The sequence below is a fragment of the Tetrao urogallus genome, assembly GCF_951394365.1.
Source record: "Tetrao urogallus genome assembly, chromosome: 11".
NCBI classification, from domain to species: domain Eukaryota; kingdom Metazoa; phylum Chordata; class Aves; order Galliformes; family Phasianidae; genus Tetrao; species Tetrao urogallus.
This window is the reverse complement of record NC_136824.1, coordinates 2,599,922-2,732,851: the sequence shown is the minus strand read 5'-3', so window position 1 is coordinate 2,732,851 and position 132,930 is coordinate 2,599,922. Positions and strand designations below refer to the sequence as shown.

The following is a 132,930-nucleotide window of genomic DNA, read 5'->3' as shown; positions in this document are numbered from 1 at the left end:
GAAAATCACTTGTCTTTCTCTCACATGAGAGGTTCTACATGGTCAAACACTCAGGGCTCAGGTGCCACAAAAGCTTTGCTGTGAGACAAAAAGATTCCTATGTCCTAAGCCCACTGCCAGGCACGCAGCCCCGAACAAACTCTGGGTCTGTGTAATTTGCTGCTGTAGACTGAATGTGAACTGTGGGTTTTGCTCTCAAATATTCTTAGGACAAGGGCTAACAATACAGAAAATATTCAGTGCCTATCTGCTATCTAAATGTATTTTTCTGCATGTGCACTTTTGTTTACCGAACACTGTGTGGTATGAATGTGAGCTGTCAGAACCCTGTGCGCACTGGAAGTCGAGGGACATCAGCTTCAGAGAGCAGGCAGGCATTTGAAGGATGCAGTTTTGTAATAAGTGATGAAGTAGATGCGGAAAAGAAGTTCACTCTACCAAGAAGACACACAAACCACGGCAATCTCTTGGTACAGGTTCAGATCCCAAGGTTGAAGCCAGTCGTAAACTCCAGGATGGGCAAATCAAAGCCTGAAACTGAAAGCCCATGAGAATGGAAATAGCTTATGGGACAGCTCCACCCCAAGATATATACAAATGCTTTTGCTCTCACAGGTGTTTCTTGTGGCAGTGTGTTCTGTGGACTTTTCTTTCCCATCTGGCAAAGTACTGATGAAGATACTGAGACATCCTTAACCGTTACAGCCAAACCAACAGGATGTGCTTATATTTACTGTGTATTTTTATATAATACTGAATATTCTAATGAATAAATGTCTGACATTTTACTGAATACCAATCGGTAGAAATCTTAACAGAACAAACCTCTATTTGTAGCGAAATGGGCATGTTAAATCATTTTACAGGCTGCAGCTAATTACTGTTTTTATGTACTAACAGAACTTACTAGATGGAATCTCCATAGCACCCAGTAACTCTACTGCTGAAAACATTATGTTAGACACTTTTTGTTTTTAACTGCTTTTGCTCATAGCGTTAGCAGTTTCATCCTAAAATATCTAGCTTGGCCATACGCCTGATTCACCCAGTCTTTACAAGGAACAACAACATCATATTGCTTCTGCAGTCTTCGCACTTGTTCTCCTCATTCTGGTTCTAAGCCGGGCTCTCCCTAAAGCAGGAGGGTGAATTACCCTGTAGCTGCCTTCTGAAGTGCTTCATGCTCCTCTGCAAATGGCAGTGCTGGTCACAGTCAGAGGCTGCATCCTGCTCCATTCAGCCTTTGCTCTGAACTCCTGCAGCAACTCCTTTGGTCAGTGTACATCAAGCACTTTTTTTCCCTCCCCTTAAACGTACACTTCTAATTTCTGACTACATTAAGATTTCTTTCTAGTGCCTAGAAGCCCTGTGGGCATGAAGTGCTGGGGTGCAATTCTGTGTTTCAGGCTGTGCCACTAGGTTACGTTTGTGACAGGAAGGAAGTGAACTTGCAAGCAAGTAAATGTGGATGGCTATCTCAAAAGCAGCCACTGCATCCAGCGGAAAGGCGGCACTTTGTCTCCTCCTTGTAAAGAGCTTTGAGATTTGGCAATAAACCCCCTTTTAAATATCAGCTGCTTAAGAGCCATTTGTCCTAAACAGGAGCAAAGACGAGCCACAGGGTTTGATGAGAAGGAGGGTGTGTTACACAGGCTATGGTCAGGCTGGGGCCAGATTGCTGCAGTGCTAACCACAAGCCTGGAGGAAGGAGAAGCACCAGGGCTGCTGCACCCAAGCAATTTCAGTCTCCTGCAAATGTTAAGTTTGCTCAGAGGTCATCCTCTTGGTGGGAAGCAGCACTAAAGCCTCATTCCTCTTCAAGATTCCAGGAAGATAGGAACTTGTATTGTAGTGAGTGCTTCTCTTCTGTGAAACTGGGTGGAAACTGGCCAGTGGGTTCAGAAATTGCAAAGAGGCAGAGAAAAGAGTTCAAGAGTGCTTGCCATCGTATTGCACAATGTTCTTGGTAAGCTCTGTAAGCCATTGCTGGGAAGGGAATAGTTCCTTAAAGGAATTTCCAAGACACTGATTAGTTTATATGGATGTGCTACAGAAAAGACAGTGCTTTTTAAGAAAACACAATGCATCACATCTAGGTCTTAAACTGATGTTGGTAAGGAAGGGAAGTGCCTCACTTTACATAAAGTCTATGGAACATGATTTTATAAGCCCATACAAATGAAAACACACATTGCATTGGCATGTGAAACATTTGCATGGCTGCTTTTCATTCAAGGGATAGTCATATTTACAGATTGAAACAGACTGTGTCATTGTGTAATCTGAAATAGAGAGCGGGGGTCCTATGTTTCACCCAGCGATCCTGCAGAATTTGGTAATTTGCAAGTAAGAGCGGAAAGAACTCCTCCAGCCCCAGAATGCCAAAGGATTTACTACAGCATTGGCTAGTCTGCTGTGATGACTTACTATTCTTGCTATTAAAAAATGTGTTTTATCTTAAAGATGAATCATCAACAGTAAAGCTCTCCAAGATTTCGCCTTCCAGTTTAAGAGTCAGAAAGTTTGCCGGCACAGCACATATCCACTGTCTTCAGAGAACAGAGATCCCTGTTTTGTTCTGCCATGTGAACTCACATTTTTCAGAAAGCCAGTGCTTAATTTGTTCCAGGAAAATTGTGTTCCTCTAGTGCCTTACCTCATGGCTCTGCGACCCGTAATATTCCTGTGAAAACTGCCGACGTGATTTACAAAGCATTAACAATTTCATTCTCAGCAGCAGTCTGCTCTCTGAGGGCAATGTGAGGGACTTCAAGCAATGTGTTTTCCATCCTTTCCTCTTCTCAGTATCAGTGACCCAGTCTGACAAATATCCCTCACAGAGCAGAGGGCAGCTGGCACCTCCTGCTGCTCGACCTTGGTCCCCTCTCCCTGAGCTCCCACCGGGGCCACTTCATAGTTTGCAAAACTGAGGCTAAGAAACAGTGTAGCAAAATTAATTTAGTGCACGTTTACTGGAGATCACGTACAAAGCACTGGCGCTCAATCCTATAGACGAGAAGACAACTTCTGTGGAATATTACCCATTTGTAAGAGGTTACTACGAGATGGTTGTCTGTCGCTTACCATATTGGTTGTGTAAAGAAAAATCAAGTTGGCTTAATTTGCAGCAAAGAGGACCAAACTCTTCAGGAAGGTCTTCCAAGCTCAGAGTGGAGGTATTCTGGAATGGGGTCTGCAGGAGGACCTCCATCACCAGGATCTCTTAAAAGCAGATATGCAAGAAGGGTGGTCCGCCTTCCTCTTCTGCCCGGAAAGGCAGATTAAACCCTTGCCTGAGGTCCTTTGCAAACATATGGTGTCTGCAGAAGGCAGAAGCCACAGCAACCAGACTCAGTGCCTAATCAACCCCAGAGGCTATTCACTTCCTTAATCTTGTTTGCTCTCTCACTGGGGATGGTGCGTGACTCTTGGAGCTGCAGGATGACAAACAACGCAGTGCTTGAGCAATCCCTCGCTGGCCCTGCTCACACCTCCCGCAGCCTGCCCTTCTCTCCCCAGCTTTCTCCTCTTCTGCTCCAGGCTTCAGACCTGCCCCCTTAGTTTCTCATCTCGTTCCCCCCTTCTCTGCCAGAACAACTCTTTCCTAGAAGGGTTGGTGCTGTGGTGATAGAAGCTCTCCATAAGTTGCACTGCTGCCTAGAAAACCTCTTTACTCCTCACCCCTGTTTGATCCATGGGACAGTTTCCACATCCCCATAGAGGATAAGTTTATGCTTTGTAACATGGGTATTTTTCAAAGTTGGGAAATGACTCAAAATAAGTGAATGGAATTAAAATGCTGGGAAACAAAGAACTAGCTTTTTTAAAAATAAAAAATTAAAAAAACCCACAAAACTACCACCATTATTGGCAGTTCTTCTATACCATCTTCCTCTATGAGGACTTTATGGTGTTTCCTGGTGAGACAGTGGAGATTCTCAGCCTGCAGAATGAGGGAAAGGCACACGGTTCCTGAAGTGCTGGACTCCAAACCCATTTTCCTGCAGTAAATACTGTTCTTTTTTAATTGGTGCAGTACTGACATTTTGCAGCAAAATTTAGATAACCTGAACAGTGTTAGCAGCCAACGTACTCTTAAGAACAACAAAGCCAACAAAAACCAATGCTGAGAATTTGTCTTTTGATGATTTTTCTAACATTTTGTAGGAACAGGAATGGAACACCAAATCCTGCCTCTTTGGTTGAAGAGCTATTATTCCTAGTCCATACACTGATACGACGTAAGTACTACAGACAGCTATTAAATCTACCATAGTGTTCATTTAAAGGAGGAATAAAAACCTCAATTATTTTTGGAGATGTTCTGGTGTAAAAGAGAAAGCCATCAGAGAATGTAAGTAGAGTTCTAGAGAAGGGGTCAAAAGCAGGAAGGCAGCAGGCTGTGTACATGCCAAGCACTAGCTCCTGTTCAGGGCAAGGATGTGGCAGACATGCAGAACAGATCCAGACTCTCCTTCCCCTCAGAACGACACATCAGGGCCATATTCAGAAATGAGGATATTTGAAAACTGGTTACTGGCTTCCCCTTACCCCCTCTTGAAGTATTTACTTCCCTCTTGATCTCTAAATGGTTTACAGATGCTTAGTAAAATTTTTAACAATATAAGTATTTTCCCCTTTAACTGAAAGAAACTCAAGTAGTTTGGGAGGAAAATTGTTACTCCCTTTCAAAGAAACCTACCTTGCGCAGAAAGAAATGCTTCTTAAAGGAGAAAATGCTAATCAGTTTTATGTGGAAGTTGTCACTGCACAGAGATATCTGCCACTGAAACTGATAAAACACAAGAGGATCTCTGAAAGTCCAGCAGACATGTATGACTCAGAGTCTCAGGTGACAAAGCGCACAAACAAAACAGCAAGTTCCTCTGCTTTCTCATTCGCAACAAGAATTTCAGTTTTGAAATACTGGCAAAGTGCTCTGCGTTTGTTTAGACCACATCACCATGACAGCACAACGCTGCTCAGCATATTGCTCGTATTTGCAAGAAACAGCGGTGAAGGGGAAATGAAGCTCAAAGGAAAAACACAGCTAGATGTCAGAAGGGAGATCACAGTAGATACAGATCTGAACCTATGTTTGCCAGCATCAGTCCCAGGCACGTGGTCAGCCTTCTTGTCCGAGCCACCAAGCCTTCTCTCAGCTATCTCTGAACCAATGCTGAATTTTCAACTGTAGGGGTTGAATTTTCCTGAGCCAGTCAAATGAATTCACTTGTTTTCAACTGCCAAGAACTAATGAACTTCTGAATGGTTGTCAGTTCAAGCAACAGTCATGTATTCGAATGACAGCACTGCTCTCAGCTTAGCCATGCTCCTGCTTTTCTGTCCATCTGAGATCAAAACCACCCACCTCCAACTGTGAAATCAGGGACCCGCTGGATTTGCTGACAAGAAATTTCCCGGCAAAACATTTTCAGAGTAAAGCAGTGACCCAAAACTGTTAACAGAGAAATATGTATTTAGAAAAGTGTCCCAGATTTTAAAATGTACAAAAAAAAAGCTTTGCAAAGTTGATATTTCTAAAGTGGATAGTTTTGAAAACACAATTTCAACACAGAATCACAGAGCAACCCAAGTTGGAAGGGACCCACAGGGATCCAGTCCAACTTCCCGGTTAATTCACTTCTTTTTTTTACTTTTCCCTCAGAGTTTTCAAATCTTTGAAACAGTATGAGATATTTTGATGGAACTCCTGTAGCTACCTCATGTCTTCTTCTGTAAGTATGTAAGTTTTCAAAAAGTTCTATTTTTTGCCTTGATCTAAATGGGGCAAGAGAATTTAAACACCTGGGAAAACTCAGAAGATGGCAAAGCTCTTCCAGTCTTGCTCTGGCCATAGAGAACAGGATTCCTGTGCATTTCAGTCCTCAAAATGGGGAGTGGGGGCCCAGCCTGACTTCTCTGTGACCATGTCCTCCAAGGACCATCATTTCATTCTCAGATGGTCCTCTCACACTATGGGCTGCACTCCATCAGATTTGGCTCAAGAAAACCTTAGCTGTGCAGCTATGGGGTTGGTTTTTGAAATGTGTCTGCTACTGCCCAGGGAGAGTATCTTTTTTTTTTTTTAAACACAGTCACAGCACATTTACAGATGTTGAAAGAAGCACCCCCTAGAACTTCTTCAGGAGTCTGGTCTCATTCCTGCGACGTTTGCGTTCAAGAGTGTCATGTTTTTCTGGCAAACAACTCCTTTGGAATTAAACTATTTTCAGTGCTGAACACAAGAGATGTAAATCTGGGGGCTTGCAGCCAAAGCCACCATCCCTATAGAACAGACAGAGCACAGAGTGTTCTCTACAGCACTGCGTGTTCCCACTCTGTTTTTGCGACAGAGCGGAGGGCAAGCTCTGCAGCAGCCCCGTCCCAGTTAGACATCTCCCCTGTGGACTACGAGACATGGCAGTAGAATAGAAGGAATTTTTAGGCCTTCGAATCAGGACCCTTGGAGGACCCCTCCCATTCACCACAGTGAATAAGAGCAAATTGAAATGCAGCCACTGCCTACCCCAGTTTCCTGGCATTTAGCAGACACTCGTGGTGGCTAATTATCACCAGTCTTGTACTACCCAGGGCTCCCTAATCTTCTGACAAACTTCTTCACGGGAGAATACTGTATCTGCGTAGGACTCCACTAATACCACAGTTACAGCACCTGGGTTTGAAGATGCAGTATCCATAGATTGTTTCTGCACTGATGAGAGAACCAGACCTTTGGTTTTTCCCTGCAGTTTCCAGATTCAGCAATCACTAGCAAACAGCAGAAGCCAGCAGAGTGTAATTGTATTTTTTTCCAAAACAGTGAGGTGCTCAGCTGCAGAGCACTGTGGATGTAACTCGGCCACATTACAAGACGTCTCTAGCAAGAAGGCACTGGAGCAGGAGGTAATTGAGGGCTGGCTCCCGGAGGGAATTTTCCCTTAAAAGGACAACTACACTGTCATGATGAAACCAGCTTGCTTCCACTGCCTGCAGAGCTTTTTGCAAACACGCCTGCCAGATCTGGGGGCGGTGGCAATTATTCCAGCAGGCAGCTGGAGCAGCAGGGCAGTGGCTACTGCTCCAAATACTGTGGGATCTCTAGCCTGGCTCAGCCATCCTCTCCCACGAAGGGCAGCCCCGGAGGTTCACTTCAGTGCCATGTAACAAGAGGCCAGCTCCTACCATCTGCTGAGGGAAAAGGGATACTTCAGCTAGGGTTGCAACCAAAGCAATCAGCTTCACAAGAAGTGCCTGCACTCATAATCAGTAATATTTTCAGAGAGGGGCAGGCAGGATGCCAGCTGAAAGCATACCAGAGCTACACTGGAATTTTTCCGATGAAATATTTTTTTCCTCCACCAGAAAATAACTGAAATCCCAGCTTTAAATCTGAAAGTCCACGGAACAATTCTGATCAAAGCTCTTTGGATGGGTTTGCAGCAAAATAGGAGAGCAGAACTCTGGTGTGGCCCCTCACGCAGCAGCAGGCTGCTGATAAGGGAGAGCTAGGTCTGGGGCCAAGAAGCCCCCTTCCTGACAGGTCTACATCAGTGACTCAAACCTCAGTGTCCCACAAAGAAAAGAAACTGCTGTAACTCCAACGCAGCCACTGCTACAGGCCTGAGCTCCCTCCTTGCCCTCTGCAAAGCCCACCCACCTGGATTCTGCTCTGTGCTCTCCTGTGCAGTGCAGGAAGGGCTGTGCTGTGGTTTTTAGATGGAATGAGGCTGGAATGGAAAAGACTGGTTTGGGCCCAGCTGTAGCGGCAGTCACGTGTTCCTACCTCACAACCAAAGCCTCCCTATGCAGATCTTGGTTGAGATTTTCAGATGCGATTAATGGTCATGCAGTCTCTCTAACATGGAATAACCCATGCATTATGCAATGAAAGAATGGACCAGGGATCAGAGTTTCCCTGAGTTCTGATCGGCGGACAAAACACATGCAAGTGAGCGACGAGCAGGTCTCACATGAGCAAACGTGCCATCCTTATATCACAGCAAGGAGTCAAGGCATGGGACAGAAGCCTAAAGAGGTGACAAGACGAATTTCCCAAACATCTGGTCCCCAGCAAACCACTGCCACTGGAAATGCTGAGCACGTTACCAGGCAGACCAGCAGCAGCTCACCACAGGCCACAGTAGTCAGCTCAGGGGTTGCAGTAATTCTTCAGCCGTTCTGGGATCCGTCTGGTGTTTGCTCCACTTGGCAACAGCTCATTGCTACTGCTGTCAAGTGTCAGCTTGAAATAGTCCCATTTCAGGAACTCTGTGAGCAGCCATGGAGGATCAGTGCTCTTCTTAGCTTTGGGGTAGAAAACTTCCTCATTAGTCCTTCTCTGCAAAGAGAAGTTTCAACAGGATAAGTGTACTGGTGCTGATAAACAGAAACTCGTCCAGAGATACACAGCAGAAAGCTGGAGAATTACAGGTGTCTACAGGCACAGACCAGTTGCCATTTGGCTTTCCCTTTCTATGAGTAATACTATGAAGATTAAACAAGCTCTATAGCTGAGTCACAGCAAGTGAATGTAAACTTCTTCTCCAGACTGGAAGGACCTGGAGGTGGAGGTGGAGGAGGGACAGGTGGAGGAAGAGCCCTGTATATTCTTATGTCCTGGATAAACACAGCATGGTGAGTCCACAGAACGGTGCAATTACTGCTCCAAGGTCTGGGATGTGCAAGCCTGTCCCAAAGGAAGACTCAGTGGTGGAAACATATGATAAACATATGACAACATCTGCCTTCTGTTTCCTGTACTCTGTACAGATTACTGCTCTCTACAGATAACCCTGTCCCTTCTCTAAGAGAAAGCTGGGTTTGGGCTTTTTTAAAGGTCTGCTGAGACCAGCTACAATATGAGCTAGCTCATTCCATGTCTGTTCTCATATCACGTGCACCCACTAGACACTCAAGCAATGTGATCTCACATCTGCCCAGGGTTGTTTGTTCTCTCAATCCTCCTTCTATGAGTGCACTGCTCTGAAACCAGAGACAGGACAGTCAGAGCACTCTCTGCAATCAGGAGTACTCTCTCCATGAACAGAGCTAACGCCCAGCTGAGCTCCCCCACCTCCTCTCCACTGATGTCATTATTTTCCATGTTGTTTGTTGTGCCCAGTAGTGAGGATGCCCGTGGAACACAGCAGCCTGTGTCAGAGCTTTCTGCACTGATCATCAGCAATTCTAGTAGCAGACTTTAAAGGGAAGCCTGGTGGGCTGCAATAAAATAAAAGTAATCAGGCTGCAATTTGACCTCTACAGATCTCCTTGTAAAGTACACAACTCCAGCTGCTGTCCCAGCCCCCTCTCACTGCCTTTCATTCCAAGACCATGAAATTGCTCATTAGTTTTGGAACAAAGTTTCAGTGCACTTGCATGTGGTTGGGGACAGAGACAGATGTTGTGGGTTCTGGAAAAAGATTGCTGAGAGACAGAAACGAAACACTTCCAAAGCTGCACGGCTGCCTCCCAACAGCATGCTCGCTGGCTTCTGCTGCACTCCTTGGCTTAGCATGGAGTTAGAAACAAAGGCAACGATGGCTTCACAGCTCTATTGACTCTTCACTTCCACTGTGATTTTATTGTATGCTCAAACATAAGACTTTCTGTTTTGCTTAAAATTTCACACCGGGCTTACTGAATGACATTGGAGAAGCTCAGAGCTGTGCCACTGGCAGTAGGTTCCAGCAATTGAGGTTTATGGTTACAAAGCCCTGCATCTCAACTGCAATTTTTTCCTGCTAAAAGCAAGGGAAAGATTGCCTTTAAGAGCCAGACAGAGGCCCAGGAACCAGAGAAACCAGACCTCTTTTTACACATGCAGAAAGTGAGAATAAAAGCATGGCCTGCAGGCATGTCAGAGAGGGGATTATGATGCAGCATCCAATTATGGTTCAGTTTACAGGATGCAGCCATCCCTGCCTCGCGCAACCAAGGGCTCACTACATTCAAACCAGGAAGAGACAGGACAGCAGATCTATCACACAGCTTCTGTTCAGAAAATAGTATTTTCTGCCCTTCTGATCCTTCCCTGCTGCTACTGTTTTCCTTCACATATAAAATGTTTTAAGAGAACACCGGTCTTACATTCCTGGTCTTGAAAGACCAGGCTGATCTCTGCCTGCAAGGAGTACAGTTCAGAACAAGGACAGGACTGCTGTGACCTGGTGATCACTGTAGGATTGAGGCTGTCACACCAGTGATCTCCCAGCCTTCTCCCAGGTTGGCCCTTCCTTCCCACCAGGTGCTCAATCACTGGTTCAGACTGCGACTTAGCATTCCCACTACAACTCAAAGGAGAATAAACTGAGTTGGAAGACGCAGTGAAATCATGACAGTAAATTGTGTGAAAGGCAGAGATCAGCAGGAGCGCCATGGACATCAGGAATAACCCTGCCGGCTGTGTTAATTGAGTGTAAGCTTCACTTTCAAAGCTACACAGAAGCTTAAGCCCATTCATCTTTTCAAGGGATTTAAAGGCCTATGAGCTTTGGAAAGTGGCACTGACAGGACAGGAAAGTCCAAATCACCAATTGCAACTTCCAGTAGCTGTTAACATGGATTGAACTATCTGTGTCAAGCCCACGTGGCATCTTGCCAGGCAAGACTTGCTTCACTGCTCTGGGATTTCCTGGCATCTTTGAGACTTTTACTTAAAAACAAACAAACAACAATTTCTCTAACATGTGATTTCATCCCAAATCCATAATATTGGATTCTTCCTAAGTCTGAAGACAGAGAAAATCATTTTGTGGTACAGGCTGCTTTCTGAGGTAGGAGCAGCAGCTCTGCTGAAATGCCTCATTCTGTGCTGTCTGAAAGGCTACACAGGATAAGCAGAGTCTGGGAGACGGGAAAAACTGAATTATAGGCTTATGAGATGGACACTGACAAAAAAAAAATGAAGTGACAAGCTTGCTCAGATGCCCACTGTGTTTAATCCAGTCATCACACAGCCTGTTTAACTAAATATTTGACTTCAGAACTAGGCCTGAATTATTACTGGCAAAATTTTCAAGCTCCACAGGTCCCTCTAACAAGCTGCTCCTCTGTGGAAGCTTTGCAAGCAGATGAATGCAGCCTTTGAGGAAAGTGATGGATCTCTCCTCAGGCTTCCAGAGTGGGTTCGCAGAGTCTCCTCAGGTTTCCAGGGTTTCTGAAAGCTTCATATGTCTGACTGCAAGAAGCTACACAACTGATGTTTGTGAGCACTTCTGGAACGTTCCCAGATTTTTGGCTCTGTTGCAGGTCCCACTGCTAACAAAGAAAGCGGCAAAATAACCTATAGAACTACTAAAAGCTCGGACCAGACAGATAATAAGATAAAGCCACACATAAAGACATGTAGACAGAGCCCTAACATGTATTCTAAGGGGACATATCTGAAAGTGCAGTTTGCAAACCTAGACACAAAGGCTGTACAGTTATCCCCTTTCATACCCACAGCAGGGACATAAAGCAGCACAAACATACAATTCCCCACAGCATCACTGGTGGCTTCACAGCACAGTGCCAAGGGAAGTCGTTAAGGTGCTGCCATGTAGAGCCTACAGCACACTCATCTCAGCACACTGTGCCACTTGACACCCAGTCATGTTAAGAGAGACCATCAACACAGAAAGAGGATGGTGGTTGTCTCTTTTCCCATGCAATATTCAATTTCTTGACTGTGGCAGCATATGCCAGGCAATACAACCCTGCAGGGCTGGAGGCTGTTGTCTTCCTCCCCAGCTGAGGGCAGCTCCAGGGTAGCAGTGGCTTGGCTTCTTGGGCTGCAATCAGCTGCAGGCAGGAGGAGTCACCTTCCAGTTTTGCTTCCAAAGGAAGATTATAAATTAAAGTCCAATTTGCTAAACCTTTTGGTAAGCAACTGTTTCTGCATAAACACATACCGGTTTGTGGGCTGTATTACATGGTTAGCTGCAAATCTTACTGACTTTAAAATCACTGTGTATACAACTAAACCAGAGGGCGAACAGAGGCACATTTTAACATGGCATGGATTTAAACAACCTGACTCATAATTTTTGAAAGCTGGAGATTGAAAATAATGATTATCCTAAACTAACACATAAAAATGGGGCACAAAATGCTATGTCAAAGAGCTTCCCTTTTAAGCAAGAAAGAGCACATAGCCAGCTTAACTAAAATTTTTCTTCAAGTGAAATAAAGTCGAAAACTTTAACGCCTTTCTGAAGACAGGGTCAATATCAAGGATATATTGCAAGAAGAATTCAAATTATTACCTCCCCCTAGCATTCAGTATGGTACAACATTAGTGGAAAAATCCAAAAGCTCTTTTAGTTCTGTTAGCTAATAAATGGATCACTAGGCAAGTGTTCAGCATGTGAATAAATCCTTGCAACATTGTGTCATTAGTATCAGCAGAAAGTCTTTACCCCTTCCACACCTGAACAGGTACCTATTTTATAAGGAGGGAAGAAACTGCCTACGTTGCTTTTTTTTTCTGCCCGCTGGAAACACCCAAGCCCACAGATGCAAACTTCCAGTGCATCTGTGCTACTTCTCTCTGAGGTCAGCATTAAGCAGCAGAAAAGCCACAGGAGATCAATCCTAGCTGATTCAGGTTCTGGGAGAGGTGCAGACAGTGATGTTGACAGTGACAAGCTAAGTCCAAACAGCTTTCCATCTCTGAATCTCTTCTAGTGAAGTGAAAGAGTAGCAGAAGCCAGAAGTGCCACCTAGGGCTGGGAGGTTGCTGAGCTGGGCACAGTATGTACACACAAGCAGGGATCATTCTCTGCCCTATTCAGTGCTGTTTCCCCAGCCCTCGGGCAGTATGGTACCCACTGGGGAAGGCTCAGCCCTTCTCAGTCATTCCTGCTGGCTCTGTTCCAATTTGTCTGAAACACTTAAATATTCATTGTGAGAGAGAGCAAGTCTGTGTCTAGCCGGGTGCACAGACTCCTCTCCAGGGAGGCAGGACACCTGCCTTCTACACTCAGTGCTTCATCAAATCATTAATTATTTAAAATAACAGGAAAAAGCAAGAAAAACTCATGCTTGCAGCCTGCTGCTTACAGTACTCTCTGGGGTCCTGTGGAGACCAGGGTTTGCAACTCCCCTCCGGCAGAGGAGAGGATCAAACCTAGCTTTCCACTTTCCTCGGGGAGGATGCTTTACCCACTGAGCTATTGTACAGAAGGGCTTTTCCTTTACCCAGGCAGCCCTTAGGCTTGCTTTTCCTATCACTGAGAGTGTTTCTTTTTTTTTTAAATTCAATTTGAATAAATGGAAAACAAACCCCAAATCCTAAGCTCTGAGACCAGCAGCTAACCACAGACCCCTACACAATCTTGTGTTCGCTTTAGAGATTAGGGTCTACCAGGGCAATAGGCATTCTTCTCCATTTCACAGCTGCAACTGCTGCCAGTGGTCCCACAGCAAGACAGCTGCATCAGTGCAGCACTTGGGTGCACAGTCCTCATCGGGGTGCCTTTGACGAGGTGGAAACCCATGGATCAGCCCAGCACATTAGTTAGTTCTGGTGTGTCTGTATGGGGTGTAGCTGTGCCCACAGACATTTCTCCTTTAGTAAAGGGCCTCTATATCTCCGCATCCTTTGGGCCTGCTTCACTGCATCTCAGCACACATAGGAGCAGCTAAGACTTGCACGAGGATCCCCAGGACGGTGGTGTCTAAGCATGGCCTGAGCCCGAAGACAGCCCAAGCTGCAGCCTTGAGCTCACTGCTCAGCATAGCGAATCCAGCACAGCGAATCCCGGCAGGTAAACAGCACTGGCACCCTCGTGTGGTCGCTCTGCGCTCTCAGCCAAAACAGGTCGTCCAACACATCTAGATGATTCCTCTAGAGATTCCTTCTAAGGAGGATAGGGGCCCGGGAAAAGCATGAAGTCTGACGGAACCAGTTGGCATGGTGCAGGGAGGGAATGAAAATGTGATGCTACAGAGAAAGCAGAGCGTCAGGGCTAGCAAGGGCCTCGCAAGGTCGCTTCTACCACAAGATGAGCCTCTCTTCCCTGTGATCAGCAGCAAAGAAATCCCTGTCACACAGCTTGCTCCCTTTTGCTATCTTGGCCACTGGAAAGCTACATGCAGAAGAAACTGAAGTCCTGGCTACTGAGATTTAAGCTCATGCTTCCCAGTCCTGCCCATTCCAAGTTTGCAGAACAGGTTCTTCCTTTCTCTCCACAGCATCTTCCTTGAAGGACCAGCAAACAGCATTTACTCAAACAAGCCAACATGTCACTCAAGGTGTCACCCCGTATTAAAGGCATGACAGAGCACAAGCAGATACAAGAAAGCATAGAAAATGTAAGGAGATGTCAGGTAAAACAAAAGCATGCGTCGAGAGTACTTCACAGCATCTGCCCAGGCTCCTGGCACAGGAGCAGGGCCAGCGGGTTGGGCTGAGCAGCCAGCTTTGTCATTTATGTGTCCTCACACCCTGCTGCTTTGGACCCTGCTTTTTTCTGCTTGCTCAGGCCTCCCCAAGAGGGATTGGATCCTTCCCCCACCCCTAGCTCAACCATTATCTGGTTCCTTCCTCCTAGAATTATCAGAAGGAAAGAGAAAATGAAAGACAAAACTAGATCCTGCTGCTGAAACAGGAGAATTAACTCAAACCATGGGTAAAGAACCGATTTAACCCCATTCTGCACCTTCTGCTGTGCCTTGGCCACACAGCGAGGAAATGCCAAATCTTACATTCAGAACAACAAAACAAAACAAAAATTAAAAAACAAATACACAAAAACAACACAACAACCCACTCTGTATTTCCCACAGGAAAACCCTCTCCTCTCAAATCGGTGTGGAAACAGAACGAAACCACCCATAGCACCGTATTAGTGAGGGCACTGAAGCTGAACACCCTGAGGGGAGGGCAGCACCGGGCTGAGGAGTCACGGCACGGAGCCCAGAATGAGATGCCTGGGCTTTGCCCCTTGCAGCCATTCCACAACGGCCTATTTTAACAAACAAAAAGCAAAATTAAATATATATATATTTTTAAAGCAAGGATTGCTGACCCAAGGCCACCTTCTCCCCCTTTATGAGGATTGCATCAAAACAACTGGCGAGCCCCTGCAGCCGCTCTGCTTTTCAAACGGCGGCGTGTACGGAAACGACGGCGATATTCTATTTATCTTACTTTAAACAGCGGCGAAAGAGACGCTCTGCGGCGGTGCGGCCCGGCAGTCGGCCCGCCCATGAGGCGGCGGGGCTGTGCCCGCCCTGCCTTGAGGAGGTGACATGGGGGACGAGCCGGCCTCGGAGGACGACACGCGTGAGTGGGGCCGCGGCGGGCGGAGGCGGGAAAGCCATGAGGAGGGGGTTTGGGCGGGAAAGCCGTGAGGAGGGGGTGTGGGTGCGAGCGGCGCTGCGCGCGCTGTGGGCAATGAGGTGGAGCGCTGTGGGATCCCCCTCACCCCATCCTAGCTGTGGTTATAAGAGCCATAAAGATTCCCCTCTCCCTCACCCGCTTACGGAAATGCTTTTAGGAATAATTGAAGATGTAAAATTCCATTCAAAACACAGCCAGGTGTAGAGCAGGTTGCTTTTGCTTTAAAGCACTGCGTATGCCTGAGGTGTGTGTAAGTACCCCAAATTCTGCATTTTGGCCTGCTGCCACCCTGAGTGGTCTCTCAACATGTTTTTGTGCCTGTATTTCTGCTCTTCTACTGCCTTGCATAATAAGCTGCCTGCTTGTTGGTGCATTGCGCTGAGGATAAAGTGTTTGAAGTGTTTTCTGTGCTGTTTGGGATCACTGAACTCATATTGAGCACTTTAAGGGTGGCCATACCCCAGAACCTCAGCTCAAAGAGTAGAACATTAAATGAATATAAATGGTGCTTGTGGGGCAGGTGTGTGCTGTGATGGGGAGTGCATCCACATTCACAGGGATAACTTCCTCAATGTCGATGCTGAAGAGGCAATCACACCATCCAGTTGTTTCTCCTACACTGCTGAAAATAAATAAGTTTCAGCTTCTGCAGCCTTAGAGATCTTAGATTTGTTGCTTTATCTTGGCCATTAGAGGAGAGAATGAGTGAAGTGGTGGTGTGGCACCTCCCAGTGAGTCACCTGTGCTTTGTGTGTACGCAGAGGGCATTTCTGCCTGAGAAATTAAGGCATTTGCTTAACTAAGACTGAGAGTCTCTTGTTTATCTCCTGAATGGGAGAGTGAAAAGTTCTGGTGCCTCTCAATGGCTTGTGGTTTGTCTCTGGTTGCTAACATTTTCTCAGTAGTAATGAAGTGTCAGGCCTATATGTTTGCAGACACATAGAATTAATGGAAGGTGTTCAAAACCTCTTGATTTACATTAGATAATGCTAAGGCAGAGGCTTATCCATATCTAGATCAGCAGTCAAGTGAATGGAATTCTGCTTAATTACAGCTGAGAACCTACCTGCCACCATTTGCTTTCCAACGTTCTCAGAGTTAGTCAATACAAATGAAATAAACTAACCTGAGCAAAACCATCCCTACATAGTCCAGCATTTCCTTCTTGTTTGTTGGGTCGTTAGGGGTTGATTTTTGGTTAATGCAGGCAGCCTTGTCGTTCCTGCAGTTTTCAGGCTGTGGGAACCAGTGAAGAGCGGAGCTGCTCAGGAGCTGTTTTGCCAGAGTATAAGCAGAACCACTTTGCTGGGTGGATTTAGATCTGCTATCTAGCTCTTGAAGCTGTGCACCTGTGAGGACCTTTTCATAGACTGGGACATCTTTAGTGGCACAGAGCAAAACAGAGAAGATGGTTGTGCTCCCAGAGAGTGACGGTTCTGTACGATCCTGAAGTGCTTATAAATAGTAGGTTTGAAAATCAGAATGGGCTGTGTCAAGCAGCAGCAAAAGAGTGTGATTGAAGATTACTACCTAGACTTACATTTGGGTTAAAACATGAGCAGGTTTGGTTGACACAGGCTTGTCACATTCTTGAGGAGGGGAAAACAACAAACAAAAGTTGCATTGGTCCCCTGCTATCCTCGAACAGCAGCCTGAGAGCTACAGAAAAAAAATAGAAGAGAGCAGAGCGTCTGTGCCAGCTCTCCAGCAGGATGTGACAGGCTGAGGGTCTGACTCAATCACTTCTCTAAAGAATTCTCTAAAGCCATTAGGGCAGTGACTGAATCTGACAAAGGCTCGCAGCAGCCTTGCCAAAAACCCTGAGATCCTCCCTGTCAGGCTGCAGCAGGCCCAGAGTCACATTGCTCTCATTTCTTGGCAGGAGGGTTTGTTCGATTAAGGAGAAGATTGCTGAGGCAAGGCCCAGCATGGAGAGTAAACACCCTTAAATTATGCCTTGCTGTGCAAGACAAATGCTGCCATTTGTGTAAATTAATGTGCAGAACTGCCACAGTCTATTAGGAGATGCAACACTAATCACAGCTGGACAGTGGTTGTGTCCTGCCTGGCTGGTTCACGTTGCAGGAAAAGAGAACTATGTGCAAGGGCATCCTTGTAGAGCAGCAGGTAGTAAGTGGACTGACAGAAGGAAGAGTCTGTGTCTTCTGCTTGAGTCTTCACATCGGTTCTGGGCTTGGAGGGTACCAGATGTCATGGAGCAGAAGGATAGAACAAATCCCTACAAACAGGAGATACTGAATTAGAACAGGAAGAGCACTGATTTGTGGTCAGGAAAGGGGAGATAGCAGGTGAAGATGAATCCAGCAAACAGCCCAGCATCCCGGCCAGGAATCTTTCTGCTGTCTTCCTTCCCTGAAGTCATGAGAACTGGTGAGCTGAAGGGGAGGTTTGTTGGGGCACGCTGCTCTGTGCTTCATCCCAGCACTGTTTCAGTACCAGCTCTTCTGTCTCTGCTGCAGTGCTTCATTCAGAGAAGGAGTTCCATGATGCAGCGAAGCGTAATGACACGGCCAGGATGGAGGAGCTCATCAAGAGGGGGGTCGATATCAAAGCCAAAAACAATGTAAGTGCCAAGTTTTCCTGCCTCCAAGCTGCCGGAAGTGCTGAATGTGTTTGAGAACTACAGCTCTGTTACACTGCTCTCCTCATTAGCTGCTCAATTGGCCAAAGCTTTAAAGTACACTGCCCAGTGCCAAATAGAACCTGTGGCAACTGGGCAGCTTCACAGCACACTTGAAAGCAACAGAAATGGCATGCTGAGCAGACTGGAAAGTTGCAAGCACTGACAAAGGGTTGTAATTTATGGTTCTCTTTGGAGCCAGTGAGGTCACTATCTGCAGAGCAAGGAGGGAGAGGCTGTGGCCAAAGAAAACTGCAGAGATTTGGGTCTTCTAGGAGGGTGGTAAAAATGCCCACATTCCGCATACATCAGCTTTGGCTCTTTCCTTCATTCTTTTCCAGACAGAGCGAACTGCCTTGCACTGGGCTGCAGGAGCTGGGAATGTGGATGCTGTGCGACTGCTCCTGGACCATGATGTGCCAGTGGATGATGAGGACAGTGTATGAAGGCAAACATCTCTTGCTCATCCTGCACATGTGTGCACTGCTGGGGGGTGCTGGGCTGGCTAAGGCTGCACCTTAGTTTTGAGTGGATGGCACAAGGCTGTAGCTTCTCTGCAAAGGTGTAGTGGCTTTTTGGAGCTTGCCACATTTTAGGCTGCCTCTATGCTTTGTCTTCTAGCCTTTTTTTCTCCAAGCACAGTGACCAGGAAAATGTCTGGGAGGATGCAAGGTTTTTGTATAGCACAGGAATGCTTAGCTTCTTGTCATCATGTTGGTGAGGCTTGTGGAAATGCTATGACTGCCATCAAGTTCTCTCTTCCTCATAACAACCAGGCTAATGGACACCACTGACTAGGAGGTGGCAGTTAAGAGGTATGACTCTGCTCAGCTTTTGAGACCATTGGTGGCAGGAATGGCAGTAGCTGGGCTAAATGGCAGTTCGTGGACAGCTTAGCATTAGAGTGGGGATGGTAGTGGTCTGCAGTTTAGCTGTACATGTTTTCTTCTCTTCTGCTCAGTTTGGAATGAACGCACTTCTCCTGTCTGCTTGGTTTGGCCACCTCCATGTCCTGCATATCCTTGTCAATGCTGGGGCGAAGATAAACTGTGTTAATAAGGTGAGAGTCTCTGCATCTGGGTTTGTCATGCAGTGCTAGAGAGTGACAGAAAGAGAGAGAGGCTTACCTATTAGCCAAGGTAATTGTGTGTGACAACATCATCTCTCTGATGGGGTGACCTTAGGTGAAGCCATCTTCACTTTCAAGCCTAGACTTACTCCTGAAACAGATGTAATTATTGTAGCTGTAGAGATGTATGAGGCTTTCTCAGCTCAAGTTTCTGCAGTGCTGACATGGAAGGCATTACAGAACTGGAGAATGGACCACGCTTTTTAAAATAAACCTTGGATGGGGAAAGGAGCATGAATACTTCAGTCATAATGTGCCTGTCTGCAGTAGATACTAGTACAGCCCTGGAGGTAAAGGGAGACTTCAGACAAGTCATTGCTAGCAGGAATAAGTTGTTGAAAGAGACTGTCCCTCAGCATTCAACTTGCTAAATAAACTGTCTTTGATCTCCTCTCCAGAATGGCAGGAACCTGCTTCATTGTGCAGCACAGAGGGGACACCTCCGGGTGATGGAATTCATCATGGAGGACCTGGAAGATGTGTGCGTGGATCAGACAGACAAAGTGAGAACTCTCTTCACTCATTTGTTACGCTAGGTCTGATCTTGCTCTGCTGAGCTTAGCAAGAATGTTGCCATTTGTTACAACCACGGGTGACTCTCAGCATTTTCCAGCCATGGCTGATCTGGTCCTGGAGACAGGAACATGCAGGAGTTGGCACACGTTTTTTTCTATTCCTTGGCACTCGTGGTTCCTAGAATGATCCCCATTTTGGTCCTTGGAGGCTAAATCAGGCAGCATAAGATCTACCTTTCTCCAGAAGAAATTCTGACTTGCTTGATAACTGATGTCTCAGATATTATTTTTCTATTTTGTGTTATCCTTGGTTGATATTAGTAAGCTTTTTATTCTCTATTTTTATAAACTTTCCAGTGTTTTGTGAGACAGAGTTGTGAACACTGGTCTGTAGTTCTGTTCAGCTCGTGTTGTTACCTTAACCCAAAGTAAAACAGTTAACAGCAAGTTAACAGCAAAATAAAAGAGAACTATTTTAGAAGCGTGACACTTTTTGCCTGCACAGACACTAGCTTTGCTGAGAACTGGGTGCTTGCAGCAGATGATGTAATCTGCTTTCTGAGCCTTGTTGGGCTGTGTTTTTTTTCTGCTTTCTTTCGAAGATGGACAGGACAGCATTTCACCTGGCTGCAGAGCATGGTCAGCTGGAGGTGGTGGAGTTCCTAATCCGGCACGGTTGTTCTCACAGTGCTAAAGACAAGGTATGGGCATAAAACCACGCACGAGGGAATATAAAATCCAAGAATCAGAGGATGTGAGAGTCAGGCATGGGATTCCAAATAAGGTCAATGCAGGCAAGTTGTCAGCATTCCTAACTGTGGTTGTGATATGTCAGGACTTTTCTTCCCTATCTACCTGCAAGCCATTTGCTCCTCAGTCCATGCTGGATTTCTCTCCAGAATTTTGCAGGTGGATACACCAGCAAGCCTGGTGGACCATACTCCACTTTAAGATGGCTGGGTTTCTTGACTTCATGCTGCTCTTAATACAAGACTGTATTTCAATTGTTACTGCTGGTTACGGCCTCTTCTTCAGTCACTCTTGGGTACACTGCAAAATTATGTTGTATGAACACTCAATCCTATGATATTTGTATAAGCATGTATATGTGTGTATATGTATGAAATGATGTTTGCTTTCAGGAAAAGGATACAGCACTGCATTTAGCTGCTAAAAATGGACATCTTTCTGTGCTGCAGAAGATTGTAGATGTTGGAGTTGACCTTGATGAAAAGAACTTAGTAAGTACATTTAATGAAATGAAAATCACACAAGTTTTTCTCTCTCTAGAAATGCTCTCCTGCCACAGTCATCGGGCTGAATGATCACTATGAGGTTTAGAAGATAACTGATTTTATCTAATGTGTTTAAAAGGAAGTCACACTTGGAGAGTATCAGTGAAAAGCAACATCCTTCTTGGACCAATATCCAATTTTAAGGCGTCTCATTTTCTTTCAGTTGTACCTCCTCGCCTACCTTATCATTCTGTTATCTCCCTTTTTCTCTCTGACCCTTGTACATTCAAGTGCCTAAATAGTTATTGAGTGTGTTGTAAACTCAACTTCAGTGTGCTTTATAGTATTGACTTAGCCACTGAACATATGGCCCTTCTGTTTGAGATCTCTCTTTGATACACCTGCTTCAGAAAATTCTGTGGCTAGAACACAGTTAATGACTTAGATAGCAAATATTGGCTCAGTTAAGCTAGTATTTATTCCGCGGCACACTTCCAATTAAATTTATCAGCTATTTTTTAGTCTTATTTGGTTACAGTTCTTCCAAAGTACATTTGATTGTCACTAAGATCTGAAAGAAAAAGGAAACCAGCAATTTTAGTAACTGGTAGCATTTGTTACTCCCAGAATAGCTGCCCCCTCTGCAAGAGCTATAATAAAACCAGATGAACTCACCTATGAATTCTGCTGCTTTCTTGCAAAGAAATGAGCTGTAGCCCTCAGAAGGAAAAGGGAGAAGCAGTGTGGCCTGTGGGCCAGCTGCTTCCCATGGCATAAGGACAGAGCAGTACTCTGTTAGTGACAGATAATTGTGTTCATTATTTTCCTAACAATCACACTTGTTATTTTAACATGTCATGAATTCAGAAGATATGGTTGAGACTTGCTTGTTCTACTACTTCATCTTGTCCTTGCTTACAGAAGAGCAGTGTGTTTCCCTTTTTGCTTCTCTCGTCCTGCCTTGTTCCAGGAAGGACTTACGTGTTTACACCTGGCTGCTGAGGGAGGTCACAGTGACTGTGTAAAGCTGCTCTTGCAAGCAGGTGCTGATGTCAATGTCCAAACTCAGGTGAGCTCTGTGGAGGTGACTCCTTTGTCAGAAGCTTTCTCTAGTGTGACTACTGTACCTGCACAGCTTGTGCAACCGTGTTGGTACAGCCAGCAGCTTGTGCAGGGTTAGTTTCGAGCTTTCTTTTGGAGAATGGCTGGGTGATGTAGTGTGAGCGTGGAGAAGCCCTTTGTGCAGTCACCTAAGTCTCGAGAGAGCCCTTTCATCACAGAGGCTAGTCCTCCTCTGTAGATTCCTTTATACCCCTGTTGCTATCATGACAGGATACCTGTAGAAAGGTCTTGGGTTCAGGTCTGCCTTAAGAAAATTGGAGTTGGCAGAAGTAGAGCAGAGAGTGCAGATGAAAGCCTGTGTGGCTTTGTACAAAGGGGTACATGAAGCTGCTCTGGGACCAGAGAGCTGTGGAGATGATCTGTGTGGATTTACTAGTTCTGGGGCATGGGTTTCTTGCAGGAGGGAAGCGTGGAGGTTTCTGTGAATAGTCTGTAACAAATGCGGCTTCTGAGAAGAAGCCCTGACTAATACTTGTATTTTTTGATGTGCCTCTAGAAGAAAATGAACTGCCTTCATTATGCAGCGCTACATGGCTATGAGGAGATAGCCAGGATCCTTGTGGATGCAGGAATCCACGTCGATGCTGTTAATCATGTGAGTCCCACTCATTGCTCTCGTTCCATACCAATAGGCAAAGACAGCTGGTGAAGCTGTTCAAGAGCACCAAGCAACTTTGTAAAGACCGGTGCTTCTGTGGAGCCTGTGCTTATGAGGCAGTATCCCCAGTACCCCCAGTCCAGGCTGACACTTGTCTTATTTTGGACACTGTGGGCACAATGCAGTCTTTTTACGCGATGGAGGTGAGTGCTTTCTAAGCACAAGTTCTTTTCTTGTACAGCAAAATGCTTCAGCAACACACCTTGCGGTACTGCAGAACTTCCCAGCATTGGTGAGGCTCCTCATTGATGCAGAGTGTGACCTTGACATTCCAGATAATGTAAGTCTGCAACTCTTTTTTTTTTTTTTTTTTTTTTTCCTTTGAAATGTGAACCCATTTTGTGGAAGATGTGATCACCGGGGGATGGGACTAAAGAGGAGTGCTTTAAAATGGGGAAAAGCTGGAAGTGTAATTTAGGAAATGTGAAGCCTGTGAAATGATAGTGAGTGCTGCAGTGAGGTAAGCTCTTGATAGTGCTCGCTCACCGTGTGGGCTGTGCCGTGTCCCTGGGACATGGCGTAAACTCTGCCCTCTGCTGGAATCAGGTGACTGAAATTTCAGGCCAGGAGGTATTCCCCAAAGGTAGTTGGTTGTCTTGACTGATTATAATTTTGGGAATGAGGGGCTTTATTTGCAACTTTGTGGCTTGTTTGTAGTGTTTTGGATAATATTCATTCTTGTGGAGATATTCTGTCCATGCAACCACACAATCACCACATTTTGTATTTGATTTTTAATTTTTTCTATTAAGTAATTCCAGATTGCAGTGTGTACACACTAAGCAGACCCTTTATCCTCAGAACAAAGAATTGGCACAGGTTCATTCCTTCCTTGCCAAACTATTTGCCTACAGAAAACGTTTAAATAACATGAAATAAAACGTTCCTACAAGTGAGCCCCAGGAGATGTATGAGACTGAAGAGGTTCCTTCTTCAGACTGAAATGTCATCAGGGAGGCATCCCAGTGCTAGGACAGGGGCAGACCGTGGCTCAGCTTGAGGAACCCAGTGCCAGTTCAAGGTGTTTGTGTCTCAGTTGAAAAAGGGTTGGAGAGGAAAAGAAGGCAGAGCTGACAGTGTTCTTCCAGTGCTTCCATCTGGTACTGCTCCTTCCTATCTTCACAGCCTCACGCTTGTGCCTCTTTGAAACTTACTCCTTTCACCCTTCTTATGCAGAGGCAGCAGACCTCACTTCACATCGCTGCAGAGCACGGCAGGCAGGACATCGCCGAGATGATTCTCATTGCAGGAGTAAATCTGAAACTAACGGACAAGGTGAACGTCTCCGTGGTTGAATAGATCTTTCTCATTTTACAGATATTTCTCCTAATTTTTAAGAAGCGCTAGGGAGAATATTAAAATCTGGGTACTTCCAGGGATAAGGTCTGGAAATGTTACTGAGTAGGTTGGTTTGATGCCTTTTCCAGTAAGGAAGTGACTGGTTCTTAGGAAGACAGAAAACAGAAAACTTCTGGTTGAGATACTGTATACATTAATATCAAAGGTTAATACCTTTGATGGAAGTATGATAAATAATGTTAATCAGGGATCACAGTGTACGTTTTAATGGGTTTAAAGTATCTGGTTTGTATAAATTTGGTACCAGTGTCCTGGGTTTTAGCTCCTAAATTTAAAAAGAAAAGGGAATTCTAGAGGAGTCATGCACGTTGTGTGCAGCCTGAAAGCATTGTAATGTGCCTAGAAAATGCTGAAAGGGGCTTGGGCAGAGGTTAATGAAGTGTCTTCCATTAATACATGGGTAAAAGCATATCCAAAGCCACCTGGCTGAAACAGCCTTTAGCTATAATAAACATTTGTCATCTTCCAGCAGACTGTGGAACCACAGCAAGGCTCAGTGCAGAGAATACATTCACACTTTTCTGTGTGAAACTGGGCTTCTGCTCATATCTGAGACTAGAATCCTTCATATGCCCGATGGCTGAGCTGGCTCACCTTCCTACGTGCAGCTTTCTAATCTTGTGCCTTTCTTCTCTATGCTCTATATAGATACATACACACACTCTCCCCACTGGCCAATCACTTTATCCAAAATTATGTTTATGTAAGGAGTGTAGTTACATTTTCATAGTCCCATCCACCTGTGCTTCTCCCAGGAGACCATTTTTAATCACAACATTGTGGATCCTATAAAGTTAATGAGGTTGCACAAACTACTTCAGCTTTGTACATCAACAAACCTGCTATGCAAAAGGCTGTAAAATGTCTCAGATTGCAGAGCTGAGCTAATCTGTTGAAGACAGCACCCATATTGCTGGTGCCTGAGAGCATCCTACAATCCACTGTGACTTACAGGATGCATTCCCAGATGCTGCTGCCAAACTGACAGTTCTCCCATGGCAGCAGAAGAAATACTGAAGATCTTGGCAAATGACTCCCTAAGCCTTGCATGCAATAAGTTGAAGGTAATTCATGGTTTACATGAGGAGACCTGGTTTACAGGTGGAGAATAAGGATCCTTCATCACAGCTAGGTACATTGCTCAATAAGATCAGCTGCCTGCTGTTAATGACTGCCAGGTGAGCATAGTTAGGTCTTTTCCAGCTCATTTTTCCCCTTCTGATTTCAGCAGGGAAAAACATCTCTGGATGTTGCTGCCCGAGGCAATCACATCAACTTGGCAGACATGATTATCAAGGCAGATCGGTTTTACAAATGGGAAAAGGTGAGCAGCTCATACCACCATACCCTGTGTTTTACAAGGTAGATGTGCCTTTATTGTCTCCACTGAGACTCCACATTACCAACTATCAAAAAAAAAAAGAAAGAAATGCAGGACATTCCATGACAGCCTGACCTCAGCTTTCATTTAAAGGAAAACAAAAGCCCTCAGCATGTCACATCTACTTAAGGCTTTTTATTTTTTAAAAAGCCTGTGTTGTTAGAAGCTTCAGGCTGTGGTGAAGTGAACAGGGGTTTTCAAAGATTCTCTGGCAGCTTTCCCAAAGCCTTGCAGAAGAGAGTGGGGTATAATTATTTCCTTTTCCCAGAAGGAGAAACTGAAGCACTGAGTAGGTAAATGTTGGCTTGAGGTCAATAACTGTGACCTTGGGAGTTACAGCAGTGGGGACACCTCACCTCTTACAAATATCATTTCTTGCAAGGTGAGTGATAGTTTCTTGTTGGAATCATACAACCAACTTCCCTCTCAAACTTCCCCACAGCTGGGGCTGTTCCTCCTGTGTTCCCCAACTGTGGGACAGCAGTGTCTCCTGTGTGTAGGGTACAGCTGCTCAACCTCAGCCCCCTCCACGTCCCAGATCTGTGCCCAACACAGTCTGAGCAGAGAGCATGTTAAAAGCACAGCTGAACACCACATTCCTTGCGTCTTCATGGACCTGGAGCATTCCCTGCTACCAGGAAATGCAGTACTCTAGAAGGGAAGGAATAGAAGGGAAAGGAGGGCATAAGCTTGTGGCATAGGCACAGAAATAATGCTGTGTCAGACCCTTGTATGGGCTTCCCATGTAGCCCTTAGCAAAGTCATTTATCCTGCTTACAGTCTGGCAGGCAAAGGAGGTGAGCACGTGTCTGTGTTCTAGGGGAGCAAGGAAATCTGATTAAATGATTCTTCATACAAGTCCCAGATAAAAGGTGCTATAGAAATGCAAACTGTGATTTCCATGGGCTTCCACAGCAAAGCTGCTATTAATTGTATTTGTTAACTTGCATCATTAAAGTAGAGTGAAACAAGAATAAAAGAAATGTGCTGTGCCAGAGTGAGCTTGTAGCAACTTGTGGGTGTGTGGGAGACAGCAGAGTGACGGCTATGTAAAAAGCTTTGGTGATAGCAGGAGGGCATGTGCAGGTCTTGGTCCAGGGAGCACGATGGGGCTGATGTCAGCAATACCAACAGAACAGATCTTTAATGTCCCAGCTTCCCTGAGATTGTCAGCCCCAACAAGACAGACCTACTGTAGACTGACACGAGAACGAGATGCAGTTTTGCACTTCGATGCCAGCAGGAAAGCTGAATTGCAACATGAAAGCAGCAGGACACACCAAACTGCATCTTATCCCACAAAAGACTCTGATAGCAATTCTGCAATATCCCACGCTGAAACTCCTGTTCTGGCTTTGCAGGACAACCTGAACAGTGACTCCAATTCCTGGGTGGCAAAGCACTTGACCTTTAAGCAAGATCACAGGGTGGAAACACAGCACATTCGCTCAGTAATGTGGAGGTTAGCCACTAAATACCTCAAACCTGGTGAATGGAAGAAGCTGGCACATTACTGGAAATTCACTGATGCACATATTAGAGCCATTGAGCAACAATGGACAGGTATAAAACATTGCCCAACTGTTTTCTGTACTTCATTTGGACTGCATTTCCAGGACAAAGGTCTGCAGTACTACTGAAGAGTAAAGAAAGCCACCTGGCTTACTCGAAGCAACCAAAATGTACTTAATGAGTGGGGAGATATCTGTACACTTCTTCTGGGAGTCAACACAAGCATGGATGTCAGTTGTCCATTGCTTTGTGAGGTGCTGCCAGATCTTAAGGTCTTGCTACAGAAATTGAATTAATTTTTTTTTTCTTTAGGGCAGAAAAAAACTTGTTTATCCTCTGTAGGAAGCTGAGTGAAGGTAACAGCAGAGTTCCATTTGGGATTTAACAGATGCCTTAGTAGCACCAGGTTCTGGAAACAGATCGCTGCCAGTTTGGTGGTCACCATAGGGAGCCCCTGTAGTCTGCATAATGCAAGCAAGGAACTAAGCTATGCTTCAAAGGCTGAAATTCTGTACTGATATAAAAGGTTGCCTGACAAGCCCAAGCTCATCCATCACCTCCTAAGTTAGCTTTAATACTAATCTAGCAATCTGACCAAACAGGAGTTAAGACAGATTGTACTTTACAGCCTCAAATCCAAAGAGGAGGGGCGTTCAAACACAGGAGGTCAGAAATCAGCTTCAGTCAGGGCTATGGATTGCCAAGTGCAGAGTTTCAGTTTCAGTTTCATTTCACCAGGTACTGCAAGCTACAGGGAGCACGGCCACAGGATGTTGCTAATCTGGCTTCACGGTGTGATCATGGCAGGAGAAAATCCAGTCAAGGGGTTGTATGAAGGTCTTGTGGGCATTGGAAGAAGAGATTTAGCAGGTAACACTTTTGTTTTCCTTCAAGTAGTACACACTAAGCACTAGCTGAATTCTGTTGCTAATACAGCATCCAGAGAAAAACTTAAATGAAACCAAATCACAGGGGCTGGAAGACACTGTGCCATGTCCCACCCCTTGCCACCACTCCATATGTCATTTCTCTTTTAGTTCTTTGATCAATTAACGCATCCTGCCACAGCTTTATGCCTGCAGCACGAGAACAACCAGCAAACACGGATCAAAACATCCATTAGTAATCATACTGTGTTATCAATACCCACCCAAACCCTTAATGCTCAGAAAATTCTCTTTTACAGAAAGCATTCGGAAAAAAGCAAACGCAGACCCTGCTTCTCCAAAGAAGTGCACAGCAATGTAACCCCCACTGGTTGTCACTGGCTGTCTTATGAGCTACAAGAGAATCACTTGCTATGCTACTTACCAGAAGGCAGCTATAAGTTCAGGGCTTGTCATAAAAGTCACTGCTGCTTCCTTCTTGGTCTGGAACTACCAGGATATCAGCAAACAGTAGCAGTCTAAATGCCTCCTTTATAAAGAAGTGGGATTTTATTGGCTATTCCATATGTTCCAAATACTGTAATAAGAGGTAAGTCACAGCATGGCAAGTGAGACTATCAGGAAATACTGCAGTATTTTACTGTAACTTGTTTGTGTCACAATTTTGTATATACGTTTTTAATTGTCAGTTTTATAAACTGGGGAGAACACCTTTGTTTTGAGAAATGTTCTTTGCTTATCTGTTTTGTGTTTGTTTCTAGTGCTTGCGTCTTAGATTTGTTCTCAACTTCCCTCTTAGCACAGGAGTTTGTTCAGAAAAGTTGAGGTGACTGCATGGTCTGTGATCTTTAAGGAGAAGATCGTTAACTTCATCGGTGTAACATTTATAAATCAGATGGGTAACTTGAAAAGCCTAGATGAGCACGGAGTTATCTGTGTTCTAGGAAACAAAGAGTGAAGTTGTTAAGATGACCTGAAGGCTGATGTTTTCATCTAGAGCACCGCTGTGTGGATTTTACTGTTTTAACTCAAAGATGTTAGCATTGATTATTTTACAGAGTCTCTCATAAGGCCAGTTTTCATAAACACAGATTTGACTCGTCAGCTTTTGTATTTTTAGAGTGTTCTGAGTAGAAATAATGTCTGTATTTCAATGAATCAGAATTTTACTGTTAAATTTGCACACTATTGCATATTATATCCTAGTCATCCTTTTCTTAAAAAAAGAAAAACTACATAAAGAAACGAATCCAACAACAAAAAAAAATGTGCAATTCTTTCTCATTGCTGACCCACCACAACCTTGTAAGTAGAACTGTTCAACACAAGAGGCAAGTTCATGCAGAAGATTCCTTAACTTCTAAAAGGTACCTGTACAGGTAGACCTAGACCTCAGAAAGCCACGCTTCTGTTCTCTTGTAATCAGTAGAAGAGGCAATTGCTGAAATCGAAGTTTTATTGAAAACTATTTTTAACAGCTAGCAAGAAAGTTAAAAATTTCAAATAGAAACTAACTTGCAACACAACATTTAGAGCAAATAAGTGATGGCAACATTGGCACTTAAACATCTTTTAAATCAAATATTCAACAAAAATATATGTCAGCTTATAAGTACACAAACTGCATGTGGCAATATATACAGCTGAGTGAAAATATAAAAAGAAATACCATTCTGTGTGACAACATGATAGTGAAGACTTTGGTAGCAAAAATGTCCTTGTTTTTAAAACTGTACTCTTCCAAGGTACTTTCTTGAATTCAGAGACTGAAAATTAAACAGATGCCCTGTTACACTGCTGAATGCTTATTGTCCGCGAGCGGCTCACTGACTTGATCCTGCTGGAGTCGCACAGTGGTAACCGGCTGACACAAGGAGAAAGGCAGAGCAGGAACAGATGATTGTACACAGGAAGACCACCAAACCGATGCCTCATTCTCATTGGCAGTCATAAACCTACTGCTCTTCTTGCTCACTACTGCTATGAAGACTGATCTTTTGGACCTCTAGTTCTTCTGCGCTGACCATAGAGGGATCAATGGCTGCATACCGGGTACCATGGAACTGCAGTAAATGAATCTGTTAGATACAGAAAATAAGAGTGACACTGGTGTAGAGTGAGACATTCTATAAGGGTTATTTTTCTGTGAGGATGAAATTGTTGGCCTGGAATACAAGAGTATAGACGAGGGACAGAGGAAACAGCCAGCAACCAAGCCCCCAAAGCCAACCCTTGATAAACATGGCAACCTGCAGTGCAGTTCTTCTGTATCAGTGATATGGGAGCATGAGTAAACAGAGCAGGCAGGCAAAAAAAAAAAAGCGAGCTCAGAAAAAGTTTCCTATTGCTGTTTCAGCAACACAGCTGTAGATTAGGTTTGAATGCAGACACTCACTTGAATGTATAAATTGACCTCAGCACTCCTGCAGAGATAAGGGAAATTGCCTCCTGTTTTGAGATGAGCTCTTCTGGCATTAGGATAAAGCTTATACATTTCTTCTTTTGCTTCAGTTGAGAGCGCACTCTGGTCAAACACCTGTGCAACAAGTCACAACAGTTAATTAGGAGTCTAGTCAGATTTTGCTTATTAAATCAAGTGGGTGGACCCTGTTTCTAGAAGCAGTTGCCAGCTTGTCTATGGAACAATTTTAATGAAACAGAAAACAAGCAAACAAGTTAAGCATCAGTGACTAGAAAGCTAACACTGATAGGTAAACATTTGGGTATTCCGTGCAGTAACAGCCATTAGCTCAACACAGAAAAGCCTCTGTCTTATCCAGTCAGTAGAAAAACTATTTAAATGCAAAATTAAACGCTGCAAATATTTATTAAGTTGCTAACACAATACCCAGGCCCTGCTTTCCAAGAGGAGGAAGTGATGTCTGGGGAAAAAAAAGTATTTGAAAAATGAAGGTGAAATAAACTTACATCCATAATAGTTACAGGGATATCTCGAATTTTATGAGGTTCCACATAGGAGTTCTGGCAATTGAGGGTTAGTCTTGAGGCAAGCTCACTCTGGCCCAGACTCTCCAGCTTTCAGTAGAGACAAATACTGATTAATAACATATTTCACTGCAGGAAGTTAATGCAATAGTAACAACAGTGCCAGAGAAGACAGCTCCTTAGTTTTAAAGGGAAACAAGACTGCACTTCAAATAAGGATTACAGTTCCAACTTAATATCTCTCTGCACGAGACAAATACTTAAAATGTTTAATTAATTGTTCCTGCCTCCAGAGCATAGCTTATATCTCAGCACTTTATTCCTCTCCATCTCTTTCTTAGCCACTTCTCTCTCCATATACATAAGTAAATGGAGTCGAAAGGCAGACAAGTTACAGCAACAGCTAAATTGCAAGGGCTGTTACAGCCAACACCTGCTGAGAATCCATCCACCGTTCCCTTCTGGGTACGTAAATGAAGAAAGCAGAAGAAATATCTACGACCTGCCGTCTACTAAGTGAATCTCTCACAAAGACTGACATTACAGCCGTTGGAGTGCACAGCCACCTACCCTGTCCACCATGAAATCAATCCCGTCAGCCATTTCAGGATCTAAAGGACCAGATGCAAAATTCCCAAGGACAATTTTTTTCAGCATAAAAGCAGGCATCAGCCAAAAGCTAAAACAGAAACGAGATGTAACCATCAGAATTAAGATGCTTTCTTTTAAGACCTCCCTTTTCTTGCACCGACTTTGTGCAAGAATTTCAAATGAAATTGTGAAGAGCTTCGAGAGCAGAGCTGGAAAACCTTGCAAATAAGTGATTGAAATGCTCTGGAAAGCTGCTGCGTTACAAGGGTGTATTTTAAACATGGTGAATAGCACTCTAAAAGGTTTTGCTGGAAATCAAGTAGAATTCTTAAGTCTGGCCACATCCTTAGAGAATCACAGGAAATAAATGCAAGAGTGGTCTGTCAAATTCCACGCTCCCAATTGTGATAACTTCTGTTTCCTTTGTAGTGTGGTTTTAGAAGTCACATGTATTCCAGCCCTCACCATTTCATGCAGGCTGAAAACAAGTCAGACACATGTCAAACCAGATCAGCAGATCAGTGTGAAGTTTCATCAGAAAACAGGTGAATGCCCCCAACCTCATTGCTTGTCTCAGTCTTCCTTACCTGTTTGCTGTCCATGTCTGATTGAAGATGGAAGTGTCACTAAAGGCATTACACAGAATCAGAGATTGAACTCTGGGAGATTTGTGTGTGTATTCAGCAAATTTTTGAGCCAGAAAGCCTCCCAGAGAAGCTCCAAAAAGGTGAACCTAATTCAACAAGGAAAAACAAAACAGATCACATTACATTTGAGAAATAAGTGACCCTTAGACCCTACATTACAAAAAGACATTCAAGTTTTACATTGTTTTTATAGCTAATTTTTAAAGAAAACAAAACAAAACAAAACTTCAGTAGAGGTTCTTTGATTTACAGGAAGAGATAAATACTGAAAAAAGGAAGTGTTTCCTGATCACACTTCTAATCTCTGTGTGCTCATCATGCTTAAGTAAAAAGTGAACCTTTCACTTTATATTCAGAAGGTTTTCCAATCCAAGATAATTTATGGTGGCATTCTGTACAACATGGGTTATGAAGGATAACTTCAGCAGGATCTCATGAAAAAAGAAAAATGCAGTTGGCAACACAATTCAATAGGCCTACAACAGCAGTGAATTTAGTCAAATTTTCAAGGGGATTTCCTTTTGAAAATAAACTCACAACACAGCTTCTTTATAGGCTGGCTCTGCATCATGTACTACACATCTGCTCTTAAATGAGACTTGCAAACATCAGGTTTTTATGGCAACTATACATCCATCTCTGGGCACTCACTTTATCCAGCTGAAGGTGGTCTAACAGTTTTCTGAATCCATCACAGAACTCGAGGTGATCCCAATACACTGGGTACTGCAACTGAAACAATATACAAGTTACAGAAGGCCAATTTCTAATCATCAGACGTCAACCTCCTGCTAGAAAGTTACACCAATTCTCACATTTAAGGTTTCTAGATAATACTCACAGCAATAACTCTGTAACCCCATCCGGTCAGTGCCAAAATTTGCTGGAAAAACACATCTGCAGTTCCACTTACAGGAGGAAGAAATATGAGTGGGCACCGAATGCTCCTAGGTCCTGCGTCGTACAGCGACCAGACCTTACTGTCATCATCGTCTACTATTATCTGGAAGAAGGGAAGCAGAGGGGGTGAGAAACACAAGACTGAAATGAGCTTCTTCAAGCACATTCCAGGATTGCTACTACAAAATATCTGTCGTTCAGTAAATCTCACAATATTCAAGACTCTTTCAAACTAGACTGTCTTTTATTTCTCACCACAACTTTCTTCTCTAAGGTTGTTTACTAAGCAATGATGCAGCTGGAGCCAGAACTACAACCACTGTCAGACCAAATGGTGTCAGAGGCAGCACAGCACACAGTGCCTCCTAAGAGCTCATCCTTCTGCAGATACCAAGAGTGCAAGCACTGGGAATAGTGAATTATGTTGCTTTTATAGTGATTGAGTGCATTTCAAAAATTGTGCTGGGATGTAACACAAAAATCACTTCTTTTCTGAAAAAGAGAGCAGAAAGTCAGAAGGATGGTACATCGTGATCTGAAAATGCAGATGGAGATAAATCATGGGAACAGCGAGGCTCTGGCTCCCTCAAAAAAAAAAAAAAAAAAAATCAGGTTTATACAATTCCACATGAGGAGAAATATGCTTGGAGCCACTGTGCCACAGCTCAAAAGAGACCCAGGGGGCCACCTCAGTGCCAAGCACAGCAGCCTTAGGCTGGAAGAGCCTGTACTGCCCCAGGGTCAGATTTTTAACCAGTCACTGACACTTCCATTTACTGGACAAAAGATGTTACAGGTCTGGATACATGTGAGTCTACTGAATTCAGCAGCTAGCCGCACATTATCGATTTGAAGCGGTTACACCTGATTGCTAGGATGTACTCAACTCCCAGAGCAGCACTGCACAGCTGACCTGGAAAGAGATGAGCACATGTCAGGAGAGCCTGGAGTCCCTGTGACACAGCTGGCTGAAACAGCTGATGCACACACCAGCTGCTCACAGGGGGCGCATGACATGCCAGCAGCAAGAAGTCACAGCAGAAATGGTATCTTCAGAAGTACAGGATTTAGGTAACAATTCTCTGCTCCAGCAGTGTTGAAGCCTGACTTGATTTTACAGGGCCTGACCTACCAACAAGCTGTTGTGTGTATTTAGCATGCTGGTTTCAACCCTCCTCATCCCAGCAAAACCATGCAGCTCATTCCAGATCAACAATCACAGATCTAAGGCAAGCCTGCGTCACACAGCAGGAGTTCACCCCCGTGTCAAGATTTTGTCATTTTTTGAATAGCAACACAGAAGCATAATTCGCTTTCCCAGCACAGCAATTAAGCTTCTCAGGGAGTTAGAGAACAGTGTATCACATTCGCTTGATTAACAAATCTGCTTGTAATAAAGCCGGTATTTCAAGCTCTGGGAACATGTGAGGAATCACATGATACTGCTGCTTTGTGAGGTCTTCACAAAAAAACAAAGAAAGATAGATTGCATAGCAGGGCTTCCCAGACCACTGAAGCCATTAAAAAGAGAAAAAAGAAAGGAAAAAAAAAACAAAAACACACATACACAAAAAAGCCCCCTTGAACAAAAGCCCTCCTAAAGCCTCCCAAAATCAACCCTCTGCATAATCTCCAAAAATCACAGTTCTCAGCTGTTATTCTACAGTAACTTTGGAGACATTCAAAGTAGCTTCCAATGGCTACAACAGAACCTTGAATATTTCCAAAGGTGAAGCAACACCTTGCTTCACATCCTGCTCAAAATTACAGAGTTAGTTCACATGAAGGGAATGGAGGCTCAGAGGTAATGCTTCTTTCCTCAAGCTCAGCAAAATCAGGGGGTTTAAACTGTTCTATTTGATTTCTAGCCACATACCAGACACTACTACAGCTCAAAAACAAAGCTAAGTGCTGTGGGATGGTTAAATGCTGGCTTGGTAGGGCACTAGTTTTTTTCTTGTTCAGGTCCATTGCTCAAGAACACTTACAGTCAAAAGTCAAAACAGTTGACAGTCACAGTCAGAAGGGCACAATTCATACTTCACTGAAACAAGCAGCAGAAATTCCCTTCAGTTTAGCAGAACCAGAGTGTCCTCTGCTGATGACTTTAAGGGAGGACTGATCTAAAACAGCAAGGTGTATGCTGAGGAGATCCCTATGCACTGATACAGCGTCTGGTCAGATTCAGTACTCCCCTCTTTCTTCATTTTAGGCCTGAGAAGCTGCAGTACCTGAACAACAGTACATCAGCCATGATGAGGACCAACATGGCTGCAGCTTCCTGTGGAGAACCAGAATGTTTATGAGCTGAAAAACCATGTCAGAGCCACTCACCTTGTGGCACTTGTTAACTTTAGGGGCCACAAATCCAAGTGTGGGTTCATAGGCAGAGCTGAAGACTTTGCCTAAGAACATTATTTTCTGTGCTGTACTTCCTGTTTCTGACAAGAACAGGAAGAGCAACGGAGCCGTGCATTTCCTGCTGCTTTTGAGAGGAGCATCTTAACCTGTTTTCAAACAGTGAGGGCTCTGCTTCTTTAGGGCAACCTGACAGCAGTAACAGGCACTGATCAGGACTAACAACAATTGGCCATTCCTTCCTCCACAGGGCACATGCTTTGCCTAAACCTTTGGGAAGATAATGCAAGCAGATGTACTTGCCACATCTTCCAGAAACTAAGACTATTTTACTTCTACCTTCTTCATACCCCACATTCATCACTGTGGCATCACTTTACTATGGAGATAGCTGAATCTCTCAAGAGGGAAAGGTATTCCCTAGTCTGAAGGTCACCAGAAACCCTGGTGCAGCTTTGGCTTACACATGTTCTTATTTCTGAAATCCTGAGCAGTCAGCAGCAGCTGAAGGCAGTGACTGCTGGCAGCAAGTTGCAGAACCCTGTAATGAAGTTAATGTCTTAGAGAAAGCCACACACTGCTCAGGGGAAACAATGCACACTTAAGCACTGTTCCTTAGGGTTGGGGACACAGTCCCTTTACAGTGGCCCAAATGCAATCAGCTTGTTGAAAGAAGTAGTGTTGTTTTTGCCTCTTCTGCCAGTACCATCCTGCAGCCCAAAGAGCTGCCCGGATTAAAGAACAGAACCAGCTGCAAGGCAGCAACTGCAAGCTGCTGCGGAAGTGCCAGAAGCACATGAAAAGTAAGAGTGTGCTTTCATGCACTCCTAAGACATGTGGGGAAACAGTTTGGCTGGACAAGCACTGCCACAACTGTTCTGCGTTATCCAGAGCCAAAAGGCTTGAACAGAGCACAAGGAGAGATGTAGCATGCAAACTGAGGACAGCGGAACATACCTTTTTAAGAGGAACTGTGCTTCTGAACCAGTTGTAGTCAGGAGAGACTTTAATCTCTCCCATGATGTTTAGGAAAAACTCAGGTCAGACTGAAACAAAGAAAAACAATGTTTGAAATCAAGAATATGGGCTTCCCTTACGCAGCAGGCAGGAGCTGTGCCGTGCACACAAAGCGTTTGCAGGGAGTTGCTGACAGCAGCTGACTGCTCTGCCTGTGACTCGCACCGAGTTTACTTATCCTTACTTTTCATCACAAACCACATAACTGTGCTGCCAAGAGGCAGCCACCCAACTGCCTTACTGCACTACTCCAATTAGGAAATGACAACGCTCTTGTAACAGCACGCTCCTGGTAACAGATGTAGAGAAAGACAACTGTTGCAGGCTGTAAGGGCCTCATAGAGCTAACGGCATATTTTCACCTTGCTTTCAAATGCACTGAGGAGTCCTGAGGCTTTAAATCTGTCCATGCAGCAGCTGATTTGTCAGGAGTTATGCACAAATATATCTTTAATTAATACAAACTGATTTCCCCAATCAGACTCACAGAGAAGTCCACTAATTTACTCTGAAATACATATTCAATACGACATGAATATAAAGGAGTTTTTTTTTTTTTTTACAGTTGATAACTTCTAGATTTAACTTTTTAAACCTGAGACCATTAGCTTCCATTTATACAACTGATGGCATCAAACAGTTCTGAAGCTCACAGACATTGCAGCTTTATCCTTTTTGAAGCCAGCTGCCCCAGGAGATTATTTCCATGCAGTCATACATGGCACCATGCACAATAAAACAAAGCGACTTTGACAGTCATTACTTCACAGTCGCCAAATACAAATCTATACCTTTTATTTCTTAATTCCCAATAAAATAAGACCCCATTGTGTTCTGTAAACCATTCCAATTCATTTCACCTTGCAGAAAAGCTGCCAGCATGTAGCTTTAATTACCTTTGAGCTACAGCTGGATTAGCAGTTATTTACAATTTCCTCATCTCTCAGACTTCATTTGCTATTTCCCATGTACAGGAAGCATGACTTTTAAAAGGGGAAGCACTTTCCACACTACAAGGCAATGGCCACCTTCCCCACGTCGCTGCGTGATGCACCTTGCACACCTAACGAAGGGTTTCAGAGCTGCAGGGTTTCATCTTGGTGCCTGCATCAACTGTTCTGCTACTCGTCAGAATCTGGCAGCACATAAAACTGCAGTGAAGGTAAAAACAGCATTTCCAGCAGCCCGCAGAGCACAGCAGCACACTCACATCTGCACTAAGGGGACTGCTGGTCATTACTGAAAGGAAACAGCACTTCAACTACTAATTGACTTCCAGAGCTTGCAGTAATTAGTTTTCAAAAAGCCATTCAGCAAAACACGTCGTGGCAAATTTATGGCAGAAATAACAAATTGCGGCCATGTAATGCTGTAACGCAGCCCCTGATGTTCTGTTACAGCAGGGCCAGTCGCACTCAGCCTCACAGCTCTGTGCGCAGACACGAAGACAACAACTTTCTGCAAGTCAACGTGCTCACTGCAAGCGGTCCCTGAGCTCCCACTGCCATCGTCTCTCCTCTTCTGCACCGTTAAGCTGATCCGTGGGCTGACACGCAGCTGCCTGCCAGCAGACAGGATAAAGGAGCAGGCACAACACATGCGAGCTCTGCCCTGCACCCTGGCCAGCACCCAAACGGTCCAGAGTTCACCTGGATCTCAGCACCGGGGTTTCCAAGGGAACTGTCAGCGCCTGTGGAAGGGAACCTGGCCCTGGGCTGAGCTCAGCTCCTTCCTCGCACAGTGCCTCAGTGAGCGCCCTGCCTGCGGGCCGCCTGCTGACCAGTCGGTGGGCGGCTTGGATCACAGAAGTGTTTGCAAGTCAGTGACCTCGTATCGAAGTGTTGTTTTTTGGGTTGTTTTTTTTTCTTTTCCCTTTGACACAGAAATGCGGCATTAAACGTGCGTGCAGATGTGCGCCAAAGAGGGCTGCGTGCAGGCAGAACTGAGCCGCGGGGCAGCCAACAGAGCAGCGATTTGGGGCACAAACACGTAACCCGATGCTGATCGCAACCAAACCCGTACAAATCGGAGCTTCATCTCCAGTTAAAAACAGCACCCCCAGGACCTCCAGCCTCAGGAGTGCTCCTCCAAGCGCAGAGCCACATCAGCAGCCCCGTGCCCACTCGGTGATGAGGGCTCTCCCCCACGGCGAGCCCCACGCCAGCACGGCCGCCCCGCCCCGCCTTGCCCTGCCCTCGCCCACCCGCACAGCTCCCGCCCCTCGGCCTTAGCCCCGGGCAAGCTTTCCTCGCACAGCCCCTCAGGCCGCCCCCAACCCACCGGAGCTTAAGAGACCCCGCAGCCCCCCTCAGGCGCACTGAGAGCCCCGCCGGTCTCCACGGCGATGCCCCCACACACCTCCGCGCAGCGCTCGCGGCTCGGCCCTCCCCGGCTCAGCGGGGCGCGGTGCCGGCTGCGCCGCTCTCCTCCGCCTCCGGCCGCTACTTCCGGGTGCTGCCCCGCGCCGGCCACGTGACGGCAGGGTGGGGCGCCATCGCTACCGAGGCGGAAGAACAGAAGCAGAGAGGCGGATCGCGCGGCCACGCCTCCGGATCGTGATTGGTCGGCGGGGCTGCGAGGGCGCTTTCGAGATCCTGCCTTTCTCCTTTTTGCGCGTGCGTCTACAAACCAGGAAAGAGCCGTGACAGCTCTCTGCTCGGGCTCCTCTCCCTTCTGTGACCTGTCGTGCCACCCAGCGGGTGATTGCATTATCTGCAGCTGTCTGTGAAAAACGTCGATTGATTTAAAGCGGAAGCGCTGCTGAGGTGAACGCTGTGCTTCAAAGAGCTCCTGGCAGGACGTGCGCTGCTGGGTTTAGTGCAGATTAAAGTCAGGTTGGCAGCTGCTCCATTTCTCCCGAGGTTGTTCCGTTTCTCTTAATGATTTCCAGGTGCTTTTTCAGTTTCATTTTTATGAAAGGCTTTTCAGGAAAAAAAAATAATCTTTATGGAAGCATTTATCTTGCATTTAAGATTGGGAAGTGAAAAACAACGTGGTGATGTCAGGAGTTCTGGGAAAAGACGAGGTTAATTGCTATCAGAAGTAAGGAATTACCTAAAATCGACGTGCGGAAGGGAAACTGAGCTGCCAGACACCGCCGCGTAATCCCGGGAGGCGGCAGGGCGCAGCCGCACCGCCCGCACTACGCTTCCCACCATGCAACGCGGCGCGGCCCACCGCTCCCTCGCCCCCCACGAGGACTACATCTCCCAGAAGGCCCCGCGCGGCCGCCGTCCCCTGAGCTCAGACGAGGCGCCTCGCGCGCTGCCTGCTGGGAACGGTAGTCCGCAGGAGGGGAGGCGTGCGCGGTGACGTCACGAGGCGGCGCCGAGCGGGGGGAAGGGGTGTTTACGCCGCGGGCGGGGCGCGCAGCTCCGCCGCCAGTGAAGGCCTCGTCGGGGGGAGCGGGCCGGGCCGCGGCCGCGCCATGTCCGCCTGCCACAGCTGTGCCGCGGCCGCGCGCCTGCTGGGCTCCACGCTGCCCTCTGCGCGGAGAGGTAACCGCCCCGACCCTCCGCTCCTCTCGGCCCTTCCCGGCTCCTTCGCGCTGCCCCGCGGGGCCCGGCCCTCCTCCCCGCGCCGCTTTGGCCGCTGTCAGCGCCGCAGGTGCCGTGCGATAAGGGCCGGGGCGGCCCCGTGTCTGCCGAGCGTTCTCCTCGAGGAGGTTCAGGGCTGTGGGGAGCTGCGGGAAGCGGGCTCTCGTTGGCGTCGTTCCGTGCTGGCTTGGCGGAAAGCGTGTCCAGCTGGCGAGCGGCGCGAGGCCCGCGCCAGCCCTGCGAGGGGGCTGCAGCCTTCCGCCCCGGTCCGGCTCTCTCCTCGTGCTGTGCCTTTGTTGCTGTGCGCAGCCCTCCCCGCTTTTCATCAATGAGCTTTGGGGCTCATAAGACAGAGGGCCGTTCGTGGCTCCCCGGCGTGAGCTCTGCGCCCGCCTTTGTGTGTGACATCTGCCCTGAGGGCTGAACGTGGCCTTCAGAGCCACGCAAATCCGGGGGAACAAGGAGTCTGAAAACAGGCAGTGCTCTACATTTAACTCAGAACTACTGCTTTTCTCTGTGCCTTTCTAAGGAACAAACAGAGCTTGTGTTTTTTCCCCTCAGAACTCAGAATTCAGAGGGATGTGTACAAGAGCAAATAAGGCTGGAACATGTTTATGGAGTTATATTGCACATCTGCTTACCTGGGGCTTATAAAAGTCTTCACTTGGCACATTCTGGTGGTTGTGACAGATCAGTTTGTGGGGCATCGCTGATGGGTGTGGTGGCAGTTGGTATAAACTTGAGGTTGTCAGGGCCTCATCTGTCAGTCTCCCTGTGACAATTTGGGACAAAACACTTACAGAATACTTGAGGTTTGGCCCAAAGGTTGGCGTTTCGTTCCTCACCTCTCAATGTTTATTAAGTTGTAAAGGAGCCTTCTGTTTTGTCACAGCCTGCTGATCTAGGCAAGTTATGGAGAGGTGCTGTTGCTGCTGCCACAGCTCTTATGTTTGACACGTGTTCTTATAGCTACAGAAAGTGCCCAAACCTGACTGCTGGTGTGTGTGAGAATGCTGCTGTGCTGCCATGTATCTGCACCCTTACAGTGCCTGCATCCTTCAGCAGGAGGTGCCAGCACTGGGCTAGAATTGCTTTTGGATTTACTTATGGAGGACAGTCGTTGTGATAACATTCTTCCTCCTTTAGTCTTTAATTGCACAATGAAGTTCTGTCTGAAAAAGATAATAAAGCAAGAATCACTCAGATCTCTGGGTTGGCTGAACATGGCAAGCTTCGTCCCAGGGCCTGAAGCTGATGGAGCAGTAATGTGGTTTTGTTTTCTTCTGCTTTAACCAATCTGTACCCTTTAGAATTCAGCACACGCAGCACGGTCAGTTTGATGTTGTACCCTACAGACTGACCAGCTTTTGTGAGAGGGAGGAGGGAGGGGGTCAGCAGCACAGGCACTGCTGCAGGGTGGATGGCTGCCTGGATCCATTGCCTGCAGCCCAGCAGACTCTGGGTGCAGTCACACAGCTGTGGTGGTGCTGATCGGTACAGCAGAAACGTGGTGCTTATCAGCTCAGGCACTTCTCATGTCATTTCATACCCAGGATGTTTTCAGGACATCTTCTGTGTCATTCAATTAAAATTGGCCACCTTCTGTCCCTGTACAGCGCTCAGCGGTAGTAAAGTGTTTGAGTCTCTTTATTAGGACTTTATTCTCTGTAGGCAGGAGAATTGTGATACTGGTTTTTCACTCAGCAGAGATGCTTTTTTGTTGTGGTGGTTGTTTTTTTTTAAGATGTCCTGTTCCTTTCCCTTTAGAGGAAGCAAGACAAAGCTCAGTAAAGAAACCATTTATGAGGAATAAGCCCCCCAGGACTGGGAAGTGCTGCATAACATCTGTGACACATTGGGCACTCAGCACAGTGTGTTTGGTAGTGACAAGTGCACTCAGCACTCCAAGCTGTGGGTGCAGGTTTGCTCAGCAGGGCACAGCTGCTTGTGAAACTGAACCAGCATTTGCAGTTTGTTTCTGGTGTGGAGCAATCTGTGTGTTTGTATCGCTTGTGCTATGTTGCAAGCTAAGGTGCTTTTCCACACTGTAGTGTCTCTCAGCAGGGAAGTTGAAATTCTGTTAATTCTTTTTATGTTTACACATGGATTTATCATATACGTTTTAAAACAACAAACCAGAAATGTTTACTTCTTCCAGAGCAAATGAATTGTGCTTCTATTGCCAATTTTTTTTTCTGAGTGACTTTTTTGTAGATTTTTCATTATTCTGACTTAGAGCAAAAACCAGGCAGGAGCAGCAGGGTTTGAACTCTCCTGGTCACTGTACAGCTCTTCTGTCAGTAACATTCAGAGCTCCCGTCAAGTACATGAAGCAAGTCAAAAAAGTGCTGGTTTAAATAAAAGGAAGGTGGAAGATAACGATTGCAGGCTCCTTGTTTGTGCCCAGATGTTGCAATCACAAGGATGACACGCGTTGATTCACCCCATACCCAGGCATGGAGTGTAACCTTACACGCCGCTTGGTTTCTCAGTACGTTTTCTTTCTCGTTGGCAGTAAGCCATGTCCACAGCATGCACCCTGTTTAATATTTATTGTGCCTCTCTGCAGAGGCTCAGTGTGTGCCAGCTGTAACGCTGCCTTTTCAGTTTCCCCTGCAACAACTTTTTTTTTGTGTGTGTGTGTCAGACGTTTCCTCTGATTCCTGGAAATGACTTCGCAGTGAAATCCAAATCCAGGCACAAGGGCTGGGCCCCTGACGCTCCTCTTAGGTAACTGCTGCACAATAAGGGCATGTTCCAATGGTCTCTTTTTTTACTCTGATGGTTTCACAGGAGCTGGATGCTGGTTGTTCTGAGGATTGCTTTCACACACGGGATGTTCCCAGTCCTGTGGCACGATGGGACTCTGAGCCCTCTGACGTCAGAGGACATAGGATTACTTTCAGGTCATTTTTGGGCCATCTGGCAGCTTTTTATGGAGTAAACTTTAAGGTGGTGAAATGAATTCATTTTGCATTGCTGAAATGTGGCTGCTCGGAGTTCTGCTGTTGGTGGCTTTTATTTAACATAAATCAGCTTTGGGATTCAGTGACGTCAGAGTCAGAACTGGGGTATTTTCAATTGAGATCCAAAATTTAGGTACTTAACATGTAGGTAAAAGACTGCATTCTGAGCACAGTATGCTTGAGGAAAACATTGGTTTGGTTTTATCTTACTGATTTTTCCCTAAAGAGCTGGATAAAAGTATAAGGCAGTGCATTGAAACTGAGTAGATACAGTCACAGCCAGCATGCTTGAGTCAGATGCTAACGAGGTGTTCTGTTATCTTGCTGTGATACTGGCAAGATTTTCACCACGCTGTAATGCTTGGTGAAATGAACTGTTTTCCTTCTGTGCTTTCATTTGTTTCCAGGTATTACCTGTGGCCGTACACGCATCCCTGTTCTGGGGAAACTTGGGACTTTTGAAACTTGTTCTCTCAGGCGGATTCCTCTTAGAAGCTTTTCAGAAACACCGGCGTATTTTGCTTCAAAGGATGGCACGGGCAAGGAGGGCTCTGGAGAAGGAAGCAAGGTAATCTCCGTGTGTTATGCTGTTCAGTAGTTTTGGTCAAGGTGTTTCCTAAATGTTTTTAGTAGACATGATTCTTCAAATTGCTGCAGCTGACAGCAAAGAAAAATTCTACTGTGAATCTACCAGCAGACAAACTGTATCAATGTTCTGTAATGCTTGTCCTAGTTTTATTAGTCTTTTTGCCTGGGGACACTTCAGAGGTCTCTGTAGAATGTTATAAATTCACAACAGTTCTCAGCAGCTCAGGGAAGAGTAGTGATCACAACTGTTCTTCAGAAGCCTGCTGCTGCCACGTGGGCTTTCAAAAGTACAGTTTTCAACGTTCCTTTTCAGCTCTGGTTTGGTAGTTGTGTTTCAGTTGTCACAAGGCGACTTTGTGAGGAGACCTGCTTTATTCTTGGAAGTAAATTTTAATCTTGGAAGTGAATTTTAATCTGTTTTCTTCCCGGCCTTTCTCTATAATTATAGTTAATAAACAGCTTCTTCAGATAAATGATTACCTGAGAATAAAATTGCTCTTTAGTCAGCAAATAAGATTTTGAGAGTTTGAGCGATAACTTTTGCCTTAGCATGGTGATACGTCATCTGAGTGACTGTCCAGGTGACACAGGTGTGTTCTGAAGCTTCAGATTGAACTTACTTGAACAACGAAGAAGGAAATCTGAGATTTTTTTCTTCTTATTCTGTGCTTGAGAAAGATTCTGAGGAAAAGTGGGCACGTAAGGCTTAAAAAAGTGCAGAAGTGTCTTGAAAGAGGGGAGCGATCTTTGGTGTTCTCTAAAATTAATTGCTACTAGTTAACGTTAAACACCACTGAAAGCAGAACACGGAGAAAGAGCAGGATTCTGCCTTAGAGGTCAGAAGAGGATTTTTTTCAAACAGTTTCTGAGATGCTTGTTTTATAGGCATATCTGCCCTACAGCCATCTGCCTGCATAGGGACGTCTGCCAAGGACACAAGAAGAGATGTGGCATCCAGAACCTTCAGAATAAACAGTTTTGATAGTGACGTGACGCTCTATAAGAATGAACTGTTTTCTTCTCTGTGCTTAGCATAAACTGTGTTGGAATGTGCTGTTAAAACACTCCTAACGCAGCATAGCTTGCTATTGTTGCAGTGTCAATCCAGCAGTTGTAATGCAGACATGGGATGCTTCTGTGAGCACCCAAAATTGGTGCAACTGGGAAATGCAGGTGCTCGTACGCTTCAGGTTGTTTTTATTGTGCTGCTGAGCTATCAAAACCTTTCAAAAGTCCTGACAGGGGTTATTTCATTACACAGGTGTTACAGTATTCACGTGGCTGGATTCCACAAACACAGCCAAATGCCCGGTGTCGCAGCGCTGCTGTTTGGCACTAATTGTCTGGAAATCTCTTTTTAGAAGTCTGTCGGTGAGGGGGGCGGTAAGAAGTCGAGCTCTGGAAGTTCTGGAAAAGGAGGGAACCAGCTGCGCTGCCCGAAGTGCGGAGACCTGTGCACACACGTGGAGACCTTCGTGTGTAAGTGCTGATGGGTGACTTCTTCATAGATGGCTGCAGGGCTGGTTGGGTTAATGATCTGATGCCGTCCTGGTTGTTACGTTTTAGTCTGTGTGGAACTTCAATTAATTACACAGTGTGGGGGGGGGAAAACAGTTTAGTTTGACCACGTTGGAATAAGCACGTACTGTCTGATGCATTTGTGTAATTGCCTGTGGTGTGGAGCAGAATATGATAGTGGAATTTGGACTGCGATTTTGAATGTGCTCGTTTATAACAGCTTGTCTCCATTTTATGGAGTCGTAGAGATGCCTGTGTAAACAGTACTGCTTTAACTACTAATACTTCTTTTCTGTCCATTTATAGATGTAAATGTCAGTACTGTCTGTCCTCTGCTTACTAAATAATAGGACTAATCCTGTATGCACTGAAACCAGAGTGGTTATCCAGCAGAGGAATCAGCACGTGACAGATGGCTTACTAGGTTGGGTTTTGTGACAAAATCAAACACGTAATAACTTCCAAACAGGAATCAGGAAAGTCCAAACAAAACCCAAAGTGTGTGGGATGCCTGATGTCCAGCAGGAATAGCAGCCTTTTGAAATACAATTCAGAGTAATGCCAGCTATGCTGCAGGTTCTGTTGCACTCAAAGATGTTTGTCCTTTTTTCAACACTAATGAGACCTGTCTAGAAAATAGGTGTCAGAAAGCAAACACTCATTGTCACTTGGTGGGGCTCAAGGAGGAAGTATCAAATCCTAACCAGTCTTGTGTACTAAGAAGCTTCAGACAAGGGCAGCATTAACTTGTTAAATGGTTGTTAATATCACAGTGAAAATGAGCAGATGTGCTTTTATTCACTGCTGCTTGTATAAAGCATGCTATTCATTTAAAATGATCAGGCAGCATGAATCACAAGACCGTTGTGTAGCAGCGGTGTACTTAAATAAAAGGATCAATCATTGGTAGCTGTTTTGTTTCTTCTTTGCTGTTTATAAATAATGGGTATTTTTATTTGAAACTGCAGACAACAAACCATTCTGAAAAATCCAACACAACTGATGTAACAAGAAATGGAATCCTTTGGGTATTGTCCTTTAATTTGGAAATACCATTCAGGCATTGATGTGGAGTAGAATAATGGCTGCGTCCCTACACAGCAGAAATGTAACCTGGTTTATTTTCATTAGCACTAGGAATATTTAAACATGCTTGAAAACTTTCTTATGAAGAGAATTAATTTCTAGTAGTATTATGGGAGAAAGTAGGAGCAAGCCTGCTTGTTGGTAGCAGAATGTATCTGTTTCTTACATCCTTGTGTGTTCTACTCAGACTTCAGGGCTGCACAGCCTTTAAAGCCTGTTAGCAGTTCTAACTGAGCACCGTGGCACTGATAGTGGGCTGGAGTGGGCTTCTCATTCTGAGAACAGCAGTCTTGAGTCTTAGTTGTTAGCTTGAAAGCTTTGTCTTCAATTTTATTTTATAATTCTCTCAAGTTTTCTCTGGGTGTGTCTTTTTCTGGCTTAGTCTGTTAATTCAATCACGCTGCTTCCAGCCAAATCACAGAATGTGAAGGTGTTGGAAAACAAAAGGGATAAGTTCTAATTCTTCTAAAAATACTAGAAACAAAGAAAAAGGGAAAAAAATGGTAAAAAATGAATGGGTTTCAAGTCTCCTTATACATTGTAACTTTAAGTTTTCAGATAGGCCTTTAACACTGCTTAGCAAAACTAATGAATTCAACCAATTCCAGTTTGAATTACAGGCTGCAGAGCATTATGTACTGAGAGCCAAAAGGAAAATAAGGAATTAGCGGTCGCTTCATTTTTTTGCAGTAACAAGCTGCTAAGGAAGAATGAAACAAATCAAGAGTTGTGTGCTTGACATATTTCCTCAGCAGTTCCTTTGGTTTGCCAAACTATACAAAGAGTTTTGCGACGAGTGAAACAAGATGTGAGCTGCAGAGGTGGAGTGAAATCTAATAGCTTTAAAGCTGGTTGGCACAAGAAGCCTTAAGCAGGCACTGCTGTTGCTGCCTTCAGCTGACACCATGAACTCTCGTCCTCAAAAGCAAGACTTTCCTGCTACATAGTTCACGGGGTAGAAGCTCCCCTCATGTCCTTTTACCTTAGCAGTTTGGTAGCCCTTGGTCTCAGCCCCACAAGTGTTTTTGAGATTAATTCTCTTGCTCTGACTTCCTGTGTGTGTTGTGGAAACCCAGCATTTCTCTTTGACAGGATCAGCTTGTGTGTGCTTTGGAAACTGTGTACAAACACAGCCTCTGGTACGCTATGGTAACGTTGCCTGAATCAAAAGCAACACTCAGCTTGTTTTCTTATTACATAATAAGTATTTGCAAATATCTTAATGACAGTAAGATGATTTGACCTGAAAGCTCTTCCCTGTGTTCTTGTGTATTTGCCAACTCACCACATAAAGCATGGCATACGAAAACAACCAGCAGCGTACAAGAACACTGGTATTTAAGAACAGAGAAGTTGCTTGAAGTTTTGTGCTCACTTTTAGGAGAACAGCAGTGCTGGGACGTGATTTCCCTAGAAAACTGCTCAAAACTTCTGCCACCCATTAGAACTTCTGTAACTGCACGCACCAATGCTTGTTTCCCAGTGCTGTGCAGACAATGGGAGCTGCCCTCCACTGCTATGTTTTGCCAGCTGAGGGCGGTTACCAAATTAATCTGGGGCCTCCCACACGTCAAAGCTGCTCTGTACCTATTGACCCTGTGAGTCTCACTGAAAATAGGAAAGGTCTCTAGTTTACCTTCCTATCTGCTGCTTGGAATAATTGAGGCAAGTGTATTCTGCACAATGATTTTTTCTTTCTTTTTTTTTTTAATGGATGATGTTTTAAGAGAGCATTGGATTCTTACATCTTGCTGTTCAGTCGCTTTCTTTTTTCTCCCCCACCATTCCTGTGGATCTATAAAGGGGACAAGTATTCTTGTGGTTACTCCTTGCTAACCAGGCTGCTAGCATTGCAGAAGGAAGGACAGCAGCCTTGTGGCTCTGCAGACATAAAGGAGAGAAGGGCTCTTCTGAGTGAGCATTGGGAGTGTATCTTCCTGCTGTGCTCTGACTCAGAGCTAAAACAGGTGAATGTGTGCCAGTGATTGCGTTCATATCAGGTAGATAACAGACAGCTGGAATGTTGCCAGAGGAACTTGTCAGCTGTTGTATGAATTTTCTCTGTAGTATTTATTAACTTGACTACAGCTGTGATAATTGCTGTTTTAATAAATAGTCTGGTCTTTTTTTACTCAGCTATAAGGTGCGTTTAATATTAACGCTGATGCCAGCTCCTTGGAAGGCAAAAACAAGCTATAAATAAGCAGCTGGTGTATTGCTGGAGCTGCTGGTAGAATCAGCTGTACGGACTGTACACGCCATTTTCTGAAAGCTTTTTATGAGTTCAGAAGTTCAGACATAGAAGATTTTCCTGTGGTTGTCTTGCTGCATTCACTTTGCTTTTAATTTAATAAGTTCACTAGCATATCTAGTTTAAACCAGTCTTATTGTATTTAACAGAACACATCAGCATTGTTAGACCTATTTCAGGTTATAAACTTGTTTTTTCTGTTGCCTATTTTGGGTTATTTCAACTTGGATTTCTGAAAGTAGTAAAGTAGTAGTGCAAGTTCTGCTGTGCAATTCTTGAAGCCAGTGTTGGCACATAACATGGCTCTTTGAGGAAATAATTCACAAAGTTGGCAGTAGGAGGGTTTGGCTTTTGGCTTTTGAAAGTAAGAACAGACAGCAAAAATAAGCAGAAGGTGTTGCAAAGCATCCTGAGCACCTGTTGCGTCCCCAGACTGTCTCTTGTTGGGATGAGCAAGTGATTTTTCTTACCGTTTGGATTCTCTTTTTTCACAGCTTCCACCCGTTTCGTGAAGTGTGAAAAGTGTCACCATTTTTTTGTTGTACTGTCAGAGGCAGACACTAAAAAGAGCATCATTAAGGAGCCCGAGTCAGCAGCAGAAGCTGTGAAGTTGGCATTCCAGCAGAAGCCGCCTCCTCCACCCAAAAAGGTACGGTCCTTATTGTACCCCACTTTCCTTTGCACTACAGCATGCTGCAGTACTTTACTTCTTAATCTCCTTTGGGTGTAACGGTTCACCATGACAGAGCAACGAGGAATAAAGATGATGAGTTCAAGATTAAACCTTTGAGAGCTTTGTGACCTGGCAGAGCACTGATAAAGAAACAGTAGATCCTATAAGAGGAGTTGGGCTTGGTTTCCTCTGCCTTTGTCTTGTGACTGAGATGCAGTACCTTAATTTTCTCCTTGTGACCTTAAGATAACCTCAATCCTCTCCAGCCATGGTATCCTTAATTTCTTGCCACGGCCTCACATTCCACACTGTCAGCTTCTTTCTGTAATTGCAAAGCCTTTTGTTTGACTTCTTTTTGGTTGAGAATTACGGCAAGTTAGCGTGTGGCTGCAACCTGTCTACTGCAGCACCCATCTTACATCATTTGGTTTCCTTAGATAGTGAGGGAGCACTGTTGGTGATAGGTGGATGGTTGGACTGGATGATCTTGTAGGTTTTTTCCAACCCTGGTGACTCTGTGATTCTGGGAGCTCACTGTGTTTCTCACTTCCTCGTGGACTGCAGTGGGGTCTGTTCTGAAATGCAGGGTTCAGCTGTGCTTAATTAGGAAGTTCTCAGAATGTGTGTCAAAATCTTAACGCACACAAAAAAAGCCCTAAAACTGCAGTCAAGTTTTGAGTGTCCTGTAAAGGCTGTCTTCTAAATTTCTGCACAGTTATTTAGAACTGTTACTAATACTGAGTCACTTCTTCAGATTTATAACTACCTCGACAAATACGTTGTTGGTCAGTGTTTTGCCAAGAAGGTGCTCTCAGTTGCTGTGTATAATCATTACAAGAGGATCTACAACAATATCCCAGCTAACCTGAGACAGCAAGCTGAAGTTGAGAAGCAGACTTCTCTAACACCAAGAGGTTTGTGTGATGTTTTCTATTCTTCTGTTCAAATAAAATCCACCATCTCAGAACCCTGCCTCATACTTTTGACCTTCTAATGGTAGTAGCTGAGCTGCAATCTGTACATATTTTACACGTGTTTCCCAAAGGAAGAGAAATGTCAAAGCTTCCCAGAATGGCTGTTGATAGACTCAAACATTGCATTCTTAGGTAAAACACAGCATTTTCAAAACACTGCATGTGAGCAAATTACTGCCTTAACGGTGTATGAAAGCTCAGAAGTGATGAACCTGACTGCTTTCACTGTAAATAGAATGAAGGGGGATAAGCAAATACTGCACTGGTGAGTTAACGAAATCTCACCTAAGGATGGCTTCACTTGATGCTCAGTGTTCTGTAATTTAAATTATTAAAGAGTATATACAATGAAATTCAGATTTTACAGAAATAATTTTCTGTGACTTATTTAAATAGCAGTCCAGAAGGTTCATGATTTCACAGGTGTTGTCTACCCTACTAAATGTTTAGTGTTTTTCTTACTGACACATTATTAGGTATTTTCCTTTATAAAGTAAGCTTACAAATTTTACTTCCAATCTCTTTTACTGCATATCTTAATCTAATTGCTGCTTAATCTGCAGGCAGCCACGCAGATCACACAGACAATATTTTGCATAGAGAATTTGATGAATAGTTACCTTCCTAAACTTGATGGCTGCTGTTGGCAGCGCCTGTTGGTCACCGTAGCATTGTTCCATATCTAGCAGGTGGAGTCTGAGCTCCTCTTGGCAGTACTTCTGCTGCTGAGTAAATATGGGGCTGTGTTGATCTACATTATTTTTAGAAGTAGGATTAAGTGGCTGTTCCTGATTCAAAGCGTACCTTGGTTGTTTATTTCTTAAGGTGTTCTGTTCTGCGTTGCAATGAATAGTATGCTAAGAAAAGAAATCTTTGTTTCTTGAGTTTACTTCAAAAAACAAAACAAAAAACAGCACAAGCGAAACCTCGAATATGCAGGGGAGAACCTTAGCAGCACTGTTTTGTACCTGGCATGTGAAAGTTCCTGATCCTCTGCAGGAAGTTTTGTGTGCACTCAAAGAAACTGCCAGTGGATGTTTGTGATTTATACATTCGCAGTTCATAATACTTTGAAATATGTTTCGTCTGCCATGCTATCACTCAGATATAAACGTGTGAGTTTCAAGTCTCTTCCAAGCAGAATTATGGTGTGTGTGTGTGCATATATATATATATATATATCTTTTTATTTTTCTGCAAGTGCTTCTCAAAAAAAGATCCATGTAGAGGTCTCAGTGTTAATGTCTTACATAATAAATAGCTTGCTGTCACTTTAATTAAAAGCATGCATGTTGAACCTGGGGCTAAACTTGATGGCAATAAAAGCAAACTTGTGGGGACTTCTTGTTAAAGTCCTTGATACACATTAGTGATAAGTATTCAGAAGAGGGCAAGAGGTAGAGAAGCTGTAAGATTTTATAAATTTTCACTACTGTTTTCATCCTCTCTCTTAGAATTAGAAATCAGAAGACGGGAGGATGAGTACAGATTTACAAGTAAGTGATCTCTCTCCTCATGTCCTCCTCTGCAATATTTACCCTTTTGATATTCATGTAGAATAGTATTTAGTGACCACTACAAGTGCTGGGTAAAAATTCTGCTCACTTTTCCCTTTCGTTATTAAATTTAATTGATGACATTGAGCATTTTTTGGGGGGGTGAGGTGTTTAAGATCTGACTCTGTTTGGTTTTGTATGGAAAGCAGCAAAGTGTAAGGAGGAATTGTTTCTGTGTAATATACTGTGCCATTAGAGATTCTCTTCCTATGTGCACTTAAGCAAAAGCATAACTGAAAGCTGTGTTTTTTAGTATTTGCTTGAAGTTTATGCAGTCCTCTCTAAATTTCTGCACAAATGGCTGCATCTGTAGATCTGCAGAACAGGGCAGAAAGCTGTTATGTACTGAAGGTACTGATAGGCCTTGCAGTGCTCAAACAGTGCTATCATTATTCTCTTCAGAACTGCTGCAGATTGCTGGGATTAGTCCGCATGGCAACGCTTTGGGAGCATCTATGCAGCAACAAATGAACCAGCAGATACCTCAGGAAAAACGGGGAGGTGAAGTACTGGATTCGCCCAACGATGACATAAAACTTGAAAAAAGTAATATTTTGCTGCTTGGACCAACTGGATCAGGTATACAGCTGTGTGATTTTATGTGTCTTAATTCTTTTTTGCTTTTTAAGTTTTATTTTAATGCCTTTTTGTATTGGCTGATTAAAAGATGCAACTTTGTTACGCTGAAACAAAACGCCTCTGAAGTCTGTCTGCTTTCTAGGAGGCAAGTTGTGATGCAGTTCAAGTGATCTTTCACCCCTGGGACAGATCAGTTACAGGTGGTTAAATGAAGCGGTGGCTGTGTGTTCTTAGGAAGTGGGCTGATGTCACAACGTTTTGCAGGTTATCTGAGAGAGCACTCACTCAATAATGTGTTACTTCTGTTTCTCTCCAAAGAAGGAGCAGTGGAACTTTGCACTGCACTTTGAGTGTCTGCAAAGGACTATTGATTGATTTAATCTGTAGTCTATTCAAGTACGTGGATTTTGTTTTGTGTACTGTGTGATCCTTTGTTTGTGGTACAGTATGCATTTCAAGCTGCCTCAATACAGAATTGGCCTTATTCAAAACTACAGCTTGCTTGTGAACGCTGTCTGACTTGGGAACTTTTTCTTGTATGAGCATCTGTGAATACACTGGTAACATTTTCAGTGTTTAATCACAGTAGTGGCAATCCTCTGATAAATAGTTGACTTTGTGTGCTCTGCAGAACTACCTGCAGTTATAACATACGGGTTTTATTTCACCAGGTAAAACCTTGCTGGCTCAGACTCTAGCGAAATGCCTGGACGTCCCATTTGCCATCTGTGACTGTACTACCTTGACTCAGGCTGGCTATGTTGGTGAAGACATTGAATCTGTCATTGCAAAACTGCTGCAAGATGCCAACTACAACGTAGAAAAAGCTCAGCAAGGTAAACTTACACAATGTTTTCTCAAGTTCATGAGCAAGTTATGTTAACCTTACTTAGGTGCTGTGAACTTGCAGATCATCAGTATTTCTGCAAACTATATTTTTGTGGCGTGTACCTGAGTTTTCCTACTTTCAAATCAGAAATAATAAACATGAAGAGAACTATAAACATATATTCTAGTTCTTGTTTTAGCTTTGTTTATGTATTCTGGTCGTACATTTTTGCAATCTGAAATACAGAAGTAGAACAGACTCCAACTTAAATTGCTTTCTTCCCAGTGTGTAAATTTTTGCTTGTCTTAAGAAGCAGAATCTTCCTTAAGTCCATTTTCTCTAACTGTAGGAATTGTTTTTCTGGATGAAGTGGATAAGATTGGCAGTGTTCCTGGCATTCATCAGTTACGGGATGTTGGAGGAGAAGGGGTTCAACAAGTACGTACTCAGTGCAGTGGCTGTACTTTATAAGCAAACTGTTCATCAAGTCTGCTGTGTCGAACAGCATGGATCAGCTCCTTCATGATTAACCCCTGAAACTCTCACTTTTCCTCTTGAATTTCTTTTCTCAAAAAATCCCCAGAGCAACTTAGGACCACGTTGCAGGAAAGTTTTTAATTTAAAAGCACCCTTGCAGCATTCGGATAGGAAGTTGCTTAATGGAGGCAGTAATGGAGAACGTTTTGTTTTTGGCAAAACCCTCAATTCATTACTGCGTGCCACTGGCTGGGTGTATGGGAATGGCATTCAAAGGTTTTTGTCTGTAAGTGGGATTGCTTCTCATTGAAAACTGATTTCTTTAAGCTTTTACTGATAGTATGTGAGCATAAGAAATGATAACACGTGAGTACACCTGTGAAGATACACACAGTGTGGGATCTGGTACACCTTTGTGTGTGATGCTGCTGTGTGAATTTTTTTATTGCTTATTCTTTGCTCCTCAGGGTCTGTTAAAATTGCTGGAAGGCACAATAGTAAATGTTCCAGAGAAGAATTCTCGTAAACTACGTGGAGAAACGGTGCAGGTTGACACAACAAACATCCTCTTTGTAGCTTCTGGTGCGTTTAATGGCCTGGACAGAATTATCAGCAGGAGGAAAAATGAAAAAGTGAGTACAGCAGGCTGTATTTGAACTGAGAAGTTGTTATCCTGAGTACCACTCACAGCACTGGCTCCTGAAGGTCTCGCTATACTTGTAAATCTTGTAAGTTTGTGCCTAGAGCAGCAGTTTTCCATCTGTTACCTCAGGTCAGGGAGGCTTAAGAAAGGTAGCAAAGAGCAAGCCTATTGTTAGTAGGCTTAAGGAGCTTGCAGTAGTCTCTGTTTCTACAGGGAATTTTTTAGCATTTGCAATAAGAAAGAGGTTAAGCTGTTGATAGAACACTTGCTGGTGCAGTTCTTCATCTGTTGCAATACCCTGTGTTTCTTTAAAAACAGAACAAGACACGCATTGTTCTAGGAGTGATAACAGGATTTCTTTCATTGGGAGTGTGCCAAGTATGAAGCTGAGAAAACATTTGCATATCAGTAGAGGTGTGGAAATGTCTTAAGATGTGTCACTTTTCTTTTATTAAAGAAAAACCTACTCTTATTCAGTCAAGCATCTTAATGCCTTGCAGTGGCAATCAAGTATTATAAGGAGCTGACTGTGTGCCAGGGCTTTAATTTCACTAACAGTAATTCATTCAGCTTAAAGTAACGTGTAATGATGTAATTATTCCTTTTCTTTATGGAGCTGGAACATGATTTAGTTGCATAAAGAAACTGAAATAGTTTCATAGGCACTTCAGGTTGTTGTTTTTCCTTTTTTGCAGTATTTAGGATTCGGTACACCGTCTAACATGGGAAAAGGCAGAAGGGCTGCAGCAGCAGCTGATCTCGCTAATATAAGTGGAGAGTCCAACACACATGAAGATATTGAAGAAAAGGATCGCTTGCTGCGTCACGTGGAGGCCAGAGATCTCATAGAGTTTGGAATGATTCCTGAGTTCGTGGGGCGTTTGCCTGTCGTGGTTCCTCTGCACAGCCTGGATGAGAAAACCCTCGTACGGATTCTCACGGAGCCGCGGAACGCTGTGGTTCCCCAGTACCAGGCATTATTCAGCATGGATAAGGTTGGACCTTGTGACAGCTTTTCAATGGTCTTGTGTACAAATAATGTTATGACAGCTTTTCAATGGTCTTTTGTGGCTGAGGAAAGTGACTTGACGTACTTACTAGCTTTGTAGGGAAAGAAATAGCAGACTGAGACAGGTAAGCTCTAAAAACTTGCAGATTGCTTGTTTAGGCCAGTGTTCTGTGAGGACATTGCTTACAAAACATTGGACAAGAATTTGATGCTCTTTTTTTACAACGCACAAAAGAATGAAGTAGTGTGGTCTTCTCTTTACCTAATTGCTGTCATTTCAAGGCTGTGTGTCCAGCTTGTTCGGTTAATGCTTGTTCTTTAAAACACCTTTCCTTTCCATTCAAAAAATAAAAAAAAGGAAGAATGGGCAGCTTTCACTTTGAAGGGAAGTTTTTCACTGAGTGGAAGTGCCCAGATATATGCATAATATTTTTTTTCAACTCCTGATTCAAATTGTTGGAAAGGGCCTTGTCTTCAGTGATTTAAGGCTAGGGGGTGAGGAGGCCTTTGTATTCTGATCATCAGTTCTTCATTCTTCCTTACTCTCCAAGCCTTTTCTTTGAATGCTATTTGCAGTGTGTGAAGTGCTTTGGAGATCTGCAGAGCACGAGTAACTGAAGAGTGAATTCAGTAGTTGTCTGTAATTACTGTTCTTGTCTTTCTGTCCCTTCAGCACTTGTAGAAGTTGTATGTAAAGGGATGGTCACCAGTGGTAACTTGAGGTGTAACAGAAATGTAGCAGAAGTTTTATGTAGTTTAAATGTTAACCCTTTTGGTCTGCAACAAGTGAAAGACAAATACTTGCACTGTTACACTTGAAGTGCTGTTGAATTATAAATGAAACGTTAACTGAAATTGCTCTCTTTGTGTGCAGTGTGAATTGAATGTAACTGAAGATGCATTGAAGGCTATAGCCAGACTGGCCCTGGAGAGGAAAACTGGCGCAAGAGGTCTGCGATCTATAATGGTGAGTAAATCAAGTCTCATCTTGTGTAAGTGAACCTTCTCATATCGGTTCTGTGGCCCTCATCGTGGCAATTTGCAATCAACACCTTGCTTGTAAACGTGTGCATTCGGATTTCTTCCAAGAAGACCTCTAGCTCTGACAATCACTTACTAGCTGTATGTATTTTTTCTCTGTAGAAGACACCATACCTAAATATTTCTTCTCTTTGTGTTCTTGTAGGAAAAGCTGTTGCTGGAGCCCATGTTTGAAGTGCCCAATTCTGACATTGTATGCGTGGAAGTTGACAAAGATGTTGTGGAAGGCAAAAAAGAGCCAGGATACGTTAGGTAAAGCCATAATGAAGTGTCAGATGAGTAACAGGCAAATGGTCTGATGTTTGTCCTAGGGACAAGTGCATAAGCACAGAACCATGCACACAACCTAAAAAGAATCCAGTATCTGTGTATTGTACACAGTTGTCTTAGTGCCTATTCTGTCCTAGAAACTTTGGGTTTGTATTGCTTTAGTTTTTAAAAAGAAGCTAAAAAATAAACCTTGTTTGAAGTTTCTTTTCGTGTGTGTGTACCTGGAGAAATAAAAGAACCAATCAGCATCATAAGATAACAGTAAAAAACCTGAAGTTCTAAATGTAGGCAAGATTCTGAAGCAGAATTTTTCCTCCTTGTAACTTCTACCACTCCGAGGTACTTCTAATGCAAGCTATGGGCTGCAGCAAGTTTTTTCCTCCACTGTGCTTGGAGGAGTAGAGTGTTTAAAAAAATATATAATAATAATAAATAAAATAAAATCTGTTGATTGGCTGAGCTCATTAAAATAATGACAGTCATACAGATTATATTGTGCTGGAGTACTGAAAGCACTGGACAAATATAGGTTTAAAAAGTAATAGTTCTAATGGCCAAGCAGTGGAGTTGAGGGGGATGAGTCAGGTTAAAATAAACAGAGGAATGATATTTAGGAACTTGAGCTTGGTCCACTTGGACTTTGTGCACTGAGGTGCATGCTCTGCATTTGTCTGTATGCACATAATTTCCCAAGGGAAGGGTTATTATGGCTTGCTTTGCAGTGCTCATGTCTGCTGAAAACTTAACATTTACTGATGAAATCAAATGACTTAACTGAATTCATGAGCCTTGGGATTGGTGTTCAGTAACGAGCTTGCCTAGTTTAAATCTGCATAGCACCACTTTCAGATCAAAAGGTCATTAAACAGATGGAGATCTGAACAGCTTTCATCAGGGCGCTTTGCAGGTAGCAAATTGCCCACAAGATACAGAAACTGTCTCCATCTTTTTCTCCTCCAATTACAGAGTATCTGATCCGTTCGTTTTAATTATAGGGCTCCCACTAAAGATTCATCTGAAGAAGAATATGACTCTGGAGTTGAGGAAGACGGCTGGCCTCGACAAGCAGATGCTGCTCACCATTAAATCCTGTCAGAATGCTCTCCTGCAAAAAGCGCACTTGGTTATTTCCTTAGGATTTGCCTCTGGCTTCACATTCTGATACTAACAGCATTGGATCTGTCTCGGATACGATACGTGATGAGGAACCTTACCAGATAAATCAGATCATGTCTTTTACTGTAACATCACATTGATTTATTCGATGGACATTGTGTGGACTTGAATGGCATAATGTTCAAATATAAATTGTATACTACACTTGTTCAATTAAAACATAGCAAATACAGCAACACCTGGATTGCTCTTTCTAAAAAGTAAACAGCAATGCAGGTGCTGCCGATAGGTAGATTTTACAGTAATGCTACTCTACAAATGGGAAAACAAGTTTAATAATTAGCAGAGGGTGAACAAATGATCAGCTCCTCGTACAACTCACGTGGGGGTATGCAGTGTTAGACTTCTGCTGGTGTTGGGAGCCAGCGGTGCTGGAGTGACTTGTTACATGGGCTGGAAGGGAAGCCCTTGCACCAGGACTCTGAAAAGCTTGGGGGCACTGCAGACAGTGCTGGGAGATACTGCTAAAAATGTACCACTGGCTTGTTAGTTAAATTGGATACTGAATACATCCTGTTGTTCACCTCTCCATCGGGAGAAAGTTTCGGTCACCTTAAATGCTGCGGATGAAGGTGAAGACAATAATTTGCTCACTTTTCCAGAAGGGTAAATGAAATTGAGGGAGTGCTAAGCTGCCAGAGTTTGGATGACAAGTTGGCATAAATTTTTAAATATTAATGTTCTAATATAGTACATTTTGTTTAACGTATTGGAACTATCATGCATCAATTTTTTGGTGCCAGGTATTTGCCCAACCTATCTTATGATGTTAAGAGACAAAGAGTAAGTGTATAATATTTTTGATGTAATCAGTAGTGAGTGTTCACACGGCAGTGCTTTTTAAGTTATGCGCTCAAATGCTATAGTATTGCATCTTGTGCTTTTGTCTTTGGTTTTTAGGCTCACAGCAAAGCAGTCCTCCTGTTCTACATCCAAATGAATTCAATCCCTTAGGAAAGCATTTGTAAAAACCCAGTTGGACCTGTACGTTTTCAGTCTGTTTCAGGAATTAAAATTGTTGCTTACAACTCGGTTTTGTCCTTCAGTGATGGATTGAGGTTTTCCTGAGCCCTTCTCCTGAAGATTTAACTCATGCTTTTTACAGAAAACTTGTCTCATTCTTTTCCACCCTGTAGGTGTTTTATGTAGGGAAGGGTTCTGTGGGTGCTTGGCCCTCGTTTTTTTGTTCATTTTTGTCATGTAAATTTGAAGTGACAGTCACGTAATGGTTGTGTTCTTCCATAGGAAGCAGCGTGAGCCAGATGCATCAGGTACTGCATTAGGATTCCACCTTTTTCTGTTCAGTCGCCCATCCGTGGTTTGGAAAAAGCTGCTTTTAGAATTGGGAGTGTTTCTAGAGAAGCTTCGTCGCCTCAGATGGGAATCTGTGGTGAGCTGTAACGTGTCCTCATTTTCCTTTTTGTAGAGTGAGAAATAGATTCGCTTTTAACTCAGAGCTCTTTAATCAGATTGTTTTTTAAATGGATTGAAAAGAATAACCACCATTCTAGGCAGAACTGTTAAACAACTTAGTTTTGGAAGTTGTTTGGGATTATTTGCAATTATGTAATCAAGAACTGTTTTTAAGGAAACAAATGCTGTGTAACTGCAGTTTGTACCTCACTGCTGGAGTTTGAATAAAACCAATGAATACTGGGAGCTGGAGCCGTGTCATCCCTGCTGCTCCGCGGCCAGAGCTGCTGCTTAGCCTGGGATCGGAATTCAGTTCTGTTCAGTCACGGATGGACACCGGAGGAGCTCAGTGATGGTGATGAGGCTCTTTTAACTCGGTTTTAATAAATTAGAGTGAGAGCTAATGCCCTGAAATTGTGCCGGGGGAGGCTCAGGTTGGATAGCAGGTGAGGCACGGGCACGGGCCGCCCGGGCGGTAGGGGCGGCTGTGCCTGGAGGGGACCTGCGGGCGCGGTGGGGGCGCGCTGATGGCTGGGCGGGGGATCCGAGCGGTGCAGGTGATGCTGCAGCTCTAAGCAAAGCAGCAGCCTTCCCCTTCAGTCACGCCGCCCGCTTCAACGTCACCCCGTCTCTTCCCCGCCCGCCCCCAGCCGCTCGGGCCGCTCTTCCCCTCAGGCCCCGCCCCCAGAGCGCCGTCACCGCCCGCCAGGCCCGTTCCTCCCGGCCGCCTGGGGGCGCCGTCGCAGACGCCGCCGCGCCTCCGAGATGGCGCAGCCTCCTCCGCCGCCGCCGTTCCTGGGCCGCTTCGCGCCGCCGCCGCCGTTCCGCGCCTTCCCTCCTCAGGCACCGGGTCCGTTCCCGCCGCCCCCCGCTCCCTTCCCCGTCCCCGCCGCCCGCCCGCCTCTCCCTCCCTTCCTCCCGCCTCCTTCCTCCGAGCCCGGTCCCTTTTTCCGCGGCCCCGCCGCCCCGCCGCTCTTCCCCCCGTGGCCCTCGGCCGAGCGGCCGCCGCCCCCGCGGGACCCGGAGGACGAGGACGCTGCGCAGCGGCAGCGCGACGAGCACTGGTTGGCGCAGTTCCTCGCCCGGCGCGGCCCCCCGGCGGAGCCCCCGCCGCCTCCCCGCGGCGCCGGCCTCGAGCTCGGGCGGCGGCTGGCGGTGCGGGCGCTGGGGACCGTGAGCCGCCTGGTGGCGCTGTGCCGGGCCCTGCGGCGCCGCGAGGCCGAGGGCCGAGAGGAGGGCTGGGAGCGAGAGCGGGCCGAGGCCGAGGAGCTGCTGGAGGAGCTGAGGGAGACGGTGCGGCCGCTGAGGGAGCCCGGCTACCTGCGGGAACTGGGCCGGAAGGCCGAGAAGGCGAGGAAGAGGAGGGAGCGGCTGCAGAGAAGGAAGCGGGAGGCCCGAGCGGCCCAGGAGGAGGAGGCGGCCCGCGCCGCAGAGCGGGAGGCTGAGATCGACCGATGGAGGGCGGGGCGCATCCAGGAGGTGGAGGAGAAGAACCGGGTACGGAAGAGCGGCCTCGGCCCGCTGCTCTGTGCCTGTGGCCGGGGCGGCTCTGCTCACGGGCTCCGAGGGAGCGGCGCGCGGCCGCGTTGTGGGTCTCCGTGCTCGTGGATTCCCCGGCTGCGTGCAGCGTTGGGCCCCTCGCGATGAGAAGGACGTGGAGGCCCTTGGAGCGCGGTCCTGCGGGCAGCAGCCGAGGGAACAGGCGTGGGGCGGTCAGAGAAGAGGAGCTCGGGGGCCCCTGACTGCCCTCCACCAGCCCTGAGAGGAGGTTGTGCAGAGCTGGGGTCGGCCTCTGCTCCCGTTAACAGCGATGGGGCGGGAGGTGATGGCCTCGAGTTGTGCCAGGGAGGGTCTGGCTGGATGTTAGGAGAAATTTCTAATCAGAAAGAGTAACGTTGCACCAGCACAAACTGCCCAGGCGTGGTGGGGGCACTCATTGTGGCACTGAGGGACGTGGGCAGTGGGGGTGGCTCCAGAGCAAAAAAAAAAAACAACAAAAACCCACCCAAATTAAGCTCGGTGGGAAGTGGTGTTGGCACTGCACTGGCTGCCAAAAATTCACCTCTGTTGGTTGCTGGGCCTGTTGCTGGGGTGGCACAGAGCTGATGTGCAAGGCGTTGTATCCAGACTGGCATGCTAACGGTCCGTAACAGCTGTGAAGTCTGCATGGTTTATATTCACTGTACATTTTTACTGACTTCCTGAGGTTAAAGGCTTTATGTATGCAGCTGTTCTGGCCCAAATTTGTGTGTGGCTCACCATTCTTTTTTCCCTGAAATTTCATTGTTGAGGTTTTTTTTCTCCCAGAAGGTCAGCTGGTTGACTCACCTGCTGCGGCGCTGTAACTAGGAAGCTGTGTTTGTTTGACAGCACCTTTTCATTCTGGTCTGGGGGGGATAATCCATGCATCCTGTTGCTTTTCTTTCCTTTGCAGGAGCGTGAGCTTAAGGCTGCTGCAGACAGTGTCTTATCTGAAGTCAGGAAGAAGCAGGCAGACACAAAGAGAATGGTGGACATCCTGGGCTCCTTAGAAAAGCTTCGGAAACTGAGGAAAGAGGCTGCTGCCAGGAAAGGTTAATTAGGAGAATTTTTCCAAACTTTTCTAATGGTGTGCGCAGGAAATAACAGGAGGTGCACTTTGAAGAAGCTGTTTCTTTGTTAGTTCTTGTCGTTATGTTGTTCTGCAAGAATAGCTATAAAATCCTGAGCAGCAAATTGGATACAGTGACTGTGTTCCTATGTTTCTAAACTTCCATACCAGAAAAAAACCTTCTGTTGAGATAATTGTTAGCTTATATTTCTCTGAGACTTTGCCAGCTCTGCTTTTAAGTCTCATAACAGAGCTCCTTCTGAATTTGGAAACATTATGTTAATTCTCCTTCTCTTTAGGTGTTTGTCCACCTCCCTCAGCAGATGAAGCCTTTGAAAATCAGGTGGAAAGTCTCAGAGCATTGCTCAAAAATCGCACAGAGCTGTATGAAGCTGAGGAGAGAGCATTGAGAGTGATGTTGGAAGGAGAACAGGAGGAGGAAAGGAAGAGAGAAATGGAAAAGAAACAGAAGAAGGAAAGAGAAAAGCTTCTACAGCAGAAACGTGACATTGATTCCAAGCTGTTTGGGGATCCAGGTAAATCCTGTCAGACCTCACTCTATATTCTGCTTTCAGCTCTTAGGCATTGGCTTTAAAATAAAGGCACAAAAAAGATTGTAGGTTAAGCTGAAGTGGGAATAAACTGAATGGATTGAAGACTTCCAGCATGCAGCAGGTGCTTTATTCTGATGGTTTGGTTAGTGCAGTCTGTGTAATGGGGAACAATTCACTGTCCATATGTTCCCTTGGTGCAGAGGATGGAGACAGGAAAAAGTTTTGCTAGTCTGAGCTTTGCTCTGACAGCTTTGGTGAGGGTGAGCTGATGTGCAAAACACGTAAATAATAGGTAAGGATTTCAAGTTAAGCCGGGGAGCAGCAAACCAGTCAGCAAACTTGGAACTTCTCTGACAGTGGCATCAAAGGTCTCTCTGGTTTATTGAACAATTTCTATGTTTTAACAGATGAATTTCCTCTTGCTGATCTGCTGCAGCCTTTCAGGGAATATTACTTACAAGCTGAGCTTTCTGTAGCAGCTCTAATCCAGATCAGGTAAAAGCTTTGTGTTGGTGTCTGAGGTGTCAAGCATTTTTGTTGAGGTTGCAAAATATAGTTCATTCGCTTCCATGCATGGCTATGTGATGAATTCTTTGAGTTTCTTCTTTGTCAGTTAAATACAGAGCATGGTTTAGAGTTTTGTCTATTGATTGGTGTGAAGAAATGTGTATGTGTGCATGTAATCCTCCTGCTGAGGCTCTCTTGTGCTGGATGTCCTCTCAAACACCTTTCTGTATTGAAGGCACGAATGGGATCAGTACCTGGTGCCCGCTGATCACCCTGAAGGAAGCTGCATCCCTCCTGGATGGGTTCTTCCGACTCTCCCCACGAATGACACTTGGGCCACTGCTGTCAGATAACTCAGAAATAAATTGTTTTTGCACTGGAGGAGTGTTTGGTTGTCATTGGTGGTGTCAGTGTGAGAGGATCCAGCGAGGAGGTGGCGCCTGGCTCCTGTCTGTGCTCAGGAAGCCTGCAGCCAGGGTCTGGAATGCCTTGAAGAGAACTGTAAGGGATGGCTTTGCTTTCTAACTCTGCGAGGTGATACCTGAGTGACTGCAAAGCTGTCAGCCCTTTCGTGGCACAGAATTACAGTGCTGCTGTGTGTTTTTATTAACGAGTCACAATCTCAATAAAGTAATGCTGCTGACAAGGTGATTGGTGCCAGGATTCGTGAACTATTCTTAGTGACTTTACAAGCTGAAATCAAGATGTTGAAATCTCCAGAATTTTGTTGTTTTTTTTTTTTAAAGAGCTCATTACTGGATGTGTTTTTCTTCTCAAATGAAGCACGTCAGGCATTGCTTTCAAAATAGTTTCTGTGTTTTTGTGCATAGAAACGAGCTATTACGTTTTTAAACAAATTCTAAGTACAAACAAGACATCGATTTGGGAGCTTGATTAAAGCAGCTGCTGACATTTTGCTTTGCTGGACTAAAACGGGTACCACAGCATGGAAAAAATTCCCTGTTGTGTTGAAAGAGGTCGGCCAGCCTTGTGAATATCTATAAATCTGACAAATAAGCCTGCTGAGGAAAAAGGTAATAAAACCTGAAGTTTAACCTACTTCAATTGTTTCTGCCTTCAAAGCTATTTTCCTGCAGGAACAGATTGTTTATATAGCATTTGGTTAGAAGTGCAGCTCTGTTTAGTAAGTTTGTTTCTGCACAGAATAAGCAGAGAAAATGGGATTGTTTTTGAAACATTTTTGCTCCAACGGATTTGTTCTAATGCTTGACATCAGTGTGACCCGAGCTATTGGGAGAGCTGTCAGCAAAAGGTTTGTGTGCAGGAACTGCTCCCTCCTACAAGATGACAGAGGCTTATGGCTTCAAATCCCCCCTTCCTCAGGACTATTTGCTTAAAGCAGCGATGGCCCCATATGGTTTTGGGGCTTTGCTTGTCTACGCAGGTTGCCTTGGCTTCTTTCCAGAGCTGCAGTCATGTTCTCACTTAGCCCGAAGGCGTGGGAATAGATGTGATCTTTCCCATTCCTTATCTCTTAGCATCACCATGGTGTAATTCCTGGAGGAGGCAGCACATGATTGCCTACTCGCAGCTGATAAATTCAGCCCTTAACGCTGGGCTTATGTCAGTGGTTCCTTGGCTGAAGGCTCCTGTTGATTTCTGTTAGTAAGAGCATACTAAGCAGTAATCTATGATAGAGCTGGAGTTTGGGTGCAGAAGTTGGCAGTTCTTGCTCCAAGCCATAGCACCACAAAATACAGTTCACCAAAGTCCTCCAAAGAGTTCTGATGTGTGTGTCCATACGTCCCCCCCTTCCCTGCTGTATCTTTTAGCTCCGTGTCATTCCAAGTCTTTATAGGTAGGTCACATCCTGGGAGTTTTTCCTGGCAAAATAGCATGAAAGCTATTTCAGAATCAACACTTTGCATCTAATAAGATAAATGGCCAAAGGATGCTCTGCTCCAGCAGCTAGGCTCCTTATCCCATCAGTGTCTCTGCTGAGGCAGGCTAACCACTTAAGCTACTATAATCTTGATATTGTCAAAGTCAGATGCTTGTCAGATGCATGGATTTAAAGATTTAAGCAGTGGATGAGGAGGTGGTATAAAAGCAACTGCTCTCCCTGCCATGTGAGAGGAGCTACTTGGTTTCATCTAACGGTAAGGATAACTTGGTATTATTGATAAGAATTGCAACTGCTGGTGCATATGGTGTACATGCAGGCATATTTCAATCTCACGAGCTTGGTGTGGTTTATTTGCACTTTTCTAATGATGTCTGCTTTAAAATGTTTTATGTTTTGAGTGAGAAAGGATGAAGTCACAATTGAAGGAAGAGGAATGTTTGAAATCTCAGACACAAAATGAGTGTGTTTGAGTATTGATTCGTAAAAACAAGAGCCACGTGTATTCAGATTCAGTCCTAAGATTCAGATTTGAGTATAGCAAGGGATTTCTTACTGCTGTCTGGATGGATGCTGTGAGAAGCAATGAAATTGCTGAAATCTGAGAAGGTGAATCAGCAGGTGTCCTTTGGTCAGCCAGATGGGAACCTCGTGGTGAAAGGAGATGGAGTTGGTTACAAGGGCTTTTCCCTGGGCTGTGTTTATGCAGGGCACCCAGGGGTGTCACAGCTTTTTGCAAACAAGCCTGGGTCTTTGGGAACTGTTGTGGGCACAAAATACACCCTGCTGGCACCGCTGGGTGCACACAGCTGCTGGGAGGTGAATTCCTGCAGGAAGGGGCTGTGCCTTGCAGGCGGGGGCTGCGTGGGGATGTTAAGGAGATGGAGAAAATGGGGACAAGGCAGCTCTGCTGACGTTGTGCTGTTCTTTGTTGGCACTCACGTGGATGGTAAGCACTCTCAGCCAGGCAGCAGATGGCCCTGGCACGTTGCACGCTGTGTGTCAGTGGCTGTGTGTGTGGGGCAGAGCTGGTCCAGGGCTGCAGATGGATTAAGGATCCTGGTGTCAGCCTGGGGTGGGTGCTGCTGAGCCCAGCTGCGTGTCACTCTTCATTTGCAGGCTACAGGTGGTTGGTTGTGTTCCTTTCCCAAGGTGAGGAGCTGCCTTTCTCAGATGTTTCCTGTTGTAGACCTTTATTTTCATGCTGCGTTCACAGGCCCGTATACATTCTGCTGCTTATTTTTGCTTTGTGGAGTGTTTATCTATTGCTATAGAAGCCATGCTTTTCTCAGAGGGGGAAAAAAAAGTGGTAAAAGCACTTTTGTGTATACAGATGTCCCATAAACTACATATTGCACAGTGAGCGTGGCTGGCAAGCGTTGCCTTGGGACAAGCAGGCACCAGTTGCAGATTCCAGAAGTCAGAGGAAGACTTGCCATCAGACTTTGCCAGTCAACAAAGGAAACTATTCTGCATGTTGTCATCACTGGGATGTGGGGACTCGGGACTTAATGCAGCAAGTTGTGGCTTATTTTTCACTAAACTGAGTCATTAGTACAGAACTCATGGCTACGTGATGGCAGTAATATTTTCCATTCTGTTCATTTGAATTCTTTCTCTCCCTGCTATTCCTACTCTAAGAAACATCACTGTGCTTAAAATGAGCTGGTTCACCTTTTTCAAATGGTTCATTCAACATCCCTCAAACGCTGCACTGTGCACCACTGTGAACCTCAGCAAAAAAGAACCCGAGTAGAGAATAGGAATAAAGCTCAGGTGGTTCTGTAGCTCTGCATTTAGCTGGGGGAAAAGGGGAGCGTGGCAGAGGGCGGGCCTGCTGAGTGGGAGCAAGGGGAGGAAAGCAATGGGGTTATGCACAGAGGTGTCAGCAGGGGTGGAAATGGAGGAAGAAAGTGCTGAAGATCCCTGCTGAAGGTCGTAATCTTGGTTGGGCTGTGTTGACTCAAGCTCTGAATGGCAGTGATTAGTTCTTACAAATTTTCCTGCTTTCTAGTAATTAACACTTTACAAATCTGGACGTTGCACGCAGCAGGGCTTACCTCTCTCAAAAGATGGCAAAAATAGCTTATTTTTCTCTCCTTCCACCCAAATTTGCTGCGGTTACAGCATCACTCCTGTGCAGCTGCCAATCTTTCCTGTTACTTTTTTTTTTTTTCATCCCTTCTTTAGGCAGTGAGCAATCAGGCAGGGACAATGAGCTACCTGGATGGAGTGCCCTTCCGGACTGCTGTGAGCCTCGAGGGCAACTCTGCAGGAGAAAGCACCTTCATCAAGGCACCAGCCATAGAGCTCCCTGACTGCACAGACATCCTCATGAGCACCATGGTGGGTTGGCCTCTTCCAAGCCTGTTATTGGTAGGATGCTCAAAGGGATGCTCTTCTTGGGGAAGGAGAGGGAAGGAAAATCTCTTCTCCATGTTGGTGTCCTGCCCGTTGGTTGTTTTCAGTAGGAACATGAGGTGAGGGTGTTGGGAGGATGGGTGAGAGGAAGGGTTTTGGTTGGGGTTGGGTTTTGTTAAACGTGTCCAAGCTTGAGGACGGGATGGGTGGAGGGTTGCAAGATGGTCTTTCTTAGATGGAAGGTTTGATTTGTCCTTGAAAAGTGCAAATTTCAGGCTCTAGTACAGAAAATGGAGCTGCTCGCTTTCTTGCTGCTCCTGCTGTTCTGCTGAGCAAGCTTCAGCAGTCTCACCCATAGATGGGGTCAGTGCACTGTGCAGGGGAAATCCCCCCGAGCACCCCCAGGCCTTCCTCGTCCTGTGACTTGTGCGCCATCACTAAAGCATGCTCAATTTTTGAGGTGTTTATTTGGGATTCCTCAAAGGAAATGTTTGTGGGCAGGATTCCACGCAGGTGATGGTTTGCAAGTGGAGGCATCACTGAGCTGAGTGTGTCCCTGGTGTCCCACCCCGGGGACTCTGGCTCGCTGTGGATGGGGACACATCTGTGCACGGTTCTGGAAGCATGCAGTGGTGTTCTCCTTGGGGAGCTTGGTTTGGGTCAGGCATAGCACAGTAACAGCAACATTCCCGTGCTGTGAATGTGCCTGCCTGCCAGGAGACCTTGTTTGGAGAGCTCTGGGACATGCACGGCTTGTTTGTTCCCGGAAAGCACTCAGATGTAAGTCAAAAACATGTTCTAAGGATTCTAAGGCAGGCAGTTTGTGACCCCTGTGCTCTGCTCTGGTTACTTGGGAGCTACTCCTCTGCAATCTGCTCTTCCCTCTCTGCAGCAGCCAAGGTGACACAGAACCCTTCCGTGCCTAAAGCATCTCAACAGGATTCCAAATACAACTGAAAGCAGTAATAATGCTGCAAACGGGTGTTTCCAAGTGAAATCCCATAGGGATAAGGCTGGGAGCGTCCAACCCCACAGCCCTGGTGCCCAGTGGCAATGAGACGTTAGTAATATAGAATTGTAGGAACAGAGAATTGCAAAATAACCAGAGTAGGAAGGGACCCACAAGGATTAAGCCCAACGCATGTCACACTTCTGCTCAAACCCAAACCCAGTGTCTGAGAGTGATGTCCCACTGTGAGCACCGTCAGCTCGGGGCCTCCTCTCAACCCCCTCTGGGCTGAACAAACCCAGGCCCTCAGACCCTCCCCATGCATTTTGCCCCCAGGCCTTTCCCCATCTTTGTAGCTTCCCTTCCACAAAGGTGTAAATACTGGTGTTTCTCACTCACTCTTCCTGCGCTCCCACAGCACGACTTCTCACTGGAGCGAAAGGTGCAGTACTGGCTGGAGGCCGCTTCTCAGCACCAAACCTCCTGGCAGCAGCTCCACACCGACGCCATCCCCACGGCCCCACCATGCTGGCTGCTGCTGGTGGACCCTGCTGAGGGCAAGGAGACAGCAGCGAGCAGAGTGAAGGAGGGCACGGTGCGGCGCAGCATCAGCCTCAGCGCCGAGCGGGGCCGGGGAAGAGCCTCCGACACAGAGAGCGAGGCTGGGTGCTCAGAGGACGATGAGTGCTGGGAGGACGATGAGTATTCCTCCACCTCCTGGGAGGAAAATGACAGGGAGGAGCACATTCTCCGGAGGAGAAACCAGCATGGCTTGCAGCAGATCCGACCAAAGACGTCGCCTGGCTTGCTGGAGCCTCCTTCAGAGAACGGCTTCAAGGCCGCGAGCCCGGATCCAGGCAAGCAGAGGAGGTCCATGGTTTTGTTCAACAACATGAAGAATGAGCTGGAAGCAGCCAGGAGGAAGCTGGCTGCGTTGGTGCATCCTTTAAACAGAGCCACAGCCGAAAGCAAAGGGGCTCCCATGCCACCAGCGCTCCCCCAGCACTGCCGAAGCAACAGGAGCCTCAAGTTTGGACCGGCAGCAGAGGGGTCTCACATGGGAAGCCTGGTGCCAGCTCCCCCCGCGGCACCCAATGCCTCCATGCCACCCATCCGCAAGCACAAGCCTACAGTCCCGGTGAGCTGCCTCGTGGTGGGGGAGAGGTGGAGGGAGAGGGCAAAGCACCCGGTCCTGGGCTCCAGCCAGCAAAGCTGAGCCAAAACTGGGCAACGATGTTCAGTGATGAGTGCCAGGGTAATGCTCTCCAGTGCCTGCCATCACCTGTTGGTTTGGGGACTGACCATTGCACATGGGCGCTGCGGTGGCAGCTCCATCCATCCCCACTGGCCAACATGAGCTTCTGTCTTGTCTTGCAGTCCCTCAGCCCCTACTCCTGCCTGCCCCCAGCACGGCCGCTGGCATCCCGCAAAGCCAAGCCAGATTCAGCGGCTGACCTGCTGTCAGCGCTGAGCCAGGAGGAGCGCGACCTCATCGAGCCCGTCATTGCCTTGGGCTACCCAGCCCGCAAAGCCATCCTCACTCTTCAGAAGACCGGGAGGCAAAGCCTGGGGCAGGTTGGTGGAGCTGACACAGCTGAAATGGTGTGGGATGCTGTGGGGGAACAAAATTCATATTTCACAGTGATGCGAGCGACTCCCTTTTGTTCACGGTGGTCTCCCTTGTTCTGCATTGGGGAAAATGAAGCTATTTCTCTTGCTTTGGTATCAGAGCAGGGTTTTCTGTTGGATCAAATGCCAGCAGTTTTGCTGTAATACAATCTCAGTGAGCGCTCCGCTTGTCAGCGAGCAGTAACAGGCGGGTGCTGCTATCTTCCCCATCTGTTGCATGGAGCACAGTGTCCTTCTAGTGCAAATCTTGCCCCCGTATATGGAAATTTTCTGCACATCATTTTGTCTCAGCTGTTAGGTTCGTGTGACCATTTTCATGGCTCATCCTGTCAGTCCAGGACCGTAAGAATATCCCAGAGATTTATCTGGTTCTCCAAAACCCCAAATTGCCAAACTGGAGCAACCAATGACTCCACACAAGCATTGCTTTTGGGTCACTGAACACTGAACACTGCCATTCTCCCAAAGAGATGATTAATGTGCCAAAATACAGGATCTGCCTCATATGCCAAAACACAGGGTCTTCTCCACCAAACGTTCCCATTTTTCCCTTTTGTGCCCCATGCATGCAAGATGAAATGTAAGGCCTAGCTGTGCGTGCAACTGCTACAAGCATAAAACTACCAAATTAGGCTAAGATCTTCCTGGAAAATATGTTTCATGTTAAAAACAAGAGCTGTGGATGCTCTTCATTGCTTGCCAGTGTCACGTAAGCTTTCTGCATGTGACTGTGACAGCTTCAGACATGAAGATTGATTGTGGCACCAGACGGTAGCTAAAAATCGTTCCGTTTCTTTACTGTATCAAATAAAGCTGGCAGAGTCCACCTTGGGGAGATAGCAAGCTTTGTAAGCAAACAAACAGCCCCAAACAGCCAGCACATGGGTCTGAGAGTGGGGACATCTGCAGCAATGTTTTGGGTGTGTAGAAGCTCGCTGCAACCCTGTATGCCTATTGGATTTCCCATTGCATTTCTGTGCTGGAAAACCAAGCGCTGAGCTTGCTGGCCCTTGACCACACTCCTTGTAGGGTGAGCAGGATCAGCTCCTCCTCCTTCCCCAGTGAACAGTCAGCCCTTTGCTGAACCCAGGAAGTAAGTAGGTCAAAGTACATAAAAAACTGGTTTTGTTTAGTCTTGAGGATAGTTTTCGGGTTTTTTTTAATGACAAAAATCATGTAGCTGACAGCAGCACAGATTTTGTGCGTGGCTTGAGCAGCATGTCAGATTGCCAAGACTGGCTGCGTTCTGCCTGGAACATGGGGAGTGACTCCTTGTAGCAAGAAAATACAGCAATGATCTCGGGTTTTAGTTAGAAAGATAATGAGGAAAAATCAAGCCAGGTTCTGAATGCCAGCAAGCAGAGCGTAACTCATGTTTGTATTAATAAGCTGCTCCTTAGGGCTGACATTTTGTACAATTCTTGCTCTGCTACAGGAGAGCTAACATTTGAGGGACTGTTTTTGGCTGTTTCATGTGTTTTGTGGTCTTTGCGTCCCCCTCCTTGGGCTACAGCAGAGCTGAGGAGGGCGGAGGTCCGAGTGCTGGCAGAGCTGGGAGATGCAGATCAGCTTCTCTTCAGATGGGGCAGGCACAGCTTTGCAGACACCCCTGGGCTGCTCAGCTTTTCTCCAGGTGGACATTTTCATATCTTCTTTTTTTTCTGCTGTGGTACAGCCCATTTATTATGGTCTGTCACATGAGTTTTTTGGACAGTGAATGATTCTTGTGGTATTCCAAGGAGACCGCTGGGAATTGTGCTGTCAGCACTCCAAGAACAATGAGGAAAGCCAAAAATAACTGTTTACTTTTGGTAATGAGAGCACACAGGCCTCTCCTGGGGATGTGGGGAGTTCGCACAGGTCCAGCAGGGGCCGGGGGTTGGGAGCATCAAAGGGATGTTGGCCTGGATAGGGTTAGAGATCAGCACCACCTGGCATTTCACCCAAATGGTCTCTGCCAAATGAGAAGACAACTTGAAGATCCTTGCTTTGTGTTCAGACAGTTCAGGTGTTGCTCTACTCCCATCCTCCCTTCGCGTTATTCTCATTCCCATTTGGGATCAGGATGCATTAACCCTCACTGTTCTCTTTTCCAGTTTCTGGGCTACCTCCGCGCCTGTGACCGGCTGCTGAAGCAGGGCTATGAGGAGGGGCAGGTGGAGGAGGCCATGGAAATGTTCCAGTACTCGGAGAAAAAGGTCAGCAGCACAGCGCAGCCTTTTGTGTTTTGTCCATTTCCACCCCCCTGCCTCCTCGTGCCACCTCCTGCCAGGTCAGGTCCCATCACTCTGCAAGAAGTGAACCCACATAGACTGCAGATTGGGCTCAGAGCCCCAGGAGAGCATTGTGTGGCCGTAAGGACTTGCAGAGGACGGACTCACCTCGTGCTGTGTGAGCATGACACTCTGGTGTGGGAATCCCACCCCCAGGCATGCTTGCCGCCTCTTGGCTTCCTGTCTCCTCATCCCATAGCAGGACAGTGGTGCTGTCCCGTGCTCTGGTCCCCATCAGCAGTCCCACCGTTTGGGAGGTGTAGGATCCTGCTCTCCTCCTGTGCAAGGCTCAGCACTGGGATGGTGCTGCCTGGGTGCAGGAGGTGTGGTTTGCTGAGAACAGGACTCTGGGTGAGCTGTGGTGGTGAGGCTCACCCTGAGCAGTGGGAGAAAGAGGAGCAATGAATGACAGAAATTCCCCAGTCAGGTGTGACAGTTCCACAGTGCAAACACGTGAGTGGAACTCCTATTCAATTTCATGATGAATAAGTGAAGTTAGAGGCTGACTTTATTAACTAAAGAAAGACTTGGTGCATAAAGACTGTTAAAAGTTAGCACTTGTCCTGGCAGCGGGGTCCACGGTGCCCTTCAGCAGTAATACAACCCTGTGGGATTATCTGGCCCTGCTGCTGAAATGTCGCGGTGAATGCGTCCTTACAGCCCGGCGCTGACATCGCTCCTTTCCCTCCTTCCAGGCAGCTGAATTCCTGCACTTGTTAGCTCAGTTCAACGACATGGGTTTCCAGCAAAATGAAATCAAAGAAGTCCTCCTGCTCTGTGGGAACCAGAGGGACAAGGCGCTGGAAGAGCTCGTGATGAAGAGGCAGTGAATGTGCCCAGCACCTACAAAGCAGGATGCATCCTGCTGCCCATCCCTTTCTAGGCCACATTTACAAATACAGCCACGTGCAGATTCTTACACTGTGATATAAGTCACCTGAATTGATTGTTTTTACAAAAGCTGGGTGCTCTTTGCAGGAACATTGGTTCCTCCTTTCTTGGGAAGATTCTCAGCAGACTTTATGACGTTTGAATGTTGTGACGGGAAATCTAGATGTTAGCATCTCCTTGTGAACTAGAAACTTGACAAAAATGCACAGCTCAACGAAGGGCACAGAGAGAACATGGGCTGAGGTTGCTCTAGGTAGCTAATGTGTGACTTTTGACCCAGGACAGTGAAAAATGTTTTACGCTCAGGAATTGTCATGAAATCTGAACAGAGAGATGGACGACTGGCTTGCCTCTGCCTTTTATTAAGCAAATTCAAAGGGTGCTTCTCTAAATGGCAAAGACAATGGCTCAAAACCAGGTTTAGCACATCTGGGTGCCTGGGGGAGTTCCTGTGCTCGGCTAAGTATGGACAACAGGAGATTCAGATTGCCTTACAGGACATTGCTCTTGTTTTGGCAGTGCAGCGATGGATGATGTTCTCACATAGAAGTACATTGTTCCCCTGTCTGTTAGCTACAGATGTAGTTTATCTGAGTAAAGATGCTCGGAGGGGTTTTTATAAAAAGTATTAATGTCTTTTCCTATGGAAATGCCAACTGGCTCAACCTAGCAAAGACAACTCCTAATGAGTCCCAAAGTAGTTACCATTTTCCACGGTGTCCTTCCAAGCGGTCTCCTTGCCCAATACAGTTCAGCTGAGTTAATGCAGCGTGTTCCTGCTCCACATCTCTCTGACCAGCTCCCAAACACAGGCACACAGGTGTAGCTCTCTATGGCTGCCTCCATCCTTGCCAAGTGCCAGAATGACAGTGACAACATGCATCCAGATTTTGGCCTGGAACTGACCTTTCCATACCCGAGAGTGGGTGTTTTACACCAGTGTTGTGGTCAACATCTCCCTTGGGTGGCCAAGGGAAGTATTCTGCTAGTAAAAAGGACAGGGAAACTGCAGTCAGTGGGGCATGGGGTGGCAGGGCAGATCCAGATCCATCCATCCATGCTGTGCCAACGTGGGGAGTGGCTTTGTCCTGACCTCCTTGCACCAAATCAGCCAACATGGGGCAGTCATCCTTCTCCAAAGCACAGTGCTTTCTGAGCCCATCTGCACAGCAAGTTCCCAGGCTCTTCTTGGAGCACCCGTTTCTGCTTTTCCTTCAGAGCTCTTGCTTGGTTATACAAGTTTTTATTTTTGATATGGTCCTTATAAGGCAAGTCCATTCTACAGGCAGCTTTTTGTTACGTTCAGCCTTGCCAAGATGATGTCACCTTCAACAGAAACTTGCAAAAGGTTGAACTATGATTAGATAGACTGCACTGGGTCTAACTATGGTCTTTGGCAGAGTGGACACCATTAAGACTGGAAGGGGCAGATAATGGTGGTGTTCTCATGCCGGCAGTGCGTAACACCAAGTGCTGAATCCTGCTGCAACAGATCTGCAGCACCCTGCCCACTCACTGTGCAAAGGCTGAACAGCTTCTCATGCTGGCTCATACTTTTTCCCCCGCTTGCAGAGGTACAGACAACATCTTTCTGCTTCCCTCTGCGTTACAGTCTGTACCAAGGTCTGGTGACACAGATGCAACCATGTTACTCCTCTCTTGGAACATCCATGCCACACTCAACAGCGCCTGCCGAGACCGCCAAGTAGAAGTCGAATCTATTTTCTTTGCAGTTTGGGCTACATTGTCTCCTCCTTTCAGGTTGGACATTAGTAACAATCTCTCCAAGAGTGGTGAGGCACTGGAATGGGCTGCCCAGGGAGGTGGTGGAGTCATCATCCCTGGAGGTGTTCAAGAAACATTTAGATGTTGTACTGAGGGACATGGGTTAGTGGGGAAATGTTGGTGGTAGGGGGACAGTTGGACTGGATGATCTTGGAGGTCTTTTCCAGCCTAGATGATTGACTCTGATTCTAAGACCAGATTTTTCAGTGGTTCTACCATAATAATCTATTTTTGGCGGTGTTATCTTTGCCAACTTGCAAACTATTGAAAAAACGATGCACAAAGGTGGGGTAGAAGTTTTTCTGCTTGGTGGTTTTGGAGCTGGAAGGAATGGGAGAGGCTGCCAAGTCAAGTGGCCTTGGGTTACTTACAGCAGCTCACCATAAATACTTGAGTAACAGAATTATTTGAACTTTATATTGATGGAGCCCTTACGCCGGTTGTTCAACTTAGTATGGTTTAAAACAGAGTGCTGCTTCCAGTTAGGAGAAGACAGCATAAAATGTTAATGGGCTTCATCTGAGAAGGGAGCGTGGATTGGACTTGATGGGATTTATGCTCGCAGTGTGCCTGGCGAGCGCCAGCAGCTCCTCTGAATTCCTCCCTGGGTAAGGCACGAGGTTACAGCAGCGCCAGTGGAGGCGGATGGAAAACACAACCCTGTCAGATGGAGCCAGTGTGGGGCTGCTCCTGGGACTGGGGTTGATGCTGGGGCTGTGGTTGCCACTTCCCTGTCCCAAGCAGGGTTGGAGGGCAAATGGGGACAGGCACATACTGTGTTTTAAATAAGGTCATGGATGCAGGCTTGGGTTTTCTTGGCTGTTTTGGTTGATTTTTTTTCTTCTCTAATGCTCTCTGTTTTGAAAATGCTGAGAACTTGGCGAGGGTCAGCAGTGGAAGTATTTGAGGCATCCAGCTGGTATTCCCTTCCCTCCTCATGCGAGGAGCACAGCTAGCCTGGGGCATGGGAGCCCAGCTGGGCATTATTTGGGCTCTGATGAGCGCGTGGCTGCCAGGTTGACTCCTGGTCCTTGTCTCCCTTGAGGGACAGCAGCATGAAGCATTTAGGGACACAGTGGGCGTAGTGGGGATGGGCTGATGGCTGGAAATGATGATCTTAGAGGTCTTTTCCAAGAGTAATGACTCTATGATTCGGCAAGGGGATGAGGGCAGCCCTTCTCCAGTCACCCCCTGGGCAAAGCCTGGAGCTGTGCTGAGGACAACCTTCAGCATCATGGGGCTGAGTCCCAACAGACAGCTTATCTGGCTGCAGAGCTCCGTTCACAAAGGAGACTTGGCAGCCTGGCATCTGCACAGTCTGAGTGCAGCCCTGCTGATGCTCTCTCCTCTCCTTTCATTTTTGCGAGTTTGCCATCTCCTAAAAATATCCTTTGGATCAAAAGAGAGCATTTGGGTCTGTTGGGAGCTGGCAGGCAGGCTTGGAGAAGACGGTGGCTGTTTATTGCACTCATGGGCATGATAGATGGTTCCCAGGGAGGAACCTGCTCACTCTGGACCACAGCTTTCTCCTGTGTGGGTTTTTGGAGATAAACTCCTCGCGGTCTTTGCCCTCCACCCCCCTCCTGTGTCCCTTTGTCCCCTCATCCCAGGCGATGTCTCCCCGGGGAGCCCGGGACTGCCTGGGAACTGTGTGAGCAGCTCTGAACGCTGCTGCAGCTGAAAACACTCAGCAGGCAGGAACGGGTCTTGATGTGGGTCCTCTGTTAGGAGACATTTTCCTTCAGGAGGAGAAAAGAACGCAAGAGAAGAGTAATGACACAGGGCTTTCTACAGCTTTCCTTTTAATTCCAGGATATAAGGAACCATTAGAGCAGAGAGCAGGTTTTATGCTGCACACCTTCAGCGTGCAGTCCAAATAAATGTCTGCATCTCTCCAGAGCCTGTTCTCTGCAGAAGCCACAAAGCCCTGTGTGCCGCGGGCTCGCCCGTCGTGGCACTTTGCACGAGGCTGCTGTGCCAGCAGTTCCTGTCACCCCTTCCCCTGTCGCAGGGTGCCTCGTCACCTCTGGGTCCAACGTGGAGTATCCTTGGCAAGAGGAGGAGAGGAGCCCAGGGGAGCTGTGCACAGAGCTGAGGCCATATGCAAGGAGAGCACCCCAAGGTGGGATGGGGCCGGCTACGTGGCGATGTCGTGATTGCGCCGGGGCAGCCGCAGCAGGAAGGTCTGCAGGGAGCCGCTGCGCGGGAAGCCCGCCCGCTCCTTCTTGACCCTCCAGGCCTCCTCCTCCACCGAGTAGAGCTGCGTCAGCATCTTGTTGACAGTGTACACCGTGTCACCCTTGATGGTGGCGGTGAAGAGAGCTCCTTTGCTGTTCATGAACTGCCCGGGCAGAGCCGTCCACTGCCGTGACCTCAGGTTGAAGCAGTCGATGACGCAGCGCAGGAAGTCGTCTCCGGGGCCGTTGCGCATGACGTAGAGGTTGTCGCGGTGGGCCACCATGCAGTGCCCGTAGCTCTGGTGCCGCTTGAGCTCGGTGACGGGAAGCCACGCGTCCTGCTGGCTCTCATACTCATAGATGACGGTGGTGTCCAATGGCTTCCACAAGCAGACGAAGATCTGCCCCATGGCCTGGGCGCAGGGTGCAGCCGAGCTCGGCTGCGGCAGATCGGAGATGAACGTCCAAGTGTTGGAGGCCACGTCGTATCTCTCCACAGACTTGAGCGAGATCTTCTCGTACTCCCCGCCGATAGCATAAAGGCAGCCCTCGTGGCCCACCAGCCGGACGTCGTAGCGCAGCTGGTGTGGGCTGGGGAACTCGCTCCAGGCGTCGCTGTCGGCGTCGTAGCAGAAGCTGCTCTCCACCACCTGCTTGCTGGCCCCGTAGACGCCGCCCACAATGTAAATCTTGTTGTCCATGGTCGCCATGCCGGCTAGGAACGTGCTGGCGCTCAGCGGCAGGCAGGAGAGCGTCCTCCATGTGTTGCTCTCCTCGTCCAGGTAGCAGATGGTCCTGGAGAGATCCTCCAGGAACTCAAAGGTGGGCGTGTGGGCTCCCACCGCCACGAAGGTGCTGGGCAGCAGGGCCTGCACGTAGGCCAGCAGGTCGGCGGGCAGGCAGCCCAGGTGCTCCTCCAGCTCGGCGTAGCTGTCCCGGATGTAGAGCGCAGCACAATGGAAGAGGTCCAGGAGGCCGAACACGGCGGCGGCGTGGTACAGCAGGAGGCAGTTGTCGGAGTCGATGGAGTGGATGAGGTACTTGGCCAAGGGCTTCACCTGCAGGAAGGCCGCACACTCCACCGCCCGGAAGGTCTCCTCGCCGCCCAGCACGGGCCGCTCGCCCGCCAGCACGCGCAGCATGGCCAGGAATCCAGCAGCACTCAGCCCGCCCAGCCTGATCTCCTCCTGCGTGCTCTCCCTCATGCCCGAGCGGAACAGGGCACGGAAGTACTCGCTGCTCTCCACCAGCAACACCTTCTCCACCGAGAAGCACTGCTCCTCCACACGGATCCGCACCCTTCCCGAAGGCCCTACCCGAGCACCTTCATCCTCCGGGCTCATCCTGCCCGGCTCTGGGGCAGCCCCTCCTCGCTGTGCCCACCCTCGGGTGTCTGCCCTGCGTCCCGGCGGCTGCTTGCTGTAACCTAAATCCTTTCAGCTAAAGATAGCCCGGCTCGTGATCGGCCCCCGGGCAGCGTGCCCCTTCCACAGCTCCGTCCCAAAGCACAGCGAGGTTCCCTGGTGGCTGTGGAGCTGCCGGCAGGTTGGGGCATCCTCCTTCTCATTTCCCACCACAGGCCATGGGCATCACAGGGCGGGCTGCACGTGGCTGCCCTCCCTGCTGGGAAGAGCACAGGGCCGTGCTATTTTTTCTCTATTTTTTCCCTTAGTTGTACGGCCGCAGTGGGGGACGGATGTGAGCAAATCTTCATGCCTTCAGCTCAGCCGTGGGAAAGGAGCTTTGCATGGCCCAGGGCAGGAGAGCCCTCCTTTGTGGGTTCTTCCTGGGGCTGCCCCCAGGAGGAGCAATGGGAGCAGAATCCATCCCTGGTAAACGGTCAGTAACACGGTGTGTGCTCTGTGGGGACGGTGCTGACGCAGTGTCAGAGCAGCAGTGGGGCACCAGTGGTGACAGTGCTGTGCTCCCCCAAAGGTCCCTGTGCAGGAGAAGGGTGAAGTTTTGCTGCGCCCTGTGCTGGGAAGCAGAGCTTTCCCAGATCTGTAATGGCTTAAGGAAAAAAGTAAGATTTCTTTTGGATTGCTTTGGATCACTCTCCACCTGCATCCAAAGGGGGGTGTAGGGCAGGGGCGTGTGGCCATCCCCCCGAAATCAGTCCCCAAATGGCTGTCCTTCCTTCCACGGGGGGTTGATCCCGTCCCCCCTTGGAACTGTTTGCCGGGACTTTCACGTTCACAGACTATTTTGGGAGGGTTTAAAAATATCCTCCACACGCTCCCGGCTGATGATACCGCCCGCACCCCGGATTGGGGCTGTGCACGGACCGCGGGGGCCGCGTCCAGCCCCATCTGGGTGCCCCATCCCAACCGCTGTGATCTCCATGACAACGCTGCCTCCAGCTCCCACCTCCTCCCCGGGTTTGGATCCCATCGCGCTGATGGCTCGGGGCGGTCGGCAGCGGTGAGTACTGCCCGTGCTCTGCTCTCCCTCTCTTTGCGTTTTGGATGCAAAAAGGGTGGTTTTGTGCTTGCTTCTTTCTTTTCTCCCCACCAACCCTGCCGGCACCGGACGTTATCCGTGCTGAAGCGCATTGAAGGAGCAGGGAATGCACAGGGATAGATAGGAGCACGCTGTGCCGGTGGGAGATGCACTGAGCGCGCTGTCCTCAGCTGAGCAGCACGGGAGGATTTAGGGGGTCCGTGCCCATTGGGGGGTCCCAGCAAGGCGCATGGGATCATCGCAGAGCCGATACCAGCCGTTGTCTCTCTGCAAATCTGCTGCGGGGGCAAAGCAGGCAGAGGGACGGCAGTAGGGTGGCCGGGGACGCGTGTCCAGCCCGGCCCCGTGCGGCAGCTTGCCTTACAAGGAGTTTGGCTGAGACCCGAGCGGCGGGAGCAGCGCTCGCCTCCTCCTGCCTCATTCATTGCGAGCGGCACTGGGGCCGCTGCTCCCCGGCACCGCCGTGAGCTCCGAGCGCCCAACATCCCAGCGGCAGGTGGGACGCTGCTTTCTCTCTTTCTGGGGTGCGGGTAGAAATGGGGTCCCCCATCGTTGCTTCGCTCTCTCGCAGGACCGAGGATGGCCTCGATGTTCGGCAAACCGCGGGTCAGCACCGAGCGACCGCCGCAGAGCCCCGTGGCAGAGTGCAACGTGGCCATCCTGGGCTGCCGGGGGGCCGGAAAGTCAGGTGGGAGCAGCGCTGAGCCGCAGCTGCTGTATGGCTTTTCGGGAGCCGCGGGTGCCTGCACCGCTCCTGCTTCCAGCATTGGCACCACTGCAGCATCCCTGCCCCGGTGCCGGGCAGCATCCCTGCTACAATGGGGTTTTGTGTGTTTAGGAAAGGAAAAAGTTCCTCTGCAATCGTTCCAGAGCCCCCTGGGTCATGTGCACGGCTGTGGCTGCGTTTGCTTGTTTTGCATGTGAATACCATGAATGTATATTTATATTAATGGCTATTTGTGGACCTTTTCGGTAGCAGCAATGTTTCCACCTGTGCGATTTGGGGCTGCGTTCTGCATGAGTCCTGCAGGAAGCACACAGGTCACCAAAAGTGGGTCCCCAGAGGCCATCTCTGTGACCCACTGGTGAGGTGAAAGCCTCTAAAAATCATCAAATCGTAGATGTTTGGCCCAGAATGGCTTTCTTTTTAGTGGAGAAAGCAACATCACTTTGTAAGAGGCGATCCTGGGAAAGCCGTGGGACAAGTGGGCAGGATTTGGGGGGAAAAAGTTGCTTTTGGGTTGGGAAAAGGGGTGGAAGGCAGATGGGAGAGGGGTGAATGGCCCCACTGCTGCCTGCGGGTGGGGTGTGGTGGGATGGGAGGTGACAGCATGCTGCTCAGTGGGGTGACCATGCCATCCTCCTCCACCTCCTGCAGCGCTGACAGTGAAGTTTCTCACCAAGAGGTTTATCAGCGAGTACGACCCCAACCTGGGTAAGGCGTTTCTCCCCCCAGTTATTGCACCCCAGCATTCCCTGCATGTCCCCAGTGTGCTCTGCTTCCCATCTCCCACACTTCCCATGAGTACGGCATCTAAAAGGGGGAAAAAAAAACAACACGGCACCAAAAAGCAAAAGAAGGAAACAAAACCCATCAAATAAACAAACAAACAAACCCAAAAGACATGAGAAACGTCAAAAGGGCCGAATTCAACCCAAAACAGCAGTGAGAACAGGCGCGTCCCATAGGAAGCAGCCATTCCTTGCATCTCCTCTCCAGATGTGGCCCTCCTTTAGGTGTGGCCCCCCATCCCTCTTTGGGATGTTGGCTGAGATGAGCAGCGCTGCACTGCAGGTGTCTCTGGGGACCGTGTGGTGCTGTGGAGTGGCTCTGGCCAGTTTCTTTTCCACTCTGTTTGAGCAATTAACTATTTTCCTGGGCTTGTTTCCAGTCTGCAGTGAAGAGCTGTAAATGATTTATCAGGGACATTCGGGAGATATGGAGCCCGTCCAGGAAGCGGCTCCAGCCCCTCATCGCTTCTAGGAAAGAAGGAAAAATCCTCTGTTCAGTTTCACAGCGGCTCTGCCATCTTCCCACAGCAAAACCTCCCCGAAAGGCACCCACCAGGAGCAGCTGGCAGAAGGCATCCCCCGATGGAGGAGCCCTCCTGGTTCCCAAAGCAAGGCCTTGCTGCTTTTGCCCGAGTGATGGGCGCTCAGCCCCGTGCTGAGCCCTTGACTGCCATGTCTCACTGGGTCGTGGCATTGAGATAAGGGCTGAGCCAGAGGTGATGGCCATGCTGGAGCCCATGGTGGGGGTGGAGAGCAATCAGCCACCGCTTGCAAAAATGCAGCAGATTCTGGGGTTAAATCTCAAGGAGATGAACCCTGTCAGGTTAGGGAGGCTGTGGTTAGGGTGGTTCAGAGCGGGTGGGAGCTCGATTTCTTGCCAAGTGGAGTCAGGAGGTGGAAAGAATAAATATGCCACCCTGCTTTCTGCATGCAGTGGGAGAAAAGCAGCTCCCAGCCAGGCCTGTCCCCACTGCATCCTTCCAAACGATGCTGTTGGAAGGAGCACAGTGTGTCCCCCAGCAGCGGATGCTCCTTACCAGAGCTGAGCTATTTCCATGACACCTCAGCCAGGCTTTGCCTGGCACTGGGGTCGCACAACCCATCCTCAGAGCCACCCTTGCCTTGCAGAGGACACCTACACCTCGGAGGAGCTGGTGGACCAGCAGCCCGTGCTGCTGAAGGTGATGGACACGGCCGACCAGGTGAGGGCCGGGCAGCGCCGGTGCCACAGTGACATGGTGCCACGCTCACCTCTCCTCTCATCCTCAGGATGGCCCCGTCAACTGCGAGCGCTACCTGCACTGGGCCAACGCCTTCCTCGTTGTCTACAGCATCGACAACAGGAGGAGCTTTGAGGGCTGCGGCCGCTACCTCGATGTCCTCGCCCGGCATGCGCGGGGCTGCCAGCGCCAGAGCCCCGTGCTGCTGCTGGGCAACAAGCTGGACATGGAGCAGTACAGGTACCCACCGCCCTTCTTTTCCCAGTGGGAAACGGCCCCACTGCCAATGGGGCAGTGTGCTTGCTTGGAGCCCGTTGCTGCCTTTGGTGGGATGCCTTGGAGTAGCTATGGGGCCTTGACAAACTGAGCCTTCATCCCACTGGTCCTCAACCAGTGGTCCTGCTCTCAAGACCTGTCCCCTTTCCAAAGGGTTCTGTCATCACCTCCACACCCTACACCCTCACTTGCCTTTTTTTGTTGTCCCCTTGTTGCCAAAACAAGAGGACCCCTCAGCCCTTTCTAATGGGCCAAATGCACCAAGTGAGACCATGCCATTGCCCCTCCGCTCTCCTCAGGCAGGTGACCAAAGCCGAAGGGATGTCCCTGGCCACCAAGTTTGGGTGCCTGTTCTACGAGGTGTCGGCGTGCCAGGACTTCGCGGCGGTGCAGCACGTCTTCCACCAGGTGGTGCGGGAGCTGCGGCGCGAGGCAGAGCACAGCCCAGCCCTGCGGCCTCTCTTCGTCGCCGAGGAGCAGCCCTGCCTGGCCGTGGCCACCCGGCATGGCCTGGCCAGCTGCACCATCAACACTCTGTCTACTGTCAACCTCAAGGAGATCCCCTCGGTGGCCCAAGCCAAGCTGGTCACTGTCAAGTCGTCGCGAGCTCAGAGCAAAAGAAAAGCGCCCACGCTCACCTTGCTAAAAGGTTTCAAGATATTTTGAGGTGCACCCCTTCCCTGTCCTGCAGGGGGCTGGTAGCACCGGCGATGGGGACCTCATCCCACTGACCCCTGCACAGCCGTGCCTGGGTGATGCATCTGTGGATTTGGGCTCCGCCTGGAGCCAAGAAGCGTTGCTGGAGAGCCGTGCTGTGCATGGCTGCTCGGGCTTCCGTGTGTGAATGGGACCAACTCACCAGCAGGCAGGTGGGAGCCCAGGGAGTGAGAACCACTCCTTCATCAAACACAGAGATGCCTGTGTCTCACGGGTCCCCTCACCAAGCAATAACTAGGAACAATTTACTTTTTTCCTCCAAATGAGAAAGATGTGGAGAATGTCACAGGTGACTGCGGGCCTCAGGTGCCCTGAAACTGGTCCCTGTGCACTGAAGTAAGGAACACCAAAACAGCTGGTTTTTTTAACCAACTTTTTACAGGACGATGTTCCTTTTCAAAGGTTTTGCAAGCAGAGATGTTTCATCGACCGGAACACATTCTTAAAAGCTTTTCTTTAAAAAAAACTGTTGTCTTTTCCAAATGTCTTAAGTTATTTCACGGCCTCCACGTGTGCCCTGTGAAGGGTGTGAAGCAGATCCTACAGCAGAGTGCTGTGTGCCATAGGCAGGCTGTGCCCATGCCAAGGCCCGGGGCTGTGTGCTCGTGTTTCTTGAGGTGAACGTTCTGCTTCTCCCCAGAGTCGCATCTATCCGCAGAGCAAGATACCATGTGCATATTTGTACATACATTCATACAGATACGACTACAGTGATATAGAGAGATTCAACACAGGATTTTGATCGAGCACTTTGGAAAATATTTTAATAAAGGTAACTTTTGAAAAGAACAAACGCTCCCCTGCTTCAGTGTCAGTGTTTCCATGTCTGCAGGTGAGGGCCTGGGCCCTGGCTGACTGTGAGCCCCCACCTCTCCTCCCATCCCAGCAGGCGGCAGCTGAGCGAGGGGCGTAAAGATCAGCCAGAGGAGGCTGCAGAGGGGAGGCACAGGTTTGCCTCTGAGACCTGAGCTGCTTCTACTGACACAGCTCTTTTGTCTTTTCTTTTCTTTTCTTTTCTTTTCTTTTCTTTTCTTTTCTTTTCTTTTCTTTTCTTTTCTTTTCTTTTCTTTTCTTTTCTTTTCTTTTCTTTTCTTTTCTTTTCTTTTCTTTTTCTTTTTCTTTTTCTTTTTCTTTTTCTTTTTCTTTTTCTTTTTCTTTTTCTTTTCCCCTTTTTTTTTTTTCCTTTTTCTTTTTTTTTTTTTTTTTTTTTTCCAGGCTACAATTTTTCAACTTTTCAATCTCCAGTTTCTGTGCATTGAGACATTCTGGTAGGTTCCTTATGGCCTCACATCAGCTGTTACATGGCATCCTCTGCCGTCTCCTTGTACAGAGAGGTGACAGTCCCATCCTTCCACTGCACCAGCACCTCTCCCGATCTCTCATCCTGTGGCGGCGGCTCTGGCTTCTGCGGGCTTTCTGGGCTGTATTCTGGCACAGTTATGAGGGCTTGCTTGGTTTCCAGCTCAGAATTTTGGGCAGCTTGCGCTGCTTCTTTATACATGTGGATCTTCCTTTTCCTGCAGGGAAGGCATAAAAAGAAACTAAGGGGTGAAGCAGCGAGCCAGACCCACATTTGGGGTGCGTGCTTACCTGAGCTGACTGCTCCCTCCATCTCTCTGCACGCTCAACACTGGGAATGCTTCAGCTGCTTACAGGAAGCCCTGCCAGCTGCACTGTGTCATGTAAGTGGTCTCAAGTGTTTGAGTACACACAGCCACAATGCTTACATTTGAAGAACACACAGTGCCCCACATCGCTTAAAGCAAAGCAGTAACACCCAGCAAGCCACCACTAAAATGAGAGGATGGCAGGGCAGACCTGCAGCATCTCTGTTGCTCTTACTTCAAGATGAAAGCTCTGACGCAGGTGTATGTTTCTCAGCCTAGAAGGCAGCGAGTTATCCCTCAGCTGAAGGACTGCTGTGCAGTGGGACAGCACAGGGAAACACTGTGGCAATGCAGATGGCTGGGAAGTCCTGCTTGAGTCCCTGAGTGCTCCTGTACTTATAGGAGAGCCCCTCACATACACATATTTCTCCTAACACATCTCTTGGGCTAGCCAATGCTTTGACAGATGCTTTGCTAAGGATTCACAGAGAAGTAAAGTGGCTTGTCCTGAGTGACACACGAGGAGAGCAAAGAGCCATGCAAGGTTTTACAATGAACTGTTTGATGTTCTCACTGCAGCACCACACCTCAAATGACCTCTAAGTTTTCCTGACTTACCTGTTTCGTGAAATGTTAATGGACAGAAGGACAAAACCCAAAATTGTGACCACGAAGGAAAGCGCAAGGATGGAGTAATTCCATGGTGATGCTGGGGGAAAGCACAAACAGGCAGTGTTGGCATGCATGGAGCAGTGTGGCCTGCAGAGCCCAGCCAGGTTTCCTTAACAATCCCTACACCCTGGCTGCTATATCTCAGTTGCAAGCTGAGGCCAGAGGTATTCAGCATCAAAAGCAGAACACTCAGCTCTTGTTTTTGGAGATAACCTCAGCCAACCCTCCCTCACTGGGTTGGAGACTTGCAGAATTGGTTCCTGCCTGTCACAGTTCTCCAAACCAGATCACAGCAAAGCCTCGTGCCTTGGCCTCAGGCATGTCCCACTTCCTTTGGAGGTGAAACCGAGGGTTTGTATTTCTGGGGTAAGTAATCCCCTCAGATAAATCTCTCAGGCACCTCAAGTAGCAGGAGGGTTCACATCCAAGGACTGTACATTTCTGTGTCAACTCTCAACCCCATAACATCGATGGGACTTACGGTCTTCTCTGCGGAAGAACCACAGCAGCTCCTCCAGCTTTTCTTGCTCCATATCCAGCAGAAGGCCAGCACTGTATGCTGTGTGGTCATACACGTCTGTGCTGGTAAGGGCTGCGGATAAGTAGCTATATTGTGCTGCTGTGGAGGAAAAGAACAGAAAGCCATGAAAGAGACACCAAGAGATGTCCATGACATCTCTTCAAGCAAACAGAATGAAGCTCTGATGCACAACCTCATTTCATATGCTCAGAAAGGAGGGAGCATCTTTGAGGAATGCATTTCTGCATTGCCTCCAAGTGGGGCACCCAGAGCTGGAAAGACCCCAGGGTGCCCACTGCCCTCCCACATTTCCCAGCAGTGTGTGTGCACTGGGCCCCACGGGCAGCACTGACCTGGTTTCTCCTTGCACACACTCCTCTCTGCAGCACTTTGCCACTGAGCCTTGAGACCTCTCACATTCTCGAGCGCGACTCCTTTTTTGCTTGCCACCAGGTAGCCCTGGCTGCTGCCCAGAGGAAAGAGCAACGAATTGGAGCAGTTCCAGCTCGTGAAGCCCACGCTGTCACAAGGACTTATCTGCACTCTGTCGGCTTCCACCACGGAGAGGCAGCTCTGTGTGCCACGATTCCTCAAAGAATCTCCTTGCCAAAACCAGTTCTGGAAATCTGATGCTGAATTACAGTCCAACAGCAATAAATCCCCATCCGTTAGGCTGGCCTGTAAACACTGCTTGACTTTAGCATTTTGCAGCAGGAAAGCTTCAGTGTCTGCAAAGAAATCAGAATGTAAGCATGGACACCCACACACAGTTCCTGTGTCACCCTCATGACAGTCAGGTGTCCTCCTTGGTGCAAAAGAGGCTGCAATACTGCTGTGAACAAAGGTCTAGTGTGCAGATTTCCTCATGGCTAGGCCCAGCTGCTCATGGTGTATTGTGAGAAAAAGAAGGCTCATGTCCTGGCGATGGAAAAGACCTATTTCCAGACAGCTGAGGTCCACGTATGCATGCCTCTGCCATGATACTACATGTGCACACTCAAAGAGGTGTTTGCCCTCAGCCAGTGAGGGATTTGTAAGGCCATACAACAACGCTGGAAACACTTGTACATGTGCCTCCAGCTCCTGTGAGCCTGCCCTGCACACAACCTCATGCTGTAACCCCTGCTGAGCCTGGAGTGGGTGAGCCCATAAAGAGACACAGCCCTAGCAAATGTAACCTACTTCACCCACACCATTGTCCTCTAAGCGAACACTCTACCTTGCAGCAGAAAAAAAGAGATAATCCAGAGTAACTTCATATTTGTCTGTGCAACTGGGATGGATCACGACTTCACCAGTGTTTCTTCAGTTTGCAGATGCCTGGGAAAGAAAGGCAAGAGGTGAAGATTCTGTCATCAAGAGCCCTGGAAGTTACAAGAGTTATTGAGCACAAGGAATGCAGACAGGGGGCCATTGTGTTTCTCTTCTGATGTCTACAGAAGATGAGACAAAAGTACAAGTAGAAATGATAATCTTTTAAACAAATCTGTGCTCATAGGGGTGTGGGATGAGGGAGAAGAAGGCTCAGCTTCAAGAGGAATAATAGCCTGCTTGCCATTGAGGCAAAGGTATCTCCCATTCATACGGGAAGCAGAAAGCAATTCCTTGACCTTTAGTCCCCCGCTTGTCAGTGGCATTAGCCCAGGTTTTATAGCTGCTTGTCCAATGTAGTTATTCAGCCTCCCTTAGAGGGCCCTGATCTGAGCAGAAGACTTTCAGTTTCCCTGGTCCCATCCCACCCAGCCTGACTGTATCTCTGCCACCTCCCAGTCCATGAGGCTGCCAGGACAATGTGAGCTGGGGCAGTTTTGTCCACACAGCCCATAAAAGCACAGCTTGAGTGCAGCCAGCACTACCAAGGATATTGCCTGGAGACTAATGATTGCCAAGGGAAGGAATGGAGTCAGAGGCAAGGAAAACTGTCCATTCTAAGTTCTCTTGAAACCAGAAATGTTGGATCTACTCAGCCCACTGCTCAGCCGCGAGGCAGTAGAGATGCTGTCGCTGCTCACTGGCTTTATCTGAATTGTCATCCACTCACAGGTGAATGGCCCCACGGGCGATTAATTATTATCTGAAGGCTGGACTTTAGTGGCTGTCTGATACTCACAACTTCTAGTTGTATTTGTAGCATGGCCAGGAGCTGACTGAAGCTGTTCCCTGGAAGTCACTCACAGGCATGTTCCACAGCACCAGTTGTGTCAGTAACGCTCCTGCTGACTCCATGGGCAGGCGTTTGTCCTATCGGTTATAGACCTAATGATTGCTCCTATTTCCACCCCCACTCTCAATGTCTTCACAATTCAAAGTCCACAGTTTATAGCCAATCATGCATGCAGGCTTGCTCCCTGCTGCCAGAAAATCTCCTGTTAGCGATGCTTTTAGGACAGGACTCTGAAATACATCACGTGGTCTGCTTTGATCTTACACTTCGGAATATACAAATAAAACTGTTTGCAGCAGTTAGGCATGCCAATAGCCTCACGGTCCAGGTAAGCTTTAGCTGTTCACACAGCTCACTCCCCAGAAAGAAGGAAATGGAGTGCTGGTGCCAACGAAATCAACTTATAAGTCTGCTACACCCTTGTAAGAATGCCACCTGAACGCGTTAAATCTTGCTGTGCAAGGCTTCTGTCTAATCATTTGCTTGAGCAGGAAAATTTGACATACTTGTTGCCGATTTTCTCCTGAGGTGTTCCTCAACTTGAGAGACACCTCTGAGCAGCTGCACAGCAGGAACACTCCAGAAGATTGCTAAAAGATGCCTCTTGGGAAGATGGATATTTATCTTGTATTAGCAGGACAAGTCGGTAGAAGCCTTTAAAGGAAACTCCTGTTATTGTAAGGATCTTTTACATCCACTGAACTAGTTTGGAAGTTCTGTTCACCAAAGCTACAAACAAAGTGCTCTCAGGCCTGTATGCACCCCGTGGGAGAGCTCCCTCAGGACTGTCAATCCTCCACGTGTGGCTGACCAGCGCGACCCAGAGCACTGCACCACCAGTTAAGCCGTAAGGACCAGCGAGCCCCACATCGAGCACACCCTCAAGAGTTTGGATCTCCTCCAAAGTCATCTCCTCCACCTTTCCTCAGGAGATGCTTTGCTCTGCTCTCCGTGTCCCAGCTCAGCTGAGCACTGCATCACCAAACAAGGTGAGAGAGCGCGGGTGATGCCTTCCCCATTGCTCTCTTACCCCTGTGTCTCAGCAGCTGCTCTGGCAGCCGTTGGATGGGGGCACGCCCTTAGATACAGGCCTCAGACAACTCAGGGCTGTGGAATTTGGTCACAGCCTCTGAAGACAGGGGGTGCTTCCCTGATCTGGTACAACATGGGGAACACAAATGAGAGGCAGTTACGTGCATTTTGAGCATGTGTGGAAGCAGAAGGGATAAACAGGCCAGTGCCTATGAAGGAAGCATTCTGCCTGTGCTGTTCTGAATGTATGTTCGTACCTGAGCCATCTCATCTTTGTTTTCGTTTTGGAAATGGCATTTTCACACTGAAACCTGCAAAATGCAGATGCTGTGTCCTTGTTGAACAAGGAGTCACTCACCAATGCCGCCCCCAAATCCTCTTGCTCAAACCTAGGATTTCTGGAATTTGATGGCATTTTATGAAACCTCAAGAAAACTGATCTTGTTCCACATATGCTGTGGAGCCACCTTTGCTTTCTATGTGGATCCTTATCAGGCCTAACACTTTGGTTGCTTATCAAGCCAGATGTTGCTCTCACCCTGCAAATGACAAGTCCTCAGAGGCTCACTATAGTGATATAAGGTGGAAACAAAAAACATCTGGAAAGGCCATCCTGTTGGTCTCCCTCCTCAATACTCACTACACAGTATGAGACAACGGGCTTGTCGCATCCCAGACTCTGTAGAACCGTCTCCTCTTGTCATCCAGACCCTTTATCTGCTGGTTGTCTTAACTGATCATGTTAAGCTGTGTCAGTTATTCCAAACATATTACCCAAGCAGGACGCCCTGTCTTTGGGATTCATACAGGATATAGAGTGTCACATCATGAAGAAACGAATGGATGAGTTTGTATATACAAAGGTACATTGAGAGCTGAGTTCACTTAAAGAACACAGGAAGAATGTTTAGTATTTAAAGCATCGAGACAGGAAGGCAGACCGTACTATTTTTCAAGCTTTGAAAAGTCAAAAGGTAAAGAGCAAATCTCAGTTAAAGCAGACGTCCCTTTAAGTGCTTCCAGGGCTGTTTATATGCAGGAGTTATCCCAGCCCACCCCTCCCTTGCCATTCAGTCTCTTCTTAGATGAGAAATGCAGCCTTTACTTAAAATTGAGAATCTTAGCTTTCTATGCAAAATAAATAAATGAACTTTCAAGGAACAGTAGCTGTACATGAACTCACAGGCGAGAGCACCAGGAATGGCAGCTAATCCCAGCTAACTCACCATGTCTCCAAGCCCCACCGTGTGAAGACGTCTCCCCAAGCACCCGTCAGCTCCTTCCTACGGCGACCAGGTCCTGTCCTCTCGGAGTGCTATGCACTGTGATTCATTCTGCTTCTGAGTCACCTGTGAAGGGAGTCCAACAGATGAGGTTCACCCCAGTCCCTGAAAAAACACACCTCTTTAGTGGGGCCATGCACAGCAGAGGGTGAATGACCTTTCTCCAAAGAATGAGCCGTCAGGAACTTTCAGTTTATTTGCTCAGGCTATTGGCATAATCAGTATTAAAAGAGCACGCTGAGTAAATGACGCTGCAATCAGTTACCCTGGGTTAAAACAAGTGATTCTGTTCATTCTGACTGGCTCAGCCCTAGTTACATAGAGGAAATGCATCCTGATAAATCAGATATTAGGCTTTTTTTTTTTTTCCCTCTCTTTCTTTTAAGAAAATGGTCATTCTGAGGCTCTCAGAGCATCTTAGATACCAACTGGTTTTGCAGACAAAGAGATTGTGCCACCGTTTTTTTACAGGTACTGGCAAGTGAGTTAGCAAAGTCAACAGGCTGCTAAGAGGCTGTACAGCCTGACAAGACTGATGTGTAGCATTTCTGTGCCAGTCACATCTGGGAAGAATGATTCCTTTTCAATACAGCCTCACTGCACTACGTGACTCGTGAATGGAGCTGCATATGGCACAACAAGCTTTGTGCACACAGCTAGCACCGCTTAGCTAAAGCTTAATGGGAGATGGGCACAGTCTCCATATGCTTGTCCAGTCCTGGGTGTTTTCCAGCCTGGAACAAAGCATTTTTGGCACTGCAGCCCTGTTCCAGAGTGATTAATCTTTTGAATCCCACTCCACATCCGACTGAAAGTTTCCTCTGGCTGCCCCTGTGAAACTTCATCCCACATACATGCATCCTCCCCAGAGGGAGATGTTCATTGTCAGCCTGGCAGGGCTCGGGTCAGAGCTCTCACTCAGAACCATGTTCTCTGGGAAACAAGATCTCCCCACCTCAGAGGGAGACAAGTCAAAGCAGGGTGTCACACATGCTGTAATCACTCTCTTGTTCCTCCCCATTTCAGGGGGGACTGTTTAAAAAAATGCCGTCACACTAGGAGAGCTGTTTCCTTGTGAGCAAGGAAAAGCATCCTTGTGAGCCTTTCTTTATGCCAGGTACAGTGACAGGCCAGCAAGTGGTCCCATGAGCAACACAGCCAAACTCCCTTGCCCACTGCCTTTGAAAAATGTGCAAGGAAAGAGGTTCCCAATAGCTCCTCCTGCACAGGAGACCCTCAATGCCCTGCTGTACCGCTTCCAAACCTAACAGCCAGAGCGGGGTGGCATGGGACAGCAAAACGTATCAGTGCACCAGGAAAGTAGCTCCTGTTTCAATCCTTGTCCCCCACAAAAAGAGGCAGAATGCAGGCTCCTAGCCAAGGTGCCTTTAGGATGTAGCACTGGAAATAAAACCAGTTCCCCTATGGTTACAGCAGGCTCTTGTTCCCAGTAATCCTCTGGGGAGGCACTCAGAAGCAATCTCTTCATCAGTGAGTGTTTTATTTCATGCTTCCCTTGACAACACTGGCACTCTAATGGGAGATCTATTTACTTCTTGGAGACTCTTTCAGTGTCTTTGGCAAGGAAGCAAAGTGTAGATAGGACATTGATTTGTGTTCTGCTTCCTCATTGGATTTGTCTTCACTCCTCTTAAGAAGAACTCCTCTGACCTTGGTGTTTTAATTTTGCTTATCTTTTTTGAACTCTTCTGTGTCTTTGACCTGAAATGCCTGGTTACAGAATAACTAAATGTTCAAGGCTTTTTTTTTTTTTTTTTCCTATATAAAAAAAGCAGAGTTCAAATCCAGCGAGAAAGCAAGATTTGGAAGCTGTTCTTTTTTTTTTTTTTTTCTTTTTCACAAAACAATTAGGTTGTTGCTTCCATTCTGCTATAAAAATTCACATTCAGATGAATTATCAGTTAAAATTCATGTACACTGTGGGCAAGGCATAAAGTAGACTGAATTACACAGTTATGTTAGAGCTGAGGATGGATTACTTGGGAGTAAGTACTTTGAAGTGAATTTAAGTCCACTTCATAAATGCACTTCAAATGAAACATTAATTATTTCACGAGTATGTCTGGCAAAATCTCAGCATGGACTTGCAGTTTGTCCAGGAGCTTTAACTACTGTCAAAACTGAGAATACTTCTCCTGGGTTTAAGATCCATGACGGGCTGAAGCTGAAGCTTCTTACACACTGCACATGTGCCACTGGCACTGTCAGCTCCAACTGTATTGGGATCCAACAGCAAGAAACTAACACTGGGTTTGAACTGCCAGCTTCTTGGGCCATTCAAACTCGTGCAGTAAATTCCAGGCTGTTCTGAAGGCCACAAAGTGGTGGTGATAAATACAAGGTTCACCCAGGGAGCTGGTACTCATCTGCATGACACAGAATGTTGTCTTCAGTTTGATCCGTGCAAGAGCTTAACACCAGTGATGAGAGCCAGCTTTAGGGTAAGCTGGCATTGCAGGGCCGGTCCGTGAGCCTTCCTCCTGTGAACTGCTCACTCTGCTTGTGGAAATCTTGAATACTCTCAGAATCTGAGATAATTTACACGGTCAGATTACACAGTGTGTGGAACGCTGCTTCCTCTCCTGTGGAGCCTGATACCAGTAAGGGCCTGATAATATTCTTTGTAATCTCATCGTTATTGTGCAACAACTGATTGTTCCTTGTTTACCAGCCTCACATTATTTATGGTCAGATTGTCAGACTGCCTCTTTCCTACATATTTTCTAAGCAGAAATACTCCGGTTTCTTTAACCTCTTCTTGAACAGGTGCCACTCCTTCACCCTTGTTACTCTTTTGTTCATCTATTTTTTGCTATGTTCTTTCACCCTGCACCCTGAGGAGCTGGCTGGAATTGCAGAGAGGCCTAAATGTGACCCAACTGAGCTCCACGAATGACAGAGAATTGCACAGCTAACAGAGAATTAACTTTCTGGAGCACACAAATTCAATGTGTTGATGCTCAACCAGGAAATTATTTCTCTATTTGCTATCTCATTTTGTCAGGGTACAAAACTGACACTGTTAGAATCACTTGGCTTTTTTCCTTTTCTCACGTACACTTTCTCATTAATTCTTCTCTGCTTCTACCAAAGGAGATGGAGGCATTTTCTTTACCAGAGGGAAAAATAAAACCCAAACGATGGACAAATGTGACAGACCGAGTAAAACCAGACAGCGCCATTCTATGTGACACAGAATCTCCTTTTCCCTATGGACCTTTCCCTGGGGTACCTTGTCATCACCTGCCCTCTATTTCCACCTCTTCTTTCTTTTTTCCCTGGCACATATAAATTGTTCACAGGTTCTCATGTGCTACATTTTAGAAATTACTAGCGTCAAAGATACTGGGATATATCGAGACTGAGATGTACAAGGAATTTTGGAGGCAATGTGCATTAAAGGAAGTTCTACATGAGTAAACCACCATCCCAAGCGGGGAAAGAATGTTCTCAGCAAAATGATAAAATATTTTTGTTCTTATGTTATGGGAGAAGACACTTCTTTAAGTGATTATCCTGACCTTGTGGTTTACAAGAAAACATTCTTTAAACTATAATCACTGTTAGAACGAAACCGTGCAGAGCAGGACACAGCCATGAGCTTCTTGAACACTGCATTGGAGCCAGGGGAAAGCAGTGGCCGCAGTGTCAACATCCCTTCCTGCCCCCACATTACCTTCGCACTGGGGCTGAGCAGCCAATGGTGAGGAGGGCCAGGGGGCACTGCCCCTGCTTTCCCCCCCACACCCCCAAATTGCGGCTCCACCCACAAAATGGCGGCTCCGCCCCAAAATGGCTGTCCCGCCCTCAAAATGGCGGCCCCACCCCCAAAATGGCGACCCCGCCCTAAAATGGCGGCTCCGCCCTAAAATGGCTGTCCCGCCCTCAAAATGGCGGTTCTGCCCTCAAATGGCGGCCCCGCCCACAAAATGGCGGCCGCGTCCCACAGCAGCCCCTAGGGAAGAGGGCGCTGCCCACTCGTGACGTAATCTTTTTACGCCGGAAGTGCCGCCATGCGGGGGCGGCTTCTCCGCGCTTGGCGCGAGGGGCTGAAGGCGGCGGACAGCGGAGTGCGGCCTCGGCGGGAGCCGCCATGGCGGGTGTTGTTCTTTGGCACCGACCGCTTCGCTGTTACTACTTTGCGTGCCTTGCAGGCCGCCAGGTACTGCTCGGAAAGCTTAGACAGCGAGGTTTGCCAGGTTGGGCCGGTGATGGTGTGCGCTTTGGAGGCCTCTGGGGGAGGGCAGGGCCCAGGGGTGAGTGTGGGTGTCGGTATGGGTGGGGAGGGCAGCGGCTGTTTGTTGTGTCTCAGCTTTGCGGCTGAGATCGTGGGATCACGAATGTGTCGGTGGTGAGGAAGCAAGCTACAGAGGGCGACGAAATTGATAAGAGTGGGATTGAAAAGGGGTTGGGGAGAGGGTTGGGCTGAGAGTGCGGGGGCCATCTGGAGGTTGGCGTGCGGAGAGGCAGGCGATGTAGGAAGGAGCACGGTGAGGGTGGGGGGTTAGCAGTCTGACTATCCTTAGTCCTGCTTGCAAGAGTTCTCCAATTCTTTTCCTACCGCAGGGAGCCCAGCAGGGGCTTGCTTGTGTCCAGGCTGGAGGTGGTGACGCTGCCCTCCCGTCTGCCCGTAGAACTGCCTGTGAAGAGCTGTGCCCGTGAGCTCCAGCTGCCTGTGCACGAGTGGCCACAGACAGGGCCTGTGGGGCAGTTTGATGTTGGTGTGGTGGCATCATTTGGGCGTCTCTTGAGCGAGGACCTTATTCTGCAGTTCCCATAGTAAGTGAGTTGACATCTGCGGCTGCTTTCTTAGTTAAACAAGCTCTGTTTTTGACTGTTATTGCATTCTATGCGTGTAACTTGCAGCTGGTGAGGTGAACATCTTCCATGAAGTTACCTGCTTATCTGAGTCCTTTTGTTATTGAAAGGCTCTTTATCATGCTGATAGAAATCTATGCAAACATTCAGCATAACCTGTTGTTTCCTTCCACTTTAATGTTTGCTAGGAAGCTGAAGATTACATAGTGTGAATTTCCCTTATGTGTGTATTTAAATCTCAGAAGTTCTGAGCAGGTAATTCCTGAAGTAGTTCCAATGTACTGTTGCACACACGTTAACATAAATTTCAGTTACTGTTCCTACTCAAACTTCATTTCAGTGGCGTGCTGAATGTCCATCCCAGCTGCCTCCCACGGTGGCGTGGTCCTGCACCAATAGTCCACACAGTACTTCATGGTGACAAAGTGACCGGGGTAACAGTTATGGAAATAAGACCAAAGAGGTGTGTTCCCAAAACAACTCTCTGCTGCTGCTCTGTGTAATCACTAGTTGCTGTTGGTTTTTTTGTTTTTTTTTTTTTAAATGCTTGTTTAATGTTAAAATTTGAAGCACTTAGAATATGAGACTTGCCACAGATCTAATGTGTGTAATTTGTACTCTAGGCTGCTGTGATGATGATTTAGTTTTTTAACGTTTTAAAAACTAGTCTTTATTGGTGAAATTATTGTCATGACAGTCGGAATGCTATATTTTTTTTGTATTAATTGCTCCTCAGTAATCTTTAAATGTGTGGTTAATATTGAAATCATTACATACGTTTAAAGAATTCCCACCCTGTTCTTTAATTTTTAATGTTATTACAGAGAGCAGGCAGATCAAATGGTCAGTGCAGATAGATTGATAGGTTTGGTATGACAGTACAGAAAAGAATGGGCTTTCAGTCTTCAGAGCTGTCCACAACCTACTGGAAGAAAGGGCAAGAAACTGCTTGACTTGGGAAAAGAGGGATAATCTATTTTAGCTTCAGCAGAAGTTCTGGCTTAGATGGCTTGTGAAAACACATCATAGTTTGGTCTTTGCTTTGTTAGACAATTGTCTTGATAACAGAACTCAGGAAAGTATGGAAAAAAATCTTCTGAATGTTTCAGGTTGTTTCTTCTGAAGTTTTATATGTCTGAACAGTAAATTGTATTTACAGTTGCTGAAACTTGAGTCTTGCTTGGTAAAATGATTCCCATTTTCCCCATTTCTCATATGAGCCAATGTTTAAAATTTCTATTTTGTTATTTAAAAAAAAAAAAAAAAAGTAACAAAGTTAACATATTTAATGTAAAATTTTGAACTGTTAGTTGAACCAGAGTTTTTCCTCCTGTAAGCTCGTATGTTTTCTGCTTTGTAGGTTCGATGTGGGTCCAATTATTAAGCAAGAAGAGTGTCCTGTTCCTCCTCAGTGTACAACAAAGGAGTTGGAAGTGATATTAGCAGAGATGGGTGCAAACATGGTAAAGTCATGCAAGCTGGTATTGCCTCTGATCAGCACCTTGCTTTCAACATGCCAGCTATTCTTTGTAATCTTGTTCTCAGTTGGCTACAGTAGTTAGGAGGAGAATGATCCAAAATTGAGTATTTGTGAATATTATCTCTCACTGAGAGGAAAATTTAAGTGGTGTGTGATAAGCTGTTGGTGTTGATCCCTGTGCGTTGCTATTCTGTTTGTAATCAGTGAAGAACTCACTTGCTTTGTGTGGAAACAGTGCAACTGCTTCTTTTGTTGAAGAGAATGTTTGCTTGTTGATCTTAAAAATCAGCTTTCAGCCTGTTCTAGGGTTAACATCATAGAGCAGATTATCCAGAAAAGAGTACTTGTTTTTTTTTATTGTGAGAAGTGCCAGTGTTGTGTCTATGCTATACTCAGAAGGTTTATAGTGACCAGATTTTCTAAAATCTGTGAGAAAGATTGACTAATAAAAAATGAAGTGCTGCATTTATGTCTTAGATTTAGTCTTCCTTTCACTAAACATACTCAGATTTCCCAGTGTTCTTTACTAACATTTATTTTGCAGCTGCTGTCAGTTTTGAAAAACTTGCCTGAGAGCTTAAAAAATAAAAAAGAGCAACCAAAAGGAGGAGTAACGTTTGGTAGGTGTGCTTCTTGTTTTTTTAATAATGCAACTTTATTTTTTCTTTTATTATTTAGATATCTTTTTTGCTGTGGTTTCTCTGCTGCTGCCTCTGGCTTAAAATCAGATATATATTTTTTTTCTCCTAGCTCCTAAAATATCTGTAGCTAAGAGCTGTATAAATTGGGAAGAGCAAACAGCTGCACAGATAATTCAGCTGCATCGTGCCATAGGAAGTATGGTAAGAGTAGATTTCCTAACTCTTTTCTGTCCTCCAGCAGAGGATGTCTAGCATAAGGGGAGGGAAATGGGGGGAAAAAAAAAAAAAAAAAAAAAGGCAACAAAGCAACAGAAACTAGACTGGAAATGATGAAAATTGTCCTAGTGTGTTGTCTGCTTCTGTTTGCAGTTTCCTTTGCAGACGCTTTGGAAGGGCAGTACTGTTAAACTTCTGGATTTTGTAGAAGTGGACAATATCCTTGGTTCTGCTGGTATGTGCTCTTAAATTAATCTGCTAAGTAAAGTTCTTGTGTGTTTGCAAGCACCGACTTGAAGATTGTACACAATTGTGCTGAACAGGTACTGCTTTCTGAAACTGGTATAACTAAAGCAGTCTAATGTGCTCAAAACTGTATTGAATTTCTGTGCCCAAAGGTGAGCATGATAGGGATTCTAAGGTTGTTCCTGCTTCATGATGGCAATGAGAGAACAGCAGGCATAGCTCTGTAAATCCTGAGCTTTGATTATTTTAATTCTGTAATGAGTTGAGAGATCCTGTTGTAATGCTGATGCCTCGTGATTTCCCAAGAGCGAGGCTAGATCTGTGTTATCACTTAAACAATTTTCTGTAGTCACCTGTGAATCTGAGAGCTTTGCATGCTCTGAGTGCTGTACTGAAGTGTGCAGGACTTAATGGCTGCCTGTGGGTGAGGTAGGGAGCAGCGCTAGAGAGTGACCGTTCTGATTCTTTCCTGCTTTTTTGAGTATAATAAAACATAGAATATGGTAAAATATTATTGAGCAAAATAGTAACACAAAGTAACTGTATTTCAGAGACAAGTGTTTTAAACTTCTTTTGCTTGTTTGCATAAAAATGCAAAGCAATCTTTTTTGCTTCTAGATCAAGTATTAAGTGACCATGGAGCTGTTCCTGGCTCACTGCTCTACCATAAAATGTCCCAAACACTGATAGCTCGTTGCAAGGTAGGCTTCTGTTTTTGTATTCATTGCCTTAAAGATGAGGTTTTCGGTATCTGTTATTAACGTCTATCTTAATTGTCCAGTGTTATTCACTGACATAGTTTAGATCTGCATCAGTCTTTTTACTTGATACCTCAAAGAGCTTTTTATTTTCACTAACACTTTCCATTTGCAACTGGGAATTCTGACTCAACTCATAGCATAAGCTTGGTGATACAGAGCACATTTAGTAAGTCAACCTAATATTTAAAACATGGAAGAAGCTTACTGCTGTTCTTTGTTGTTTTTTTGTATTTTCTAGGAGGGCTGGGTTGGATTCAAAACAGTAGTATTAAAGAAGAAGCTTACAGCTGTTGACTTCTACAATGGCTATATGCACTCTTGGTTCCAGCAGAACTCAAGAACAGTTCATCAGGAATGCAGGTTTCAAACGCTCAAACTTAGCACAGCAAAGAAGACTCTGAAAGAGAAGGAAGTATTGTTGCAGGATATAAAGCGATAGATGTTTTTTTTCCACATCTTAAAGTATATCTGTAAGTTAATATAAAATATTTCAATTCCAAACAGTAACTGGGTGAAGTTTTCCTTCCCAGAATGCGTGACCTTATTGTCAAGCATTCTGTTCTCATCTTGGATCTCTGATGATGATCATTTCTTTTATCCCATTAAGGAGCAGAATATCTGTATACACCAAGGGCAGTGAATAAATCTGTTTCCACTGTTGGGTAATAAATCTATTTTTATATCATGTTTTCAATCTTTTTTTTTTTTTTTCTTGGACTTTCAGTATAACTTCCTTCAAGCTTAAGCTTTGCTCAGATGCTTCAATCTAGAAACATTCCCTTGCTTCTCTGTAATTCATACGTAGTTTCAGAAAAGCACGCAAAAGCCTGTAACACTTTAAGGAGAGCAACAAAATGAAGATGAGGCAGGTGATAGGAGCTGCTGTAGCATTATTTGCTCAGTGTATTCCTTCTTTTTTTCTGAATACTGTTGCAGTAAAAGCAATTACTAAAGTTATTCAGACTAGTGAGGCACCGTTCTGTTAGCTTCTTATTTACAGCATTTGCACAGAAATTTTGTGAGCCTTAGAGAAAAACAGAATTGCAAGCCACATCCTCTTCCACCTGTCCTTTTGGCTCTTCAGGGTTTCCTGACCATTCATGCCTTTTCAAGCAGTTGTGGCATAATGTTAAAGCTCAAGTTGTGTGTTGAATGCATGATACTTACGTCAAGGTGGCAGGAACATGACACGCTTGAATGTGACTCACTGAATGAGAGCAAAATCTAAAATAAAAAAAAAAAAGTGTTATATAATGTGGATTCAAATGTTTGTGAAGAAGCATCTGTTAAAGCGGATGCTGCAGTATTTTTCTTCCCCTGCCATTGGTCCAACAATGAATCTGTCTCTGACAGGTTGTCTAGAACACATGATCCTCCACAAAATCCACGTCTGTGCATGCAAGGCAAAAGCTGCAAGCACCAGTAAGGTGGAAGTTGGACTTCTGTGGAGAATTCCTTTGTATCTTCTTGCAGCCTCCAGCAGTTTGTGCTGCAGACTTTTTAAAACTGCTGACAAAATTCCTTGGAAGTTCTTTTAACTTAACCTCCTTTGCTTTTCTTGAACCTGTTATGGCATCATAGCAGCAAAGAACTGTGTAGGGATCCCAGAGAAAGATCCTCTGAATTACTTCATTTTTAGATTTTACCAAAGGTGCCATTCTATTCTGCTGTGTTTAAATTATTCAGAGAGCAAACCCCTTTGGTCAGAGCATATCGCTCCTAACTGATGTGAGCAAAGCAGTGTTCCTGCTGAGTGGCATTATTGCTGGTAGCTGGAATACTGGCTTCCAACTGGCAGTGTCTGCTTTAACTGTTGGCATCAACAAGAATCCATGGGGCGATCTGCACATCTCCTACTGACAGTTTGAGATTATGCCTTGTGTGAGATGTATTGCTGTTAGGCAGTAGTGGTGGTGGTGATGATTTCAGTTCTGAAGCGCAGGGTAGCAGTTTCCTTCTGTCTTACAGGGAGTTTGAAGAGCATACACTCGGACACCCAGTAGGTGGTGCTCACTGCATCGCTTCTAGGGGAAGAAAAAGGTCAGTGGGCAGAAGACATTGAAAAATCTGGTTCAGTATCTCTTCTGTTACGTTTAATACCAAATAATGTCTAAACTGTGCAGTGGCCAGAATTCCTATATGTTTTGAAGTTAATCTCCTCAAAATTTCTTTCTCTACAAGAGCTTATCAAAGATCAGACAGTTTGCTGTAGCTTAGCTGTTGGTTATCCTAGCTTTGAATATGCACAACTTTCTGCAGTTGTTTTATGGACGAATTATGCTTAATTTATTTCTTTATGGAGGAAATCTTTGTCATGGTGGAGGAGCTTTAAAGGGAATTGGAGTTCCCCAGGCAGCTCTTAGCCAAAATGTTTCTTTGGAAATTTCTCCTTCACCTGACTCTATGGGGATTTAATCCAGAAGGTAATGAAAATCTGATTATTTTTGCAGATCAGGCAAAACAACAATAGGGCATTCACTGATGAGGTGTGGAATAGCATGTCAAGGTTGACTCTGGAACATAGACGTGGTGATTCAATCCCCAGGACTACTGTTTTGCTCAAGCACAGCCACCCTAGCAATTGGAAAGTGATATTAGCAAAATAAAACAGCTGTCCTCTTGGAGAGAGGAAGCACAGCAGAGATATTCATAGACCCAGCATCCACTAGGGCTCAGTTCAGGAGCACTGAAGCCAAGTTACTGCTAGAACTGCAAAACCTTTGGTTACCAGACGGGCTCTGGTGTTCAGCAGGGATGACTTCATCTTGTGTTTCAAGTAAATGTTACAGGGAGTGATATTTTCTAGTATGCTGATGACTAGCAGTTGGTTGCATCTGTTCTATAATCAAACCTTACCAGTCCCCCCGCTTCCTAGGAAACATTATTCCTGTTTTCTACTAAATACAAACAAGTAGTGTTGGTGATTAACCACAGTAATACTTTAGGCTTTTAGAGAAGGTGTTTGGGGAAATCAATGAATAATGCAAAGGTTGAGTTCAGATGAGAATATCTCTACTTACGTTTGTCCTCGTTGCTGACAGCCAGATAGCTTCTGGGAGGTACTATTTTTCCTTTCTTAATAATAAGAGGAGAGAGAGGTCACTGGGATTGGAAACCAGGTGACCTTAATGGAAGCTTCTTTGCCATTAGCCCTAAACCTACAGATGTTTGGGAGCAAGGCCTCTTGCTTCAGCCTGCTTCTCAAGGTTGGTGGTCTGAAAACTAATGCAGAGGGAGGAGCTGAGTCACAGCCTCCCTGCATTCCTGGAGTTGATGCTCTCCTTTGATATGTGGGAGTGTGCCTTAGGTTTCAGGTTGCAGAAGGGATGCTGTAGTACAATGACCATAAACATAGGCACTCAGGAACTGGAAAAGTCATATTATTGAACTGTAGCATGAAACTGCTGTGAAGGGTGAAGATTAGGATGTGCTGTAAGTTTTCTCCTACATAAACTCTTGACTACTTGACATGGTGACTTATCAGTGGTGAAGAAGTGTTCACTCTGAGTGGTAGTTTTTGGCTTCTTTTCTGGTAATAGTACTTCAGTGCCCATGTTTGAAACCTCTCTGTTCTGCTTTATATGCAGTGTACTCTGTCAGCAGTCTCTTCTGAGGGCTCAGGGACTCAGTGCAGTGATAAGCTTGTTTCTCCAACTTGGAATTAAGCTGCAGTGGGGGACAGCTTGGGGAAACTTGGAGAACTTCTTGCTGTTTCATGGGTAGGCAGAATTTCAGGGCTGTCACCACTTCACTGGGGAGAAAATTCTGTTTAACAGCAAAGTAAGAGCCCTAAACACTGCCTTTTGGCTCTGGTAAGTCCCTTTGTAGCACAGGGACCAGATCCTGAACCCGTTTTCCTCCCAATAACTCCTGGGTTGATCTGGAGAAGTCATTGCATTACTTCACTCACAAAATGATGAAACCAGGGCCAGGATTTGGCTGACTGTCTGTGTAGAGAAGAGACGTTTCTCTGTAAGTCTGCAGTGCAAGCCAAGAGCTCTGTGGGAAGGTCTAAGCTAATGCTCCCCACTGGCTGCCTTGGCCCCAGCTCGTGCCAAGCCCTTGCAGCAGACTAGACACAAAAGAAAACACGCAGTCTAAATTCGTTGGTATGAAGAAGTTGTGCCAAAGTATTCCATAGCTCGTCTTTTTCTGTTTCTCTTTGTTAATTGTCAATTTGCATGAAAACAAAGACTATAAAGATTTGTTGTTGTGTTGTTTTGTTGTTGTTTTTTTTTTTTTTTAAGCATAGTTCAGGCTGCATTGGCATTTAGTCCTGCACAGTCCTGAGTTTAATATCCAAGATGCTTCATGACAGACCTGAGAAGCTGTTCCAGATGTTGCTAAAGGCTATTGAAAGATTCCCCATACCCTTCATGAGCTCTAGGTAAGACACAGACCTGTATCAGGATTGTATTAATATCTGTAGGAGAGGAACGAGTGGTAGGAGAGAGGGAAATCCACAGTGGGGCATGTGTTTCAAGTCAGTTTTCATTAAAAAGGAGCCCTTTTTTTGTGATCCCTGTCTGTGAAGATTTGAGTGCTGGAGGCCTGTTGGCTTACCTGCTCCAAAAAAGTTTGCTGGATGTGTTTGGGTGCAAACCTGGGATGTGCTCTGTGCTGATGAGATCCCAGATTCCTCTCTACAAGTAGTGGCGCAAAGGCTGTGGGGTTTTGTAGGGCACTATTAAGTAGAGCTCTTGGAGTTTGGTCACACTCTGACCTCTTCTGTGGCCATCTGTGTTTACGTGTTACCTAAATTTTCCGTCATCTTTAAAACACTTGTCCCCAGCCTTTTTCCTTCCCAGTGCTCTCAAACTCTAGGAACTCTGCTGCTCCCTTTTAGGCATCCCTTGCCCTGACCTCCCAACACTTGCTGCCCCTCTTAATCTCGTGGATGTGGTGCTGCTTGCAAGTTGGAGACTGATTCCCTGACTGCAGCGTTCTGGGGCAAAGCCTTGGACTTGGGAGCAGCAGCTGCCCACCAAATCCCTTTCCAATACCCAGTGTCAGTCTCACATTGAAAAGTGAAATTTTGTAGGTTGTTCTTTGGTCAGCTCTACACATGGTTTATTTACTTGGGCATGTCAAACACAAAGGTAATATAGCATTGCCAAAATTACACAAAATGCCTTTTTTTTTTTTTTAAATTCATCTACCCTATTGTAGAGCATTACTTGAGAAGAAAAACCATGCAAGAAGCAAGAGAAAACTAATTTTATCCATGCGGAGCCTACAAATCCATATGGCTTCTCTGTGCTCTCAAGAATGTGACTTCTTAGAAATGCAGCTGGTGGTAGTTTAGCTCGAATACAATCGTTCTAAAACAAGCTAGAAATAAATAAAATACTTACATTTCAAGTACGAAACCTTGCAGTTGAATTCAGTATGGGAAAATCAGTTTATTCCTTTTCATGTTACCAACTACTGTACAGGTACTTGGGCTGGCAAAGTCTGCAAATGCAGAATAGGAGGATGTCTTGTGTATGTGACTTAATTGAACTGTGTGTTTAGTCTTCCCTTTAGGCTATCAGGTGAAGTTGTTTTATCTCAGATTTTTTTGATGCTTTTAGTAAGGCAGGAATTCACTTACAAGGACTGCCTTATATCTTTCCTTTGCGGTGCAATGCAAAAATAAAACAAAAAAAAAAAGGGAGTGGGAGGGGAATATAATGTCTCAAAAATGCTGACATCTACCTGCTTTGAATTAGGCTATTTGCAGGTAGATACTTTTTTTTTAATCAAACGTGAGTGACTTTACCTAGGCTCCTCTATAGCTCTAGTATGAAGAAGGACGTTGACCTCTCATCTGGATTCTGCTTTGGGTGATCTGGCGGCTTCCCACCGGCCTTTGGTATGCAGGGCTCTCCCTTGGTGGTACCTGCACGGACTGCTGGCCTAAGTTCCTCTGGGACTCAAATAAGCTTTGCTCTGCTGCGCTCCTCTCCGAACAGGTGAAAGTCAGCGCAACACCGATATCACTCTTCATGATTCTGGAGCTGCCATCTGATGTGCCATCGAAACACCTGCCCAAAGCAATTTCCTTGGCGATCCTCGGGTCCTGGTCGGTGACGGTGTAGATGCCATAGTTATGCCCCAGGGGGTCAAGGGGTGCCAGCATTGTGTATTCACTGGAATCGTTGTTGGTAGCCATGGGGAGGTGGTTCACCAGGTACTCGTGGAGCATGCTGTTAACGCTCTCCCGGCGACAGCTGCCTTGTGGGATGACTTTCACAAGTGTGCGATCCACACGGTCTTGGTCGAAGAGCATGCCGCTGCACTTGAACTCCAGGCAGGCTGCTGACACGTCCTGCTGCTCAGGATCCCGAATGCTGCGGACGTCCCTGATGCCATAGAGCCTGCCAATGGTGCGTGGATGCGTCCCACCCATGTTGCGAGACCTTATGTTCACTTCTTGGGGTCCATTAATTTTGACTTTTATGTAGCAAGCCCTAAATTCCATGGGTTTGGGCCACCATGCCAGATAGTCATCGGTCCAGCTCATGAGGTCATCTTCACTGAAGGGAACAGTATTGTAGTCGTACCGATCTCCCTCTATCCTGTAAAACCTGAAGTGAGCAGCGCTGTATGGAGCTTCCTCACATTCTTTCAGATTTTCATAGGCATAAATAGGGCCATTGTTCTCATCTGCAGAATTTGGGCTTGGCTTGGCCATATTGATTCTGAATGCGGTTTTCTTTGTGTTAGGATCCTCGTGGTCTGTTCTCCTGTAGTTGAGCTTATTGAGATATGGCTGTGGGACGCCAATGGCATTAGGATTGAGTTTGGGAGCAGAGGGCACTGCTTCAAGTTCTTCACCCCCCAAGCTCGCCAAAATGTAAGCTGCATAGGCCTCCGGGTTCTGCTCATCACAGAAAGCTGGCACACAAGCACCATTGGGACCAGTGACCACGCTGTCAAAACGGCCCCATGCTCTAGGGTTGGAGGAGAACCCTGGTTCTGGCTCCGTGTTTATAACAGAAATCACCACCCCTTGGATCTGCTCGCTTGGCAAAAATCTCTCGCTTCTGTATGCTCGGACTTTGACGTAGCACCGTCTGCTCTCTGGGACGTCCAGGTTAAAAAGCCGCCTTTCCTTGATCTCCATGTTCCCAACCAAAAAGGTCCTCTCCTCTCTTCTGCGCCGTCTGCTTTTCTCCAGGTTGAAGTCCCCCTCTTCCTCCCATAGGCCTGTCTCAGGGTTCAGTGACCAAAGCTTCATTTCTTGTATGTGCTCTGGCATCCTCACCTGAGCAGTGTCCAAGTGGACCTTCACATCTTCTGCATTAAGAGTCTCGGTGCCCTGTTCATCAGTGAAGTCCAGGGAAAACATGCCATACGTGCGGAGCGGGAACACATCTCCTTCATCATCTACAAAGTTCAGGTCGCTTTGTGTCACAGGCGCTGTTGAGAGTTCTCTTGGGTCCAGAAACGTCACGCTGGCTTTCACTTTTCCTCTGTAAGGTTCTCCATTCTTCCTGTAAAATGAATCAGGAGGGATTTCTAATTCAGCAATAGGATCCTCATCTTCCTTTTCTCCCAAGGGAATTACACTGGTTTCAGTGGATTCCAGTGTAACAGGGGCTTTCTTTCGTAGTAACTTAATGTCATGAAACACAGCACCTCCATTTTCCTTGAACGGCAAAACTTTTGTTGTGTTCACAAACTTCTGCAGCCGATCAACGAAGGTTAGAACCAGTCTTTCAGTATCCGGTGGGACGTGGATGGAGAAGGTTCCCTTGTAGCCAGTCATACTCACTCTCTTGTTCCCCATGTAGATGTGGCCAAACCTCAGTGGCTCACCATTATCCACCGCTGTAGCTCTGCCCCGAACTGTTATTTTTGTCTCGGTGCATTTTTTGCAACCGCATTCTACGGCGACTTTGGTGGGGAGCGTGTACCCATCGCACAGGATCTCTCTCACTTCCATCTTAGACACCCCACAGCAGTAGGAGATGTTGTCCTTACAGCGGAGTCCCTTATCCAGCTTCCCAACGCAGGTCCTTGCTGGGCACTTGCCCACGTCGTAGTAGAACGAGTCAGTTGCTTTTTGGAAACAGTCGTGCGGAAGACGAATGAGGTGGCTTTGGGGCTGGGAGCTGCAGGCTGCCTCTTGTTTTCCTGTTGAATAGCATTTCTTAATGAGCAGCATGAAATAATTGTACAGTCATCTGTATGTGGTCAGAAACCCTCTGAGCTAAACATTGCTTCCAATCACAGGGAGGCTTTTGCAGCAATAAAACAGATGGTTTGCAGAATTTTGGTTAGCTGGATTCATCTGGCCTTTGTTACACTGCAGCAGGTGTTCAGCTTTAGTTTAAGGCACCTGATTAAGAGCAGTGCTGTTTGCAGGAGTGTCCCAGCTCCTGCTTACCAGCTACATGCTCAGCAGCTGCCTGGCTTCTTGGCTATGAACAGACTTAAATGGGTCCCAGGATTTAAAAAAGAAACAGAAATATTCACACGCTGGGCAGTGATTACAGTGAGAAATGGCTGCCCAGTGGATTAAGTTTGGCAGGTCATTCTGAAACCCAGAGCTCCGGATTGTAGCGAGCAGCTGGCTGATAACCAGCACAGTCAGGCTTATCTGCTAATGGGTGCGTAAAATAGCACCTGAATGTTTTTCCTGCACCTTTCCTTTCATGCATGGGTCATAATTTCTGAGCACTTTCTGTACCCCTGCTGCTTGGAGCAAATCACACACGTTTTCTCTTACCTATTACAGAAAGCGTGGCAGGTTGGGATTTTGCTGAACCTCCATCACTGATGGCCTTGCAGAAATATTCTCCTGCCTGCCCTCTGTTCAGGTTCTTCAGAATGAGGTTGTTTTTGTATCTATATATAGAAGGATCCAGCAGGGAGCCATTGTGGTACCTGCCAGGAACAGGCAGATGGTTAATGGGACAGAGGCCTGACCGCATGGCTTGGGCAGAGCAGGGCCCAGATCCTGTCTGTGTGGATTTTGCCACACCTCCTCCCTCTGTTACACCACTTATATCATGGAGCAGCCCTGTCCCAGGAGCTGCCCTTTCAGACTTGTGGTCATGCTTAAAAGCATCTCCCCACTGTGTTGCATGGGGTGCTACTCATGCTGCAAATTCTTGCAGGGGCTTCCCCTAAAACCCATTCCAGACACAGCTGTCAGTCATGCCTGCCAAGGTTTTTGAAACTCCTATCTGGGTGTTTTTTCCATTAAGTCCCTCTGCAGATTATATTACTGCACCTGCAAGAAATGCCAGCTCTGCAAATGTGCAGGAAATGATCATTTGTACCACGGGGTTCTCAGTGTATTTATGCTTAAAAAAAAAACAACAATCCAGCTTTATGGAGATGGAAAGGAGGTACAAATCAACAAAATTAATGGGATCGTTGGAGTTGGAAGGGACCCTTAAAGACCATCTTGTCCAACTGCTCTGCAATGAGCACGGACACCTACAGCTCCGTCAGGTGCTCAGAGCCCATCCAGCCTGACCTTGAGTGTCCCAAGAGATGGGGCACCCACCACCCCTCTGGGCAGCCTGTGCCAGTGCCTCACAGCCCTTATTGGAGACAACTTTTTTCTTACATCCAGTGCAATCTCCTATTTTAGTTTGAAACCATTTCTCCTTGTCCCCTCACGTCAGACCCTGATGAATTCTGTCCCCTTCTTTTTATAGCCAGCTTGTATTGATAGCAGCTGTTGCTGCAACCCAATGCAGCACCTTGCCCTTGGCTTTGTTGAGCCTCATGAGGTTCTGCCCTTCTGCCAGGTGGTCTGGGATCAATGGGAGTTTCTTACCACAGATAGCGATCTGGGGCCGGAGTCCCCACAGCATTGCAGCAGAGTGACACGCTCTGCCCCACTCTCCTCGCCTTGTCATCAGGGCTCTTGAAAACATAGGGTTTGCCTGCAGGAGGATGAAAGACAGCCTCATTACTCTTATTTTTGTTAGTTGCTCTTAAAGGTGCTGGGCTTCCCTGTCTCTATAGTTCTACCTGATCTCTTCAGCTGCACTTGGAGCGCCAGGTTCTTCCTGTTGGTCTCTGGTACAGTGATGGCTGCGGTCGTGTATTTGGCTTTCTTTATTTTGAGGGTGTTGCTGCCATCGGGACAGACCCCAGGAATCCTAAACATGCCCTTATTGTCAGCTGTCGTCAACAGCTTGAGATTGTTGGCTTGCAGGTAGACCCGGGCGTTGTCTGCGGGTGAACCATCCTCCAAGGAGACCTTTCCATGCAGGGTCACGTCCTCGCACATGCATGCATCGCAGTCGGCGTTCACACGGCCCATGGGGCAGGTGATGTTGCAGCCTGGGGTAAGGCAGGTAGGTAAGGAAGCAGCCTGATGCCCTGCCACGCTCCTAGCATGGCCTCACGCCTGCTTTCCGTTTAGATGCAATAGGGCAGATACTGCATAAGGAATAGATTGTATCCAAAATGTATTTCCAGAGATTATCAGCAGCTGTGTATTAGAAACGTGGGGCTGATGGATTGCTGAGCCTCGTAATTAGTAGAAAGCACCCACATGGATGTAATTACAGCTAGCAACTTTTCATTACCATCCCCAAAGGGCTGAATTTCAGGGAAGCTTGAATCCCAATCTGCATGTGAGCTGAACCCTGGCAAAATCACAAATCCAAATGCCTTCAGCTTTGTAGATTCCTGTTGCCAGCCCATGCCCAAATGCCATGGCATTGGTTTGTCTTAAAAGCCACCTCTCTTAGCAGCATCCTGGCTTGCATAGGACATAGGCTAGGTCCTAATAGCCTAACTGTTGAATAAGCATTATCTGATGAGTCCAACAAATAGTCTCCCAAAGAGTGATTCTGTGATGTTTTCTTACCTATAGCAGTTAATCTTACATATCCCTGTTTCTTTCCATTTACAAGGGCACTCCCTTTACAATCACAGATCCTCCGCCTACAGCAGCTGTGTGATAATCTATTTGCAGCAATAAAAAGAAGAACCCGGAGAAAACCCTATAACAACTTTCCTGGAGAAAACACAGACTGTTTTTCAGAGTGATTTGTTTAAAAGGGGAGTATAACTGTAATACAATGAATTACAAGCTGCTGTAACGTCTTCCTGGGGCTGGCTGCAGGCAGCTCTCAGAACTTTGGCAAGGAGGAGAACTGAGGTAACGTGACTATGAGGGGAGTAAAAAAACGTAACCGAGGTTATGTGAGCACCTGAGCAGACGTGTCCGATGCAGAGCCGCCCTTCCTCCATGACTTCATTGCAGTGCACGCCCCAGAGGCGATCCGCCAGGCAGGATCGGGTCCGCTTCTGCACACCAGTTTGGCCACACTTTCCTGAGCACTCACTCCATTTTGACCACGGAGACAAGAACTTTCTGGGATCTTGCACCAGAACAGCTTGAATGACATCATTGGGGTGTTAGTGAGACACACATTCAACGCAGGGCTGCCCCAAAGCAAGCAGTTTCCATACAGCTTCTACATGGCTCGGGCATGAGTTTGTATTTGGATATTATGCACCACAAACTCAAAGCATGTTGAGGGAGCTGGAAAACAAAGCACGTGAAGGTGCCTCAATGCTTCAAACATCATTGCCTGAATTTGGGACGATTAAGGTAAGCCTAAGGGGCAGAGTGCAGCAGCTCACGCTTAGTCTCCAATAACTTTGACTTAGAGGAACTCAAACCCACACTGTCAACTGAGTGCTGTCTGAGTGGCAGTGCTTGCATGTGGTTAAATGAAAAAAGCAACAAAGAAGGGTGCTATTGTTGGTAGGGCTGTGCTGAATGCCTTTAACCCTACTTCAACATATGTTCTCTATAGGGGAAGTGTGTGTCACAGAATCACAGAATTGTAGGGGTTGGAAGAGACCTCCAGAGATCATTGAGTCCAACCCCCTTGCCAAAGCAGGTTCCCTACAGCAGGTCACACAGGTAGGCATCCAGGCAGGTCTTGAACATCTCCAGAGAAGGAGACTCTGTGTCCTGTTGGGAGCACCAGCTTTGCTGTGTGCAGAACAGAAGGCTGAGATGCTGAGCATGCTGGGGCTCTGCTGATTTGTCAAACACAAAGAGGTTTATTGGGAGTTTGGTGTGCGGTTGGATGTTCCAAGGAATTCCTTTAAAAGTTACTGGACGTAATTAATTTAAGCTGTTTGAATGGGTGAGATCCACCCCCAGCCTGTGGTTAGGGTTTATTTTTAAATGATGATGTTCTAATAATGTTTACGAAGATGTGCTGGTGACTAAATGCTGTAAAAATGAGATCTCTTGGAAACATGTGCGTGCACCACACCATCTCCCACACCTGTACTTCCACAAGGCTCACTGTATGCCAGGGCAAGTTATGTCTGCCAAGAGGCAGGCAAGGTTGTGGCTGGAGTGTTGGAATAGCAGGTTTTGAAAATGAACCCTGGCTTCCACAAGCAGGTGCTATAGGGGGATTTTGTGGCTGGAACAGATGACTTAAATGACAGCAACAGTGCAATGTCTGGTTTGGAGCAAGTGCCTGGCTTAGCTGGCTAGATTCTTAATCTGTTGGCACATTGACTTCTCCAGTTCACCATCCCCATTGGTACATAGATAGACATTATTTAATAATTTGGGGTGACACTGAGGGGATGCAGGAGGAGGTGCATTTGGAGACACAGTCTCTTTCTAGGAGCACACTCAGAAATGCTGTTCATCTTTGCCCCAAGCAAGCATTCAGTTTGCAACAGGTTGATGTTGTGTTTCTCTACAGCCCTTCACAGCTCTGTCTATCAGCACCTATCAGGTGCTTGAATCTGCAGGGCTGGTGATGGCAAGAAAGGCAGAGGGGAGGCCCATGGCTCCAGACAGCACCTTGACTGTGGGAAAAGCAGAGGGCAGGGAGAAGCCAAGGGGTGCACGGGGAGTGAGGTAGGGAAGCAGGACATACTGCGTCTGGCGCTGGTGAAGATCGGGTCCAACCGACGGGGGCTGCTCCTCGTACCTGTGGGCAGAGGATGTCTGGTATGACCCTGCATGCTCAACTCGTGGAGGTCTTCTAGACCCACTCCCAGAGGTAAAGATTGAGGTTGGGGCTTACTGCAGTGAAAGGCAGATGTCTTGTTTTCTAATTGCTGTGGCCCAAACCTCAGTGTTTTTCTGGGCGTAACCCACAGCACCGCCATCCTCACCCCATGGCCCCAAGGACAAGCTGTGGTCACGCAGCTGACCTTCAGCTTTCCAGGACTGAAGCCAGTGGTGTGTGTCAGCCAGAGCTCCAACCCCACAGGAGGGTGCGGGGTCAGCACCATTTGTTCCACTGTCTCAATGACCCATCTACTCCAGTGAATTGATTCAGTTTCAAATGAAGACTGAAAAGAATAAGATGTCCCAGTAAGGGGAAGCCATCACGGTAGAACGTAACTTACCCTCTAGGCTGAGCATCACTATCGGTCTGAAGGTTTTCTGTCCTATCTGGATCCTGCCAAGGCCTTGTCTTACAAGCCTTTGACCTAGGGGTTCAAGAAATTAGAGATTAAAATAGATTATTATTAATAACATAATTGGATGTGAGTGGTCAGGCATAGTTTGGCTGTGTTCCACGTCCCTCCTGCTGGGATTTCCCCTGGCCCCGCTGCGTTTTGGGCTTGCTGCCCTCTGTGTTGGAGCAGCTGTGACCAAAACATCTTTTTATATCTAGAGGTATAAGATGCATCTCCCCTCTCCCTGCATGGGGGAGGAACAAATCCAATGAGGGGATGAGCTTGGGTTAACCCGGGGAGCTGAGCCCAGGGCTGCCTGATGCAGAGCAGGGGTCTGGAACCTCCCCATCAAGTTCTGACCTTTCTGTGCTTATCCCCAAGCTTGTCGCCAGAGCCCTTCAGAGCAAAATTCCTCCATGCCCTCAAAACAAATCCAAACAGCCTGCAGGCACCCTGCTCTACAAAACCTATCTAAGTAAATTGGGTCCTGCTCATCTTGGAGATGGGCACTCTGCCCTCGCAGTGTCTGCTGATTTCATAGAATCATCAAGGTTGAAAATGATCTCTGAGGTCGAGTCCAACCATCAACCCATCACCACCACACCCACTAAGCCATGTCAGGACTGTGTTTGGGGTCACCCGTGTTGCACCTTCACCTGAACTGGCTGTGGCTCCCAACAGCAGCAGTAGCAGCAGCATCCATCCTCTTGCGGTGACCAGCATCATGTCCAGAGGTAACTGGGAGCTTCCTCAAGGACCTGGAGCTGTCCCACGTCCCTCAGACCTATGGGGACAAACCTAGCTGTGTCAAATCCTACCTACGGGATGCTGCTCCCAGCGGGTGCCCAACCTCCCATCCTGGTTGTTCACCAAACATCGCCCCATTCCCATTGCAGAAATCTCTCTCAGAGGTTATCCACTTGTGGCAGCTCCTACCCATTTGTCCCCGCATGGCGGAGGCACCGTATCCTGCTGCTCTTTGCAGTGGCATCCCATCCCCGCTTCAAATCTTTTCTACAGAAGAGTGCTTTGTAATGACATCTCCTTACTGGGCCCTTTTCAGGATAAGTGCTTCTGCAGAGCCTCAGCCCCCGTCCCTCTGCCCACAGCCTGGGCTCAGAGCTCCTGGGAAGGCTCACAGGCAAAGCTGGGAGCGTAAAACCCCATGCATAAGCCAAGCTCTGACTGTGATGCTGTGATTGTCAGCAAGCAGCCAGAAATTGTCCTTTTTTTCCATCACGTAGCCCTGTGGCTTTGAGCACTGAGGTACCCAGGTTTTGAGCAGCTGTTGCTCAGTCGCCCTCTGCATCACAACAAATGAATCTGGGGGATAACTGGGGTATTCTGTGATTCCATGTTTGCCGTAGCTGCTCAGTGCCTCAGTTTGCCCCAACCCAAGGCTACAAGCAACAAAACTGCCTCTGCTTGTAACTAACTAACCTCCCCAAGAACGGGTGCTATGGGAATAGGAAATACTTTGATTACAGCTCAGCGAATCCCAGTCAAGCACAAATAACGAGCAACACATGAGCAGGATTTTGTGAGCTTACGGCAGGGTCACGAACTCACAGCCAGACAATAACCAGGAGAAATGCAGGCAGGCGGAAAGCCCCGTTCCCACTTGCAGGTTATTTTGGGATCCGGCTGCGACTCATCCGGGGTTTCATACAGATGCAGGGACACGTCCCCCCTCTCTGGGGCTCAGTCCCAAAGTGCTGCAGGACAAAGTGCAGGAACAGAGTTCTGTTGTCCCCAAACCCCCCTCCGGACCCTGTGCGAAACCCATTTGGTGACGTTGCAACGGGATGGCTGGGGATGCCGAGCAGCCCGGCAGCCTCCCACACCGCAGCAACAATTCCCACTTCACCCTCAATCACAGCCGTTTGTAATTACACTGCCTTAATTACCCAGCGAAGTTATATAACGCCTGTGCTGCAGAGGAAGGAAAAGCTTAGAGTGATTCTTTGGTATTATTATTTTTTTCTCTTACCTACAAAAACCATAAAACCTCCAACGAAGGAATGTCCCGTCCTCTTGTTCCGGGGAGCGCGGGCTGGAAGCAGCTGAAGGGATTTGCGGAGCCTTGCTTTCCCCGCGCCTCAGCGCTGCCTGCAAAGCACACGGTCCCCACAGCCCGAGCGCGGAGAGCGCTTATATAGCGCGGCGTGAGGCTCCGGAATGGCACCGCGCCACGGGCTGCAGCGGGTCGGGCGGGCGAGGAAAGGGCCGGCGGAATAAATCCCTCGGCGAGGTGATGGTAAACACGGGGCTGGGCTGCGGGAGTGGGGCTTTGGGGTTGGAGTTGTGGCCAAGTCGGGGACGCTGAGCTGTCAGTGCCATCAGGCTGTGCTGCTGGAGATGCTCCGGGTTCGGTTCCCAGTTGAACGGCAGTGGCAGTTTGTACGGGATATCCCACAGGTGCTGCAGTGAGGATGCTCTGAGGTTCCCAGCTGGCTGGGGATGAGGTGGTGCCCCTCAGTGCCCCAAGGGTTCCCCACATTTGGGATACATACAGCTGTCCTGGGTATATGGGACATGGGATGTGGCCAGATGCTTGCTCGGATCCCATGGTGTTTCAGGAGAAGGTTCTGCCCCAGCACGCAGTGGGCATGGAATGCTCCCCAGGGCAGTGGGCACAGGCCTGAGCCAGAGTTCAGGCAGCTCTGGAACACCTCTCTCAGGAGTAGGGTTTGGAAAGAGCTGCACCGACACAGGCTGCCCAAGGAGTGGTGGGGTGTTCCAGAACCGTGGAGATGTAATGCTGAGGGATGCAGTGTTCATGGTGGGGGGTGAGCTGGTGTTGGATTTGAGCATCTCAGCAGTCTTTTCCAACCTTAGTGATTCTATGGTTTTGTGGTGGCCCTGTGTGGATATAGGAGGTGGATCAGTGGTCCCAGTGGGTTATTTCTAGCTCGGGATATTCTCTGATTCTCTGATCCTATGGAGCAGCACATAGCTGCAGAGGCAGGATGCCATCCTCGCTGAGACCCTCCTTGCAAGTCAGTGTGCCCTCATCTCTCTTGAGCCATGGGGACAACTGGCAAAGCTCCTGGTGAGACCCCCCCCTCATCCCCCCCCCATAGAACTCCACAGAAGGAAGTTTGGAGCCGTGTACAAGCGTGTACGCCTGCGGGGCCATATCTGCTGCAGCATGGCACAACATGGAGTGTGCATTCAGGATGGGGACAGGATAGAATAGAACAGGCTGCCCTCTTAGTAATCCTTCCTGGCCCTGCTACAGAGGGAGCAGTGCAGGAAGACATTGATCAGTGTCATATAAAAATTAATTGGAGGTGCCCGGCACTGACTCCTGTTTCTGTTTATGAGGGAAAAGAAGAAAACAAGCTGGGATTTGCCAAGAAGTGGTAGAATGTTTATCCAGCGAGCAAGGAGCAGCCAGGTCAGGAGTTGCCTTGGTGTGAGGTTAGGCTGATCACAGCCCAGGGATGCTCAGGGGAAGGCAGGATGCTGCCCATAGCCATGGGGAAGGATGCTGCTCACATGTGTAGATGTGGTACTTAGGAACGTGATTTAGTGGATAATACTGGTGGTAGGTGGGTGTTTGGACTGGATGATCTTAGAGGTGTTTTCCAACCTCGATTCTATGATTATTTGATCTGCTTATCCATTGCTGGCATTTCCCTGCACAAAGCCAAGGGCTGGAGAGGCCACGTTCCCCTCCCGCCCCACGCCACGATGAGCCCTGGGAGGCCCAGCTGGCTCTTTCAGACTTTTTTCCATGATTTGCTCACCGATGCATAATTAGGAAACAATAGTGTATTGATGGGAATGCTGCCATGCTGAATGCTTTCCCCCAGCCCAGCACCGAGATGCAGTAGTGCACAAGGACCATGATACAGGCAGTGGGACCCCACTTCGCTGTCCACACTCCTTCTCAGGGCATGTCCGTCGCTCTTCTCTTGCCCAAACGAGGGGAAAACATGGCCATGATGTTCAGCCAGCTGTCTGTGTTTCCCCTCCTGCCCAGTACGCCACCGACACAATGACCATCACCAAAATCACTGCACCACACTGGGGATCAGTGGGGTTTGCACCCTGTGAAGTCCACGAGGGACCAGCGGGGCCACGTTCTGCTCCTCTCTGCCCGTGACACCAGAAGGAGCTGACGCTTTTTTTCCCCTGCTCTGTGTCTCTGAACTTGCTCCTGTTTACAGAGATCGGAGTGAAAATAACTGATTGATGACTTTGTTCCATCCCAAGCGCTTTGGGGAAGGCTGTGTGTTCTCAGAGCTGGGAGCTGGGATTTCGCTAAGCACTTGGCTCCCAATGGTGCTCCAGTGGTGGCTGATGCAGAGCTGGAGCTGTTGTTTTTAAATCCTGTTTTGACATCCTAGGACTTGGACCGTCCCTGTTTATGGGCTGGATGAAATTTTGGAGGTGTTGTGGATCCCTGGACTTAGCGCTGAGGTTTGAACCACCACCAGCAGACCTCTCAGCTGCCACAATATTGTTTCGCTTAAGCCCTCCTCCACCGCTTCATCAGCACAAAAGCAAACTCCAGCTGTCTAAAAGCTTTGGGAAAGAGCCCAAAGAAGGAACTACTGGAGTTTGTTTTTATTACACAGATGAGGATTTATGGGCTGTGGCTAGGCAAGAAGGAGCAGTCTGGTGTTTCCCCCTGGAAGGATTCACTTAGGGGCTGAACCCAGAGTGCAGGCTCCACCTGCAGCATTGATAGAGTTATGGAATTGTTTGTGTTGGAAGGGGCCTTTAAAGGTCATCCGGCCCAACTTTTCTTGCAATGATAGGGACACCTCCAGTTCCAGAGGAGGGCCACAAAGATGATCAAAGGGCTGAAGCACTTCTCAAATGAAGAAAGCTTGGGAGCTGGTCTTGTTTACCTTGGAAAAGAGAAGGCTCAGTGAGGGCAGACCTCACTGTGGCCTTACAGTGCTTGAAAGGAGCTTATAAGAAGGAGGAGGGCAAACATTTTACATGGTCTGAAAGTGACAGAACAAGGGGGAATGGCTATGAACTAATAGAGGGGAGATTTATCTTAGATGTTAGGAAGAAATGGTTAGATGTTAGGAAGAAATTTTTATTCACAGGCCAGTGAGGCCTTTGCACAGCTGCCCAGAGAAATTATGGTTGCCCCATCTCTGGAGGTCAGTTGGATGCCCCATCACCAAGGCCAAGTTGGATGGGGTCCTGGACAGCCTGAGCTGGGGGGGGCACCCAGCCCACACAATGGCAGGGATGGCAGCAGGGTGGGCTTTGAGGTCCCTTCCAAAGTAAGATCTATAGCTTGATCAGGCTGCTTGGAGCCGTGAACAGCCTGACCTTGAATGTCTCCAGGGATGGAGCATCCACCCATATCTGGAAAACAGGAGCAGAAAGCACTGCAGAGTGGGCACAACACAGTGGTCTTGGGGTCAACAGGGTCCCCTAGTATGTCTCTCCTGATGTCATGGCCATCACTGGGCTCAGTCCTTCCCCATCATACCTCCAAAGAGGTGAGATGGAAGTTGCTCCAAGAGCACCAGAAAGTCTCAATAGCAAATCCCTTTATAATCACATTGCTGAGCACGACTCATCTCAACACCACAAGATGTGGCCACTGTTTCATAGAGTCACAGGGTCATTAAGGCTGGAAAAGATAACCAAGTCCAACCATTGACCCATCACACCGTGCCCACTGAACCATGGCCCTCTGAGTACTGACGTCCCAGCACCTTCCTGTCCCACACCTGCAGCGTGAGTGGTGCCAGATTGGTGCAGTACAGAGGTCAGTGCCAGGCAGGGTGTGATGGGACCACTTGGATTGGACCACTCTGAATGGGGACATTTAACATGCAAAGGAAAGGCAGTAGCAGAGCTCCAACCCACAGCCCTCCAGGTGTTTGGTTTTCTGCTTGGTGGACAAAGATCACCCTGTGTTGGCTTGAGCAATTAATTAGTCCTGAAGAAATCTATAATTTATTGCTCTTATTTACATACAATTGCTTCAGGCTCGGATGCACTCAGAGCTGGAGGAAGGTGATGGGGTAGTAGCTTTTGTTTCACTCATAATTTTTCTTGCTCCATTTTTCCCTCTAGATCAGGTCAAGGCAGGGAGGGTGGCAGCTGATTGATGCTGGCAAAGGACTGTCAGGATTTCATGAACTGGAGCATCAAGCCAAGAGCTGCTCTTTGGCAACATCTGGATAACCCACAGTGCCTTCTGGGAATGGATTTTCAAATGGCAACCCCCAAAAAAGCAGCACCATGTCCTCCCCAGGAGGGAAAGAGGATGCCATGGTGAGTTCTGTGGCTCAGCTCCATCCTGTGGATACAGCTTTTCCCATAACAAACATCAGATTTGGGTCCAAACACCCTGGGGAGCATGAGAGAGAGAAGGGCGTTTGATGCACACGGCCAGCAGGAAGAGACAGGAGGTGATGGAAGCAGAGAGTAAAAATAGGATGGATGAAAGAGGGCACGGAAGATGAGGAGGAGGAGAGCCACTAAAACCCATCCAAAACCTAAAGCAAAATTGTTCGCTTCCGTAGGTTAGTCACAATGAAAACATTTGGATTTCATCACTTCCAGCTCAAGAAAAATAGCAGGCTCAGGCAGCAAGGTCACTGGGCAGGTCACCAAACCTATGTGCTGATGGACTACACCTCGAGGCTTGTTCTACAGAAACCAACTCACCTCTCTCATCCACTTTAGGCATGGCAAAGGGTGGGTGTGAGGGGAGAGCATCCTCCTTGTCAGCTTGCTCACCTTCCTGCCATCCTTCCCAGCTCCCTATGGACATTGCTAGGAACGACTGACCATGGCTCCCTGAGCTCTGCAACACCAGGCTACCAAAAACCAACCACTCTGATGAGACTGAGCATTGAGAATGTTTTTCTCGATACTTAGAGGCACAACACACCTGAAGAAGGGTCTGAGTGCTGCAGCACCTCTGAATCCAGAAACAGAGCATTATTGCACAAAGAAACACCCAAAGAAGTTGTAAAGATGTCTGCGAACAGCTGTGTGCACCCCATTGCTGTATGGTTTTGCCACAGTGACACCCAATGTATATATTGAACCACCCCTTGCAGAGGGGCTCACAGGTGTCCTGTGACCCCCTCGCTGCTTTCTGCGGTGAGTATTTCAGCAAACTGGTGTGATGCACAGCTCCAGTGCAGATTTTAGTGAGCAGGAGGAGAGCAGGGAGCCACGCACTGTCTGCTGTGGCCTTTGGGGAAGAATAGAAGCCATTCCAGGGCTGAGCTCATCTCTAACCCCGGGAAATGACTTCATGGACACTGGTATTTACTCACAAAAACACCGCATGTCAGATGTCTCTGACTAGACTTTCTGTTTCAAGTCCAGTATGAGACAAGAATTTCCTTGGACGAGCGGCTCCGGAGACAATTCAGGGCTTGGAGGAGGAAAAGAAGAACCAGAAGAAAAATGTCTGCATTTGAGAGTCTGAAGGGTGAGGCTCACTGAGCAAACAGGGATTCAGGGATGCCAAAAGCACCTGCACAAGGGCAGGGAATGAGGGTCTGCAAGACCCCAGTTTATATGGGATGTGCAATGCAAAACGTGCTCCAGCTGCACTTCTGCTGCAGGTGATCCCATGCTTCTTGTGGTCCCAGGACAGCATCCTAGCCCAGTGGGGGCTGTATGGGAACAGCCCAGCAGTGCTGCTTCCCAATCCTTCTGCCCAACAACGTGATGGTTAAACCAGTGCTCAGCAGGCAGCTGACCTTTAGGGAGAGGAGCAGCAACAACAACAACGAAAAGAAAACACAGGAGATTTACTATGAAAAAATTTTAAAAAATGGGGAAAAATAGTCATTTTAACAAGGGACCACACCCTTAAAATGTCTCATTAGTAATGAATGCCCAGGACATGGCTGCATGATGGCATGCTGCAAAAATCCTCTCTGAACAGGAACCAAAGCCTTTGTTGTGGCATGAGCGAGGCGGACGGTTCCCAGGAAAAATCCTGTCCTTCTCTTGCATCATGCATTTGGGGTCGGGAGGACGTTTCCAGACATGGGGCAGCTGGCCAGGAGGGAGGACAAACAGGGAATGCATTCCTGACCCACTATTTAATTGCCTTAGTGCAGGTGCAAAGAGCTAAGTGAAAGGAAAAATCAAGATGTGGGGCTGCATTCCTCTCTGCTTTGTCCAGAAGAGAAGGCTGCTGCCATGAGTGGGCTCACACCCAGCTCCTGTGTGCTTTCAGTGCTTTTTTCTGCCCCAGGAACAGCCTCTCCTCACGGATGTCCATGCCAGGTAAGGAGCCAGTGAGGACTGTTCCCTGCCGCTCTGCCCGCCATGGCTTTGGGTCTCTGGGGACAAGCTCCCTCCATTTCCATGAGCTGACATTTTGGGGGTGCCTTTGCTTTTCTCTTTCCCTTTGGATGCAGAAGTGATCCTGGGTGTAGGATGCTGGATGTAGTCCCATAAAGGCTGTGCGTGCCCTGGATCTCAGGGTTCTGCCACGTGCTGCCTTTGCCCAAAACCCTGGGTGAGCCACCGGCTGCCATGGTAGGCAGCACGACTGAAACCACAGAGAGGGGAAACGAGCCCCAGCCTTGTGGTTTTTAAGCCCCCGTGAGCTCTTTGTCCACTCTGGGACTTTGTGTGACCATGGAATCATCATAGAATCATTAAGGTTGGAAAAGACCTCTAATATCATCTAGTCCGCCTACCACTAAAATGCTGAAATACACTCAAAAAATAATGAGATGGGAATTAGGAAAGCAAAGATAAATGAGTTTATTTATTAAAGCGGCAACACGACCAAAGTTCCCCTCTGGGTTTAATCCCTCCTTATGGCATTTCCAGGCCAGCACACACCTGAGCTCACCTCCGGGCTCACACAGACCCAGCCAGTGGCGGAGCATCGCTGGGTGCGCACATGGCCATGTAGGCTGCGAGCTCCCGGTTGTCTGAGCAACAGGATGCTCATCACCAACCCCGGTGATAATTAACTCATTTCCCTGTATTTATAGAAAACCGATGCGGTGCATGCTGGCGCTGGTCCCTGATGGGGCCACGTTTGGTCACAACACCAACAGACAACATCCTGAGCGCTGGCCGCTTCTTGCCATCCATCAGCTCCACTCCCACAGCCGGCTCATTAGGACTAAAAGCGGATCGCTCGTTAAGCCAGCAGGGCAGGGGTGCCCACCTCCAGGTTTGCTGCAGGGAATGTTTGCGTCGGCGTTTGCCTTCTCCAGATGCCAGGGGCTGCATACATCTCTGCTAATAGCAGTGAGCTGCCGGCTGTGCAGACGCACGGATGCTCAGCACTGGAGCTGCCTGACTTGCTGCGGGGACGGGCAGCATTTCTCTTCGCTTCAGGGCATGTGTGTGCCAGGTATGTCCCCATCTGCTGGGACAAGTCCACATGGACAGCAATGGCTTGGGACTTTGTACTGCTGTTTCTTTTCTCTGCTTGCTTTCTGGGTGTTGGGGAGGAAAGGGAGGGATACAGCGAAGGGACTGGAGGAGGGCATTGGTGTCTCCGTTCCACAGACACATTGGGTGGGATGGACAAGTTCCCTGAGGGAACGGGTTGGTCTCTGCAACTCGTTTTAAGGTGGGGAATGTGTTAATTGGATATTGGCAACCAGAAGGCTCTCAGGATGCTCAGAGACCTCCTGGCAGTGGGGAGCATTAATGCTTGTGTGCATGAGAGTTTGGAGCATTTGCCCTTGAAATGCAAGCTATCCCCAAGCTGGCTGTGCTTGGGAATAAAGGGGCAATTAGATCAAACCAGAGGCACTCATCAGCTGGGCACAGGGGACCCGGCACCATGGATGGAGGCAGACCATTAAGCGTTAAATTGCTAATGGGAAGCACTGTGGGGTTTTTTAAAAGGTTGAAATCTATTTGCAAAGGAAGGACGTGCCATCCCATGGCTGCAGCCACCGCTCCCCAGCTCCTCTACTGCCTTGCAAAAAGCTAAAAATACATCTGGGCAAGCAATTGCTATAGCTACAGGGGGCTGAGTGAGAGCCGGGGAAGGCACCTGGGCAGCCCAAATGAGCATCACATGGATGGGCAGTGCGGAGCTAGGGTTGATTGCTGCCAGACTGCACATCCCACCTTCTCCTGATCTAAGGATAAATGTTGCAGAGTGATATGGTCTAGAGCACTCACAGGCATGGGTTGGTGGTTGGACTGGATGATCGTATTGGTCTTTTCAACCTTAATAACTCTATGATTTCTCTCTAATTACCAGCTGCTTTAATCGAAGCTGAACCACCCCACCACCCCACCACGGAGGGGGTCACCAACGCCTCGGCCGCTCGCTGCCCGCAGCACTGGGTCGAGCCCCGGTTCACGCAGGCTGCAAAGGTGCGCGTGGCCGTCACGGCCATTTTCTTCTTGCTGGCAGCGTGCAGCAATACAGCAGTGCTGGGCAGCCTGCTGAGGAAGAGGAAGAAGTGCCACGTGCGGCCACTAATTCTCAGCCTGGCGCTGGCCGACCTGCTGGTGACGGTGGCAGTGATGCCCTTGGATGCAGCATGGAATGTGACGGTGCAGTGGTATGGCGGAGACCTTTCCTGCAAGCTCCTCAACTTCCTCAAGCTCTTTGCCATGTATGCGGCTGCCCTGGTGCTGGTGGTCATCAGCCTGGACCGGCATGCTGCTGTCCTCCAGCCCTTTGCTCGTGCCCGACGCCGCAATGGGCTGCTGTTGCGTGCTGCATGGCTGGGCAGTGTGCTGCTAGCATCACCCCAGGTAGGGCTGGGTGGTTTCTTTAGGGGTTACTGACCTGGTTGGGTTGGAGAAGGGCTAAAGCAACAAATTCATCCCAATCTGTGATCCCACCATGGCCAGATTGGCTTTGCTGTGTTTGGTGCACTGAAGAGTGGTTGAGATCTCTTGGTTTGTTCATTCTAGGAGGCTGAGGGGAGGCCAAGAGCCTCCTCATAGTATCCTCCAGCTTCCTGCCAAGGGGAATGGAGAGGCAGTGATTTCCTCTCTCTTGTGACAGTGACGTGATCCAAGAGAATAGCACGGAGCTGCATGCATTGGCCCCAAGCACTGCATGGATGCAGTGTGTGTCCTGCCCCAGAGCTTTTCTGAGTTGTGATTTGGTTCTTGATTTCAGCTATTTCTCTTCCACCTGCACACGGTCCCAGGAGGGAACTTCACACAGTGCGTTACTCACGGCAGCTTCCGAGCACACTGGGAAGAAACTGTCTACAACATGTTCACCTTCACCACCCTCTATATCACCCCCCTGAGCATCATGATTGTTTGCTACGTCCGAATCATTTGGGAGATCAGTAAGCAGCTAAAGATCAACAAAAGTAAGCAGGTCCTTAGGGCTCAGCAGGATTCTGGGATTCCCACTGGTGGTTACGTTCTCCTTGTTCTCTCACACCTCCTGCTGTCCTTTTGACTCTCCCCAACAGGTCTGGTAAGAAGTCAAAATGACCACATCTCCAAGGCACGCATGAAGACTCTCAAGATGACCATTGTGATTGTTGCCACCTTCATCATCTGCTGGACCCCCTACTACCTCCTGGGCTTGTGGTACTGGTTCCAGCCAGCCATGATCCAGAGGATGCCTGAGTACATCAACCACAGCTTCTTTCTCTTCGGCTTGCTGCACACATGCACCGACCCCATCATTTACGGGCTGTACACCCCCTCGTTTCGGGAGGACGTGCAGTCGTGTCTCAGGGGAATTGAAGCAGCCATTACCAGGCATGAGAGACACAAACCCGTCTTAGTCTCCGAGAAGACCACCAAAGATGGGGCTGTCAATGGCCAGGTGGCATCGGGTGGCTCCAATGGGACAACCATTAACACAGTGTGCTGAAGAGATGTACCAGAAGGAGACTAGCAGCATCAGGGGCTGCTTTGTCTGGATGATTTTGGAGACAAGTCCGCTGACTGACTGTGGGGGGTGTGGGTCTATAGCCATAAACCATGAACATTTCTCCTGCCTGTACTGAGAGTGAATCCTCAGGTAGGAGCTACTCTCTCACCCAGCACAAGGAAGATGCAGCAGAGGGGCTGGGCCTCATTTATTAGAGACCAACAAGCCTGAGGTCTTGTCCAGTCTTCTCCTTGCTATGGCATCCGTAAAAACAATTTTGGGGTCATTGCCTGACCCACCTCCCCTCAGGCTGCCCCTGTAGGGAGGGAGGAGATGCTGCGGGGATGGAGACAGACAAGAACAATACGAAGAGCTGCAGTGGGCTGAGATAGGATTGAAAGGGACACAGTGGTGTCTCACCTCATGCAGGGGTGGTGTGGATACGTCCTTATGTAGCAACAATCTGGGACACAGGGTTGACCAGGAGTAAGTATTTGGGGTAACCAAAGGGTGAGAACAAGACCTGCTGCTGCCTAGCCCCTCCCAACTGCTATCTTGCACATGCTAACAGAACTAAACCCACCTTTTCTCCTCCCTGCTTTCCCCTTTATCACGCACTCATGTCTGCTTTGCCCTACCACCCACACCTCACTGCTGACTCCAATCAGAGTGCATGCAGCCAGGTGCACTTGATGACCCTGTGCATCCTAAGGAGGACTGTGATGGGAAACACCTGTGGGGGGAGGGCTCATCAGCTGCTGTGGGTGCCAGCTGGGTGCTGATGGCCTTTAAATGCACGGCACAGGGCAGAGAAGCTGCTAGAAGAGGCAGGGTGGAGGAAAGAGTGAGTTGGCTGAGCTCTGGTGAGTAAAATGGTTTATTTTTATTTTGTTTTTATTTATTTATTGTCTTTTCATTAATGTGCCAGAAGTTTATGGAGGTCTTTGTCTTTAGGTGTATGTTGAAGGTATGAATTTATTCAGCTGTGTTGTTATCCCCTATGCAGTTAAGGGTAATTGATTACTTCTCTGTGAGATGCTCATTGTTAAATGTTTGGTTTTTTTTTGTTTCTGAAGGCAGCTTTAGTTGGAGCTAAGAGGAGTTCTTTAGTGGTGCTGGTTGCCTGTTTTTTGTTGTGTGAACTCCATGGGCAACTGAGGTTCTGGATTTGTCAGGAAACAGTTCTGAGTATTTTTGTGACTACTGTAGCTTTGAATGAGCACTTGAGCTTTATCAGCATGAACGTATTAATAAGACTCTTGACTTGTGGCTGTAAATGCGTGTGTGGGGAAGCTGAGATCCTCCTGGAAATCAATTACTTTATGAGAAGCCTGGAGTGATGAATCCCTGTTGGTAAGAAAGGATCTGGACTGGTCTCCCAGTGCCCAGCCCACAAAAACCAAGTGGGGTTTAAACAAAAGGAGTGGTAAGTGGTGTTTGCTGGGCAGCTGTGGTGCTTTGGGTGATAGCAGGCTGGGGACAGGTGTTGAGTACTTGCCTTTCACTATGTTAAGCATTGTCTCAACCCCCTGAAGTGGGGGGGGGTGGGGGGAGATCAATCAGAGCTGCAATAGCCCAGTCAGCCAACTGGGATTAATTTGAGCCCTTCAGAAAGCATCTGAACTGCAGTGAGATATGTAATTGCCTTTTGGTTTTTCTGGGCTTGCTCCACTCGAGGTTAATTATGCAACGCTAGCAGAGTAGGGCTCGTGGTGCCAGGATGTCTTGGTTTGACTGGTGCCAGTAGGGTTTCTTCAAAGGTGGTGGGAATGGGTTCTGGTGGGGAAGGCAACTTGCTCGTCAGACCCTCCTTTAGCAACCCTATCTGTAGCAGGGGCTTAGAACTAGATGAACTTCAAGGTCCATTCCAACTGATGCTATTCTACGTTCTATTGGTCCTGCTGTAAGGCTGAAGATCCCTATGGGGGGAAAAATGTGTTGGTTGTTTGAGCCTTGAATTAGTGGCAAAGTGCCTTTAATCTCTTAGACATTCTTTAGTGAATTTCTGCTGAGTGGGAGCAAATTGTATCCAGACTTATTTAAGGTCACTTGTCCACTCTTGTATGGTGTTAGGAGAGCTTGTAGGCATCTAAGAAGTGTGTTTCCTTTTGGGAGGGACTTGTTGCCTTTATGGCCTATAGGTATGGTGGGAGAGCATGAAGTGTTCTGGCTTTGGGATATTTTTAAGGAATTCTTTCCTATGAGAGTGGTGAGGCATTGGGAGAGGTTGTCCAGAGAAGCTGTGGCAGCCACATCCATGGAGGTGCTTGAGGCCAGGCTGGATGAGGCTTCGAGCAGCCTGGTGTAGTGGAAAGCGTCCCTGCTCATGCTGGGGAGGTTAAACTAGATGATGTTAAAGCTCCATTTCAACCCCAACCACTTGGTGATGCTATGAACTGTGGCACAATAGGAAAACTCTTCTCCTTGGGATGCTGGGGAGGACACATCCCTCAGTCCTTGGGACATGGTCCCCAAGATGCTTGTGGGTGCTTTGTGCATGCTGTGTGTTACTCCCTACTGCTTCCTTTCTTCCCTTCTCTGGTGCTTAAAGGCTGACATTTTGGCGTGCCCAGAGCATGGGCAAGATGCCCAAAGTGACAGCTTTCATGATAGAAGGGAAATGTCACTGGGGGAGTGTGCTGCCAAGCAGTACCCTGCTCCTCCTCGCCCCGTGTGCTTCTGCTTTCTGCCCTGGTTGCCTGCCTGCACGGCCTCAGCTGTGGCACTGAGGGACATGGCCTGGTGGGGATGGACTGATGTTGGACTTGGTGACCTCTGGAGGTCTTTTCCAACCTTAATGACTCTATTGATTCTAACCCTCTGCTTCAGTGTTTCTTTCTTCAGGAAGAAGCTCTGATTCATTTTCCATAGCGTTTTTATAGCACTGTGCGTGTTCAAAGAGCCACACAAGTGGCTTAAGAGCTTAACGGAACCTCAGGTTAATTCAGAATATTGTTGGTTATTCAACACAACACTCGCATTAATTCAGCTGACTGCATCTCACCACGTTGGGAAACACATGCTGAAATCAGCAGGGAGCACAGAAAACAAGCACCAGAGTTGGCTATTAAGTATTTTGATGGCTCACTAAGATAGAATGCATTCATTTTCCTATTGCCTTTGAGATCAGCAGTCCCAGAGGGGGCTCTAGAGCTCCAGAGAACAGCCAGGGCACCAGCCCATGGTTCCCTGCCTGCAGCCCCTCTCTCCTGTGGGTCTGCTCAAACCTGGGAGTGGAAAAATCCACTCTTTGGTATTGCTGGTTTAACACAGTGCTGGTTTAAAGCCAAATAAAAGCCCAGACAGACACTGGGAGATAGTGCTGAATGGCCACTATGCATTAATTCATTCTGCTTATCCTTCAGGAAATTTCTCTATGCAAAGGAGCCTTCAAACTGTGCCGTGTTTCTTCCCATCTGTTCCTTCTGCCTGGCTGCTGGGCTCCAGGTCTGTGCCTTTCCCTGCAGCAAAGCAACCATCCATCAAACAACTGCTGCTTCAGCCCCTTCTTTTTCAAAGGGCCCTGGATATCCCATCTGTTCCCAAAGATGTTTCACTTGCAGGCACACACCAAGGCTCTTACCAACACAGTACCACCCTCCAGACAGCACCAAACAGCTTTAGGATTTCTGCCTGGCATCCTACCTACCCTAAACCCATGGCACATTAAAGATCACTTGTTGAAATAGACCAAAAGCAGGCAAAAAAAAAAAAATCTCAGAAACACAATGCATGTTTCAAACCCCGAGTTCCTGGATTAAAATATCCAGCCACTGTAGCTGAATCTGTTGTGCAGTAAATTGTTGGTTTATGTATATTTTAATTGCAAATCAGAGCTATAATTAGCACGTATGTTTGGTGGGCTGTGGCAATGCAATGTGCTGTACCAGTGAGCATTATTAATGGACTGTAAAAGGCAATGGGGAATTGGACTATAATGTTCTTGTTTTGCAAGCTGTATGGTGAATAAATAAATTGGTCTTGGCAGTAAAATTAACTGGAATAAACGCTTCCAGCTCTATCCACCAAGGAGAGGGGTTGCTGTTATGTGTCCTCAGAACTGAGTTAGGAAACCTGATTGGCAGGTTGTCATTTCTGGCAATTAGGTAACAGAATAATGTTAGAGAAAGAGAGAGAGATTTGAAATATTTCATGAGTAGGGTTAGTAATCATAGACTCCTTTGCTATGGATATGTGATGAGATCTTGTTCTGGTTAGCTCCAACCCTATAAAGGCTGCCAGGTGGCTGTGCATGGAACCCTTTACCCTCTCTCTTCCTCCTGTGGAAAACAGAAGTGGAATGCAGTCTGACAGCAAAACGCACATTCAGTATTGATGCTGAAGTGCTCAAGTCTGTCTGATCTTATGTGCTAACCAAGGTGGGTCGTGGCTGAGAGCAGCAATCCTGTATGTGTTCCATTGGGGAGGGGGGGCGGGGGGGAGGGGAAGGATGGCACTTGGGTAGAAGTCATTTAGTTTCTTCCATTTTGGTTGCTGTTTTATTTCATTTCTTTCTTTCTTACAATCATTATGCTTAAATATAAAAATTAATGGTCAAAATCATAGTCTGCTTTAAATGTGAACCCACCTGCATTGATACATACGAAACATCTCTACATGCAGTTTCTGAAAACAAATTTGGACTTTGACATACAGGGAGAAACTCCCTTCCACCTAGTGCAAACATTACTAACTCAATCTGACAGAAAATAATGACAGCAGAATATTTCCACACTTAGTTTTCATTAATTTTAAATAACTTTCTCCATGGACCCTTAAGAATCAGTTCATGCTAAGCTGCACTATTAAGATCCTTCTCAGCTGTACTGGGTGTCTTCATCAATCACAGGAATACAGAAATAATAACTGGAAAGTGCCAAACATCTTTTATTTCCAGAGCTCTGGAACAGATGCAGAGCTTGGTGGATTCCTTGTTATTAAGGCACGTAGTGAAAACAGCAGTTTATTGTCTTGGAGGGCAATTCATCCCTCTGAGTGAAACATTCTGTGCCAGTAGTAGAGGAAGGCTGGTGAGTTGCTGGCCCCAATCACGATCAGCAGCAGGAGGTACAGCATCATTGCTATGGCAAAACGGTGGGTGGAAAACCAGGACTGACCTGAAGGCCTGAAAAGGGAAAAGTGCATGGGTTTCATGAGAGATGCGGGTCTCTGCAGCTTGTTCCCGTTGCTCTTTCTCAAATAGGGTATGTTTATCTATCTGTTCCACCATGCTCATCAATCTAGGTGGCTGAGCTCTTACCTCCTGTGCTGTTTCTGTGAATAGACCAGCAAGTATTTAACTCGGAGGAGCTGATTGTTGGTGACAACAAAGTATTTCTGTGGCACGTCACCACCTTCGCTGTTCTTCACTCTTGCTCTTTTTCTGTCTATTTCTTCTGAATCTGCATGGGAAGGAGAAAGAAGAGCTCTTCAAGGAACAGAACAGCCAAACTCCCATGTGACTGTAAAACAAACAACCTTCACACGCATGTACGCCCACAGGGGTGGGAATGAGATAATCAAAGATCTCAGCATTCCCCAGAATCCTTTAGCATCCAGGAATAGACTGAAAAGTTTGCTTGAGGCTACACCACTCCTAGTCATCCCTGGTATGGGTGGCATTCCAGCACAGACCAGGGTGAGATGGAGGCGGGTCACACACAGTGCTGGAGGGCTGCTCATGTTAACAGGGAAAGAAAAACAACGCTGAAGGACTGAGTCCTGCAAGCAAAAAGGAGATGGACAACCTGAGCAGAGGCTTCTTAGTCTAGATATCTAAGATAGTTCCTTTTTGCTACACTCTGATGCTCCTGTCCCACCATCATAGGCATCAGGGAAGGTGAACTTATCATAAGAATAAATGATGCAACCAAATTAGTGTCTATCCTTCAAATATGCATCTGAAGATAGTATTGCAAGGCTTATGTGTGCTTGTTGAGGGGTCAATCAGAAAAGAAAGCCCCATATACCACGCTGTCTAAGGCTGTGTATGTGCCCAGAGCTGAAACACAAATGGTGCTGAACAAGGGCTGAACTGTTTGTAGTTATTACTGCAACAGGCTCACCTTTCTTCTTCACCTGGCACTTGACGTCAGGGTGGTCGATGATCTCGCAGACAGCAACGCAGCTCAGGATGGAGCCCAACGTGCTTCGCTGCCACCCGAGGCCGTGTGGGCTGTAGAGCAGAGCCAGGCTGAGGTCACTGGTGAGATAGGTGCCTTCACCAAACAGCGATGTCTGAAACAGCACAGAAATGTATCCTAGTGTCCTGCAGGGCAAGTTATAAACAGCACGCAAGTGTTCTTTACTGTCAGTCTGGTGGCTCTGTTTCTTGAGGTGAATTAACAAAGGTTTTTCTACCCACATTTGGCCTGATCCTCTGCAATGCTTTTGTCCTGGCACAACTTCCTGCCCTCTCCCATCCCTCAGATTAGCTGTTTGGCACAGCCCCTGGTGAGGACAGATTCATGCTTTCCCGGATTTGGATTGAGCTCGCCAGTGTAAGCATTTTATATCAACATGACTGCACTGCTGTCAGGGGCATTGCACTGATTTATTGAGACTGCCATCATTCAAGTAATCCAGCCTTCATGTACGGACAAGGCTTTAACTCACATTTAAATCCCTGCTTCACAGGAAAAGAGGGGAGCATGTTTCACTTGTGAATTCCTTTCAAAAATAACTGTTTCAATAACTTTGAATCAGAGGATTTGCCACGCTGACTGCAGTTATTAAGCCAGTAGATCTGGCATAGCTGAGGAGCCTTGTTCACAAAGGGCATCCGGGGGGTGGGGGGGGGGGGAGGTGGGAAAACATGGTCCAGGTTGATGGGAAGGATATGCAGCTATTGTGTCAGAACTGCTTTACAGACAGTGGAGTCCCAGCTTCCTTTCTGTTGAAATCAGAAGGGCTGAAAATCCTGTGGGATATTTCCCTTAGCTGGGCCACTTAGAAAGGGATCTGCAAGTGGCATCTGAAGCTACTTGACCTGACCCTGCAGCCAGGTGGGGAGAGAATTCCCTGTGTTCTCTGGGTTGCTGTTTTGTTCTGTGCACAGGCATGTTCCAGCTGCAGGCTGCCAGAGAGGCTGCTATTTCCAGAGGCATTACACCTCCTTACAAAGGATAGACAGAATTTGTCACGCTGGAGGAAACTATTTCATGCTGCTTCCAGTTTTTACCCTTAGGCTGGAACAGAAGACTGAATGCAACTGTAGGCCAAGGCCTACACTGAAGTGAAAACAGGAGTAACTCGTCAGCATGCTTTGTGCCCTTCCTTAAAGAACTCTGCATCCAGTCCAAGTGTTACTGGCTGCAGGTGACCAACAAGAGATGGTGCCCATAAGGGGCATCAGGAGCCTCACCCTGTTCAGATGGCAATGCAGGCCGTTGTGCAGAATGGAATGGAAGTTCTCCAGGCGACTGCCATGGAAGGCATAGATGAGGTCCTGCTCACCCCTAGTCTCAGCAAACTTGGCATTCATTTGATCACAGTATGTGACCTCAAAGAGGAAGTCCGGAGCAGGAACAGCAGCATCAGACATCCCAGTGAGCTCCTGGATCTTCTCATACTTGAAAACAGGAAGGAACAGGAGTGTCAGTTGATGGGGTTGGGCCATTCACTGGAAATCCTCTTTTTCATCCCTTCATCTTTCAGGCTGCTGTATGTATTTTGATCGTGCCTCCTGGGTTAGAATTCAGTGTTCCCAGGGAGAACAAGTGTGTACAGTCATAGTTTTGATAGGTTTTGCTCTTGACTGATGTTAGAACATCATTGTTCCACCAAGCTGTGCTGGCTGCTAAGATGACCCCACATCACCTGACCTTGGAAAATGTGAAAAGAGAAGTTTTCTTGCTACTAATCCCTACAACTATTTTGATCCCTGTTACAGAAGTGCTCTTAACCTTTCTGTTTTTGGGCCAAGCATGCATGACACAAACATGTCTTTGAGTAAGAAACAAGGCCCAGCCCTGGGAAACCTGAGCAGGACTATCTTGGTCTGGTACAAGCACATACGCATCCTGTTAATGGCAGCACCCAGCTGCAGCACTGCCAACCATCAGCTACTGATAGCAATAACTATTTCTTCTACTTGCTTTTTCTCAAAGCTATTAAAAAGAGAAATCCTCTCTACCTCCAGGAAAAATGTGTTGAACAGCAAAGTTGCCTGCAGACAAATTCTAATGGGCTGTTTGAGTTCAGGCCTTACCTCCTGCTTCTTAATGCTTTGTATCGTGAAGGTCTTAGATGACAAAATCCAGCTTAGCAAATCCCAGGTCCTTTTCTCTGCGTTCGGGACGGCTCCCAGAAGTTCCTTCAGGCTGGGCAGCGCCTCGGTATCTGCAAGCTGACAACAGGAGCTCAGCCCGAGCTCCTCATCGTGATTAAACAGAGACCTCTAGTGAAAACAACCGAGTATTTCAGCCCAGCGGGCTGGAATCCGAGACCAGTCTGTTTATCGGTGGCGTCAGCGCCGCGCACGCAGGGGCAGGCGGAAGGGGAGCGGTCCGGGTGCGGGGCCGCGGCGGGGCAGACACGAAGGGTTGGGGGCCGGGGGACGCGGACCGTTCCGGCGTCGTTCTCAAGGCACACATGTAACAGCTCCGCATCCCCTCTCCGGGGCAGCGCGGCGTTCCCGCTGCGGCTCCAGCCGTGCCACCCCCGCCCCACGCACGGCCCTCCCGCCGCCCGGCTCAGCCCTGCCCGGCTCAGCCCTCCCCGTCCCCGCTGCGGGCCGCTCACCAGCGCCTCGAAGTCCTTGGAGGCGGCGTCGGCGCCGCCGTAGCGGCTCGGGAAGGGCCGGAGCGCCGAGTCCCGCCTGTAGCTCTGCAGCGCGGCGGCGAACAGACTGCAGCGCAGCTCGGCGCCCAGCGGGTCCCTCCGCACCGCCTCCCGCACCGCCTCGCCGGGACGCGGCGGCCGCATCGCTCCGACGGAGGGGGAGGGGAGGGCAGAGCCGCGGCCCTTCCGCCTCGGGGCCGCCGCTCCGCCCCGCGGCCCGGCGCTCACCTGCAGCGGGGAGCGGCCGTCAGAGCGAGCGGAACGAGAGCTTCGTGCCCGGCTGCGGAGCTCGGGCGGTTACTTACCTGCGCGAACGGCTCGGGAGCATCGGAGCAGCGCCGGTGCTTGAAGGCAGAGCCTGGTGGATAGCAGGCTGAGCACGGTTGCGTCGCGTTGACGGCGATTTCACGGCGATAGGTGCATTGGCTTGAGTTGTGGCTTCGCTCAACGGCTTTTATGAGAAGTGAATCTTTTAATAAGAGCCGCGTGAGCAGCTCCCATTGAGCTGCTGGTGCTAAGGCAGCACGGGGTGGGTTCGGCAACCCTTAGGGTCTCCTCCAGCTTGGAGATGCTGTGACTGTGAGCACGGAAGCAGGCTGATTGTAAAGGCTGCTTTGCTTTACATCACTCAAATTGCCGGATGCAATTTGTCTCTAAACCCATCCTGTGAGCTCAGTGCTAGCTTTCCCTTCTTACCACACTGGATGTGATTGTTGTGTGGGCTTGGGGTGAAGGTTTGGAACCTGGATTCCACCCTTTCCAGATGCTGCAAACCCACACGAACTCCGTGCATTCATGGAGGCTTGTCTGAGTGTCACAACTGGTGCACATAGGGTCATCAATGACTTGAAATTAGCCCCCAACAGGACTAAAACATTGCCACCATTATAATGGTGAATGGAGATTCTGAG

General features: G+C 47.3%; 11 protein-coding genes across 12 annotated transcripts; 7 read left to right on the top strand and 4 right to left on the bottom strand.

The window, feature by feature from the left end:
* Positions 1-15,240: 15,240 nt before the first annotated feature.
* ANKDD1A (ankyrin repeat and death domain containing 1A) lies at positions 15,241-28,131 on the top strand (the record flags this gene model as incomplete). The annotated part of the gene is made up of 15 exons (XM_079541180.1): positions 15,241-15,274; positions 17,812-17,915; positions 18,314-18,412; positions 18,934-19,032; positions 19,500-19,604; positions 20,219-20,317; positions 20,759-20,857; positions 21,822-21,920; positions 22,470-22,568; positions 22,813-22,911; positions 23,808-23,906; positions 25,219-25,314; positions 26,733-26,934; positions 27,622-27,753; positions 28,070-28,131. 15 exons carry the CDS (start codon positions 15,241-15,243, stop codon positions 28,129-28,131), a joined length of 1,527 nt encoding a protein of 508 aa, XP_079397306.1.
* Positions 28,132-29,725: 1,594 nt separating this feature from the next.
* SPG21 (SPG21 abhydrolase domain containing, maspardin) lies at positions 29,726-36,232 on the bottom strand (the record flags this gene model as incomplete). Of its 2 annotated transcripts, XM_079541036.1 has the most annotated exons (8): positions 29,726-29,848; positions 30,166-30,306; positions 30,699-30,806; positions 31,287-31,395; positions 31,895-32,040; positions 32,606-32,686; positions 32,796-32,957; positions 36,170-36,232. In XM_079541036.1, 8 exons carry the CDS (start codon positions 36,230-36,232, stop codon positions 29,726-29,728), a joined length of 933 nt encoding a protein of 310 aa, XP_079397162.1. The 2 variants fall into 2 exon arrangements, with proteins under 2 accessions (XP_079397162.1, XP_079397163.1); XM_079541037.1 differs by lacking the exon at positions 30,166-30,306.
* Positions 36,233-39,656: 3,424 nt separating this feature from the next.
* CLPX (caseinolytic mitochondrial matrix peptidase chaperone subunit X) lies at positions 39,657-57,311 on the top strand (the record flags this gene model as incomplete). Its single annotated transcript, XM_079541033.1, has 13 exons — positions 39,657-39,726; positions 43,139-43,299; positions 44,681-44,798; positions 48,669-48,823; positions 49,602-49,761; positions 51,780-51,956; positions 52,628-52,792; positions 53,135-53,223; positions 53,730-53,894; positions 54,601-54,900; positions 55,789-55,881; positions 56,101-56,207; positions 57,221-57,311. 13 exons carry the CDS (start codon positions 39,657-39,659, stop codon positions 57,309-57,311), a joined length of 1,851 nt encoding a protein of 616 aa, XP_079397159.1.
* A 2,268-nt stretch (positions 57,312-59,579) lies between these two features.
* Positions 59,580-62,818, top strand: PDCD7 (programmed cell death 7; the record flags this gene model as incomplete). Its single annotated transcript, XM_079540695.1, has 5 exons — positions 59,580-60,311; positions 61,249-61,387; positions 61,704-61,940; positions 62,366-62,453; positions 62,701-62,818. 5 exons carry the CDS (start codon positions 59,580-59,582, stop codon positions 62,816-62,818), a joined length of 1,314 nt encoding a protein of 437 aa, XP_079396821.1.
* Positions 62,819-66,543: 3,725 nt separating this feature from the next.
* On the top strand, positions 66,544-72,371 carry UBAP1L (ubiquitin associated protein 1 like; the record flags this gene model as incomplete). Its single annotated transcript, XM_079540696.1, has 5 exons — positions 66,544-66,675; positions 68,058-68,777; positions 69,017-69,214; positions 71,365-71,466; positions 72,237-72,371. The coding sequence occupies 5 exons, from the start codon at positions 66,544-66,546 to the stop codon at positions 72,369-72,371; spliced, it is 1,287 nt and encodes a 428-aa protein (XP_079396822.1).
* A 3,983-nt stretch (positions 72,372-76,354) lies between these two features.
* On the bottom strand, positions 76,355-77,737 carry KBTBD13 (kelch repeat and BTB domain containing 13; the record flags this gene model as incomplete). The annotated part of the gene is made up of 1 exon (XM_079540765.1): positions 76,355-77,737. The coding sequence occupies one exon, from the start codon at positions 77,735-77,737 to the stop codon at positions 76,355-76,357; it is 1,383 nt and encodes a 460-aa protein (XP_079396891.1).
* Positions 77,738-79,433: 1,696 nt separating this feature from the next.
* Positions 79,434-82,528, top strand: RASL12 (RAS like family 12; the record flags this gene model as incomplete). Its single annotated transcript, XM_079540620.1, has 5 exons — positions 79,434-79,542; positions 80,233-80,289; positions 81,495-81,568; positions 81,636-81,826; positions 82,162-82,528. 5 exons carry the CDS (start codon positions 79,434-79,436, stop codon positions 82,526-82,528), a joined length of 798 nt encoding a protein of 265 aa, XP_079396746.1.
* An 11,363-nt stretch (positions 82,529-93,891) lies between these two features.
* Positions 93,892-98,599, top strand: MTFMT (mitochondrial methionyl-tRNA formyltransferase; the record flags this gene model as incomplete). The annotated part of the gene is made up of 9 exons (XM_079540665.1): positions 93,892-94,040; positions 94,445-94,657; positions 95,037-95,159; positions 96,057-96,159; positions 96,721-96,796; positions 96,927-97,018; positions 97,187-97,268; positions 97,898-97,980; positions 98,279-98,599. The coding sequence occupies 9 exons, from the start codon at positions 93,892-93,894 to the stop codon at positions 98,477-98,479; spliced, it is 1,122 nt and encodes a 373-aa protein (XP_079396791.1). The 3' UTR covers positions 98,480-98,599.
* Positions 98,600-103,819: 5,220 nt separating this feature from the next.
* CILP (cartilage intermediate layer protein) lies at positions 103,820-112,170 on the bottom strand (the record flags this gene model as incomplete). The annotated part of the gene is made up of 8 exons (XM_079540885.1): positions 103,820-106,161; positions 106,757-106,914; positions 107,819-107,927; positions 108,016-108,330; positions 109,209-109,394; positions 110,916-110,969; positions 111,394-111,477; positions 112,104-112,170. 8 exons carry the CDS (start codon positions 112,168-112,170, stop codon positions 103,820-103,822), a joined length of 3,315 nt encoding a protein of 1,104 aa, XP_079397011.1.
* A 7,505-nt stretch (positions 112,171-119,675) lies between these two features.
* LOC306950735 (gonadotropin-releasing hormone II receptor-like) lies at positions 119,676-123,238 on the top strand (the record flags this gene model as incomplete). The annotated part of the gene is made up of 4 exons (XM_079541096.1): positions 119,676-119,688; positions 121,646-122,148; positions 122,522-122,723; positions 122,829-123,238. The coding sequence occupies 4 exons, from the start codon at positions 119,676-119,678 to the stop codon at positions 123,236-123,238; spliced, it is 1,128 nt and encodes a 375-aa protein (XP_079397222.1).
* Positions 123,239-128,221: 4,983 nt separating this feature from the next.
* PARP16 (poly(ADP-ribose) polymerase family member 16) lies at positions 128,222-132,163 on the bottom strand (the record flags this gene model as incomplete). Its single annotated transcript, XM_079540967.1, has 6 exons — positions 128,222-128,363; positions 128,499-128,640; positions 129,304-129,475; positions 130,602-130,808; positions 131,448-131,609; positions 131,981-132,163. The coding sequence occupies 6 exons, from the start codon at positions 132,161-132,163 to the stop codon at positions 128,222-128,224; spliced, it is 1,008 nt and encodes a 335-aa protein (XP_079397093.1).
* Between the last annotated feature and the right edge of the window lie 767 nt (positions 132,164-132,930).